Source organism: Pan paniscus, chromosome 3 (assembly GCF_029289425.2).
Source record: "Pan paniscus chromosome 3, NHGRI_mPanPan1-v2.0_pri, whole genome shotgun sequence".
Lineage (NCBI taxonomy): Eukaryota > Metazoa > Chordata > Mammalia > Primates > Hominidae > Pan > Pan paniscus.
In genome coordinates, this window is record NC_073252.2 from 175,542,551 (window position 1) to 175,686,729 (window position 144,179).

Consider the following 144,179-nt stretch of genomic DNA (forward strand, 5'->3'; position numbering starts at 1 on the left):
ATAGATGGAAGAAGTGAGTAGCCGGGACATATTTGCACTTTGAAAAGTCTACTCTCACTGAGATCATTTTTTTTTTCTTAAGTCATTAAATACAAGAATTACACATTTCAGGATATGAGAATATTTTCCCTCTATTTTTGATTGAATTTTAATATATTACTTACTGTTTTTTTGGCCCCTAAGCTAAACATTATTTGCTGTGTCAGTTTTGAAATCATGTATCAAGTCTGTAACTAACCTAAAAAATTTAAGTAGAATGTATCCTTTACATATAGGATAAAAGACAAAGTTTTTTCTATAAATTTAAAATATTGTATAAGTGACCTTGACAAAGCAGCAGTTTATGATACGCTGTATCTGACCTGAAAGAAAATGTTTTTTGTTTGCTTTTTGTTTTTTACTTAAAATTACTCCTGTATTACATAGCATAGAACAAGTTCCCAAGAGGTTTGTGAGCCGGAGTTTTGGGGCGTCATGGCCCCAATGCATCAGTGCAATGCATCTTTCCTTTCAGTGGGAAGAGAGGACCATGAAATTTGACTGGATTCCTCTTCTTTGTTTGGCTGATCTCCAGTATTGGTTTGCTTTTTCTATAACATGTCCTTGAGCAGTTTTCCAAGTAGGTTATTGCTCCTTGTGACTGTTCTCACTCGGAAGTGTTTTCTATAGCTTTGGCCCCTCTCCTAACTACACCTTATTTTTAAATGATTTGCCTTTTTGAGTAGTATCCAGATTAGGGCTCCAACAATGTGGGTCATATCGTGGCACATACAATATTTCAAAAAATAATATAATTAAGAAAGTAATATTCTTTTCTTTAGATAGTGTCATTTGTTTCATTATACTGGTCTTTTGTTTCATTTTCCAGGTATTCTATAAAGATATACTTTCAAGAATTAGACCCACTGGAATTACATAAATCTTATCAGTGAAAGCAGGGACATCTTGCTGATGAGTAGCTATGATCCCTCCCTTTTCTTATTTATTTTTGTTTTTATTTTATGTTTAATTGATGCTAACTGTGCATATTTATGAAGTGCAGTGTGATGGATGTTTTGATATATATAAAGCTTGTGTAATGATCAAATCAGGGTATTTAGCATACCTTCACCTCAAACGTTTATCATTTCTTTGTGGTGAGAACATTCAAAATTTTGTCTTCTAGCTATTTTGAAAAATGAAATATAGTACTGCTAACTATCGTCACTCTAATGTGCGATAGAACACGATCACTTATTCCTCTTGTCTAACTGTAACTTTGTACCCCTCCACCTATCTCTTCCCATCCTTTCACCCCTGCTCCTCTCCATCCTCTGGTAACTACTGCTCTACTCTCTACTTCCAGGAAGTCAACTTTTTAAATTTCATATAAATGAGATCACGCAGTATTTGTTTTCTGTGCCTGACTTACTTCGTTTAACATAATGTCCTCCAAGCTAATCTGTGTTGCCACAAGTGACAGGATTTAATTCTGTTTTTGAGGCTGAATATTATTAAATTGTGTATATATGCCACACTTACTTTACCCATTTATAGGTTGGTGGACACTTAGGTTTATTTCATATCTTGGCTATTGTGAATAATGCTGCAATAAAGATGGGGGTGCAGATATCTTTTCAACATAGTGATTTCATTTCCTTTGGATATATGGCCAGCGCCAAGTGGTAGGATTTTTTGATCTTATGTTCTATTTTTAGTTTTTTGAGGAACCTTCATACTGTAGTCCATAATGGCTGTAGTAATTTACATTTCCGCCAATAGTGTGTAAGCTTTGCTTTCTCCAGTCCTTGTTAGCATTTGTTACTTTTTATTATGTTTATGATAGCCACTTAAACTGGAGTGAGGTGATAATGTCATTGTGGTTCTAATTTGCATTTCCCTGAAGGTAATATTCTCGATAGCAGAAGAAGCAGTATGACACCTTCTCTGTAAATTTATGTTTCTTCTCAATAGTCACTTGTGTCTGTGATCTCTGGTGTACATAGTATACATTTGGCTACCTCTGAAATCCTTCTTTATACCACCCACAAGTAAAAGCAATGAATAGAACTTTATCATCACTCTATTATTCCCATGGTTATCTTAATTCACATACTATATTCCATTTATTTATTTATTCAATTAATTATTATTGATTGATTAATAATAAACTAACAATTATCACTGTACCAGGTACTGGAATTACAAAAGAGGAAAAGGCATGATTTCTGCATTCAGAAACCTCTCTGTTCAGTAGGGAAGAATTGCATTAAAAATAGATCATCAGTAGAGTGTGATAAATCCATCATTAGATTCATGTTTGAAATGCCACTGGAGCACAGAAATAAAAACTATTTGGGAGACTATGAATTATAAAATGGATTTAATATTGCAGATTAGATAGGACACTACCTATTGTATATATTTCCAGAAATAATCTAACCATGATCTGATCAAATTTTTATAAAACAGATAATGGTTTACATTTTCTCAAGGATCACAGCAGTTAATTTTAATTTCTGTGATACCATCGTGCTTTACACTGCCTTTCATGTCAGAATGAATCCCTATTTCCTGAAAATATCCTGCAGCTTACACTGACTCTTCTGCAATGAATCATGCCTTCAGCCTAAGTACTTGGTGCCTCATGATGGGGGCATATTATGTTCAATAACGACATGAGCTGACAAATGTGAGGATTTGTTTTAACTGTCACATCAGTTAAACCCTGATTAGATGTCCTTATCAAAATACATACTGATAAGACAGCTGTGCTCCACTTCTGTTTTACCAAACCTAGCAAGTATTTTATTTGCAATAAAGAAACTGAAGGGCCATCAAAGTTGTGTAGAGCCATCTGCTTCTGAAATTAGTTTCATACAGGGGATTTAATCCACAGTAATTCTTATCTACTTATGATCTTGGAAATGCATTGTGTTCTTTAAGTCTACAATTAACTACGAGCATCTAATTCTACTCTATCACCTTATATCAAGTGTGTTAGTGCCATTTTCCAAATGGCAAAACATGGTAATAACCCAGGACTTATGCATGATAATGAATCATATCACAGGGCTCAGTCTGTCTAAAAAAGTACTAGGAACTCTCTATGCCTGCTAAGAAGCATATGGAGAAACATGACATATGATCCAGTTTATAAAAGAACAACTTAAAAATTTAATGTAGTTAAGAGCAGGTGGGAATTCTATAAATAATGAGTCAGGCTACATTTTGTCAACATCTCAATTGGGACTGAGCCATATATTGCCATTGCTTAATTTTCCTCAGCCTCTTGGACTATAGGATAACCCATTAACCATATTTTATTCATCTATGTGTTCCTAGGGGCATCTCTGACCCATTTTTCACAAAACATAAGGAATTCGTGTGCAAGGTTGAATATATGTGAGTTAGATCAAAGGTGTTTTAAGATGTTTAAACGGCTTAAATTCATTTTAACAAGATGTCTTTTTAAGACAACCTTTCCCAAGCCCCCCAAAATCAATATCTATCGTTATTTGCATCTACAGTATATGGCACCTTCTTATACTATCTATATATAGTCTGTCAAATAATTAGTGCACTGCCTGGCTTCCACCCCTGTTTGTTCCCAAGGCTGTAAATGCTGCTGCTTTTCCTCACTAATTCTAAGGCTTTGACACACATTAATGTGCTCTGACCCAAACAATGAGCAAACTTTCTGGTTCACTAACACAATTGCTTTTTGCAAGGCTATGTCTAAACAGACCACTATGAGAGATGAATCTTCATTCCCTGGAGTTTAGCAGTCCAAAAAAAAAAAAAAAAAAATAGAGCGTATAAGTGTGATGAAACATGTCTTCTGTTATTAAGAAAAAAAAACCCTTGTTTTATATAAGCAGAAACAAGTGGAGTATACTATAGGTTAAAATATTAATATTTGTAACATAGCAATTTTGACTTATTTCAGTGTCCTGTAATATATTTCCTTTATCAAATGAATGCATATAAAGTGGAATTTTTTAATGAGAAACAAGTATATTTACGTATTCCAGATTTATTCATTTTATTCATATACTATGTGTTTTAATGTGTACTTATATACAAATAAATCAACAATATATAAATGAATATCCTTTGAAAACTATCCTTTTAAAACTAGTAAAATGCATATCCAATTTAACTTTTGAATATTAATTACAGTACTTTTGAACCTATAAATACAGTAAGTTCTAAGATTCATACTTTAAAATGCAAATAACATGAATATCCTTTGATTTATTCTTTCAATTTATTTAAACAATATTCAATTAATTGACATCTGTCAGGCAGTGGGGATGCAATTATGACCTAATCAAACTTAATTCCCACCCCTTTGGGTAGATTTGATTACACTTTAGAGAAGAAGATGGATAATAAAGAAGCGAACAACCAATAAATATCTAAGGATAAATTATAAGTACCATAAAAGAAAGAAATTAGTCACCACCCAGATGAAAATAGAGACCATATATCTGAGTAAAAGAGTCTCAGGGTGGATAGTTATGGGCTTGGATCTATGCTCTGATGGTAGGGGCTTGGACTTTTTCAATGCCGACATCGAAAATAAACTATCCCCTAATATGAAACCTAGTAATGATTTTACAAAGAGAAAATTGCTCTTAGACAGAAACATTCTAATGTTCTATGTGAAATTAATCAGGTTTTCCAATTAGAATAGCAATGAGAAAAGTATTACAACTTAAGAGCAATGCAGTATTCGTTTTAGTGTGTTTACCCTACTTAAAATGCTTTATGGTGTAATTTTGTGTCATGAGATGAAGTTAATTAAATTTGATAATTCTGTATTATTCCTTCAAATAACTAGAGAAAAAATTAACTCACTTTCCACATGTTTATGGGACTAAAAGAAGGTTGAGAATCACTGGCAAAAATAGTATGGTTCAACTATTATGCCAAATATATAATTTATACATTTTACATCAGATTGAGAAAATCCTTGTCATTCTTTTCCTTGGTTTTGTGATTTAGAAAACAATATCTATTACATGTAAAACTAGTAAATATATTACATTTAAATATCAAATATATACTGATAATATTAAATGTACTGAATTTATCCTAAATAGAATGACATTGTTACAAGAATTCTCTTTTGACTTTATCACTAATGCTTAGTGATAGACTTAAATATTATTAAGTACAGTGATTTAGGAACTTTGTGTGGTAGATCCTGTGTTTGGGTGTTTCTTCTACAATATTTCTGTGAAGTTAATTGTAATTAACAGAAAAATAAACATAGGAATATAACCATACTGTTTTTTATTTTTAAGATACTCATTTTATTTAAAATGTATTCATGGTCTAATAAATTTTTCTTTGTTCCCTAAATTACAATAATGATCTTAGTAGTGTAAAAAAAAGTGGATATTGACTTACATACAAGCTTGATGAAATGTAACTAAAACAGACACAAAATGGAAAGATTCTGATTCATTAAGACAATATTGTTAAATTATTAATACTACCCAAAGCAATCTACAGATTCAATGTAATATGTATCAAAATCCCAATGTCATTTTATATAGAAATAGAAAAACATTAAAAAATCCATATGGAACCATGAAAGACCATAAATAACCAGATCAATTTGGAGAAACAAGAACAGAGCTGGAGGCATTATTGTTCCTTATTTCAAAATATATAACAAATCTATAGTAATCAAGACAGCATGGTACTGGCTTAAAGGCAGACACATAGACAAATGGAACAAGAATAAAGAGCTCAGAAATAAACCCACACACATATGGTCAACTGATCTTTGACAAGGTTGCAAAGAATACACAATGAGCAAAGGTATTCTTTTCAACAAATGGTGTTGGGAGATCTGGATATCCACATGCAAAAGAGTGATATTTGATTGATATCTCACACCATACATAAAATTCATCTCAAAATGGATTAAAGAATTAAACATAAGGCCTGAAACTGTAAAACTCCTAAAAGAAAACAGGCAAACACCTTCAGGACATTGGTCTTGACAATGATTTTATGGATATGACACCAAAAGCACAGATACAAAAAGCAAAAATACAGTGGGACTACATCAAATTGAAAAGCTCCTACACAGCAAAGGGACTACAGATGGCCCCTAGCTTATGATGATTGTACTTACAATTTTGACTTTACAATCGATTTATTGGGGTATTGAATGCATTTTTGACTTAGGATATTTTCAATTTGGATGGCTTCATTGGGACATAACCTCATAACAAGTCAGGGAGTGTCTGCAAATCAGACAGTGAAAAGGCAATTTATGGAACGAGAGAAAATATTTGCAAACCATATATCTAATAAGGGGTTAATATCCAAAATATATAAGGAATTCCTACAACTCAATAGTAAAAAAATAATAACCCAATTTAAAAAAAGGGTAAAGGACTTAATAGATATTTCTCCAAAGAAGATGAAAAAATGGCCACAGGCCTGTGAAAAGGTGCTCAACATCACTAAATCATCATGGAAATGCAAATTCAAACCGCAATGAAATATCACCTCTCAGCTGTCAAAATATGTATTGTCAAAAGAGGGAACGTACTGGCTAGGATGTAGAGAAATGGGAACCCTTGCACACAGTTGGTAGAAATGCAAAGTGGTACAACTGTTATAGAAAACAGTGTGGAGATTCTTCAAAAAAATAAAAATAGGATTACTATATGATTCAAGTAACCCCACTTCTGCATATTTATCCAAAAGCATTGAAATCAGGATCTTGAAGATCTATAAGACCCTTATGTGTATGGCAGCACTATTTGCAATAGCCAACATGTGGAAACAATCTCAGTGCCCGTCCCCAGACAAACGGATATAAAACTGGGGCATATGCATAGAGGAGTGTGCCTTTGAACCTTTAAAACAAAGGAAATCTGCCAAATTTGATAACATAGATGAAGCTTGAGGACATTATGCTAAGTGAAATAAGCCAGTTATAGAAAGACAAATGCTACATGATTCCACTTTAATGAGGTATCTAAAATACTCAAATTCATAGCATCAAAGAGCAGAATGGTGGTTGCAAGGGGCTGGGGTTTGGAGAGATGGGGAGTTACTTCCTAATCAGGGGCTTACAATTTCAGTCAAGCAAGATGAATATGCTCTAGAGATCTGCTGTACAAATTTGTACCTTTAGTCAATAATAATGTACACTTTAAATACTTAAGAGGGCAGATCTCATGTTGAGAGTTCTGTCTTATTTTCACCAACCTGTATTTCATGAGGAAGAATTTATAAGACAAAATTTAGAATACTGATCCCAGTGGTTTGAGATAAACATGCAAGGCCAGCAGACTTAATTTACTTTGTTTATAATCAAATTGCAATTGGAGACGCAAGAACCATTCTCACCGTGCTGCTTCTGAACATTACAGCCATGAGAAGAAGGTGCCAAACATTCTAATTACTTCACTTTTCTTCGCTGTGAGGAGCTCTAGACTTTAAGAGAATGGTTCCTTTTCTGCCTCTGTGCTCACATTGAGACTAAAAGCAGGTTGAGAGAAATGATGTACATAGTACATAGCCACATTTAAAAATCTTACTGATACTTTCTTAGTTCTTAGTGAAATGAGAGAGTAAGGTAAACCACTCTAAGAGCCTATGCAACTCTAAATTCAATGTCACTATTAAGTCATATTTGGTAGTATATTAATGCTTACACCCATTATTAAAATTTTGCTAGCCTATTACTTTACAATTTTTAACTTAACCATGATGATAATGGCTGGGCGTGGTGGCTCACGCCTGTAATTCCAGCACTTTGGGAGGCCGAGGTGGGCGGATCACGAGGTCAGGAGATCCAGACCATGGTGAAACCCCGTCTCTACTAAAAATAAAAAAAAAGTAGCCGGGCGTGATGGGGGCGCCTATAGTCCCAGCTACTCGGGAGGCTGAGGCAGGAGAATGGCGTGAGCCCGGGAGGCGGAGCTTGCAGTGAGCTGAGATCGTGCCACTGCACTCCAGCCTGGGCGACAGAGCGAGACTCTGTCTCAAAACAAACAAACAAACAAACAAGGAAACAAACAAAAAACCATGATGATAATGCAGCAGGAAAGTTCCCTGACTCGTTCATGGGCGGGAACTGGAGTGCATGGGTGCTGGGACTAGCTGGCCACTTAGGTGCCAACAGGGGTGAACTCCACTCATTGGAACCCACAGTGTTCCACCCCTCACGAGAAGGGGAGCATGTGAGTGAGTGAGTGCAGGGGCCAGGGCGAGTGCTTTTGGGAGCCACCAGGAACAAACTACATTCTGGACCTGCAGCAGCATCTGGGGGGCATGCTGCGACCCCTGAAGCCCCAGAAGGAGAGTTACAATGTCCTTTTAGCTCTACTATCTGTGGATGGTTTAACTGTTAACAGCTCAGTGCAGGGTCATTGTGACAGCCTTTTGTACCCACACTCATGGCACCCGAGTTCTTGTCTGGTGTCCAGGAGGGATGAGGTCACATGAATGAATTGAAGATGGTAAATGTAGGGGATTTTATCGCTGATGCAAGAGGCTCTCAGTGGGAAGGGTTGCTGAGAAGAGGACAGAGTAGGAAGGTAATCTTCCCCTGAAGCCAAGCTTCCTGGCCAGACTCCTCTCCTAAAGCTATGCCATTAAGACATCCCTCTGAAGTTAAGCTGCTTCTCTCTAACATCCAACCATAGTCTCTGACATCCAGCTGCTTCTCTGTTAGCTGAGCCTGGGGTTTTTATGGGGACAGAATGGGGGATGGGACAGGCTATGACTGGTGGGAAAACAGGGATGTAAGTTCTCACTTTGGGCCATGGTATCAGGCTTTTCAGCTTGAGGGTAGGGCCCTAGCTGGGGACTCACCCTCCCAGAATTTCTCTGCCTTCTGTCCCTATCAATAGTAGACTGTAAATGCATTTAAATTATCTAGATAAAATTATTGAATAGAATAAAATTTAGTATAATTAAAAAAACACACAATGTAAAGCTTTTCCTTAAATATTACACAACTCTTGATTCTGACTGCTTTTTGGGGAAAATCAAATATCACAAAAATATATAAATAGAAGATCCAGCTTTAATAACTGATTTTAAAAAGGATTGTTTCCCTTGGACTTCACATTCTTGGAATAATCTTCTCCCCCTGCCACCCCTCCTAAAAGAGTGAGAGAGGCCGGGAGTGGTGGCTCACGCCTGTAATCCCTGCACTTTGGGAGGCTGAGGCAGGCGGATCATGAAGTCAGGAGATCGAGACCATCCTGGCTAACATGGTGAAACCCCGTCTGCACTAAAAAAAATACAAAAAATTAGCCAGGCATGGTGGCAGGCGCCTGTAGTCCCAGCTACTCGGGAGGCTGAGGCAGGAGAATGGCGTGAACCCAGGAGGCGGAGGTTGCAGTGAGCCGAGATCGTCCCACTGCACTCCAGCCTGGGTGACAGAGTGAGACTCCATCTCAAACAAAACAAAACAAAACAAAACAAAAAGGGCGAGAGAAAGTGAAGGCAGAAAAGCAGAAATGAACAACAGCAGTGGCAGCTCTCCTGCAAACACCAAGAAGCAGCCACCCAAAAGGACTGTGGTCTGGGAATGAATTTCCCCTCCAAGTTATAGTGCTGTAGGTGTCAACTGCTAAATAAGCTTTAGCACGGGGTAGCAGTTAATTGATGTAATTGATTATTTTTCCTCAATAGAAAACTGCATCTTCTTTATGTACAATCGTATCATGGGGAGAGTTAAATTTAGACAATTTGAACAAGATGTAATTATCAATTATGGATTCCTTTGGGTCCACGGTCATTATTATCTTTTAATGACTTTGTTCCTTTTCATATGATTATTTGGAAATTACATAGTTATTGTTCCTCTTAGTGAATTGCAAAAATTTTCTAACACAATGATATTCTAATGAAAAAAACAAACCTAGTAAGATACTCGTATCATCCTTTGGATATTTTGACAAACATGACTTAAAACAATTCTATGGGGAACAATGAACCAAAATGACACAAGTGTACCACAAAATGATTTCATTTTTGATGTTCCCTGCTAATATTTTTATTGACCTTTTAAGTTTATCTAAGAGCTTTTTAATGCAACAGGCTATGTTAGTAGGGCTGTGTGTGTGTATATATATAGATATATGTAAACTTTTTTTGCACAATATCATACATTTCAGTCTTTATCACACTGGGAACAATAAAGTAACAGACTGCAATGCATTAGCATCATAAAGAAAATGTAATAAATGACTTTATAACTGTAGTAAAAGTTGCATGAGCACCAGCAGCTGTACCAGAGATGTTGCTACAGCAGCGCTTTATGACCTAATGGCCCTCAGTGGGCTGATAATATTATGTGTGTGTGTGTGTGATGCCAGCAGTTTCCAAGGCCTAGATTTCAATTCGATAAATAATTGAAAGCACTTTTAGACATTCCCATAAAATGTTTAATAAGGGATCAAATCCTCCCTCCCTGTACTAGAAAATTAAATAGTTTTTATGGGAGTATTTTATGATGAAATCCTAACTACTAACTGTGGGAAAAGTGGTATTTTTAAACACAGCAGTTGAAAATAACTCCTCAAAGAGTTCGTATTGCATTGAATTTGATGAACAGTTCTTTCAACTTAAATTTTTCTTCTTTGCTTAAGTTTCTGGCTTTTCAATTTTGAAGCCTGCCTGTAAGAACTGGGTTTTTTGAAATGAACGTGTGGAGGATGGCACAGTCATGGAGCACTGTGGACACGAATCAGGAATGCGCATAGGCTAGAGGACTGCAGTGAGTCAATATTCTGGAAATGACAGAATGGATATTCCTGTGCTGTCAGTGTGCAATTCATCATGGGTTCTTTACGCTGTTAAAGGGGGACAAAGAAGTGAGACTGACTTTTCTCCTCTCTTTAACAGAACAGATGAGATGTAAAATGAGTGCTCTGTGAGTGGTTAAAAATTTCTTATAATGTACATACAATCTATGAGATTGGAATTTTATTTAAAATGGAGAAAACAAAAAATATGTTTCCTTCAAATAAGAGAAATGTTAATGGTAATTTTTATTACCACGTGTGACTTTTTTTCTTAAGAGGAATAATTTCATAATTTTTGTTAAATGCCTTGCTTCTTCTGCCTGTTTTTGGCTGTTCAGAGTCTGAAGGGAATTAGTGTATACACTGCATCAATTGAAGTGAGGTTACTAATCAACTGTCATAAACATTGTCTGTCAATGACACCATATGGCATATGTTCTTAGTTAATCCAATATACATCATGAGTGGGACATCATCTTAATGTGATATGAAAAGACAAAAATTACATAAAATAGTGGACTCTCTCTGAGACTAACTTGTTTAAAACTATCTCTTGAGAATGATTTAACAGAAAGTAGAAAAAACTAGCAAAGACAACAAAAAAGAACACTTAAAAATGGTTAGACTATATATGCTAAATGTGACCACCTCAACTCCCCAGTAGCTCCTCACTCCAATTCCATTAATAAACAAAAGGGACAAGAAACAGCCATCAGTATTCCCACTAACCTAGGTGTAAATTTTGAGCAAAGCCATTTTGTCCAAAGTAGAACATTCTTCTCCCTCATTTTTTGCTTTATGTTTATAATATTTTATTTGCTTTTGTAATGGCATATTCTCTGAGAAGAAAAAAGCTGTTACTATTTGCCATCAGGATGAAAAACGTAAACGACAGGTAAATAATCTCATCTTAAGACACCGTGATAAAATGAGCATGAAGTTGAAGAGACTCTGAGATGCTCCTACCATCTGCATCAAATAATGGAAAGATCATTACTGGGTTTGAATGTTAACTCTGCCCCTCAGTAGCTGTGTGACTTTAAAAAAAAAAAATCGTATGGCTTCTGAGATTTGAAATGTATTTAATCACGGACTGATGTGATGCTTATGGAAATTACTAAGCAGACAGCACATAACTTAGGAAAAAGCAGATCCCAGTTTGTTGCAAATGTTTCTTACTGTGTATTTTGCTCTCCCTCTCCCTTTCTCTTTGTCTAATAGCTCACTGAAATTCAAAATTCCAGAAAGTTTGAGATGACATTTCCATTGGTGTTCAGTTTTTGAGCAACTGTTTTGCCCATATTTGCATGTCTCTATTGTAAAAATTTCAATATCATCACATAAAGCATCCTAAGTTTCTTCCTGTACAGAGATGACAACAACATTGTTAGAGGAACAAAAATCTATGGTTTTCCCAGCAGCGTCTGAATGAGGGCAATCTGCGTAACTACACACAGGACTTCCATCCCAATGAAAACTCCTATCCTTTTTCAGTACAACTGTGTAAGGGTTTGAAGGAACGTGATAAATCAATACATCTCTTGACCACCCATGCTTAGAACCAACAAAGAAATAGAAATAGGAGTCAGAGAGAGGGAGAAAATACTAGCTGTATTTCTTGAAAAAAATGTTAGTGGGCTAGGTAACAGAAAACATCAAAATAAGACAGACTTTCCAAACCAGTCAGGCTGTGTTAGATAAATCCCGTAGCTACAAAACTTAAAGCACAGGAGAATAGCACAGAATCCAGCCCTTCTCCAAGACAAAATGGAGCAAAAGGGCTGAACCATACATGTTCAGGACTGTCTTCTAAACTCAATCTACCACACTCCCTTCGGGGGAAAGAAGAGTAAAAGAACAGGGAGCAATTCAAATGAAACTTCCTCCACCTCTGAGAGATGGATTAAATTCTCCGTTAGCATTTTTTGTTTTCTTTGGCTTCCTTTGTTTCTTCAAACCATAGTCAGCCACAATGTGCTGTTTTCGTGAACGATACTGGCCAGCCTGGAAGCACAGACCTGCTTCCACCTTGATGAAGCTGCTTCCTGCATAGCAGACATTGCTTCTGTGGATGGATCTTCCTGATGCCACTTCAATGCAGTGTTGATTTTGTTACATGGTCCTGAAATGTGCTAAAATGGTTCATAAGTATCTCCCAGACCACTCTGCACCAAAGACTGAATGTCCTGTTTTCCACCTACATGTTGTCAAGGTGCACCAGCCAATAAGCTCATCTCCTCTTCACTGGGTCGCAAATGAATGTTAAAGGTGTGCCTGTTAAAACTGAAAGACCAAAGAAATTAAAGTTGAAAACTAATTTTCTTACTCTTGTGGTTAGATGATTTATTGCTCAAGACTTTTAAAAACAAACTCTCCAAGCCCCTCCCCAAATTCCAGTGTTGTATTTTGCTTAGCCTTTTCTGGAAGGATTCCCCACGCAGGGTTGTTCTGGGTTGGGGGTCTGTCTTCCTGCAGCTGAAGTCAGACCTGAATTTCAGGGCAATGTGTGTCATTCTTTTCAAATTCAGAAGATGAAATCAATGAGTCTCTGTTCATTCTCAATTTTAAGCAGGACAAACAATGAAACAAGAAGGATAACCCAACTGGCCCTGTATGGTAAAAGTTTAGAAAACAAAATCAGTTACTGAAAATAAAACCATCTACCTAAACACTACTCTTTGGGATCATGGAAGACCGCAGGAAAGACTCAATTACTCAAGGAGGGAGAATGGAAGGAAAAATCTTCTTAGCCAGGGTGCTGGCCAATCTATGCCGTATGTTCACAGTCCACATAATAACTCAATTGAAACAACTCTTCATTAAATGTTTACTTTTAATAGCATATTTATATGGAAAAAAGTCACCCATTGTACCCCATCTTCTCTTTCTTAATGGAATTTCAATCACTGCCGCTCTCTGGCAAAGGTTATAAATTTGTGATGCTAGCAGCCCAAACCTGGGCCTCATTTCAAACCACCTTTATCACACAGAACATAGTTAAACCTCTTAATTTCCATTTCCTCTTAGAGCTTTTCATTTGTGAACCATAGAGACACATGCTGTTAAAATCTGTTAGAAGCTGATGCTATTGCTTCTTTCTGTGGAATTACTGAGTCCTCTAAAATCTACCCCATCCACGTAAATCCTAATGGTTTTAGCACCCATTTGTGCTAAACGGCTCCATGTCCCTATTTTCATGTCAACTATCAGGTCGTCATCGGTAGGCTCCTGACACTACTGTTGATTTTCCTGCAACTGAAGTACATCTGCTCCAACTTCCCAGGGTAATCTTCGCTTATCATTTTCTGATATTTCACTAGTTCTTCCCAGAAAGTGTCATTAAACCTGCTTCTAAACTCGGTTCAGCTCCTTCAGTGGCTGCATGGGGTTGATAAGATTTCTGGACTGAATTGTTTCTTCTATTCCTTTTCCTGTACTTTCTGGTATAGTAACAATTCACAATATTACATCTTATGGGGATACCTACATGCTTATTGATTACAAATCAGTGAGTTCTGGGCCCAGTAAAACCATTCACTCATCATTCAAACTGCTCACTTTCATCTACAAAACCTAGAGATGGGTAACCCCACAAAACAAGTTGTTTTTTCAACACACCACCATCAACAACAAAAAACAAGCCTGGACTATTATTTTCCTGCCAGATTCCCCTTTCAGAGGCTCACTTTGATTTGCATTCTCTTAGCGGTCTTATTCCTCAAATTTCTCAAGCTATTTTCTTAGGGAATAAGCAAAAATAGCATGCCTACCCTTAACTGCTGTCGCCTGCAAACTCATCGAATAATTTTTGAGAGTTTGATCTTTCCAAACTCTTCTAAAATTTGTACACATTTTAAATAAACAGTAGAGCTGTCCCAATCTATAAGGTACATTTTCCCAATGGCTCTAAATACAAGCCTCTTTTTAAAACATCAGTGTCTTGCATTCTGAATCCCTCTGCATGCATCATATTGGTCTGCTCTCTACGCATTATGCTATGTTTCTTGACATCCTTGTCATAAAAAAAATACACTTTTATCTTTTAGAGCAATTTGAGGTTCATAGAAAAATTGAGAAGAAGGTGCAGAGATATCCCTTCCCCAACACGTGCACAGCCTCCCCTATTATCAACATCCCCACCAGAATGGCACATTTGTTAAAATTGATCAACCTGAGACACATCATTAGCCAGAGTCCATAGTGTACATTAGAGTTCACTTTTGGTGTTGTCTACTCCATGGATTTGTACAGATGTATAATGGCATGTATCCATGATTATAGTATCATGCAGGGTATTTGCACTGCCCTAAAATTCCCCTGTGTACTGCCTACTCATCCCTCACTCTCCCCTAACCCCTGGCAGCAGCCACTGATCTCACTAATTTTTTTTTTTTTTTTTTTTGAGATGGAGTCTCGCTGTGTCACCCAGGCTGGAGTGCAGTGGTGCAATCTCAGGTCACTGCAACCTCCGCCTCCCAGGTTCAAGCAATTCTCCTGCCTCAGCCTCCTGAGTAGCTGGAATTACAGGCATATGCCACCACACCCAGCTAATTTTTGTATTTTTGGTATAGATAGGGTTTCATCATGTTGGTCAGGCTGGTCTCTAACTCCTGACCTCATGATCCACCTGCCTCGGCCTACCAAAGTGCTGGAATTACAGGCATGATGATCTTTTTACTGTCTATACAGATTTGCCTTTTCAAGAGTGTCATATAGTTGAAATCAAACAATATGTAAACTTTTTGGATCAGTTCTTTTCAGTTAGTAATATTCACTTACAGTTCCTCCATGTTATTTGATGGTTTGATAGCTTTTTTAGTGGTGAATAATATTTCACTGGATGTACCATTGTTTATCTAACCACTCTACAGAAGTACATCTTGATTGCTTCTAAATCTTGGCAAATATGCATAAAGCTGCCATGTGCAAGTATGTGTGTGGACATACATTTTCAGCTCCTTTGGATAAATCTCAAGGAGTTAAATTACTGAATTGTACATTTAAAAATATGTATGGTTTTGTAAGAAACTGCTGAACTTCCCTCTTAAGTGGTTGTACCTTTTTACTATTTTGAATCCCTACCAGCAATGAAAGACAGTTCCTGTTCTTCCACATCCTTATCCATATTTGGTGTTGTCAGTGTTCTGAATTTTTGGCATTGTATTAATAAATGCACAGTGGTATCTCTTTGTTCTAATTTGCATTTCTTTAATGGTGTATGATGTGGAATAACTCTTCATGTTCTTGTTTTCCATCTGTATCTTCTTTGATGAGGTTGGCTTCAGCCCATTTTTAAGTGGATGGTTTTCTTCTTGTTAAATTTTAAGAGTTCTTTGTATATTTTGGAAAACAGTCCTATACCAAATGTCTGTCACAAATATTTTCTCTCACTCAGTGGCTTTTCTTTTCATTCTCTTGACAGTGGCTTTCAAAAAACAAATATTTTTAATTTTAATGAAGACTACCTTTTTTGCTTTTTTCATTTTTTTTTCTGTTTTTCTTTTTTGTTGTTGTTATTTTCTTTTTGAGGCAGGATCCCACTCTGTCTCCCCGGCTGGAGTGCAGTGGCGCCATCTTGGCTCACTGCAACTTCCATTCCCCAGAGTCAAGCGATCCTCCCACCTCAGCCTTCAGAGTAGCTGGGACCACAGGTGCGCCACCATGCCTGGCTAATTTTTGTATTTTTTGGAGAACATGGTTTTTGCCATGTTGGCCAGGCCGGTCTCGAACACTCCTGGACTCAAGCAATCCACCTGCCTTGGCTTCCCAAAGTGCTGGGATTACAAGCCTGAGCCACCGTGTGAAGCCAGAAGTCTACCTTATCAATTCTTTCTTTCACAGGTTGTTATTTGCTTCAGTCATTTCTATGGAATAAGAACTAAAAACAAACTATTTTCAGAATACCTTTTTTAAGAAGTCATACTACTCATTTTTTTTTCCAGCTTCAACTTCAAGATGACTATTTTTTTTAAATTTAGCTTCCTCTAAGGTCCCAACATTTCCTATAATAAATATCTTCTCATCTTTCTGCCAAATCGTTTTTTTAATTGGTCTTCATATTTCATATTTTCAACAGATTCAGTTCCTCCTTGATTTTCTAAGTAAACTTGAGTCTTACAGACAATATCTATCGACAGCTTTTTAAAATAGTGTACTTGGCCTTTGGGTTTACAGTAAATTTATTGAATTATTTAACTACCTTAATTCAGAAAAATGGCATATATATTTGTTTGTAATAAGTGTCTATTACTTTTAAATTTTGTATTGATATATGATTTGCATAAAAGTACAATGTTTAAAAGTAAATTTTTAGTGAATTTGAAAAGGTATAACCCATACTTGAAACTCATACTTGAAAAATAATAGAGAATATTTCCAGCACATCCACTGTACTCTTTTCTGGTCTTGGAAGTTCTGATTTTAAATCACAATACATTATCTTTGCCTGTTCTTAAGCTTTAAATAAAAAAAAATCCTTTCCTTTATTCTACTAACTTGTATTTTCTTTTCTTTGGTTCTAAGGTAGAAGCTTCGTTTTTTGCTTTTTGTAAAAACAGACATTTAAAGTTATAAATTTCTCTCTAAGGGCACCTTACTTGTATCCCACAAATTTTGATAGTGTTTTCATTATCACTAATTTGGAAATATATTATTTCTCTGAGTTCTTTGATCAATCGGTTATTTAGAAGATTGTGGTCACCTTTTAGGGAGTATTTTTTAGTGATTTTTTGCTATTTCTAATTGAGTTCTGTTACGATCAGAGAACATATTCAGTATGATTTCAATTTTTTAACATCTATTGGTTTATTTTACAACCTGGCATTTTTCTCTCTTTGTGAATATACCATGTGTACTTCATAAGTGTATTCTGCAATTGTGATTATACAGTTCAATAAAACTCAGTAGGTTAGGTTGCTAAGAATATTATTCAAATCTTCTATATCCTTTTTAAATCTCGTGAGTGGAATCTTAAAATCTAGAATTCCATGAGTCTGTCTCTTAAATCTCTTATTAAAAACCTTGTTATAGTAGCATGAATATTTAGAATTCCTTTTTGAAATGGAGTCTCGCTCCCTTTAGGCTGCAGTGCAGTTGTGTGATCTTGGCTTACTGCAACCTCTGCCTCCTGGGTTCAAGCGATTCTCCCGCTTCCGCCTCCCGAGTAGCTAGGACTACAGGTGCCTGCCGCTATGCCTGGCTAATTTTTGTATTTCGATTAGAGACAGGGTTTCATCATGTTGGACAGGCTGGTCTTGAACTCCTGACCTCAGGTGATCCACCTGCCTCGGCTTCCCAAAGTGCTGGGATTACAGGTGGGAGCCACTGCACCCGGCTGTAGGATTTGTTTTTTTGATACTGATATTTTTATCTTTCTGAAATATGCTTCTTCATGTCCAGTAAAAACATGTCTCCTACCTTCAAATCCTTGATATCATTACATTCCTATCTACTATATTGTATCAAAGATACATTGTATCTACATACATACACATATAAACACATTATATATAAAGGCTTTAATATTCTGTAAGCAGTATGTCAGTGGATCTTTTCAAACAACCTAGAAATCTCTTAAAATGTTTAGCTTATTCACATTGAATGTAATTATTGATATGATTGGGTAAAAATCTTACATCAAGAGAGTCTTACTCTGTAGCTCAGGTTGGAGTTCAGGGGCTCACTGCAGCCTCAACCTCCCAGGCTCAAGCAATCCTTCCACCTCAGCCTCCCGAGTAGCTGGAACCACAGGCATGCGTCACCATGCTCAGCTCATTTTAAAAGTTTTTTAGAGATGGAGTCTCTGTTGTCCAGGCTGGTCTCAAACTCTTTGCCTCAAGTGATCCTCCAGCTTTGGCCTCCCAAAATGCTGGGATTACAGATATGGGCCACCACAACTGGCCAGATTATTACATCTCTTATTTGTTCATTTATTCCTTATTTCCTACCATTTTTGATATTAATTAATATTTCTTTTCTTTTTTTCTTTTTGGTATTTTACTTTGTCTCAAATTAGTCTTCAGAAATATGTCCTTGTGGCCGGGTGCGGTGAGTCATGCCTGTAATCCCAGCACTTGGGGATGCCAAGGCCGGTGGATCACTTGAGGTCAGGAGTTGGACAGCAGCCTGGCCAACATGGGGAAACCGTGTCTCTACTAAAAATACAAAAAAAAAATAGCTGGGCCTGGTGGTGGGCACCTGTAATCCCAGCTATTCAGGAGGCTGAGGCAGAAGAATCGCTTGAATCCGGGAGGCAGAGGTTGCAGTGAGCCAAGATTGTGCCACTGTACTCCAACTTGGGCAACAGAGGAGGACTCCATTACAAAAAAAAATGTCCTTGTTTTACTTCTTAATAGTTGCTCTAGGGTTTCAATATATCTTTTAATTGATTTTCTATCATTTTACATTAAACAAATTATAGAAGTAAAATTTTTCAGTCCTTTGTTTTATCATATATTTACTTCTATATATGTTACAAGCCTCACAATCTTTGCTATTATTTTTTGCTTTAAAGACCCAGTGGTAGCCGGGCGTGGTGGCTCATGCCTGTAATCCCAGCACTTTGGGAGCCCAAGGTGGGTGGGTCACCTGAGGTTAGGAGTTGAAGACTAGCCTGTCCAACATGGTGAAACCCCATGTCTACTAAAAATACAAACATTAGCTTGGCATGGTAGCAGACGCCTGTAGTTCCAGCTACTCCAGAGGCTGAGGCAGGAGAATCGCTCGAACCCAGGAGGCAGAGGTTGCAGTGAGCAAAGATGAGCCATTGTACTCCAGCCTGGGCGACAGAGCAAGACTCAGTCGCAAATAAATAAATAAATAAAATAAAATACTCAATGGTATTTAACTAAGTAGAAGGATGCAGTTTTTTTTTAATATCCATATGTCATCACTTCTGACACTATTCTTTTTTGTTGATATGAATTTCCAGGTGTAGCCATTTTCTGTATCACTTTGTAGTGTTTCCATGGTTCACATTTTTTCTCTGCTTTTGTTTGTGTTCACTGTTGCATGATAATTTCACTAGTGATCCGCCTGCCTCAACCTCCCAAAGTGCTAGGATTACAGGGGTGAGCCACTGTGCCCGGCTGGTGTGATTGTTTTTGGATAAGAAGTCAGCCATCATTTTCCTTGTCCCACTGTATGTATTGTGTCTTATTTCACTGCTTAAAAGTATCTGTTTATCTTTCATTTCCAACACTTTAATAGTGATCTCTCTATGTGCTTTTATTTTTATTTATGGCCTTTTTGGGACCATTTATGCTCCTTACTATGTGGCTTGTTGTCTTCTTCAGATTGATAACAATTTTACCATATTTTCCAAACGCTTTTTTATAAATAAGAAATATCACCCTAGAATGAAATATCATTCTAGGACTAAATATTAGATGATATTTTCTCACAGGTAGTAAATGTTTAATTCATGTTTTTTCGAACTTTTTTCTCTGATTAAATGGACACAATTCTATTAACCTGTTATCAAATTAATTTATCCGTGTTTCTGCCATGCCTAATTTGTTGAAATTTATCCAATGTAGTTTTATTCACAAATTGTTTTTTTTGTTTCTAGAAAGTTCTTCTGGTTCTTTTATTTCTCTTCTGAAATAAACTGTCTCCTTACCCTTTTATATCTTTTTCTGTAAATTCTTTAAAAAAATTTATAATATTAAAGGTTTTTATCTGCTAATTCCAATAATTTTGTCATCTATAATTCTGCTTCTATTGACTGCTTTTTCTTTCATTATGAGACATATTGTTCTGCTTTTCTGCATAACTCTTAATTTAAAGAATCTAGATATTACATATAAAATAATAAGTGTAATATTTTTGTCTCTTTTTTTTCATTTTCCCAGAGACTACAACTCTTTTTTCTATATATTGTCTGGCATTTATGGTAAGTAGAATAGGTCTCATCTGTACCTTTAATTAGATGAATTCACCTGTGAGTAGTCTCAATTCCACTCTCCCAAGCTTTCACATTTAAAAATGTGCAAATATTTAAGCTGGGATGGGTTGACTACTATTTTAGATATTTTTTGGGTTTTATTCTGATACGGCTCCTGGATTCAACCACTGTGAGAATGTCTGTGACATAATTTACTTACCATTTCTTTTCCACTGATGCTTTCTAGTCATAATTTTAGCAGTGTGTGTGTGTGTGTGTGTGTGTGTGTGTGTGTGTGTGACTTGCTATACTGAATGTTTTATTTTTGGATTTACATTCCTTCTGATTCCAGTTTATCTTGCCATCCCACACTATCTTCTAAGGCTTGATTGATTTCATATTATTACTGTTATCTCAGTCTGGTACATCCATTATCAGATACTCACACAAACTCCCAGGTGTGGAATCTTTCTTGGTTCTCTGTTTCCTTATGAAGAGATATTTTTTTCTCTGGAATTTAGTGCACCAAGGCTTATTTTTATCTGCCATCTTTTACTGTCTCCATAAGAATATATAGACTTATTTTGTCTGGGTTTTGCTTTTCTGTAACCATAGGCGTATTGTTCTTTCAGATGTATCTACGACCTAACTAGTATTAGATACTTCCTATTTCTTTCTATCCCGTTAAGAAGACCATTGCTTTTCTTTGGATTAATACATAGTTTGGGTCCTGAGATCTTAGCTCAGGAACATAATTTACAGAATTAGCAAATTGAAAGCTAACTCAAGAGCATGTAGAAGATAGTGGCTAAAGGACCTTCTACTTGAATTCAGAGTTTGTCCTTCAATGTTGCTATCTAGTGGCCTTGAAGACAATTCTGAATGTCTTCAAGAATGTGGCAGAGGTTCTATATAATTCTAGAACTGTATAGTTTTTCTTAACATGAAGGGTTTAAACTAGAACTTTTCCTCTGTAGGGTAAATAAAATAATAATAGCTTGCACTTATTGAAGGCTTCCTATTTGTCAGAGTACGTATGTAGCTAACTGGTTTCACCTAAAGCAATCCTAGGAGATATTTAATATTATCATTTTAATTCATAGATGAGGAAAATAAAATAGAAAAGTTCTAATAATAATTTCACAGTTCAAAATGGCAGCACTGGAATTTGAACTTGACTGTTTCTTTCCAGATTCTGTTATTTAAATAGCTTTGTTCTATTAGCCCTCCGGAAGTTGCCCACGAGAAAAACCACAGTAAAGTAAGCACTATCATTGTCTTCCTTTCATGGAGACCTTTTAATGGGACCAAAAGTCTCTTTAAGTGCAATTTTACTGAATGTGCCACTTTTTAATGACGCTTGGTCCATGCATTTCAAGATCTGCTATAGAATAGGTTATGTAAAACTGGCTTGTGTGTGGGTTGCTAGTCTACCTCTTGTTAGGTGGCAAAACCTTCATGCCTGCTGACATGGAACAACCATTCACCTGTAGAAACACAGGCTTTTATCTTGCAGAAGACTGCCTCATGCTTCAGTGACTGCAAGTTCAAATGCCTCAGGATCCTGCCGCGAAAACTGGCGTCTATAGTGACCAGTCCTGGAACCATCAAAAGCATCTCTGTTGGTTATTTCAATGCCAAATTCCACTCATTGTCAAATACTAAAGAGTCTCAGTGTGGGTTTGACACTCATATTTTCCACCCAAATTTGGATGAACTAAGAAATGGACAAGAATCCAGCAAATTTCTACATTGCAGATAAAGTCTGGGTTGGAAGATGATCCCCATGTACTTGGAATTAATGGGCTACCTAGTACATAACCATGGTAATACAGGGAATGGTCCCTCCAGCCTCAGATGGGGCTTGGAACATGTCAGGACTCTCTCCTCCTTACCCTGGATACAAAGCCTTAGGAACAGCCATGACATAGCTGTATGGGGCAGGTGTTGCTGTAAGTAGAGCTATCCCAAATGAAAGAAGATGAGTTATATTATGTATCTAATTAGCTAACAAATGACCCTAATAATACTCCAAAACAAGTGTGATGTGTTCTCTCACGGTACGGGGTGGTGGCTCACATCTGTAATCCTGGCATTGTGGGATGTCGAGGAGGGCGGAGCCTGAGCTCAGGAGCTCCAGACCAGCCTGGGCAACACGGTAAAACCCCGTCTCTACTAAAATACAAAAAATTAGCCAGGCGTGGTGGCACGTGCCTGTAGTCCCAGCTACTCAGGAGGCTGAGGCAGGAGAATCGCTTGAACCCGGGAGGCGGAAGTTGCAGTGAGCCGAGATTGAGCCACTGCACTCAAACCTGGGCGACAGAGCAAGACTCTATCTCCAAAAACAAACAAACAAATAAAAAACAATTGGGGCAGGAAGAACAGATGTGTTATTCTAACAGAATTTCCTCTTCCCAAAGAATAAAAGTCAGAGATAAGCATAATCCACAATACACTTGATTATGTCTTCTTGACATTTGTCCCTGCCTGATTCTCTAAGTTTACTTTTGGAAAAGCAGATGTATCACATTCATTCCACTGTATAACAGTTAGTGGAAAGGAGTGTTGCAACTATGTACCACAGTGGAGGTACATGTCATCCTTCTGAATTATGTCATATTGAACTTCAAAAGATTTAACAAATTCTTTGAGATTTTGAAATCTTTTAATTTCCTCAAGAATTCAAAATTTTACCTAGGGAATTCTCAGTAAAATCACCAAGCACTGGGTTTCATGGTGAATATGCAGACTTTCCATGTGAACACTTGGAAGAACTTCTTTTACGTTCCTCTCAGGACATAGAGGACCTTATGGTCCATTCTCCTCCCCCAATTCAATTTTCTTTCAGGAGAGGGTCAAAAAATCACGTGAGGCTTAATGTCAAATGCCATCTGAAAGCGTTAATCGTCTTAGATTTACCTGGAATTAAAAATAAGTGAATCCAAGAAAATGGCATAAATTTGGAATTTTTAGGCATCAATCAGTGAGTAAGGAGAAAGGGGTCTTCCTGATGTCATTTAGATGAGAGTCATCTTCTGTGGTCTCACATAGCTCTTGTTTCATCATCAGGTAAAACCAATTTAAGGAAATCCATAAAAGCCTTATCCCTTTAACTCTGAGGCCCAAAGTTTTGCATAATATCAATTTGTTTTCTGGAGTATTACCAAGGTCATTGTTTGGCAGATTAGATTATCAGTCAAATTGGGTGTTAAATTTCAAGACTGCATATTTGGGTGCAATAATCTAATATATAGAAAACTCTATCAAATTTTTAAAAGATGTAAATCAATATATAAATTGCTGGAAACTGAAGCACCTGTGCCACTTGGTGCTTTTTTTCTCTTTTTTTATAGAGGATCATTTATAAATAGTAAAATAGAACAAAATTTATGGAATGGGCCCACAAAAACACAAATGCTGTCATGAATATGTACACAGTCCATCACCAGAAGGGCTAGCTGAAAGAAGTGTTTTGTTTTTGTTGCTGTTTTAAATCTTTTGTGAAAATGTTTATGGTGAGATTGTCTGTCTGTTCCCTATGTAACTGTCCATGGGATAATTCGCTGCTTGAGTGTAGCTAAAGAAATAGATGTTTATTTGGTTTTGTTTGCCGATTGATCTGTATGGGTGATGGCTTTTGGTGACAACTGAAATGTTTTCTAATTTTACTGACTCATTTTCATAATGTCCAAAAATTTAAATCTATATTCATTAAAATCCCAATATACTTTGTGTAATCATATTTACTGTACGTGTATCTATGACTGCATTTGTGGTTTTGTGGGCTCATTACGTGTTTTATCTTATTTTACCATTTAAACATATATTCTTCCATTGTTTTTATATGTATGCTACCTTCTACTTTTTAAAACAGACAAAAGAATATGACAGTAAAAATTTTAATTTCTGAAAATTATTCCATATTTACCAAATTGTAACAACTTGCCAATTTATAAAATAATAATCCTAGTGACACAACTCATAATATATTGATAAACATGTTGAGAAAGCTCATTTTTCCCCTACTAAATCTTGAGATTATCATCGTGGGTCAGTGAATGTCTCTCAGAGATGAATACACATAGCGCTTCGAAATGATTCTTTGTTCCTGGATGAAAGGTCTATCTGGCTCTACAAACATACAATGAATTTGATTTAAAAAGAAATAGTGTGGCTTCTCTCCAACACTTGACCTCTTCCCCTACAGCTTATTCTAGAGTCAAAAAACGTTTTTTTTTTTCTGTATCTCAATTATCTCTGTACTGTCAATATTTGTGGGGATATGCCTTTTCAGATTTTAAAATAATTTTTGTCATTAGAATTTTTAAAAAAAATAGATGCTTCAGGCAAGTCCAGATGATGATTGTTTTGACTTCAGCAGTTCAACTTTGAAGGCCTGTGGATTTTGTGCTTATGGTACCTAAAACACTGCATAGGTTTTTGCAGAGAATGCTTCCCACTCAGAGCCACCAAAAAAGCCAGAGGAGGCTTCATCCAACAGTCAAGCCTACACCTTGTCCTTGCCCTACAGTACCTGTGGCGTTGAAAACATCGTTTCCATTGCTTTGTTTCTTAAAAATGTGGAATAAAATAAAGGTGTAAAGTGTTTATACATTATTCAGAGGTAATTAAATGGTAAGTAATGAGCTAAAAAGCCTGAGCATATTGGATTCTGTGATTCCTTGACCTGAATTTATGTGTAAGTTCACCAAAGAAAACCTGTACTTGAAAGCTTGACATAACCACAGACATATAACACATCATCCTTTGTTATTTACTTATGTAAAAGATTTAGGATGGTGGAGATGCAGAGAGGTTCACATGTAGAATTCTTTCTTTAGATTCACAGATGAAATTAATTTTCTTGGTATTGTTTGCTCCCTTTAAAAACAAATACGCCTTTCCTATATATATACCTACTACAGTGCTTTGTAAAATATGATTTTGAAATCATTTATGCATCATACAATTACTTTATTATGTTGGAAGGTAATTTTAAAAATGAAATATGAAATTAGAATAGATAAAAATACAGTAGAAAATGCAGAAATATATTACACATAGAATAAGAAATGTTTAGTAAACTTTCATTTCAATTATGTGTGTTTATGCAAATTCATGCATAAATTGTGTTGTAATGACAAAATATCATTTTACCATATCATAATGGTAAAATATATTTTTGTGTGTGGAATAGGGACAAAAGTGTTTGTAAGTTACTGATTTAATGCCTAACAAGGCGTGGTTATATAAACAGCCAATAGCTCATTTGTAGAGTAGACATTGATCTATAAAACATATTAAACACCTCAGGATTATTTATCTACAGTATCAGAAATGTGTCAAGCTTGATAGAAGAGATCAATCCATGTTCTTAAGTCTAACCCTAAGCCTTAACCTTAAGTGGTTTAGAATTAAAGATTAGCCAGGCTACATATTTAAATTTTGCCACCTAGGACTCTTTCAAGATGCCCGAAATAAACCCCAAGTTGTGTCAATGTTCCTTTCGATAGTATTGATTGAAAATATCCTCTATGCCAAGCACTAATTTAGACACTGGGGACATAGCCGTGAAGAAGTCCTTACCTTTATTGAATTTACAGTCTATGAAAAAATAGGTAATAACAATGAAGCCAATTTTGATATAGGTAGGGATATAAAAATAATATTTAAATATGATATAAAGCAGCGTAATAAATGGACCGTAGCCATGGGAAAGTGTTTTAGATAGGCTAGTCTTAGAATGTTTCTCTGAAGAGGTGACATTAACGAGGAAATGTAGTATCAAACAGAAGAAGCCGTGTGTGCAAAGTAGAAGGTAGAAATGAACCTGGTGTGTTTGGGGAACAGTGAAAAAAGCCAGTATGGCTGAAATGATAATGATCATGGGTTTGTTACAATACATAGAAAAAATGTGGACAGAACTCAGAACAAGTACAGCTTTCTCTAACTTGGTAAGAATTTTGGACATTGTTTTGCAAGTGATGGGAATATTTTGAAGATTTTGAGCTGAACAGTGATGTGGTCTATATATTTAAGAGATCTTTGTGACTGTCTGAAGAACAGATGATGAGACGGCAAGCATTTGAGGAGGAAGTCGACTAATCAGTCTGTGTAAGTGGTCCAAAAGATAGTTGAAAATGCTTCAGATTAAGGTGAGAGGTTGTCACACCGAAGCTGTAGTTGTGAAAAGTGCTCAGAGCTAACAGAAATACTTAATTTGGGATGGGAGGGAAAACAATATTTTATGGACATTTTCCCTGATTAAACGGTAATGTCTTTATTATTGTAGACTAAAATTAAATTCTAAGCCCCACCCAAATGACTGACTGAGTCATTTTTTGGAGAAGGGGACCCCAGAGTATCCTTGAAAACTGAGTTCTCGGCCATGATAGCATGGTGGGGTCAGACTATCCTCCCCTTGCTACCCACGATTAGGCTTTCTTCCCTAAGAGCTCAACAGGAACCGGCCCTTTCAAAAGACTCCACCACTGATCTCAACCAATCTCCGGATGCTGCTCCCCTCTTCTTGCCTGATAAGAAGCCACTGACCATGGACTGTTTCTGGCTAGTAAAGGGAGCATGCATAGGAAGCGTCCTGATGTTCTCTGCTTCATCTTTTCACTTCAGAGAGCCAAAAACTTCACCCTGAGATCATAACCATTATTTGAACATGAAGCATGAAGCTCAAAAGCACTTGCATACGTTTTCCCTTTCATAAATATTCATGACTCCTATAGCTTACTGAATATGCATATTTGGCCACTCTGCTCAGCATAAATTTCTGTTCCCTTTTCCTCCCTCTCCAAGTATCTGTGGTTTCTGGCTGGAGGCTCTGCTTCTCAGCCTGTCAGCATGGTCACCCTGCTGGCTGTAGGCCTTTATAAGAAATAAAATCTTCTCTTCTCCTTTTCTAAATTTATAAATTGCATATTTTTAAGTTAACAAAAGATGGGGAATTACGCAGATGAGGCAGGTTTACTTTATTTTTTAATATTATATAGTGAAGAAAAGACATGGAAGCAAAGTTCTATTTTAAACTTGATAATCTGGAGATGTCTGCTATGTTTCCAAGTAAAGATGTCAAGTAGACAGTTTCATCTATGGATAGAGATGATTTAAAACTTGGGAATCAAGATTATATGTATGTCATCATTTGACTCCTAAGTTTCTAACGCCTATCTCTGAATTATTCATCCAGAACGTCTTAAACTAGCCTTTCCTTCTAAGATCTTAACCTACGGCAAAGACACACAAGTGGCTCTTTGATTAATTCTACCATCATTTCGTATTAATCTGTTCATGCATTCATTCACCAAATATGTATTGAAGTGATATTTTTAAATGTGGGATTCAAAGAGATAAACTGGGAATGAAAGGAGAGAGGACTAGGCACTGAACCTCAGAGTATTTCGACATTTAAAGATTCTAATAAGGGAAGGAGTCAGTCCAGAAGATTAAAAATGAGAAGCCTGTATTTTAGGCAAAAAACCAGATTCATGTAGAAAATACTCTAAGAAGGAGTAGAGGCTGTGTCAAGTGATTGCCTAATGAAGGTCACTGGGCTTGACAAGGTCCATTTTAGTAGAATGATCCTTATGGAAATCTGGTTGGGGTGGGTTAAGGGGACAGTGGGATGTGAGGCCGTGCAGACTGCTGGTTTCAACTGTTTTTTTTTTTTTTTGAGGAGTATTCCTATTAACATAAATGAAATCAGGCTTCAGCAGCATCCGCAGCAAGTTAGGAGGCCAAATATATTTTTTTTACATGGGAGATACTTAGATGTTGATAGTATTTTAGCAGGAAAGAAAAGTTAATAACATGGGAGAAAAAGTTGTAGGAACAAATTAGTTGTTTAGATGGGAGGGGGTAAGACTGTAAAAATGATGGGTTGAATTTAGATAGGAACCAAGAAAGTCTATCCCATATTATTCCAAGGAAAGCAAATAATATAAGTGAAGATACAGTGAAAATATACCAAAAAAAAGTAGAAAAAGAGAAGAGAGAACAGGTATGGTAGGTTTGAGAAGAAAGAAAAACTATGAAATAATCATCTTGAAGAAGAGGAGAGAAAATTGATCAGAGAAACTAGCACAAGATTGCTGAGTAGTGCTGGAGGCTCACTTGGTACTTCTTTACTTAAATCTGTATTAAAAGCGGGCGTGAGTCCTTGGTTTTCTGTAATCACGTTTGGCTGCATGGGTGATGGCACAAAGCAGAAAGAAAACTGGATTTAACCAGACCTGGGGTGCTGCCAGGTGAAAATGATAGGTGGGGAGACAGGCAGAAAAAGTTGAAGCTGCATGTTAGGGAGTAATTGTAGTGTTCAACTAGACCACTAGACCATTAAATCTGAATGGTTTAGGAAGTAAAATAATTTCAGGAGGGAGGTATGGACAATGTAAAGGAGGGCTGAACTAACGTCAGGAAAGTTGTAATAGTAAAAGTCTGGGTGTTTGTGTTCCTATCATAACTGAAAACATAAGAGGCACTCATTCAATAATTGCATGCCCGAAATTGGGATTTTTTTTTTAACCTAGTTGAGTTATTGATAATGCTAAAATTTAGTTATTGTTAAAGATATGAGTAGGGCATTTGGTGGCTGAGTTAAGACCGAAGGAAAAAAGTTATCTGCAGATAAGTCAAGAAACTTAGGGGCAGGGTGTTGGCCAGATCCCTCTCAAGGATGTGGGCACTACCAGGATTGATGAAAGAAATAGTGCTGAGAGGAAGGTCAGCAAAATTAAATATTTACCAAGAAGTCATATTCTTTGTGTGTCAATTTCTTTATGTGAAGAAAATAATCAGATTAAATAGATTTTTCTCTAAATTTTTAGAGAAAATTTAGCAAAATCTCTTCTTTGAAGAGATTTTCTTTTAATTTTTAAAATGTTTAGCCACTAAAATGGCTCTCATGATTAGAAACTTTTGAAAATTTCAGCTATTAATCAAATAACTAGAACCTCCCTGATGCTTAGCAAATCTCCATTTCGTTTGCCACATTTTAATATTTATAAGTGTTTCTAGTCTTAATGATTTTCATGTGTATGAAATTATTAGTTATTGAGGATAAAAAACAAAAAAGGCAGGCTTCTATGTGTACATTCTAATTGGGGGTGTAGTCAGGGTGAGAAAAACATAAGAAAAATGAATCTTAAGGGAATGCAGTTATAATAATCCATTTATTTAATGACTATTTATTGAGGGTGTCCTGTGTACCAAGTATTTTTTTTCTTTTTCTTTTCTTTCTTTCTTTTTTTTTTTTTTTCTGAGACAGGGTCTCACTCTGTCACCCAGGCTGGAGTGCAGTGGTCTAATCTCAGCTCACTGCAACCTCTGCCTCCTGGGTTAAATCAATTCTCCTGCCTCAGCCTCCTGAGTAGCTGAGATTATAAGCACTCGCCACCACACCCGGCTAATTTTTGTATTTTTTTAGTAGAGAGGGGTTTTACCATGTTGGCCAGGTTGGTCTTGAACTCCTGACCTCAAGTGATCCACCCACCTTGGCCTCCCAAGGTGCTGGGATTACAGGCATAGTTTTTGTGCCACAGATTAAGTGGTGAATAGGCCTTACTTCTCTAGTGATCCTATGCTAGAACCAGATGATGCCACATCTGTCCATTTGAAAACCCGCACATGTACACTGTCTTCAGTCCTGATGAGAGAAGAAGCCAGCTGGACTTCATGGGTCCTGGGTCGAGTGGGGACTTGGAGAACTTTTCTGTCTAGCTAAAGGATTGTAAACACACCAATCAGCACTCTGTAAAAACGCACCAATCAGCACTCTGTGTCTAGCTAAAGGATTGTAAACGCACCAATCAGCACTCTGTAAAAATGCAGTAATCAGCACTCTGTGTCTAGCTAAAGAATTGTAAATGCAGCAATCAGCACTCTGTAAAAACGCACCAATCAGCACTCTGTGTCTATCTAAAGGATTGTAAATGGACCAATCAGCACTCCATAAAATGGACCAATCAGCAGGACGTGGGCAGGGCCAAATGAGGGAATAAAAGCTGGCCACCTGAGCCAGCAGCAGCAACCAGCTGGGGTCCCCTTCCATGGTGTGGAAGCTTTGTTCTTTAGCTCTTCACAATAAATCTTGCTGCTGCTCACTCTTTGGGTCTGCACTACCCTTATGAGCTGTAACACTCACTTCGAGGGTCTGCAGCTTCATTACTGAAGTCGATGAGACCGTGAACCCACTGGAAAGAACAAACAACTCTGGTGACGCCACCTTTAAGAGCTGTAACACTCACTGCAAAGGTCTGTGGCTTTGCTCCTGAAGTCAGCGAGACCATGAACCCACGAGAAGGAAGAAACTCTGGACACATCTGAACATCTGAAGGAACAAATTCCAGACACACCATCTTTAAGAACTGTAACACTCACTGTGAGGGTCTGCGGCTTCATTCTTGAAGTCAGCGAGACCAAGAACCCACTGGAAGGACTAAATTCCCGACACACTGAGAGTGTGTATGTGTGATTCCCTGGGGTTCAGAAGCTTGTATTACAACTTCTTGTATTACAAGCTTCTGAACCCCAGGGAATCACATACACACTCTCAGGGTTCTTTCTACTCCATTTCTTAGATTCATTATAATTGTCTCTAAGAAGGACTCAGAGTTTTAAAAATTATTTCTCCAACGTTATGCAGAGGATTACAAAAGCAGATTTTCAGATTTTTTTAATAAGAAATTGTGATTCAAGGAGTCTAAGGTGAAGCTCAGGAATGTGTATTTTAATGATTTTCCTAGAAGAATTTGATACATATTGTCTGAGGACTAAATTTTGAGAAAAACTACCTTAGAGAAACAAAAATAACATGATCTTCCCTGGGGATAAGGATTAATTAAACCTTAAAAACATCAAAGCAAAGCAACTTCTTTCTGGGAGATTAAGAAAAGTTTATGCTTCACAGGTAGGATACTCTCACAGAAGGAAGCTGAGAAGTTCATATTGTAATTTGTAAGTGTTATTATTGGGTTTTCACACACATGTGTGAGATGTGGCTCCCCTGGACATGTTACCAGCCTGATGAGGTAAAGAGACTGTTAAAAATCTGAAGAACTCCAAGATACCATTCTTGCTAAAAGCAACACAGAAAACAAAATGCGGTTACATTTCTAGGGTACCGCAGTGGACACCCCAGCAGCTAAATAAAGGCTAAAGATAATATTTGGCAAGAACCCCTTTTCACAAAGAACTTCATAATGATTTGATATGAACATGCCCTATATTAGTCCACTTTCATACTGCTATGAAGAAATACCTGAGACTGGGTAATTAATAAAGAAAAGACTGGGTAATTTATAAAGAACTCACAGTTCCACTTGGCTGAGGAGGCCTCACAATCATGGCAGAGGCAAAGGAGGAGCAAAGGCACATTTTACATGGTGGCAGGCAAGAGAGCATGTGCAGGGGAACTGCCCTTATAAAACCGTCAGATCTCGTGAGACTTATTCACTATCATGAGAACAGCATGGGAAAAACCTATCCCCATAATTCAGTTACCTCCCATGAGGTCCCTCCCATAAACGTGTGGATTATGGGACCTTCAATTCAAGATGAGATTTGGGTGGGGACACAGAGGAACCATATCATGCCCCAATGTGACATAAAACAAGGTCAAGTGAGACAAAAAGCTCATTCATTAGTCCCAGGGCCTGCCTTGTGTTTCCAACATAATGGTCCAGGCCAAGATATGTCTTCAGATCTTTCCATCCACCTTCTGTGGACCTGTCAGGATCATAATGCTTGCTCTGTGCTTCTTGTCTTGACCTAGATCTCCATCCTTCTCTCACTCCTGAACTTTTCTACAGAGCTTTAATTCTTCAGTAATCTTTCTTACATATTCACTTGACTGTAGGATGTTCTCCCTCTCCTTGCCATACCTAAATCCTAGTTCTCCCTGAGGAAACTAATTCCTTTGTAGTCCTTTCCAGTGAACTGCTTATTCCTCCAAATGCTGTCTATCTCAGGATCAAGATCTGGAGTTATCAATGAGTTTTACCTCTATTCGCTACTTCTATGCTCTCAATTCCCTCATCCTACTTTAAAGCTTTTGTTCCTTTGAGATTCACCATCTCTAGCACTTCACGTTTTGAGTATTCCCCAACTCATCTCATTCTAGAGTTTTGATTTTTTTTTTACCCTCCCTTCTCTGAAGTGGTAGACTGATAATGCCCTTAATGTCTTCAGTGATCTCTGTATCTTTTGGTACTCACTTTACTTGACCACTTTTCAGAATTAGATATGGTTGACCATATTTTCCTTCCTGAAATTCACTCCTCTGGGCCTCTAAGTCACAGGGCTATATTTTATTATTCCAGGACCCTCACTTGGGATCATTTGATATCACCTGCCAGATGAGGGAATAAAAACAAAACAAACAAACAAAAAAACTCAATCACGTTAACTAGTTTCTTAAAGTTCCCAGTACGAATAAGAGGCATAACAGAAACGTAAATCTATGGCAAACATGGGATCTTTACCGCTACATTTTATGGACCTCCTGATTTTGAGGAGTTCTTAATTAGTTCAGTGATAAACAGAGGCCTTGGGAAGGCAGAAGGTAACATGGTGTTTCTGGAACCTGGAAATGGCAGTTGGATGTTGAAAGCAACTAGTGTTTCAGAAGATAAACCTCACTGACATCCTCCATACTATGACCTTTGAGCCTCAAGTGAGACTCTTATTACATCCCCAAAGTTTTAGTCAGATGCCTGAAATAATTATTTTTACCAAAAGAATAAAAAAAAATCGGTACAACAAATAACTTCCTGATCATGAAGCTGAATTCCTTTTACTTTAGGGCCACTTCTCTTGAGTCAACAAACATTGTCTTTGTGTTTTTTGTTGGTGTCTTCATCTAATTATGCGCCTCATGTTTTACTGTCTCCATCAAAATACATTCAACATTATTTCCCTACTCTATTGCTACTTCTGGAAAATACAAACTTGACTTTTGTGAGTATTCTGATTCAAAATTATTATGACAAATGTGTCTCCATAAAGGATTGCTAGTAACATGATTAGCTTTAAAATATGGCTGTATAAATTGTAACCTTCTTTTAAATTAAATAACACAACTGATACAATTTTTAATCTTCAAATGTTCCAATCATGTTTTTTCTTTCCTGCCACAAGAGAATATTAAGTCGATTAAAAACAGATTTTTGGCTCTATGCTGAGTAGAAACTTACCTAATAGTAACTTATTTAGTGTCCTTGTGAATACAGCTTTCTAATATGCCACCAGGGAGTAAATTCAACTTTGTGATAATTTGGATTATTAGGTATTTAAAAAATAAAACCTCAGCTAGAATTGTACTTTTAATACAAACAACATTGCTTTATGTTGTCAGCTCCCTAAGGAGAGTTACTCTTTTTTTATTGGAAGTAGTTTTTCCATTTACATAATTGATGTTCAGAAAAAGAATTTCAGATAATGATAATGTCATAAAAGGAAAGGTTATTATCTATATCTATGTAAAAATGTGATGAGAGGTACATTTTGATTTGAGGAGAATGAAAGATTGGAGCTCTGTGATGCTTTTGAGTAAAGTATATTTGATTATTTCCTTTCTTGTTTAGTCCAACCGTGGTTTAGGAGGACTCCTGCAAGAAGACAGGTGCATAAAGATATTTATCAACCAGATAAGAGTCCATTCAACCTGGAGGCTTATTTTACTTATTTATATTGCTATTGTAGAAATGCAGTTAAGTGCAAGGTCTACTGATGGAGATATCATGAAATGATAAAAAATTTATATTTGTTCTTGCTATTCTTATTATCTTTATATATAAACACATAGATAAAACACAATTTCATAACAGAAAAGGAAATTGACTTTTTTTCCACTTTTAATTCTGTATTGAAAATATCTTCATCATAAAACACACTTTGGCCCATGCAATTTGATACCTACTTGCAAATCCTTATCAGCAACATACTTTTAGATCTTTGGATCCCTAAAACTCTTACTATCAAAGACATATTCTCTCACTTAAACCTGCTTATATACATGCCTTGGTTGAGTATTAATTTTCTTTTACCTTATTTGTAAGACAGTATTAAAGAGAATCACTATATAAATCAAAGTTATTATTTTGGTAAACTGATTATTCTTTATATTGTATGCAATAGCAAAAAGAAAAATAAGCAAATATCCTCCCAATTTAAGGGAGACTGAAAATGAATCCTTAGGAAGAGAGGTGAAAAAATAATGGTTTTATTAAAATAATTTACAATCATTCATTGAAGCTGAGCTGTACCTTTTATATAAGTTTTTCTCTATAAATTTCAATGAATCCTTCTCCACATCTTCTGTGGTAAAGAAAGCATTAGTGTTGTCATTTCCATGGAAGGCAGTAAAGCCGAGCTGCTGGGATGAGTTGCCCAAGGTTACACACACGTGGTAAACAACCCAAGTCTTCTGGTTCCAACACAAAGTGTTCTTTTTATTAACCACAGCTGCAACCTCACCATTTACATTTTGGAGAATAATTGGAAATAATTGGATTATTATTGGCATATCTTACATGTACCTAGAACTCTGATTCTGCATGTTTTTCCACCTTTAAAACCAAGCAGTAAAGTATGTTCCCCTTTTCTGGGGATATTTTTGGATTAAGTAATCTTAAGAAAACAAGTATCCTAAAAAAATATGATAATAAGAATTGCTGGTTGACTTTTATTCTTGCCACAGGCAGCAGTTTGGCAGGTGCATGTAAGTCTTGATGAGACTGTCTTATTAAATTATAGGACCAATTAGTGCACCTAGATATATTTTGACTGGTTCTATACCTATGGCACCTATAAATTATAATTGGCTGGTGATGGTTGTGACTTAACTATACCTGGAACTGATAATCACATGTTATAATTTCATATAAATGATAAAAATAATTATAACTCCCAAATCTTGGTGATTGATTTAGCAATAGTCTTTTAGAAGTACCGTAATACCTTACCTAAGAGATTTTAATAATCTTGAATTGATTCAATGAGATATTTCTTCAAGTAGTTCTAAAAAATGCATAGATTTCATTATCTTTACTATGCTGTGACAAGTAAAACATTTTCCGTCCATGAGTTTTTGGAGATATGAATTCTGTCATGGAATTACAGACTGGAGTTTTATGATTGCTGAGAAAATAATCATTAAAGATAAATCTATTAAATCCTAATAAATAGACAAGTCATCTAAGCTTTAGCATCTACAGTTATGTGAGGTGGTAATGGTTCAATCTTCCACTTTTGTTAAGAAGCTGAAATGTTTTTCAAAGATATTGAATGTTAACAGCAAAAGATAAATTCTCTATGTTGACAGTGTTTCAAAAGAAGTGTCGATGTTATACTTATAGCAGGTGAATTACTCTTTAAAAATCTGTTGTCTGCATTCCTGTGTGTGGCTTCCTGATCCTCTCTAGTTTACAGCTTACAAGTATACTACCTGTCATCGTTCAGAAGGCTTGTTTCTAGTCTTCTTGGCTGAATATTCTGTGTGCCTTAAATTTTTAAGGACCAATATGGATGTGGCATAGACAGGTGATTCTCAAAGGTTAGCATTCACCAAAATTGCCTGATGGGCTTGTTGACATACAGTTGGCTACAACCTACCCCCCAGAGTATGAGACAGTAGATCTGGAGTAGGGCCTAACAAATAATATTTCCACCAAGTACTAGATGATGCCGCTGGTCTACAGCTTTTGATAACCACTGGTCTACAGTAATAGTTAATAGCTGGTTCTCTAGAGACGGACTGCCTAAATTAAAATTTATTTCTGTCACTTAATAGTTGGTTTACATTCGGTGAGCTGCTTTTAACTCTTGTGTGATTTAGCTTCCTCATCTGTACAATGAGTCTCATACTAGTACCCAGTTCATAGAACTATTCTAAGATAGTACCTGGAACAGAGTGAGCACTCAACAACAGTCAGATATTATCATTCTTTTCAGAGATCCATTTGACTCTAAGCTCATGATAGCCAATAAAAAATTATCTTATTTTTTTAAATAAACATACTGTGTTCATGGTAAGGAATACTGAATATGGGGCAGATAATACCTGGAGTAATGTATTTAACTTTTGCAAACATATTTTTAGAAAGGCTTTGATAGTCTGGAATGAGTCCAGGGAAGGTAAAGAGACTTAAAATTCTGCCACATGAGGGAGGGGTAGAGACATTTTTTGAGAAGGGAGTCTGTATTAGTGACACCCTAACTGTGTTAGAATACTCACGCACTTATCATTGCCTGAACACAGATATGCTATTCAGTGCTTTTTAAAGAATTTTTGCCTTAATATAAAAAACATTATATCAATTATATTTTTCCAAAAGAATGGCTTACTCTGTGTGTTTGTAAATTCCTTGTTATTTACTGTGTTTAAAAAAGAAATGAGCAATTTTTTATTATAAAGTTTGGAAAACTATGTCCTATCTTGCTAAGAAAGCTGAGTTAGCCTCTCTTTTAGGGACTTTCTATATCTAAAATACTCCTTGGTCTTATGAACTTGCTTTTACATTTGACCCCATAGATTATGTTTCCAAATGTCAGACTATATTTAAAGTCTATGCAATTATGATGGAGTAAAATGTGACACAAAATTTGTTAATTTTATTCAGTAAATTCTGCCTGCTTGGCCCCACAAGAAGTGGAATCTTGATTATGTCAGTCCTGTTGCTTAAATACTAGTCTGGGACTATTATACTGAGCTGTGACAAATTGGACTGTCCATAATTTCCAATCATGCCTGATTCCACTATTGTTGTATGAAGATGGACTGCACTATCTTAGTGCAACCACCTGGCTCACCACAATGCAAAGCTGCTTTTGAGGCAGAGACAACAAGAAGGCCTGCTGGCAAATAGGCTACTTGAATCAGACAGTAAAGTGAGAAGCAAGGAGTAATGGTTATGAAGGTGACTATCCTCAGGGAATATTTTTTGCTGTGAAGCATCTATCTATGAGTGTTTGGTGCATAATCCATTCAGTTTACTTAATGCTTTTGCCAAATCATGACCTCATGTTTCTGTTTCCCTCCAGACAAATGAATATATGTGAAATGACAAAACTTTAGGTGATATGTGGCATGGAGATATTAAACAATAAACTACAGTGAAATAAAAGATTTAGAAGAATCTTCAGCAAAATCACTGTTATAAAAGAAAAGGCATGGAGTTGGATAGACCTGATTTAATGCCACTTCTTTTCCTTTTTTATTTATTTATTTTTTTGAGACAGAGTTTTGCTCTTGTTGTCCAGGCTGGAGTGCAATGGCACAACCTCGGCTCACTGCAACCTCCGCCTCCTGGTTTCAAGGGATTCTCCTGCCTCAGCCTCCCAAGTAGTTGGGATTACAGGCATGTGTCACCACGCCAGGCTAATTTTGTATTTTTAGTAGAGACGGGTTTCTCCATGTTTGTCAAGCTGGTCTCAAACTCCTGACGTGAGGTGATCCGCCCACCTCAGCCTCTCAAAGTGCTGGGATTACAGGCGTGAGCCACCGCAACCGCCTAATGCCACTTCATTTACTAATTCCTGTTTGGACTTTAGCAAATTTCAGTAGGGCTTGGTTTCTTATCCATAAAATGGATAATTATGCCTTAAGCTTGTTGTTGTTTTGTTTGTAAACTGCGGGGAAAGATCTCCATGAACTAGGGAATGACATGTCCTCTTTGATAAGCAGACTTTTTACATCCAGTTATACAAGTCAAGTTATACAAAGCATAACTTGACAGTCACATGTAGTAAAAGACAGAATGGCTTATAAACATGCAACGCTTTTCTTGAATCTTAATTGAATGCATTTAGCATCTAAGGAAAGAAAAAGTCTTTGGACTTGTTCTAAGGAAAACACATGGACACTCAGGTACTGTTCAGGAACCAGGAAGTGAAATACAATACAACATCAACATCGACCACTCTGTTGCCATTTTAAAACTATGCCTTTGGCTTTAAACATTAAGTGTTTTGTTGTTGTTTTAATTCAATGTTCAACAAATACAAATCTGTGGAAAATTATCTTTCCTGTTTAAGACCAGTTATCTGAGAGAGTTCCAGTCTCTATTATGGTTATATTTGTCATTATAAATTGAGGCTTGTGGATTTGGTTAGTGAAAGGCAACCTGAGAGACTAATTCCCTCGCAGTGTGTATTAAAAGATTTCTGAGCCTGCATGGATGAGAGCCAAACCTTGCATACTCACCAGCATGATCCATTTTACCCTACGAGACCTTTTGGGAGACAGCCGGCCAGTTTGTTTTGGAAGTAAATGCCCCCTGGACACCAACTTTACTGCATGCAGAAATTTTGAAACATCTTAATCTCCCTTGTTGTGAAGTTTTCAGATTTAGAGGCAATGTAAGGGAATTGACTATAACTTAATGGACAAGTCTTTACTAAATGTAACACATAATTAGATGTAGACTTCTGAATTCAAAATAGGTATTCTGAAAACCTATTGTATCTGGGATGTGTTATTGAATGAGTAATTCAGTGTGAGTTACGAACGGACTGTAAAAATGTATTTGTTAAATGGTGAGCATATCATAATAAAAAGTAGACCATATTTACGGAATGCACCGTGTATGTCAGGCATTATATATGACCTTTTTTTCTTTGGAGACGGAGTCTCGCTCTGTCGCCCAGGCTGGAGTGCAGCGGCGCGATCTCGGCTCACTGCAATGCAACCTCCGCCTCCCGGGTTCACACCATTCTCCTGCCTCAGTCTCCCTAGTAGCTGGGACTGCAGGTGCCTGCCACCACGCCCGGCTGATTTTTCGTATTTTTACTAGAGATAGGGTTTCACTGTGTTAGCCCGGATGGTCTCAATCTCCTGACCTTGTGATCTGCCCGCCTTGGCCTCCCAAAGTGCTGGGATTACAGGCGTGAGCCACCACGCCCGGCCATATATGACCTCTTAACCCTCAAAACATCCCTTGGAAGGAAGTTATCTTAGTCTCCCTTTAGGTAGCTGGGTCATAGTAAGGTGAAAATAACTCTCACAAGTTTCACAGCTGTTGAGTGCTTTGCCCAGAGAGTCTGGCAGAGACCCTGTGCTGAAAATACTCTGGAATACTGTGGTATGTTAGACGATGTTGCAGAGATACAACTTGTTTCTTCCCAACATCTATCATACCACTTTTGCATGCTAAGAGGACATCTGTAAGATTGAGAATGCAAACAAAGAAACAAAAAACCCAAAAACAACTTAACTGTAATCTCCCTTTTTCCTTAGGTGTAACTTTTCTCCTTAGGTGTGACTAAATTCTGACTATGATAATAAAAGTTGTAAAGCTGGAATTCAGGAATGTCACATTAAAGGAAGAATAGGTAGTTTTTGAAATAATTGTATTATGTGTTTTGTTACTCTTCATCTTCTTTCCCTTTTGGTGGTAATGTAGGTATAAAGTTTGGAGCCCCAGCAATCATTTTGGATCTTGGGATGACCTCAAGGATGGAAGTCACATGCTAGTATGCTTATGCGGATAGAGAGTTGGTCTCTGATGAAATGCAAGCTGCAGTATCAAGTTTGGACATTTTTCATCTGGACCACTTTTTATTTGATGTAAACCCTTGTGCATTTAAGCCAGTTACATTTTGAATTTTCTGTTATAGGTAATCAAATACAATCCTAACAGCTAACAAGAAAGAGAAGGCAGCAGTAAGAGAGAGAATATTTTTAACCATGTTTTTATATTAAAAATGGAAATGGGCAGCAGTGGTGAGCTTTTTCATATCCCTCCGCTTCACTCATCTTTATCTTCTTTCATGGGTATCTCTGTCTTAATGCGACTTATGAGTTTGCTAGCACTTCAGCCTAGTTTCATAAAGGCAGGATGAACCTGCTGTGGGATTTTAAATGATGTAACCGATAATGTCCCCTAAATGGAAAACTTGTGAAAATGAGAGGAAATTCTATGAATAACTATAATTGTCTAAAGGGTGTAAGCCAGGGCTGCTCTAGATATACCTGGATGTCAAGTCACCCTAGGTTTAATGATAGAAAGACTGAAGAAAAAGAGGAAAAGAAAGAAAGGTACTGTAATAGACGTGGACTAGAGAAATAGAGAATGACTGATTTTTAAAAATACATCTGATTTCTATTCTAAGGTGCTGCGCCGTTTCGTGAATCGTAAGTGTAATAAAGATTAGATACTGATAATGGTGCTTGCTATGATTATTATTACAAGGATGATCCCAATCATGATCTATAAAGCCTGTTCAGCATGAACACCAGGTTTCAAAGGGAGCTGATGAAAAAACAAGACCTAAAAGGAATCTCAGATTTCTGCCAATCCTTTGCAGGAACAATGCATCAGGGGCTGATAGAAATAAGTAAGTCTGCTAGTTACAATTTCTTTTCCCAGAAAACCATAGGCGATCTAGGTAAGCTTTAAATAGACATGAAATTCTAGTTGATGTTCAGACCTTCTATGACCGCTAGAATTTGGAGTTTCAGATTTTTATGGCTAAAACGTGGGGTTTTCTCCGTGGTTGACAATAGCATATACTTAAGCAACAACATGAACAAACATACCTGTTTTTCTCTGAATCCTCCTGAATTAATGCTGAACAACCACCGAGGCAGAAAATAGGAGCAGATACATATGAAGAAGAATTCTTAGAGTATTAGAAGAGTATGGTGATACAGCAGTTTCTTGAGGGTGGACTTAAAAACAATAACGAGAAACCCAGTGGGAATGAGAAAAAATAATAGACTGGTTAATGACAGAGCTAACTAAAGAACAACAACAACAAAAAGAAAAACAAATAAATGTAGCCATTATATCAAAGGACAGAGAACCACAATATAAAAACTAAATGGGGAAAAAACTAGTAATAAAATGTCTCCTCTCAGATGGGCACAAGCTCATGATAGAAAGTCAGTAAAATTTTTTGAGTGTATTGTAATTGATGATTCAGAGCAAGAAAAAAAAAAGGCTTTTTCTTCCCTAGTCTTCTAAATGAATCTTTCCATTGTGATCTCAACAAAAGGCCAAAATAATTAAAAAGGAGTAAGTTATGTGTGCATAACAACCGTGGAAAAACAGGTACCCAACAATGAAGAAAAGCAATGCAACTGAGAACAATAGTGCTTTCAGGATAAATGGCTTCCCAGAAGCTTAATTTCCAATGAGAAAAAAATGTTCTGAAAATTGTACCCAGGCTGTCACAGAACACAACATTTAGATGGTCTGTTATTCTGGGGAGATTAGCCATAGATAAAGAGAAACCTATTTTCAACTTTTAATTTTTCTCCCTGTCACAATGTGCTTTCTGGCTTATTTTGTTTGGCTTTAAGTGAGACAAAAATATTCTTCTACTTATAAATAACATACTGGTGGCAGGTGATTGAACTCCAACCTAGACATATATTGCTGAGAGAAATGAACAAAAGCACTTGTGGAAAGGAGAAAAGCAGAAATTAAGTTTACTATTTTATATGTTGCTTTTTCAAATTTTTAATCCTTAGCTTTTAAATTATCAAGAAATACATAATGTTAGAAAGGATAACAACGTCTAAAGTCACTTATTAAAAAAATCCTTTTAAATAGCTTTCTGGATAGTAAAACGAGCCAAATTTATTTTTAACTATTTCACTTATAAATTTTAGGGGTTTTTGTTACTCACAACAGATAAATCTATACACCACCACTTGCTCCCAATAAATTTTTTCAGTTTTCTTTTTTTTTGGATTATTTTTGTTATATTTCATGTACTAATTGATACATATGAAAGAGAAGAAGTTGTATATGTAACAGAACACAATTTTTAAAATGAATATCAAACCAGTACCCAACCTAAGAGCCAGAATTATTGTATTTCCCCGAGTGTTCTTCATTCCCCAGCTCCATGAACAGATAATCACTGTCCTAGATTTCATGTTTTAATCTTGTACTATTTCTGAAAAACACAATTTTATTGCATATATGTTTTTTCTCTATGTAAAACATTATTAGTTTTGCTTGCTCTTAATTTGTATAGAAATTGAATCACACTTCATTTGGTCTTCTAAATTAGGTTTTTTTTTTGCTCTGTATTGCAAAGAATCACATGCATTGTATGTAGCTGTAGAACCTTCCTTTTCACTGCTATGAAATCCCATCACATACACAGAGTGCAATGTGTTAATTTTTCCGTTGAATAATATTTTTGTTTTTGTTTTTATTTGTTATGAACAAAACTGCTACGGCCATTCTTGTGCAGAACTCCATTTTCATATGCAAAACTAGATCTATATTTTTAGCGGATAAATCTAGCATTGGAAATTTATTTTAATACAGTAGGTGAATATTCAACTTGAAGGATAATTCCATCTTGTTTTCCAACATGGTTATATCAATTTATACCTTCAATAAAGGGTTTAGGAGCTCTAATTGATTTATATCATTTCCAACACTTGGTATTTTCCAATTTAATTCTGGAAATGTAATAGGTATAAAACTGTATTTCAACGCCATTTAAGTTTGCATTTCCTGATTACTAATGCAGTTGAATATTTTATCCATCTACATTTTCTTGATAATTCCTCTTTTATATGTCCATGTCTTTTGCAAATTTACACATCAGATTGTTTTCAATCTACTTGTTTTTTTTTTTTTCATTCAGAATGGTTTATTACTCACGTATTGAGCAGTGTGGCTCCCAACCAGATCCAAAAGTGGCTTGAGAAAGCCAGAAAAGGAGACTGGCTTTGGGCTTTTATGTTGGTCAGGGTGTGGCTCAGATGAGGATGCCATCCAGCAAGCCTGCCCTTTGTACGTGAACTTCCCGCCTGCTGATGCCAATGGAGGGAACACTTGGACTTTCTTAGCAGCTTGCCCACATGGAGGGTAAGAGGAAAAGTGGGAGTGGTGGGGTTCAAAGTTGTCTCCAGTGAAACATCAAAATTAGAGTCAGACTCATAAGTTATAAGGTGGGAACCCAACTTCACTGTATCCATGTGGTTAGCCAATTGCCTTTGTGCCATTCACTGCATAGTCCTTTCTTTCCCCAGGGTTCTGAATAGAATATCTCTGTTCTACACCAAGTTTTATGTCTGAGTGGGTCTGTTTTTGTAACATTTTTAAAATTTGTTCATGCTGGTGCCATTGGATTCACTATTATCTAAATTATAATAAATATTGATATTAGGTAGGGTAAGTTCCTACCAACATTTTTTTCTTCTTCATCAATACTTTGTTTACTATTTGCCCTTACTCTTTCATGCAAATTTTAGAATCAGTTTGTCAAGTTATGTGGATGAAAAAAGCTTTTGTTTTTATATTACATCAAATTTATGAATCAGTTTTGGGAAAATTGGCATACATAAAACATTGAGATAGCTTATCTAATTAACAGGCATAAAGTTTCACATGAGCAAGTTGCATAAGCTCTAGAGATCTTCCAATGTACAGCTATTGTACCTATAGTTAACAATACTGTATTGTATACTTAAAAATTTAACAGGGTAGATTTCAGGTTAAGTGTTTTACAACAATAAACTTTTTAATTAATTAATTTATTTATTATTATACTTTAAGTTTTAGGGTACATATGCACAATGTGCAGGTTAGTTACATATGTATACATGTGCCATGCTGGTGCCCTGCACCCACTAACTCGTCATCTAGCATTAGGTAAAGCTCCCAATGCTATCCCTCCCCCATACCCCCACCCCACAACAGTCCCCAGAGTGTGATGTTCCCCTTCCTGTGTCCATGTGTTCTCATTGTTCAATTCCCATCTATGAGTGAGAATATGTGGTGTTTGGTTTTTTGTTCTTGCGATAGTTTACTGAGAATGATGATTTCCAATTTCATCCATGTCCCTAAAAAGGACATGAACTCATCATTTTTTATGGCTGCATAGTATTCCATGGTGTATATGTGCCACATTTTCTTAATCCAGTCTATCATTGTTGGACATTTAGGTTGGTTCCACGTCTTTGCTATTGTGAATAATGCCGCAATAAACATACGTGTGCATGTGTCTTTATAGCAGCATGATTTATAGTCCTTTGGGTATATACCCAGTAATGGGATGGCTGGGTCAAATGGTATTTCTAGTTCTAGATCCCTGAGGAATCGCCACACTGACTTCCACAATGGTTGAACTAGTTTACAGTCCCACCAACAGTGTAAAAGTGTTCCTGTTTCTCCACATCCTCTCTAGCACCTGTTGTTTCCTGACTGTTTAATGATTGCCATTCTAACTGGTGTGAGATGGTATCTCATTGTGGTTTTGATTTGCGTTTCTCTGATGGCCAGTGATGGTGAGCATTTTTTCATGTGTTTTTTGGCTGCATAAATGTCTTCTTTTGAGAAGTGTCGGTTCATATCCTTCGCCCACTTTTTGATGGGATTGTTTGTTTTTTTCTTGTAAATTTGTTTGAGTTCATTGTAGATTCTGGATATTAGCCCTTTGTCAGATGAGTAGGTTGCAAAAATTTTCTCCCATTTTGTAGGTTGCCTTTTCACTCTGATGGTAGTTTCTTTTGCTGTGCAGAAGCTCTTTAGTTGAATTAGATCCCATTTGTCAATTTTGGCTTTTGTTGCCATTGCTTTTGGTGTTTTAGACATGAAGTCTTTGCCCATGCCTATGTCCTGAATGGTAAAGCCTAGGTTTTCTTCTGGGTTTTTATGGTTTTAGGTCTAACGTTTAAGTCTTTAATCCATCTTGAATTGATTTTTGTATAAGGTGTAAGGAAGGGATCCAGTTTCAGCTTTCTACATATGGCTAGCCAGTTTTCCCAGCACCATTTATTACATAGGGAATCCTTTCCCCATTGCTTGTTTTTCTCAGGTTTGTGAAAGATCAGATAGTTGTAGATATGCGGCGTTATTTCTGAGGGCTCTGTTCTGTTCCATTGATCTATATCTCTGTTTTGGTACCAGTACCATGCTGTTTTGGTTACTGTAGCCTTGTAGTATAGTTTGAAGTCAGGTAGTGTGATGCCTCCAGCTTTGTTCTTTTGCCTCAGGATTGACTTGGCGATGTGGGCTCTTTTTTGGTTCCATATGAACTTTAAAGTAGTTTTTCCAATTCTGTGAAGAAAGTCATTGGTAGCTTGATGGGGATGGCATTGAATCTGTAAATTACCATGGGCAGTATGGCCATTTTCACGATATTGATTCTTCCTACCCATGAGCATGGAATGTTCTTCCATTTGTTTTTATCCTCTTTTGTTTCCTTGAGAAGTGGTTTGTAGTTCTCCTTGAAGAGGTCCTTCACATCCCTTGTAAGTTGGATTCCTAGGTATTTTATTCTCTTTGAAGCAATCGTGAATGGGAGTTCACTCATGATTTGGCTCTCTGTTTGTCTGTTGTTGGTGTATAAGAATGCTTGTGATTTTTGTACATTGATTTTGTATCCTGAGACTTTCCTGAAGTTGCTTATCAGCTTAAGGAGATTTTGGGCTGAGACAATGGGGTTTTCTAGATATACAATCATGTCATCTGCAAACAGGGACAATTTGACTTCCTCTTTTCCTAGTTGAATACCCTTTATTTCCTTCTCCTGCCTAATTGCCCTGGCCAGAACTTCCAACACTATGTTGAATAGGAGTGGTGAGAGAGGGCATCCCTGTCTTGTGCCAGTTTTCAAAGGGAATGCTTCCAGTTTTTGCCCATTCAGTATGATAGTGGCTGTGGGTTTGTCATAGATAGCTCTTATTATTTTGAGATATGTCCCATCAATACCTGGTTTATTGAGAGTTTTTAGCATGAAGGGTTGTTGAATTTTGTCAAAGGCCTTTTCTGCATCTATTGAAATAATCATGTGGTTTTTGTCTTTGGTTCTGTTTATATGCTGGATTACATTTACTGATTTGCATATATTGAACCAGGCTTGCATCCCAGGGATGAAGCCCACTTGATCATGGTGGATAAGCTTTTTGATGTGCTGCTGGATTCGGTTTGCCAGTATTTTACTGAGGATTTTTGCATCAATGTTCATCAAGGATATTGGTCTAAAATTCTCTTTTTTGGTTGTGTCTCTGCCCGGCTTTGGTATCAGGATGATGCTGGCCTCATAAAATGAGTTAGGGAGGATTACCTCTTTTTCTATTGATTGGAATAGTTTCAGAAGGAATGGTACCAGTTCCTCCTTATACCTCTGGTAGAATTCGGCTGTGAATCCATCTGGTCGTGGCCTCTTTTTGGTTGGTAAGCTATTGATTATTGCCACAATTTCAGATCCTGTTATTGGTCTATTCAGAGATTCAACTTCTTCCTGGTTTAGTCTTGGGAGGGTGTATGTGTCGAGGAATTTATCCCTTTCTTCTAGATTTTCTAGTTTATTTGCATAGAGGTGTTTGTAGTATTCTCTGATGGTAGTTTGTATTTCTGTGGGATCGGTGGTGATATCCCCTTTATCATTTTTTATTGCGTCTATTTGATTCTTCTCTCTTTTTTTCTTTATTAGTCTTGCTAGTCGTCTATCAATTCTGTTAATCCTTTCAAAAAACCAGCTCCTGGATTCGTTAATTTTTTGAAGGGTTTTTTGTGTCTCTATTTCCTTCAGTTCTGCTCTGATTTTAGTTATTTCTTACCTTTTGCTAGCTTTTGAATGTGTTTGCTCTTGCTTTTCTAGTTCTTTTAATTGTGATGTTAGGGTGTCAATTTTGGATCTTTCCTGCTTTCTCTTGTGGGCATTTAGTGCTATAAATTTCCCTCTACACACTGCTTTGAATGTGTCCCAGAGATTCTGGTATGTTGTGTCTTTGTTCTCGTTGGTTTCAAAGAACATCTTTATTTCTGCCTTCATTTCGTTATGTACCCAGTAGTCATTCAGGAGCAGGTTGTTCAGTTTCCATGTAGTTGAGTGGTTTTGAGTGAGATTCTTAATCCTGAGTTCTAGTTTGATTGCACTGTGGTCTGAGAGATAGTTTGTTATAATTTCTGTTCTTTTACATTTGCTGAGGAGAGCTTTACTTCCAAGTATGTGGTCAATTTTGGAATAGGTGTGGTGTGGTGCTGAAAAAAATGCATATTCTGTTGATTTGGGGTGGAGAGTTCTGTAGATGTCTATTAGGTCTGCTTGGTGCAGAGCTGAGTTCAATTCCTGGATATCCTTGTTGACTTTCTGTCTCTTTGGTCTGTCTAATGTTGACAGCGGAGTGTTAAAGTCTTCCGTTATTAATGTGTGGGAGTCTAAGTCTCTTTGTAGGTCACTCAGGACTTGCTTTATGAATCTGGGTGCTCCTGTATTGGGTGCATATATATTTAGGATAGTTAGCTCTTCTTGTTGAATTGATCCCTTTACCATTAAGTAATGGCCTTCTTTGTCTCTTTTGATCTTTGTTGGTTTAAAGTCTGTTTTATCAGAGACTAGGATTGCAACCCCTGCCTTTTTTTGTTTTCCATTGGCTTGGTAGATCTTCCTCCATCCTTTTATTTTGAGCCTATGTGTGTCTCTGCCCGTGAGATGGGCTTCCTGAATACAGCACACTGATGGGTCTTGACTCTTTATCCAATTTGCCAGTCTGTGTCTTTTAATTGGAGCATTTAGTCCATTTACATTTAAAGTTAATATTGTTATGTGTGAATTTGATCCTGTCATTATGATGTTAGCTGGTGATTTTGCTCGTTAGTTGATGCAGTTTCTTCCTAGTCTTGATGGTCTTTACATTTTGGCATGATTTTGCAGCAGCTGATACCGGTTGTTCCTTTCCATGTTTAGTGCTTCCTTCAGGAGCTCTTGTAGGGCAGGCCTGGTGGTGACAAAATCTCTCAGCATTTGCTCATCTGTAAAGTATTTTATTTCTCCTTCACTTATGAAGCTTATTTTGGCTGGATATGAAATTCTGGGTTGAAAATTCTTTCCTTTATGAATGTTGAATATCTGCCCCCACTCTCTTCTGGCTTGTAGAGTTTCTGCCGAGAGATCTGCTGTTAGTCTGATGGGCTTCCCTTTGAGGGTAACCCGACCTTTCTCTCTGGCTGCCCTTAACATTTTTTCCTTCATTTCAACTTTGGTGAATCTGACAATTATGTGTCTTGGTGTGGCTCTTCTCAAGGAGTATCTTTGTGGTGAACAATAAACTTAAAAAAAAAATCTATTAATATAGAAATTCTCATCTGCATGGATTTTAATATCTTCAAATAAGCTACATCACATTTTTGCACAAATTTTAATTGGCTTCTTCCTACTTATAGTTTCAGCTGCTACTATAAAAGCAACTTAAAAACTTCATTTGTACTACCTGCCGCTGTGTTTAAAAATTCATTTTTATGTATTTTCCTTAAGGCACTTGTTATAAATTATTTAACAACTCAGCAATATTGAGCTATCTTTTTATGCTTACCTCTGTTTAATAAGTGATGGAATCCTTGCCAATGAGAGACATTGGTTTTATTTGGAAGAGGGAATATAACCAGTCTTCAAGTGTTATTATTGCTCCTTGGTAGCAGAGACCTGGTGTGGGCTTTACAGATGTTATATTTTGTGTTGGATTCTTTACTTACTGTATACATACTTTTTTTTTACTCCAAAAAGTTTTTTAGAGACAGGGGTCTCACTGTGTTGTCCAGGCTGGGTTTGAACCCCTGGCCTCAAGCAATCCTGCCTCAGCCGTCTGTGTAGCTGGGATTATGGGCATGAGCCACTATGCATAGCAGTGCTTACTGTTTTAAATTACTTGCACTACTATCACACTAAAGGCAGCTGTGATAATTGTTGGTGGTTTCCTTTGATTTTCTTTTGTTATTACAAATTGCAGACTCTCTTGATTCTTGTAGTAAACTTGAGAGTTCAGAGTGAATTTTCTTGTCTTTGGTCCTACCACCCCTTTAAAATACTAATTATTTACCTCTGTAATAAAGTATCTCATACTTGAAATGCATAGAGTTTCTTCTAATATTTTATGACCAACATTTTATTAATACAACAATCCAAGTTATACCCCATTATTTTTCTGTTTTTTAGTTTTTCATGTAAGCAAATATATAATATGCAAGTCATAACAGTTTTTTTTTTTTAAATATGGCTCTCTAATTCTTAAGTCATCAATTTATTTTTCTTATCTTAGTGCACTGGCTAGGTCTTCCAGTATAATAATAAACAGAATTGGTGGCAATTATTCTTTTATGATTTTAAAAAGAATTCTACTTACATTTCATAAATAAGAATTTTGTATACTGTGATATATTAGTAGAAGTCCTTTACCCCTTTTCCAGGATAATTGTGTAACAATGTATTTTTTGGTTTGTTAATAATTTTATTATCGATGGATAATACCTTTTTCAAAGGTTTTTGTTGTTTTTAGGAAATAAGATTTAAATTGAAATTCAATTTATTTAAAGTTATAGGTCAACTTAGGTTAACTAACCTATAATGAAACAGCCTGATATGCTCTATAACTTTTAGAGAAAATAAATGGCAGTTTATTTTTTCTGGAACTGCTTTCATTTAAATTATATATTTTTTAAATTTATACATAAATTATATATAATTCATATATTTTGTATATATTTTATATAATATTTTATATATATTTTAAAATTTCTATTTTCTGACAGAAACTAATTCATTTTAAATTTCTGCTGTAGTGTTACTTTTCTTCAATTTCCTGTCTAATATTTTTTGTGACTTCCCTATTTCTTGGTTTGTCTATATTATTAAGCTTCAAAAATTTGTCTTCATTGCTCCTTTTCATCTTTAATGGTTATTTTAAATTTCATTTAAGTCTGCTTTGATTATTAGTTTCTTTGTTTTCTGTGTTTTTTTTCTGTTTCTCCAACTATTTTTTAAAGATTGATTACTTGGCTAGTCGTGGTGGCTCACACCTGTGAACCCAACACTTTGAGAAGCTACAGAGGGAGGATCCCGTGTGCTCAGGAGTTCAAGACCAGCCTGGGCAACATAGTGATATCCTGTCTCAAAAAAAAAAAAAAAAGAGTTGGATTATTTCCTTTCCCTCAAATTTGTACGTTCTTTTGTCTAATGTTTTAGTTTTTATATCTTTAAACTTCATACTTTCAATTCATTACAGCTAGGTATACACAATATTTATTTCTATTTTCAAACATGTTACCGTAATATTTTCTCACTCTGTATGCATGTCAGACCTTTCTGGTATCACTGTCTTCCTCCGGAGACATACGCTTTAGAAGTCCCTTTAGTGAAGGTCCATTTCTGCCATTTCTTGTTTTTTTCTTTATTTTAATATCCCAAAATGAGTTTATTTTACTGTCATTTATAAACAATAATTTCTTGTCAGGTTGTAAGTTAACTTAAAAAAAATCCCTTTGATGATTTCACTGTCTTCTTGCTTAATGCTTGCCATTGAAAAGTCAGTAATTTTAAGTTATATGCATTTTTTTTTTCTCCCTGGATGCCTGTAAAAAAGAAATTGTGTCTGCTTCTTCTCAGATTCAGGGATGGCACAGGCTTGGAGCTAATTTAGTCCACTTTGTGGGCAATGTCTTAATATGGGAGTTCAGGGTTATGTGGCTCAGTCAGCCCAGCTTGTCCCGGGCCTGAGGATGACTACTGATCTCGGGGCTTTTTGCATCCCCTTGAGTCTTTAAGCTCATCTTCCCCAGCTCCAGTTTCAGCCTGTTATTTGTTTAACACAGTCATTTACTTTATTGTTTCTGGTGGCTTTTTTTTTTGTAGGTGATTTTCTCACATTTCATTTACTATATATTGAAAATATTGTTACTTTAAAATCTAGGATCTAGTTGTTTGATATTGTAGAGGTTCTCAGAGTACCTACATCTCTGTACAACCAGAAGCAAATGTTCTTTCATGAATACAGTTTTATTCTAACACAGTCACATGATTAATTTATGTATTGTCTAAACACTATAATTATAGATTTAAGTAGTTGTAATATAAAGCATACGGCCTACAGAGCCTAAAATATTTACTATGTGATCCTTTACAGACAATTCTTTGCCAACCCTTGACAGTTCTACAGGACTAAAAACTAATTTACATCTGCTCCATTGTCTATGCTTAACATTTACTGCATCTTTGTATCAATTAACATGCTTTCAGTTGCACGTAATAGTCCCAATTCATGACATTTCCAGATTTAATAAACTGATTAATTCAGCAACTTACACAACATTATTAAAGACAGTTTATTTGATTTCCTGAATCATCCTCAGTGTGCTAGTCTTTGTTCTCCAGTTCATGGTAGTAAGATGGCTGCTAGATGATCATGCAGACACAGTAGGAAGAGATCATTTCCTAATGTTAATCTTTTTGTGTATCAGCCAGGAAAAGCCTTTCCTGAACACATCCCTCTGCACATTTTCCCTCACATCTAAGATAGTGTTATCTGTTCATACCTAAACCTGCCACTGGCTAGAAGAATAAGTGTCATGATTAATGTAGAAGTCAAGTTTCTGCTGCAATAATGGCATGAAGCAAACATTCCCAGTATTTCAATGGCTTCTATTGTGAAATATTTCTCCTCACAGGTCTGCAGGTCAGATAATATAGCTTTTTCTTTAGAATACAGGTCAGGCTAAGGTCCTTTCCACATTCCCTCTCTTTGAAACTGTTGCTGATTGGGTTATGCTTTTCTAATGGGGGCAGATAGGATCTCCAAGAGGGCAAATAAAACCACCCAGGCACATTTAAGGCCCTGGTAGGGCCTGGCATACATTATATCAGCCCACCTTCATTGGCCAAGGCAAGTCACACAAGTTCAGTATTAGTATAGGAAAAAAGACCTCTTAAGGGGGAAGCATAAAGTCACACGATAAAGGGTATGGTTATACAATCCTATTACAGGGAGGGATAAATGATTGAAAACCATAATCAATCTTTACGACTAGCTCAGATAAATCAAAATTTTGCTCTTGAATTGGGTAGAGGATCAAACTCCCAGAAATATTATCACTACTTGATATGATCACGAAATAAGTTTTGTTATCAAAAGATAAAGAATGGATGCAGCTTTAGTCTTCATTCGCTTCATTCCAAGTGCTGTTGCAATATTTCCCGTACCTGAGGAAACTCAAAGGGATGGCTTTAATGCTATCAGAAATCTAAGTCCTTAGAGTAAGAAAATAAATACAAAATATTCAAAAATTGCTTGTACTAAATAGCGCATATTGATAACAATAGTCAAACATAATATGCCACTATTTTCTCCACAAACAAAAGTCCCCCAAATAAATCGCATCTCTCCAGTCTTGTCACTTAGAAATAGTAACTTAAATATTTTCCATTTAAAATAGTCTAGAGACTCAAATTTCTTACTGTTGTCATCTTTCACACATGAAAACTGTTTCAATGTTTTTTTTTTCTAATAGTATTGCTTAAAACACTAATTCCTTCCTACTTTTTTATTTCTTTCTTTGTTTTGAGACGGAATCTCACTCTGTCGCCCAGGCTGGAGTGCAGTGGTGGGATCTTGGCTCACTGCAACCTCTGCCTCCCGGGTTCAGTGGGACTACTGAGTAGCTGGGACTACAGGCGCCCGCCACCATGCCTGGCTAATTTTTTGTATTTTTAGTAGAGACTGGGTTTCACCGTGTTAGCCAGGAGGCTCTCGATCTCCTGACCTCATGATCCGCCCGCCTCGGCCTCCCAAAGTGCTGGGATTACAGGCGTGAGCCACTGTGCCCGGCCTCTTCCTACTTTTTACAAACTGTATTTTTTAATCAATGATATAAAAATTGACTTCTTTTGTATAAGTTACTCTTCTTACTATTTTTCTGATATGATTGTCAAAAGACATGATCTTTTATGACACTGAACCTTGAGGACATATTTATTAACCTTTTTCCTTAGAAGTTAATAAAGGGAGGTTACTTTCCGGTAGTTGATCTTATTTTTAAGATTTGCTATAAGTTGTGAAGAGTCATTCAAAATAAATCATTTTTCAACCCATCCCTCCAGTCATACCGATAAGAAAGGCATTTTTTTCGATCACGTCTTGTTAATGAGCACATTCTTTGGGGATGCCTTGGTCCTAATTACAAGTGGGCAGGCAGCCATGAGTGCAGGCTGGAAGACCCGGTGAGCGGCAGGCCAGGGAAAGCATGCGGTGGTGCTGGGGGCACCCGTGCGGGACAGAGCTGACTCTAAGGCTCCAGGGAGCAATGGTAAGCTGCAAAATGGCACTAAGGGAAGCACACAGAAAATTACCAGAGAAAGACAGATGGTTGGGATGTCCAAAGCTAAGAAGAAATCTCTAAAATGACTAGTGAGAGGGAAATGGTAGATGGAGTCCCTGAGATAAAAAATAAATAATAAACTAAGTGTCTGCACGAGGCAAAGCAACAGCTAGATATCACAGTGCCGAATGGCAGGCAAGTCCTCCAACAGCCTAATTCGTAAGGGTACAGCTGCCAAGGAGGGTCAAACCAAAGTAAACTCTCAAACCTAAGTATTACCAGTTAGCATCCTATCTTAGGGTCACAAGTGAAAATTTCAAGGGTTGGGAAAGTGATTATTATTATTGTCAGTTCTCCCTCTGTTTTGTGTAGGTGAACTCATTGTTCAAACAATACTGAGAGAATATGCAGACAGTGGTATACAAAGTTGAATAAAAACATTTTGAAGATATTTATCTTTTGAAAGATATTTGTACCTAGACCCAACTCGGTTAAGCTGTTAATGCAACTTCTATGTATCAGGTTTTCCTCTGGAATTTCACAGCCTCTTATTTTCTCCGAGGACCTTTGGCTGTTAAACAGTGTTCATGTAAGCCCACACCACTGGCCAGAAGAGGCATGCTCAGAAATCACCATTGAAAGCCCCAAACGACATCAAGGAAAACCAGTAAACATAAGAAAAGTTAGGGATGAAAGACACCTGGTCAGTTTTTCTCACTCCCATGCCACGTCAGATTTACAATATGGATTACGTCAGAGCTATTCATCTGGATTACGGTGAGTGTCAGTTTGCTATGTGCTAAGTACCACAAACTGGGTATCTTCAACAACAAATTGCCTCAAAGTTCTGGAAGCTGAAAGTCTATAATCACTATGTCAGCAGGTTTGGTTCCTTTGGGGGCTTCAAAGAAGATTCTCTTCTATTCCGCTCTCATAGCTTTCAATGGTTTGTTAGCATCTTTCTTTGAAATCCTTTGGCTTGTAGATGTAGCACCCCTACATCTCTGCCTTCATCTTATTTGGTGTTCTTCCCGTGCATGCGTCTCTGCGTGCGCCTTTCTCCTTTTTATAAGGATACCAATCGTATTGGAAAGACCTACCCTAATGACCTCACTTTACCTTGATTGTGCCTGTAAATATCCTATTTCTAAATAAGGTCATATTCTAAAATACTGGGAGTTAGGATTTTAATACATCTTTATGGAGGGCACAGTTCAACTCAGAATGGGTGCAAGAAGCTGAGGAATATGTCAAATACAATTTATTGCATGTCTTTTAGAGATCACTTCCATTGTCCATGTATTAATGGTGAGAAAATTGAGGTCAAGACGAGAGAAATTACTTGCTCAAGAAGGATCATTAGAATGGTCATAGATGGGTCTAGGCCGGAAGCAAGTCTCTTGATCTCCAGCACGATGCTTTTGAAGCTTCATTGTAAATACCACTAAACATTATTTACCCTTTAGATTAGTGCTTCAGAATTTTTGGGTCACATAGTCCCTTTGAGACTGTGAAGGAGTCTCTGAACCCTCTCCTCGGAAAATGGCTGTGAACAGAAACCACCCCAGTCTTATACAACTTTCAAGGACATCTTTGAACCCTATCTCTAACTATCCTCTCTCCAGATTTTCTTTAGTCAAGTCATCTTAAGTATGTTTTGATTCCTGAGAAAATTGCTTAAAATGCTATAAAATTGTCTGAAATAGCAAGAAGAACATGTTGACTTTTGGCTTGGAAAAAAGTGCATACTTATCCAGAGTGGAAATTTCCCCCTTATGGCCTTTGCACTTATCATAAGTGAGAAGTGGCAGAAAGAAAGGGACTGTGTTCAACAACATGATTCTCATCACATGCCAGCTCCTTCAGCTTTCTGTTTAACAGCTGGGCAGGCAGGCTTGCCTAGGGTTTTGCATTGATGCACTGTAAACATATTCGTCTTAGTTACGAAACTATAGAAAGCATTTAAAATAAAAATAAACCTCTTTCCAATTTGCATTGCACATAGTGGATTAATTTGTCCAAAGTCCATGCTATTTAAATGAAGTTTACATTTTCCAAATGTTTAACAATATGAAAACGAATATTTCACTTGAAAGTCTGAAAGCACACCATTACAGTCATTCAGATACATGGATGTTACATCTGGAATTTTATTAAAATTCAACGTTTTTGGCTGCTGTCATCTGGCTCTGAGCATTGGCTCCATCCTGTTGTCATAGCTCTCATCTGACTTGTTCCTCCGCAGGAACTTTCCTGCTTTGGAAGCCTGGGGTACACGATCTAAGGCCTAAAACCTGCTTGCTTTCAGCTAGGACTCCTTCCAAGTCCTAGCATGTCAATATGCTTTTACAAAGATCGCTATATCATGGCTTACTTTTTTATCATTGCAACAACAATGATAGTTAAAAACAGTGTTCAGAGCAAGGTTTGCTCTTTTCAGCAGTTTCTTCTCTCCAAATTGCTTCTTCCAATTAACAAAAAGGAGTTGAAAACCCCATTTCCTGCAGCCACCTGTGGCCTCCCTTTCTTTAGGATACATTTCTCTGGCACAATCAAGAGTTCCTGTAAGCTCCTGGGTTCTTTTTGAATGGAAATCAGGTAAAATGAATTTCGATTCTTTTTCAGATCTGGGGTAGTGGTGGGTGTTGGATGTAAAATTCCCTGATTATATTTCAATCATCGTCTCACATCTTTTTTATAACACAACCTCTGACACTTTTAAATTCAAGATATTGACATCATTTTGCCGGTGAAACAGATGCTTTGGCACTGAATTTGGAAGTATATACCTTGGGTGATACTTTCAAATCTATCGGAGATTAAATATGGGTATTGGCAAGGTGGCAATTATCATTTGAACTCAGACACGGAGGCTCACTTTGCAGCTAATTTGGCACAGAAAAAAATTGTTCTAAACAATCAAAATTTTAACCAGAAGTTTCAATAAGTATTTCACATTCTTTAGAGGGCTTGTGAAAGCCTATATAATTTGTACTACCCTGACTTTTCAGTTTCTTCCTTCGTCTAACTCTCTAAGCTGCTAGAACAACCACAGTCCATACTGAACTTTGTGCACACGGAGATGCTGGATGAACAATGGACAATGTCCAGACCATCTCTGAAAACAGAACCCTGACCCACATGCCTTCAGCAACCTGCCAGGAAGGCCAAGCCACAATCTCTGTGGCACTTGGCTCAGGACGGTAAGGACTTGCTCAAAAACTGCCAGCTTCTCTATTTTTTTGCCTCTGTTTTTAACTCAGGACCAACAAGAGATAGCTAAATATGCTCACCAAACCAATCAGATGAGAATTTTTACATATAGGCTCTGTCCTGTGTTTGTTTAAAACCTTTGTTTTTCCTTGGATTACAGTGTTTCCATAATTCTGTTTTTTTAACCTATCTATAGCTTCTATTACATTGCATTATATACAACTTTTGCGTTTTTCTTAAATGTGTATATTTTTAATACTTATGTTTCCTAGGATATAAAAATTTTGAATTTTCACATGTACGTGGCTTTCTTCTTTCCATAGCTGGCAGGACTTCACCTCCCATTGCACACCTCTTCGAATGTTGAACACTGTCTGACACACGGTTTTAGTTGCCTTGATTATATATGCCCAATACCACCCTATCATTTGCTATTCGATTCCTGACTTTTGCTTGAATTTCCTATGTTTACTTTTGCTATGTTGTCTTGATAACAGTATTCTTTCATTCTCACCTGAATTTCTTCCCAGTAAGGTATTGTGGTTATCTTTGAACAGTGTTTCTCAAACCTTAATATTAGTATGACCCACCTTTGGATATTGTTAAAATGAATATGCGAATTCATTACTTCTGGGTTAGGTTCACATTCTGAATTTTTCCTATTGCCCAGCTCCCAATGCTCTTGTCCCACAGAATGCACTTTGATACATTTTGTTTTCCAAATCTGAGAGATTATAAAAAATTTCTGAGGATATGGATACATCAATGTCTATATATCTACATCTACATACACACACACATACTACACAGGCAGTTGTTCCCCTATATCCGTGGGTTCCCCAACCAAGGACTCAAACAACCACAGAGAAAATGTTGTTAGGCCTAGGGCAGTTGTATCTGCACTGGACATCTACTGACTTATTTTTTGTCATTATTCCCTAAAAAATACAGCATAACAACTAGAGTCACCCCTTGGTACATGTGGAGCATTAGTTCTAAGATACCCCACCCCTGTGGTCAAGTCTCTAATATAAAATGGTATAGTATTTGCATTTAACCTATGCACATTCTCTTGTATACTTTAAATCACCTCTAGATCACTTATAATAGCAAATACAATGTAAGTGCTATGTAAATAGTTGTTACTCTGTATTTTTAAATTTGTATTATTCTTTGTTTTATTGCTATTTTTTACTTTATTCTTTCAAATATTTTTGATCTGTGGTTGGTTAAATTTGCAGATGTGGAACTGGAGGTTATGGAGAGCCTAACTTCTTTCCTTTTTTTTTTTTGAGATGGAGTCTCGCTCTGTCACCAGGCTGAAGTGCAGTGGTGCGATCTCGGCTCACTGCAACCTCTGCCTCACGGGTTCCAGCGATTCTCCTGCCTCAGCCTCCCGAGTAGTTGGGACTACAGGCACCTGCCACCACGTTAAGCTAATTTTTGTATTTTTAGTAGAGACGGGGTTTCACCATGTTGGCCAGGATGGTGTCCATCTCTTGACTTCATGATCCGCCTGCCTTGGCCTCCCAAAGTGCTGGGATTACAAGTGTGAGCTACCACGGCCTACCTTATTTCTACAGCATTTACACAGATTTGGATCATTACAACTCATCCCGCTGACTGAGTTAGCCATGCTTATCTTGTCATTATCCCCGCACTCTATACTCACCCACATGCAGACACACGCAGTCGTGTATAACCATTGCATTTGGTGGTGTGACAGGCTCTGGCTTATTGGTTGATTTTGAATTATATTATTTTTTAAACTATTTTAGAATATGTCTATTTTCTAAATGTAGCACTTTATGGCATTTTATTATGTAAAACACGTGAAGGTCAGTGAAAATATTGAGGTCTTATGCAGCCAAGGTTAGAATTTAAAAGGTCTATATGTGAATCTGTCGTTGTACTTTTAGAAAATAAAGGTGAAGGCTGGGTGCAGTGGCTCACACCTGTAATCCCACCACTTTGGGAGGCCAAAGCAGTGGGATCGCTTGAGCCCAGGGGTTCAGGATCAGATGGGGCAACATAGTGAGTCCCCATCTCTACAAAAAACCCCCAAAATTAGCTGGGTGTGGTGGTGTGTCTATAGTCCCAACTATGTGGGAGGCTGAGGTTGGAGTATTGATTGAGCCCAAGAAGTCGAGGTTGTAGTGAGCCGAGATTGCACCCTGCTCTCCAGCCTGTGTGACAGAGTGAGACTCTTCTGTCTCAAAAAAAAAGAAAAAAAAATTTTTTTTTTGGATCAAATTCATATTCTGAGGTTTAGTCATTAATGTGAATGGGAGTAAGATTTATTCAACATTTACTTTGTGAAAGATACATTAGGCTTACTTAACTTCATGAATTTTAAACAATAATTTGTTGAGTACCTAAATCTGAGAAATTGTGACATTAGATTTCCATGCAGCATGCAGTGTTTTTAAGAGTTTTTAATACCTATCTTTATTTTTACTATTAATGCTATGAATTAATATATTTTATTGTTGCACTTAGTAACAAACTTCTTAAATTTTTTAATTAACATTCTTTTATACATTCAGACAAACAATTGACTTTAAGAAAATTATAATAAACATCTGCAAATTAGATTCAAATGTAAGAAATTATTTCACCATATCTAATTGTCTTATCTCAATGTGTCATTTATAGTTCAAGAAACTGTGACTCAAACAGATTGTAGTTTTTGTCTAGGATCATTTTCCAACAGTTGAAATCAGAGTTTAACCTGGGTCCTTCGATGCCAAAGCTGGGGCTCTAATCACTATGGTCCAAGATTTTTACAATAGCCCTACAGAAATTCCAATTAGTTAACAGATATGCCATACATAATTTTATACAATGTAGACAAAACTATCTGATACTAAAAATGTGGAAGAACAAATGACTATTAATTGTAATCTGAGATTGCAAGTGAAGAATAGATCACTTTTATTCTGATGTTTTTAAAACTTCCAATAATTTTCATTTTTTCATTTTATGTTGCTCTTATCAAACATATCTGAGCTAAACAAACTTGATTCTTTTATCTGTCAATATTACTCATAAATTAAATGTGGGAAAAGTCAAATATTTGAATTATTGCCTCTAAATACATCAGCCAATTTAAATTTCATAATATGCCATTTCAGTTGCACATTTAATAGAATATGCTTGAAAATCTAAATTCGCATAAGAGATAAACTTGGGAATGAACTACATCATAATGGCTTTAAAATATCCCTAAAAGTGCTTTTTAAAGAAAAGAATAGTTCCGTTCACTGGGTATATATTTACATTTTATTAATATGTTGACAAAAGTCTAGTGCTTTGAAAACTAAAATCCAGAGAGTTGATTTTTGAGTATGAATGGTGATAAAACATAAGAAAGTTATGAAAATAACACTTGGGCAAAGTTCCAGTAAAATTAATTTTCAGTAGCTTAATGGTAAGAAACTTGGTTGTGATAAATAGATGGTGCATATACTCCAAATCCATGGGGGCTGGAGAGATACAGTTGCTTACTCTATTAACATTATTCAAATAAACTAATCATGAGAAATGAACAACACAAAAGAAGTCTCAAAGACCATGTACTTTTGAAACTTCTCATTGGTTAGCTCATGGATTTTTTCTTTTTTTGGTGGGTCTGTTAGATCAGGTTTCCCACAAGGGTTGCAAGGGCATGTCAAGGATGATGAAGAGGTGTAGAGGAGTGAGGAGGGATTGCTGCTTTGCAGCTCACCTCTCTCTAGGTAAATATCACTTTTGACCAACAGTATTTTCAGCCTGGTATCAGGTTCTTTACAATTTAGTAGCTTAAGATGTGAAATTAAATTAAATTGAACAAGAACCAAGCGTTGCAGATTGGCATCTTATTCAAACTTGATCCAAAGACATGATAGTTTGATTCGTTTGATTATTATAAGCATTTATTTTTATTGTGCTTTTCATTTGTGTGGGAATATCCATGGCTAGTGAATAATCTTTGTAGTTTTCTATTACCTTATTTTACTTGCTAACTCCTGAATTCTTTAAGCCAAAAGCCCTGAATTTGATGGTTTTGAAGATCCCTTTGAAATTGAAATTCTAGAATCATATGCCATAGATAGAGCATGCCTGGTACAGAATTGTGAACTTGTAGCAACCGCTGCCGCAAAACTGCTGGAATACTCCACTTATTAGGATGTAATTTTCATCAGGGTCTAGACCAAATGCTGCCATTGCACAGGACATCATACCACAAATGGGACCAAAGCAATGCAGCTAGTTTCTCAACTTTGCTTAGAGAAGTAAGCCAGACGTGGCTCATTCTCTGCTTGCCTTCACCAGTGCCAGAAGTCCAAGACTCCGGAGAAGTCAATCATGACTCAGACTGTTCTCATACTGTGGTGCACAACCTGTGAGGTGACTCAGTATCCCACTTCCCCCTTCTTGCTGAAGTCCTTTAGCAGTGGACTCTGGAACACCAATTTTTTGAGACAGAGTCTTGCTCTGTTGCCCAGGCTGGAGTGCGGTGGTGCGACCTCAGCTTATTGCAACCTCCACCTCCCGAGTTCAAGCGATTCTCCTGCCTCAGCCTCCTGAGTAGCTGGGACTACAGGGGTGCACCACCAGGCCTGGCTAATTTTTGTATTTTTAGTAGAGATGGGGCCTCACCATGTTGGCCAGGCTGGTTCCAAACTCCTGATTTCAGGTGATCTGCCTGCCTTAGCCTCCCAAAGTGCTGGGATTACTGGCATGAGCCACCACATCCGTCCTTGAAACACCAAATTTTTGACCTGCACATTTCTTTATATTTTAAATCTGATCTTTGAATACTGCATTTTCCTTAGCCTTCCTGCCCCACTCAGGCACATTTTTTCTACAGCTATCTCAAATATGGCTCATTTTTCTCCGTGGAGGCCCATCACCTATCAAGTTGCTCCCAGGTTCAGCCACAGCCACCCGGTTGCGGCTCCAGACCCCAGGATCCCTGTGCTCTCGGGGGCCCAGGAAGCCCCTTGCCCCCACAGGCTTGGAAGTGCCTGCTCCCATTCGCTAGCCTCTCCTTGCTCCCAGTGGCGGCTCCCGGGCGGAGCAAAGTTGTGGCTGAGCCCAGGCACCATCGTGACCTGGCCTGGTGTGCACACACTTGGGGCGATGCTGACACGTCAGCTCCCTACCGCCTTGGCTCCCTCTGGACTTTGGGCACCAATGATCACGGGAGGAAGGCTGAGGGGATGTTCAGGGCGGCTCAGCATGGGCCTGCAGACGACCCTCAGCAAGAACAGCCTGGACACGGTGGATGGCATGTTGATGGCACCAGGAGGTAGACAGGCTCCTGAGTGGAAAGGGGTGGGTCCCAGGTGAAATCCCACCTTCAAGCCAGGGATGGCCTGAAGACTGGAGGCTGGGCTGTCAGTTTTGGGTGGAGTGTGTGGCCCAGAGTGAGAACTTAGGGTGCTTTTTCCAGGCCGCCCATGGCCACTCGTGGACCAATCAGCACATACTTTCTCCCTCCTGAGCACATAAAAACCCCAGATCCACCAGACTAGGACAGACATTCGGACTACCAGCTGTGGAAAGGTGCTACCCACTACAGGTCTCCTCACTGAGAGCTGGACACTTGCTGGGCGACCTGCCTGCAGAAAGGACCTACCCAGTGTGGCTCTCCTCTCCACTGAGAGCTGGGCTCTCCTTGGGATGACACACCTGCAGAAAGGAGCTACCAACTGCGGGTCTCCTCTGAGCTGTCCTGTCACTCACTAAAGCTCCTGTCTGTCTTGCTCACCCTCTAGTTGTCTGCATATCTCATTCTTCCTGGATACAGGACAAGAACTCGGGACCCACTGAATGGAGGGACTGAAAGAGCTGTAACGCAAACAGGGCCGAAGCACGCTCCCCTACCCTCTGCTCACCACGTTGCGGGTGACAAGAAGGAAAGAAGAGCTGCGGCCCTTCGGGGATTCTAGACCCAGGGGCTCCCTGAGCCAGGGGTGTGACACCCTTTTTGGGGCTCCGTGGTTCCTGGCGTCTCCAAGGTTCCGGCACCACTGCGTTCCCCTCATGCAGACACGGGTGCCCTCAGTGGAAGCTGCTTGCAGTACATCTGATCCAGTCACAGTCCTGCACGAAGCCAGTGCCTGTGCCGGCTCCTGGACCTGCCTGCCCCGCTGCAGTAACTGGCATGCCTGGCTGTGTGCAATGGCCGGACCCCATGCTTGCTTGCTCACACACCCCTTGCCACTCTGCACCTGGCTTGCCCTTGGTAGGCATGGGATCCAGGCTGCTAGACTGAACTGAGCTCAGCCTGCTAGGCTAAGTGGGCGGAACAAACCCAGTGGGCCTGAGCAAGAACTCGGGCAAAGGCGCCACCGGCCACAGAGGTTTCCAGGTGGAAAAGTGACACCCTAAGGATTCCGAGACACTATTGGATTGGGGCCCAACCTTTATGACCTCATTTACCCTTCATTAGTTCCTAAAAGGTCTTATCTGCAAATATATTTAGACTTGGGAGGCCTTGAGTATATAAATTTGACAGGGGTTGGGTGGGGGGCGGGGACACAGATTAGTCTGTAACACTGGGTGATTATCTTTTTATACAAATACCCTCAATTTTCTTTTATTATTTTTTAAAAACTCACCCCAATGCTCATAAATATGTCTCAGCTACTGCTGGTTCCTTTTCTAACTAAACTTTAAATATTGGTTATTCTTAGGAATTGCTCCCTGCTCTTCTTTTTTTGCAATCTCTTACTAGATGATCTCTGTAAGGGCAAACACAAATTAAACTTAAGAGGGTTAATTTCCCCTGTTGAGAATAAGGAAAGAGAATTCTTTCCCCTTTCTTTTCTTATAGAATTACTTTAGAAAACTTGTATTTTCTTCATTTCTTTGAAATGTATTTAAATATTTTTAAAAGCTAAATAAACCTCTTGCCAGTTTTAAGGAAGAAGAATGTCTTTATCAAGGACCTGGAAAACATCTCTTTGGAATGTAAATATTAAAGGAAGATAGTGCCTCCATCTCCCAGGTTCTGTGGGAGGGTAGGACCTAACTTCAGCTAAAGCTTGGCTCTAAGTTGCAAAACTACTGTCTATCATAAAGATATGAGAAGTGTATTTTCCTTTATATAAAGCCACCTAACTAGTCACCCCAATTGCTAGGTGAATTGCTGTGTGTGAAAAATACTGCTGCCAAGTTCTTGACTTGAGGACTAGTCATTCTTTATCTTGAGGGCCTGAATGTAATGAGTTGTATCTACTTGGCTACGTAAAGGGATAAGATTTCTTTCCATCTTTGCCATTTCTTAGCAAATTGCCTGGGACGTATATCACATTCTGGTTTAATACTTGTTCAATAATAAAATTGTTTTCTGCTATCTTTGTGGAGAGGTTATCCAGGATGGGAGGATAATTGGTTTTCAATTATATTTTCCTAATATCTCATTCATATTTTTTGCTGGCTCCCAAATCTGATCTCTGGCCAAGGCCTCTTCTCTAAGTCAGATTCTCTAGATTTCCACATGGATGTCTTGCAGTCATTTCAATTAAAAAAAAAAATAAAAAAAACTCAAAATACAGTCCCCAATGTTGTCTTCTACACCTTGTCATCACCAAGTTTCTGCCATTTCAATGTAACGTGCAACTGTTGAATGGCTCCGGCAAACACTATATTGACTTTTTTTCTTATTACACACCAGCTTTATTTTTTTTTATTTTAGCAATGTGTCAGCAAAGCCTCTTGCTTGTATTTCCATTCAAGACCAATGTAATTTCAATGTAGATCTTGATGTTGTCATCTTTTCTGGTCTTACTAGTCTAACATCCCGTAATTTTGTGATGGGAATATTGTAATATTGCTTATCTTTCTTTGTTGATTTTTACCTCTCCCTAAACTACATTCCACACCATAACACATTTTCTTAACAAGTCTGTCTCTTAACACAACAGTCTATTTGCAAAATGTATTTGACCATAGGACAGTTTCATATTTTTTGTGATTTTCATTGAGCTATTAACATTTCCATTTGCTCATTAATTCATACCAAAAATATTTATTAAGAAAGGACTGTGTGCCAAGAAGGTAACCAGCTTTACTTGGAATGCAAATTGATAAATATAACACTAAGATATGCAATTAATTTATTTTCTTTGTGAAGTTATTCGATAAAATTAGAATTGATTTACCACCTACATGGTCAAATGTAATGCTGTTAATGAAAGTCAGTGCATTCCATACAATACCAACTTGTTTATTAAGCATTAATCAGAGTTATGGCAGATGTGGCCAAGGAGATGGCCTGTACTGGACCACTCACTGTGTAATTAAATGTTCCTCTCTCACAGTGCTCTCCAAACATTACAGAGATTCTTTTTTTCTCTAATGAAAATAATTGTTTCTTTATAGTAAGTAGTCTACTGCTGTGATATTTCCAGAAAATGCATATTATGAAAAACTAGAAATTGAATCAGAAGCATAAACTAGCGCATCAGCTGAACTCTCAGGATTCACAGACCTGTTGAGGCCCAAAGTGAAATAGGTTGTAAAATCACTGTTATCTCACTGACAGGGTTAACGTTTTTGAATATGTTCAATGAAAAATTGAAATATGAGAAGTAAGATAAAAATTCATGAATAACATTGTTTTTAGGCAGCACCTGTTAGTTTTCAGGCATTTTTCTAGGCATCTCCAAAATTGGTGGTGCATCAGTGAATAAAATGGTCCTTTTCACTCTTTCCTATCTTACACATCTGGGCATGGGGAAATAGAATATAAAAATAAGCATAATGATAAGTAAATTGTGGTGTTATGTTATGAAAACATGACTAACAGAGAATTGTAAGGTGGATATAAGGTACATGAGTCAGAGTGCCAGATGGGGACAGCTAACAGGATTAAATAAGGTGGTCAGGGGAGGTTTTCTTGCAAGAGGATTTGAAGACAGTTGAATGAATTGAGAGTTTTAGCCAATGGGATATCTGGGACAATGAGATACCTGCAGAGGGGCCAGGTAGAAAAAAGGCCCTAGGGTGGGGACCTGATTAGTGTGTTTGAGGCACTGCATGGAGGCCAGTTGGCCTAAAGTGGAGTGAGCAAGAGAGAGGAGTAGTAGGAGGGAAGAGGAAGTAAGAAGGGCAGCAGGGAGCCAGATTACCTATGGCCTTAGGTGTCATCAGGCTGTTGTGAAGACTTGGCCTCTAATTCTGTTTACAATGGGGACTCATTATAGGGAACTGAGCAGAAGAGCACATCGTCTCACTTATAGTAAAACAATCACTTGGCCGGGCGTGGTGGCTCATTACTGTAATCCCAATATTTTGGGAGGCCAAAGTGGGTGGATCACCGGAGGTCAGGAGTTGAAGACCAGCCTTGCCAACATGGTGAAACCCTGTCTCTACTAAAAAAATACAAAACTTAGCCAGGTGTGGTGGCAGACGCCTGTAATCTCAGCTACTCAGGAGGCTAAGGCAGGAGAATTGCTGGAACCTGGGAGGCTGAGGTTGCCGTGAGCCAAGATCATGCCATTGCACTCCAGCCTGGGCTGACGACAGTGAGACTGTCTCAAAACAACAACAACAACAAAAACAATCACTTTAGCTGCAGTGATAACTCTAGGGATGAAAGGAAGAAGAAAGGCAATATGTTAGAGGTTACTGCAATAACACAAATAATCGGTGATAATGGAGATAGACAGGAATTCGAAGTGGATTTCATGTGAGTGCTTGGTTTCTGGACATCCTGTGAAGATCAAGGCCCCTGATTTGCTTTTAGACTGGATATAGATTGTTAGAGAAACAGAATGACTCCAAGGTTTTGGCCTATGTAATTGGAAGATTTGAGTTGTTATCTACTGAGAAGGGAAGCCACAGATGGAGTAGTTTTTGTGTGTGTGTGCTTTTAGATTGTGTTTAGTAGAGAGGATATCAGAAGTTCAGTTTGGTGCTTCTTATACTGAAGGCAACTCTGGGATATTTACGCCAATGCAGAAGTGGATAGGCAGATGGGGAGCTTCATGTCTGCAGTTTGAGAGATAGGTCTGGGCAAGAGATGGAAATCTGGGAGTTAACAGTTCATAGGTGGTATTTTAAATGATGAAACTAGTTGACAGCAATTGAATTAGTATAGGTAAAAAGGTAAAGAGAACTAAGGATGAAGCTTTGGGGTGCGCCGATATATAGAGTTCCAGACAACAGAGGAGAAATAGTGAAGAAAATTGTAAAGAAATGTAGTAGAAGGAAAACCAGCCAAGTCAGTTGTTTAAAGTACATTTTGGTGTAATCAATAATAGCATTTTTTTTGTAGATTGATATGAAGGGATGAGGGCTGAACTAAGTCTCCATCAGGCTGATAGAGTGTGATGGAGAGGTAGGACCTGTGGCCTAAGTAGCTGCCAGTGGCTCCACACTCCAGCACTCACAAAGACCACATGCCTTAAAGCTCTGCTGTCACCATCTTGACATGCTTAATAATTCAATAATTATTCAATTAGTATTTAAGAATAATTCAATAATTCAATTTTTAACAAGCCCGTCCATTTTAATTTTACATTGGGCCCCATATGTAATGGGATTGGAGTATCTGATGATAGAGAATGTTGGGGAATTGCGTTCTATTTTTAGATTATGTTTTAAGTATGTGATGTATAATACAGAAGCAACTTATTTAGAGATGATTTGGAAAAAATCATAGATCTTTTTCTGATTAAATCCCCTCCTCCCTGCCATTTCTTACAGTAGAGTTTCATAATCTTTTCCAAAGAAAAATAGAATTTCTAATTGCTAAAAGACTTTATGTTATATGCATAGTTCTGCCAATTGCTTTCTGTATGGTAGATGTGTCTAATACAATATTTACTTGCTTTAGAAATAGATATATTTGGATTAAAATCCTTTCTCTGTTTTTTAATATTTGTGATCTTGAAAAAAGTATATAACATTTTTGAATTTCATTAACTTCATCCAAACAGTAAAATGTATAGTATCTTTCTTCAGAGAATATAAATAATAAACTGAAACTCCTGACACACACTAAGTACTTATTAAATGATAGCTATTATGATGATTTCTTAGAAAAAATTGTTCCATGTCTTAATTTTCTCTCTTTTGAAACTCAAAGATATCTATATGCCTACCTTAAATTTGGGGAATTAAAAAAAGAGATAATGCATAGTTTTATTTACTTGTATAGCAAAACAACTTATTTTTGAATAGGTAATCCAGGCTTACTGTATAAAATAAAATGGTATTATAAAAACAGTGGTATTGTGAAAGTTTCTATCCTCTAGTCTTTTAGCTCCCCTCCCAAAATTTAACCACTTAACATATTTCTCTGTATCCATCAGGATTCTTTTTGCTTTTCAAAAATGGTAGCATGCAATACACACTCCTGTTCCCCTTGATTTTTTTTAACCTTGGCTTAGGTATTATACCTTTGTCAATACATATAGAGATTCCTCCTTTTTTTTCTCTCAATAGAGACTCTCTATCAAGGTGACTCTCCAAGAAGCATGGACAAAGCAGAACATGTTTAGGGGCTAACCACGGAGAATGTACTATTCACTTTTAAATACAAGTAAGAGATACCTAACAATACATAGGTTCTCCAAAGAGCTCATAGGTGGTATTTAAAATGATGAAACTAGTTCCCAGGAGACCCTGCGAAAAAGTTAGCAATAAACACTGTCAGATCTAAAAAGCAGGATGCCAGTTGGTCAAATAAAACATGTATGTATATTTTTTGCTCATCCCTTCTACCTGTTTTGGTCCTGGAAAGGCCACAGTTTATGGGTAGCAAGAGTGTAAATCAGCACAAGAACAAGACAAAAACAATTAAACCGGCCAATAAACTTCCCATCTTTAACAGGGTTGGCAGTCACTAAGTCAAAGCTCTGAGAAGGGAGAATACCTATGACTACGAAAAAGTTTAAAGTTTAGTTATTGTTATGGGCTGAATTGTGTCCCCCCAAAATTCATATGTTGAAGTCTTAACCCCCAGTAGTGGAATATCTAGTAAGCCCCAGTGTAACTGTATTTGGAGATAGAGTCTTATAAAGATAATTAAGATTAAATGAACTCTTTAGGGTGAACCCTAATTCAATAGGATTGCTCTCCTTATAAGAGGAGGAGATTAGAACACAGTCACGGGGGAATGACTATGTGAAGGCAGAGAGACGATGGCCATCTAAAAGCCAAGGAGAAACAAACCTGCTGACACCTTCATCTTGGACTTTTAACCCCCACATCTGTGAGAAAACACTACATATATTGATTACTAACCCAAGGATACTTTGCTACATAAAGTGGCAAGGAAATTAGCAGGACTTGTTTTAACTTCACCCCAAAGCCAAAAGAGCTAGTACCAGAAAACACATTTAAAAGAGAAAAGGAGAAAAAAACCCAGCAAAGACACTTGAAAATGATATCTCATGAATCCTGCCTATTAAAACATTGGTTTGCACATAGATGCACTTCGGGAGAATTGAAATTTTATGATACTTTTGTTAATGTATCCCCTGCCATTATTTGAAGTTATCTTTTTCCCTCTTAGTGATATTAAAAATGTCTTCATGTAGATTCTGGCTAGTTTTAAAATTAAGTTTAGTTTTATATATTATGCATAAATCTAGTATTTTCTTCCATAATATCTATATGGAAGTTTATTTTACATACAGGAAGGATATTGGTACGTTAATTTTGACTCCAGCTGCCACACTAATTTATCTCAATGTTTACATGACTTTTTTTAGTCAAATCTTTTGGATTTTGTATGTAAGTTATAAAATTATTTGCAAATTGTGATAGCTTTATGTCCTCCTGTATGTCTTTTATTATGGTAATACCTTAAAAACTTTAAATGAGAGTAACTGTAGTAGACAGCAAATATAAACAACTTTTTCAGCTGAGGTAGATTTTGTAAAAACTCTTAAAGAAAAATACATATACTTAAAACAATATTTAAAAAATAAAGACTGGATACTGAATTATATAAAAACCTCAGTATCTGTGGAGAAGATCACATCATTTTCATTTTGTTTTTTATCCTATGGTGAATTATATTAATATGTTTCCTGATTTTGATATGTTCTTGCATGTATGGGATATACTCTGTGGTTTTTCTTACTGTTGATTATATTTGTTTATTGGTTTCAGGATTTTTACATTACTTAGCATAAGTAAAACTGACATATAGCTTTTAAAAATATATCTACTTTGGTGCTTGTTGTCAGTTTTCTTGGACTTGATTAAAAAAAAGAACTTGGGGCTTTCACTTCTGTTTATGCCACAGTGAATGTTACTGGACATACCTTCTTGACGTTAAATAAAACTAAAAACCAAAAAATTCTAGCAATATGAACAAGCTATATGAAAGATAGGCAGTGTAGGACTATGACCCCTGATAAAAGGGAAACAAATAATGTAAGCCATACAATCACCCCACATTACAGACTGCAGCCATTTCCCAGGTCACGGAGTAGAGGGGTAAACACAGGCAGAGCACAGGGGTCTCAATGAATTGCAGAGATGAGTCTCGGAGTTCAGGGAAATTGAGGCAAACTGAAATTTGGGGCAAAATATTTGAGGCAAGGTAGCTACCCAAATAAATAGCTCTAGAAATCTGAAAAACAAAACAAAACAAAACAAAACAAAACAAAACTGGTTAAGCACTAACCACACGTGGGAGAGAGTAAGACTCCACCAGACCAGCAAAAGAAGACATTCTGAGAAAGAAGTGCCAGGGACTTCTAAGCTAGAAAATGTCTACTACTCAAAGAGGGCTGTGAGGAGTTTGCTTTCCAAACAGTCAGATGTCACAATGATATCACTGCCTCACTGTGAAATTATAAGAATGATTATATATATAGTACTACTTAGCTAACTCTTGAGTGAAATCTAAATCCTCTAAAATACACTTAAAAACTATTCTCTAGATTAAGCTGCATTGCATTTAGCTTACTCTGACCAAACTAAACCCATCCCTCTTTCAAGATAGAAAACAAAATATTAGCATTCAACAATATCATAATTACAATGTCCACAATCCAATGAGAAATTACTAGACATGAGAAAAGACAGGAAAATGTGACCATTAACATGTCGAATTAATAGTCATAAAAATAGAAATGAAAGAGATGGTAGATTAACAAAAGAACTTTAAAAAGACTATTATAATTATTTTTGAGAGCTTAAAGGAAAACATGTACATGATGAAGAAAGAACTAGAAGAATTTTAAAAAGAGCCAAATATCTTCAGAGATAAAGAATCCAGTATATAAAATAAAATTTCACTGGATAGATTTAACAGCAGAATAGATATAGAGGATCCACAAGCTTGTAGAGTTTTGTCAAATTTCATCAAACTGTCCTCTTAAAATGAATGCATTTTATTGTATTAAAATTACACTTTAATAAAATTCACTTTCAAAAAAATTAGAAACTTTCATTCTTATTCTAAGTTCTAGAGCATCCTAGATAGATTGAAATTTCTGTCTTAAAGATGAGAGACCTTTCTCTGAGAAAAGTGTGTGGTCCTCTTGATTTTGTTGAGAGTAGAATCTCTTTTACCACTTTCTCGATTTATTTTATGGAGTTTTATTTTTATTTTCTCTCATTTCTGGGGTTAGGGTTTGTAGTATATATCAACCTATAAATAATTTCACCAGAATCTCAAATTACTTGCATAAAGATGGGTAAAATGGTCTCTTTTGCTTTTTAAATTTATCATATGTACCTGGTTACTTTCTCAGTATCATTTCTCATTTTATGTTATTTGTTCATTATAATACAATTATATATCATAATTATATATTAGCTATAATCATATATATAATGGCATTAATATGTAGAGCTCAGTTTCACAGAAATGAAAGAAATACATATTCAGCTTGCTTAGGTCTTAAATACTCCTATGACAAGTATGTATTTAAGTAAACTTTGATGCTTTATGTGATTATTTATACTATTTTACTTTCAATGTAATTGCTTCCTTTAAGTACAAAGTAACATTTTTCTTAAAGGGCTAGCTCTTTCTCTTCTAAATATATGTGATTATTTTCAAATTCAAACGTAAGCAAAAGTAGAAAAAATTAGTATCAATGAATTTCCTTGAATCCATTGCCCAGATTCCACAAACTGTCAATTTTCTTCTCTTCCAGTTTTATTTCTTTTTCCACTACTTTTTTCCAAATGTTTTGAAGCAAATCCCATTTTATCTGTAAATACCTTAGTACATATCACTACCAGATAAGAAACTTTGCACCTGAAACTGAATGTAATCAAGCTTTTATATTAACACGCCTATGGGAAATATAGGCAATAAGGAAAAACAACTAAAATGACAGAATAAGGATATAAATAGCCAAATCTAGAATATGAGATATTGTACTAGACAAATGACACAGAAAAATAGCATGGATGAGAAGACATGAGGAGGGAGAATTTTTGTCTAGGTAGTAAGTCTTAAGACATATACTATGCAGATATATCTGTGGAAAGTGTTTGAATCCTGATGAACTGTCAGAAAAATCTTTTTGAGGCAATCATAATAAACTGTACACAGAAATTAAATAATATTAAGGAAAAATGTTAATTTTGTTGGGTTTGATACTGGTGGTGTTGTTTTCCTTTCTTTTTTTTATAAAAGAGAAAAACCTTTAAAATTATAAAATTCATGTTATCGAGGAGAAAAGCATTATTACTCAGAATTACTGTACTTCATTGTTTAGCTTAGAAGGGTAGATTGTGAGACACAATTTGCTGAGTTAAGTTTTGTTTAGGTTTTAATACCTGAAAACGTATTTTCCCTTACAGAACTTCTTGTATCATGAATGCACTCCCTTTCTTAAAAAAAATGACTATGATTATAACATTCTTCATAATCTCTTCTGTATTGGAGTTTTATTTTTAATTTTTTAAATAAACCTAACCCACAATGAATATTGCCAAGATAAAGGTCTATTTGTTCTAGCCACATCGTTTGAAAGGGGGTTGAAACATCCTCTCATTGAGAGTAAAGATGCAGGAAATGGTGGGGGTTTCTTGCTCCTAAGGTGTCCCTGCAGCCCTGCCTCAGACTTAGTAATTTCACAGAAAACAGATTGAGGCCTTCTGTTTTACCCAAAGAAAGTTGGACTCAGATGCTGGTGGGATGGAAAGAGGAGATATTTTCAATTAAGAGTCCCTGTAGGGAGACCTATAGGGAGAGATGCAGAATACCGTCTAGATCCCTGGTTTAGGACTGAAGCACTGATTGCCTTATGTGCTAGGCGTGTTGGCTTCTGAGGGCTCATAGGTGAGTACACCTAAGGATTGTTTCTGGTTAAAGCAGGCTTCCTTACCCAACCCCCAAGAGGTTATGTTGCCTACCTTTGTAGTGATACAAGGGTGAAGCAACTTGGCCTCAAATGGAAATATCTCTAAGAGGCCATTTTGGCCAGTCAGGATATCAGCTGAAACCTGTGTTGCAAGTCTATTGCTGTTCACCTCTTCTGTCTAATATTGCTTCTGTCATGCCCTTACAAAAATTGTTTCTGGAAGCAATGTCTACTAAACTACCTGTTTTTCCCCAGATTCTCTTTCTTGGGAAAATGACCCATGGTAGAACTCCACAAATTGAGATGAAAGGTAATTACATATAATATTTCTAAGTAGTTGACTCCAATCACTGTTATACTAAATGACATTCAGTGGCTGATTTAGGGGGAAAATGACTTGAAATAAATGTTAAATGTACGACTTACAAAATATAGGACTTTAGCCATTGAAATAATCTGATACAACCTGGAAAATACATGGGTTAAGTAATGGCTGTAAAATTGACCTAGTGGAGCTACATAGAGAGTGGAAAGCATAGTTCATTGCACCCACTAAATTCAGTAGTATGGTTTTCCCCTCAAGCTATAGAGTAAGAAAGAGGTCAACAACTTAGCAATTTGCAGCAGACAGTCCACCATTAGCAAGAGGAAAGAGATCACTAACTCATTTTTCAAAGACTCTCTTTAGGACTTTACCTGTCAAGGTCATGATCAAATTCATGCTTTAGTCTTCAAAAATGCTATGTCTCCATGTCAGTATTTTCAAGTCTGTAATTTATAGGGCTGAATCACATATTTTGGAGGTACTTATTCTACAAAAACCTTTCTGTCTTAAATATTATCATCTTTGTACTCAAAAGAACTGTATTTCCTTTTCTTTTATATTTTGAAAAATATGTCTAAGGTTTCTTTTTCCACTTCAGGCTCATTGTTCTTGATATGCTGTTAGCGTTAAATAACATAAAAACACCAAAAGGGAATCAAAAAAGAATAAAGAAAGAATTGGGCACAAGGGGATTATTCTGTTATATTAGGATGTAATTTACATAAAGTAAAATTTGCTAGCTGCAAGAGCACAATTCGATAAATTTCAACAAATGTCGACAGTCATATACCACAACGATGATCATGATATAAGACCTTTCCATCACCCCAAGTTTTCTTATACCACTTTACAGACAATCCCACACTCTGATCCCTAAATGCCTGTAATCACTGATCTGCTGCTATCATCAAAATTTTGCCTTTTCTAGAATTTTACCTGAATGGAATAATACAACAGTAGCTGTTTTTGTCTACATTCTTTTGTTTAGCGTGATGTTTTTGAGATTCATACATGAGATGCTCATTTTTTTTTTTTTTTTTGCTGAATGGAATTTCATTGTACAGATTTATCACAATTATCCATTAACCAGTTTTTAACATTTATTTTCTTTCTAGTTTTTGGTTATTACAAATAAAGCTGTGTTGATATTCCAGCACAAGTCTTTGTGTGAGAATACATTTTCTCCAAGTAAATACCTAGTAGTGGAATTGCTGGGTCAGGTGCTATGTATATGTTTAATTTAATAAACCACCAAACTATTTTCCAAAGTGACTGTACCAGCATTACTGCATTTTTACCAGTAATGTATGAGTATTCCAGTTTCTCCACATTTTGACCAACACTTGGTATTGTAGATTTTAAAACAATTTTAGTCATTCAAGTGATTATGTAATATTATGTCATTATGATTTTAGTTTGCATTATGATTTTAGTATGCATTTAGTCTCAAAACTAAAGCATAATGTAAATCCTGTATCAGATATATATTTTGCAAGTGTTTTCTTCCATCTGTGGCTTGCATTTTCTTGATTTTTTAAGCAGTATCTTTTGAATAAGAAATTTTAAGTGTGTCAATTTTAACAATTGTTATTTTATGTATAGTGTGTTTTAAAAATTCATCCCAAGAAGTATTTTTCTGATCTAAAGTCACAGGATTTTCCATGGGTTTTCTTATCGAAATTTTATGTGTTTAGTTCTGACAGGTGAATTCAAGTTACTTTTCATAAGTGGTATGAGGAAAGGAATGAGGCTGATTTTTCTTTTTTTTTTTTTTGAGACGGAGTCTCGCTCTGTCGCCCAGGCTGGAGTGCGGTGGCGCCATCTCGGCTCACTGCAAGCTCCGCCTCCCGGGTTCACGCCATTCTCCTGCCTCAGCCTCCCGAGTAGCTGGGACTACAGGCGCCCGCCATCAAGCCCGGCTAATTTTTTTTGCATTTTTCAGTAGAGACGGGGTTTCACCGTGTTAGCCAGGATGGTCTCAATCTCCTGACCTCGTGATCTGCCCGCCTCGGCCTCCCAAAGTGCTGGGATTACAGGTGTGAGCCACCGTGCCCGGCCTGATTTTTTTTACATGTGGAAATTCAATTGTTCCAGCAACAATTTTGGGAAAGACTATCCTTTCTCTGTTCACTTACCCGAGCACCTTTGTCAAATATTAATTTACATATGTATTAATCTATTTTGGGGCACTTTCTTTAGTTCCATGTATTTATACGTCTATACTTACATCAATATCATATTGTTTTTGTTGGTCTGATAGTGTAAGTTCTCCAGCTTTTTCTTTTTTCAAAATTGTTTTGACTAGCTTTGGTTCTTTGCATTTCCACGTACATTTTAGGAAGAGCTCCTCAATTTGATCAACAAAAAAAGAATGCTGGAATGTGATTTGGATGTCACTGAATCTGTTAGTCAATTTGGAGAAAATTATTATCTTAATAATACTGAGTCTTGCCAGTAGATACTTACATGTTCCTCAGTAACGTTTTGCAGTTTACAGAGTACAGATCTTGTACCTATTTAGTTAAGTTGATCCTTCAGTATTTCATACTTTTATGCTGTTGTTCTATCTTCTTATTAAAATTTCAAATTGCATCCTAACATTCAGGAATAAAATTGTTAAAATATTGACAATGTGTCATAAAGCTTTGCTAAGATTCTTTTTATAGTTCTAATAGCTTATGAGTAGATTCCTTAGGACTTTCTACATGGATATTTTGTTTTCGAATAAAGACAGTTTTACTCCTTTCTTTCCAAAGTTCTTGCTTTCCATATATTTTTATTCCTTTATTGCATTGATGGGGACTTCCAGGGTAACGTTGACTAGGAGACATGAGGCGTTGCACATCTTACATCCTTACCAATCTTAGGTGAAATGTATCCAGCCTTTCTCCCTAAAACACGGTAGGTGTAGGTTTTTCACAGATGCTCTGTATCAGGTTGAAGATGATCCTATCAATTCCCAGTGTGCTAAAGATGGCTGTTTAATTTTGTCAAATCAAAAAAAAAAAAAATGAAATGACCATATGGCTTTACTCTTTTATTTTGTCAATATGGTGGTAAATTGCATAATTTTCAAGAGCTAAATCAACCTTGCATTCCTGGAATAAAATTCAATTGATCCTGATATACTTTTTTCGTATTGCTGAATTCAATTTGCTAAAATTATATCAAGGATATATTTGCATCTATCATCACAAGGTATAGTGCTCTATTATTTTCTTGTGTAATGTCCTCATCTGGTTTTTTTATGGAGGGTACTGCTGGCTTCATGAAATTAGTTATAAAGAACAGAATTTTCTTCTGTTTCTAAAAGAGTTAATAGAGGACTGTTACTACTTCCTTAAAAGTTTGGTAAATTTCATCAGTAAAGCCACTTAGATCTGGAGTCTTTCCTCTTAATTTTTCCACTTTTAGGAACTTAATCATTTCTTTTGTGAATATGGATACACATATCACATGTTAAGGATGTATCTATCTTTAGTGACCTTGATGAAATTGTTTGCTCTTTTACCACGAAGGTTATCCTAAAGATTTGATCCATAAAGCGAGACGAATTATGCTAGGTTGGTTGAGTGCTTAGCACTAGAATGGACAAAGGGCCATACTGTTGCTGGGGAGCACACTGGAGCCCCGTGAGTGTCCCCATATTTGGAAATGGTACATACTTTCTTATATGGTTTCAGATCAGAGTCATCAATCAGAGTGTTTATTGTCTACTCTTCCCTCCCTGAACTGTGGCTCACTAATGGTTTTTTCATGTAGCCCTGCACCCCTCCGAATATAGTATAATCCCTAGTGGATTTTTAATACTTATGTAATAAATGGAGTTTGTCTTCAGTTGTATCAGAGATTTGCCAGTTTACTAAACATAAACAACAAAACTCTTAACAAAATAGTCAAAAGAAACTCTAGATTAACTATGGTGTAGACATATCAAAATATCTTTCTATCCCATTTTTGATCCATTAAGTGTCACTTTTTCCAATTTTTAAGTAGAGTTTATTTTTTAGAGCAGTTTTAGATTCATAGAAAAATTGAGTGGAAGGTGCAGAGATTTCCCATATACTACATTCCCACATGTATCTGCCTCCACATATGCCCAGCCTCCCCAACTATCAAATTTCTATACCAGAATGGTACAATTGTTACAATCAATGAATCTACATTGACATATTAGCACTCAAAGTCTGTAGTTTACATTACAGTTCACTTTTGCTGTTAGTGCTGGAACAAATATATAATAAAATGTATGCACCATTATAGTACCATACAGAGTAGATTCATTGCCCTAAAAATCCTCTGTTCCATGCCTATTCGTCCCTCCCTCTCCGGTAACCCCTGGCAGTTACTAATCTTTTTAATGTCTCTATAGTTTTGTCTTTTCCAGACTGTTATGTAGTTGAACTCATAGAGTATGTTGACTTTTCAGACTGGTGTCTTTGATTTAATAATATGTATTTAAGGTTCCTCCATGTCATTTCATGGCTTGATAGCTCATTTATTTTTAGTAATGAATAACATTCCATTGTCTGGACTTACCAGAGTTTGTTTATCCATTCACCTACCAAAGGATATCTTGGCTGTTTAAAATGTTTTGGCAATTATGAACGTTTTGGCAATTATGAATAAAGCTGCAATGAATATCTGTATATGGGCATTTGTATGCATAAAAGTTTTCACCACATTTGGATAAATACCAAGGGGCATGAATGATGAATCATATGGTAAGAGTATATCTAGTTTTATAAGGAACTGCCAAACAATCTTCCAAAGTGGCCAAACCATTTTGCATTTCAGACAACTGAGGACCAATAGTTCTAGCTTGGTCCACACACTTGCCAGCATTTGAAGTTGTCTGTGTTTGGAATTTTTGCCATTTGAATAGATGCGTAGTCTTATTTTGTGGTTGTTTTACTTTGCCACTCCCGAATCACATATGATGTTGAGCTTCTTAGGCTTATTTGTCATCAGTACAACTTTGGTGAGGCATCAGCTCAGGTCTTTGGCCCATTATTTAATTGGATTGCTCACATTCTTATTGTTAATTTTTGAGTTCTTTGTATATTTAGAATGAGTCCTTTACCAGATAATTCGTTTGCAAATAGTTTCTCCTAATCTGTAGCTTATCTTCTTATTCTTTGAGCAGTGTCTTTCACAGAGCAGAAGTTTTTAATTCTAATAAGTTCAGCTGATCAATTCTATTTTTTTCATGGATCAAACCTTTGGTGGTATATCTAAGAAGTCATCACCATACCCAGGGCCATCTTGTTTTTCTTGTCATGTTTAAGAATTTTATAGTTTTGCAGTTAGGCCTATCATCCATTTTGAGTTAATTTTTGTGAAGGGTTAGGGTCTGTATCTAGATTTATTGTTTTGCATGTGGATGTTCAGTTGTTCCAGCACTATTGAGAAGAGTGTCTTTGACCCATTGTATTTCAAAGATCAGTTAATTATATTTGTGTGGGTCTATTTCTGAGCCCTCTATTTGTTACATTGATTTGTGTATTAGTTCACCAGCACCACACTTTCTTAATTGCTGTACTAATCAGTAATCTTACAATAAGTCTTGAGGTCAGGTAGTGTCAGCCCTCTGACTTTGTCCTTCTCTTTCAATATCATGTGACTATTCTGGGTTTTTGCTACCCCATGCAAACTTTAGAGTTTACATGTCAGTTTATTGATATCCATGAAAGAACTTGCTGAGATTTTGATTGGGGTTGCATCAAATATATAGACTGGCTTGAGAAAAATTGACATTGTGACAATATTAAGTTTTCCTACGCATTGAACATAGAATATCTCACCATTTATATATGTTTTGATTTCTTTCAACAGTGTTTTATGGTTTGCCTCACATAGAACTTCTACAAATTTAATTAGATTTATATCTAATTATTTCATGTTTTGGGGTGTAATTGATACTGTGTTTATTATTTCAAATTCTACTTATTCATTGCTGGTATAAAGAAAAGTGATTTTGTAAAATATTAACCTTGTACCCTGCAACCTTGCTATAAACATTTATTGTGGGAGCATTTTTTGTTTATTTTCTTGAATTTTCTATGTAGACAAACATGTAATATGTGAACAAAAACAGTTCTGTTTTTTTCTTCTCATCTAGCATCACCTTTATTTTCTTTTCTTGGCTTATTGCATTAGCTAGAATTTGCTATTGAAATTGAAGATGTTCTTTCCTATTCCTACTTTTCTGAGAGTTGGAAAAATCACAAATGAGTGTTGGATTTTGCCACATGATGTTTGCATGTCTATTGATATGATCATGTGGTGTTTCTTCTTTAGCCTGTTGATGTAATGGGTTACATTAATTGATTTATAAATGGTGAATCAGACATGAATACTTGAAATAAATCCCACCTGGTCATGGTGTATATTTCTTTATATAGATTGTTGGGTTTGATTTGCTAATGTTTTGTTGAGGATTGTTGCATTACGTTCAGGAGAGGCATCGTTCTGTATTTTCTTTTCTTGTAATGTCCTTGCCTCATTTTGGTATTATATTAATGCCAACTTCATAGAATAAAGTAGGGAGTATTCCCTCTTCTATCTTCTGACTGTATAGAATTATAGATGGGTGGATTTTTTTTTTTCTCTCAAGACTTTAAATACTTCACCCTACTCTCTTTTTGTTACATGGTTTCTGAGACATTAGATACAGTCGGAGCCCCACAACCTGCCCATCTGAAAGCTCCCCCTAGAGGTTTGAGCAGTGGGGCACCGAAGAAACGAGCCACACCCCCATTGCACACTCTTCAAGGGGGAGAAGGGAACTTTGCCAGTTTCAGTTTGGTGTCTGACATCAGTTTGAGAGAATTCTTGGTCATTACTTCCTATATTTCTTCCTTTTATTTATCTGTTTCTTCTCCTGCTGCTGTTTCCATTACATATGTGTTATTCCCTGTAGTCGTCCAAAGTTCTTGGATATTCTGTTCTATTTTTTAGTCTTTTTTCCTCTTGGCTTTTGAGTTTTCGAAGATTCTTTTTAGTTTTCAAAGATTCTTTCTTCAGCTGTGTCTAGTCTACTACTAAGTCCATCAAAAGCATTCCTCATTTCTGTTACACTTTTTTTGATCTCTAGCCTTTATTAATTTTTTTTAGAATTTTTATTTCTCTACTTACATTGCCCATCTGTTCTTGCATGCTACTTTACCCATTAGAGCCTTTAGCATATTAATTTTACTTGTTTAAATTCCCAGTCTGATAATTCAAACATCTCTGCCATCTATGCCTGTGACTCTGATGCTTGCTCCATCTCTTCAAACTGTGTTTTTTTTTTCTTATTAGTATGCATTGCGGTTTTTTCTAGATAGCTGGACATAATGTACTGGGTCAAAAGAGCTGTGGTAAATAGGCCTTTGGTAATGTGGTGGTGAGGTATGGAAGAAAAGGTAGCCTTCTATTATCCTATAATTATTTCTCAGTGTTGTAGTGAGCTTTTGCCCCCAGGCTGTGAACTTCACTAGTGTGTCTCAGTTCCTCTCTCCTTTCCACTTAGATGGGACAGGATGGCTAGAGTGGGCTGAAGTTTGATATTTCCCTTCTGGTAGGTTGATTAAGCTTGGGAAAAGAAACTCAACAGTGTATACTCTAATAAAGTAGTTTCTCTTGAGGTCAGGTCCCGGTAAGAACAGAATTCTCCCATGTATTTCAAAATTATGACCTTTCCTTCCACCCTTGAAGTACAAGGGGATTTTTCTCCGATATGTGAAAATCTGGCTGAACTCCTTTCTACTGTAAGTCAGCAGTACACTTACAGAAGTGTGTGTGGCCCCATATGGCTAGATTTCCTGAAGTTTTTAACTCGGCCTTATCCATACTGAGCTTCCACCAATTTGTCACTTAGTTTTATGTTTTTCACAAAGGCACTGTCTCCCATGGAGGATTCTGCTTGTGGACCTGCTCAGGAAAGTTGTGATTCTCTGTAATCTGTCTTTCCAGTTTGTGGAGGGGAAGCAGGCTGTCCTGGGACCTCACTTATCTGATGAATCTAAGAAGAGTTGTTGAATTTTCAGTTTGTTTAGCTTTTTGCCTCTTTGTTAGAATAAAGTGTTTATTTTCAAGCTCCTTATATCCTGAGCCAGAAACTGGAAGTCCTCTTACCTGTTAGTATTTTAATTAGATAATCCCTACACATTCAACTGAATGTGAATTTGTGAACTTGTATGTAGTGTTTACCAAAGAGATTTGCCAAGGTTGTGAGTATATCATAGTGGTATTAACAGGATTTCCCATCCCCACGATCCCCTAAAAACAACCAAAAAAAATTTCCATTGTAGCTTTGTAATACTCAAAGGAAAACAATAAACCTTTGACTTAAAAATGATGAGTAGGAATATTTTTGTGATGTACAGTGGCATTGTGGCACTGAAAATGTGATAGATTTTAACATAGTCAGAATTTAAACTTTAGCTTTTTCACTTTTTAGCCATATTATGTAAAGGAAGGTATATAATGTCTTTGAATTTATATTTCCCTACTAGTTTTAAAAAAGTGATTTTTGAAATATTGAGTAAAATAATATTTAGGACAATTCTTATATAGGTACTCAAATATTTTCTCCAACTTATGTAAAATTTGCTCATTTTGGGGAATCTGAAGATTATAATTAAAAGAGCTCCATTTGTATAAAAGGAAGACAGAACATTTTGGAAGGCTGTTACAAGAGTTAAATAAGAGAGAACTGATAGAAAAGTGGGAAATGGATAAGACTTAACTCATAAATGTAAATTAAATGGTAATACTAGATTTTAATTTGATATAAAATTTCTTACTTAGAACAACCTAAAGCGCATTGACTTCAAATTGGTTGGTCAGAGTAGAAGAATCCAAGAAAATGCCAATATCAATCTCAATTTAGAGTAAAAGGAAGCCAGGAGAGCGTAGGCAAGTGTCCAGGTTCTTTTAAAATAAATCAGCTAGATACATGAAAGCCATCCTAGAAAGGAGTCTGGTGGGTGGCAGAGTCCAGATCATTCAATTCTACTTAATTTGGAAAGAAATCCAGTGCCAGATTATACAATGAATGCACAAAGTTTAAATTGAGTAACTGCTCAATTGTAGAAAATATGTGTTTATCTTTTCAATTTTTTTCCCATACTGTGATTTACTTCCATTGATTTTCTTGCCAAATTAACTAGGATGAATTCTACATGAAATAAAATGGTCTGTAGGAATCATTTGGGCATTTTTTTAGAGGTGATTCTTTGAAGAACTTAATGTTTTAAATTGTCATTTACCTATATACTCACAAACATTGTAAAACTGTATTAGAGGTCGTCCTACCAGCATTTGAAATCGTCTGCCTATTATCTCTGTAGAGTACTGTTTGCTGTAGTATTAAAACAATTTTGCAAAGCTTGAAAGTAGGAAATTTGTTTATTTTGCTTGTTTTAGTAAAAACAGGTGTGACAGAATTTAAAAAGAAAGTGCTATAGAATCAAATCAAATCACAAAAACAAGAAGTGCCATTTTCATAGATAGAAATTTTGGAAATCAGTTGTTTTTGGTTTATAGTTTTTCCATGCTAACACACAGTATTCATTAATAAAACATAGTCATTCTTTATTATAGACAAAGCAAATGTTCCATACACCACCCTAGAGAAAGACCATTTAGAAATAAACAAGTGGTGCTGAAGGAGATGTGTAATTTAGCAAAAATAGCCACCCAAGCTGAGTTATCTTTTGGGAAAAGGAAATAGGAGATAAACAACTATCCTGAAGGGAGTTGATTTGGAAGGAAATTAAACATTTTCCCATGAGAAGCACAGCTTAGAGAGAGATCAAGTGTTTGTGAATATCACCCAGCAGCCATTCAAGACAAAAAGAACACCCAAATGACATATAAACAAATATGTTTTCTTTTGTAGTTGTTCATTTGTAAGTTTTTAAAATTACTTGTAATCTGTTAAAAATCTCATTGGTCTTTTGTTATTAATTCAAAAGCATTCTTATATTTTCAACTTTTTAAAATTTAATTCTTGCCTTCAGTTTCCCTAATATTTTGTAAATCTCCTTTTGAATCAGCATTTTGCACTTCACTTTTATTAGCATCATTTTTTTTCTTAAAGGTGAAGCAAATTACTTATCTTTAAAGATTTGCCATTTCAGCTTTTTATTAGTGACTTTGAAGTCCTTAAAATATCTCTCCTGATTTAACCTTACAATAATCGTAGTCCTATGTTTGCTAAAAATCAAAGCCAAAGATGATATTCAAAGTTGATTTTGTCCTAAAAAATCTTATTTTGGAGCTTTCCATCTGAAATTAAAATAGAATTTTATAGTTTATAATTCACTGAAATATTGTGGACAGGGTAAACATTTGGAAGCCCTCTTATCATTTCCTCTTGTCATCTCAACTTCAGACTCCCTGCAGTCATTGAGGCGAGCTAAGCATGCCAGTGGAACTCTACAACCTTACACAAAGAAATCTATTTTTCTTTTGCTAGTCAACAACTACTCACTGTATCTTGACTTCAACTTATGACATCTCTTGGTCTTGTTCATTTCAATGCTCATATATGAAGAGTTGCCCAAATAACTCCATTAATGAAATGTAATCTATGTGAGAGTCTTCCTCTGCCATTCTGTGGTTAGCATGCTGATGGTCTATGCCCTGTTTTTTATACTATTTTTATTTATTTATTCATTTACTTATTTATTTTTGAGATGGAGTCTTGCTCTGTCACCCAGGCTGGAGTGCAGTGGGGTGATCTCAGCTCACTGCAACCTCCACCTCCCAGGTTCAAGCAATTCTCCTGCCTCAGCCTCCTGAGTAGCTGGGACAACAGGCGCCTGCCACCATGCCCAACTAATTTTTGTATTTTTAGTAGAGATGGGGTTTCACCATGTTGTCCAGGCTGGTCTCGGACTCCTGACCTCAGGTGATTCACCTGCCTTGGCCTCCCAAAGTGTTGGGATTACAGGCGTGAGCCACTGTGCCCGGCCCTATGCCCTATTTTATGTCTCCGACACAGAAAGGAGAGACATGCAAACACATTTTCATGAGGAATTGTGGCTCACTTCCTCAATTCTCAGCTATTTTTGCAGCTTTAATTTTACTTTCTGAGGAATGTAAGAATATTATCCAAGCAAATACAAGCCTTTGGTTAAAATCATTGGATAATGTAACACTTGATCAATAATCCTATTTCCAGTGATTTCCTAATCATAACATTTTATTCACAAACATCCAGACAGTTATATTTACATTCAACTCACCTTCTTGGTGTGGGCTCATACCAAAACAGACCTGAGAAAAGGTTTCAAGTATACAACTGGGAAGATGGTACCAGGAAACACTGGTAGGGAAGTGAATTAAAACAGGAAAATGAACAAACCGTAGTTGCTATATGCCACTGACTAAAGAAGGTACTACTACTTCTGGTGAGGTTAATCTCACTGTGGAATTCTGTGGCAGACTCTAGATTTTGCATGATAATTGTTCCATCCAAGGGACTGGGAAACTGTTTTTATTTAGGTTTGTTTGTTTAGCAAAATTCCTATGTGTGATTTGTCGGTATCTTTGTTTGGAAACATCAATGCCCAATATTTCTTACTGGTCCTATAGAGGCCTGAACTTGCTTCCACAGCTTGGAAATAGAAATTTTTCAGGCAGAAAGTAGCAATGTTTATGCTAAGTATATCTTTTCATGTCAGGACATAGAGGTGAGATATGAGAGTATCCTGACATGGTGTAGACAGCATCTGCTATGCATCTGCACCCTATCCATAACCTTGTCCTACTAGCCACGCATGGTCTTCATGAAATATGGGAGGTAGCTTTAGTTTTGTGATTGTTAATTTTGGGTGTCAACTTGACTATGCTAAGAGATGTCCAGACACCTGGTAAAACATTGTTTTTGGATATGTTTGTGAGGGTGTTTGCAGAAGAGATTGACATTTGAATCAGTGGACTGAGTAAAGATCTATCAACACCTATGTGGATGGGCATGGTCCTATTTGTTCAGGGCTCAAATACCAAAAAAGGCAACAAAAACAACAAAAAAAGGATAAATTCTTTCTCTCTCTTTTTTAGCTGAGACATCCATCTTCTCCTACTCTCAAACATCAGAGATTCTGACATATGGGCCTTTGGACTTTGGGACTTACACTAGGGCTCCCCTGCCACCCTCTCACCCCCAGTTCTCAGACCTTTGGCCTCTGACTGAACTACACCACTGTCATCTTGGTTCTGAAGCTTACAGAAGACATATCATCACAGGAATTCTTGGCCTCCATAATTGCATGAGTCAATTCCCATAATCTCCTTTTACATATCTATTCTCTTACTGATTCTGTTTCTCTGGACAACCTCAACTAATATAAGTTTGTCAAATGTTTGCCTGGAATCATCCTAAGAATTACTCTTCCCAGATACCTATATTTTAGAAGTTCAGGAATGTTGGCCAGATACCTTTCCTTGCCCCATATGGAACAGTTAATGTTTACTGATGCTTAATCAGTTCCAAACTCTACATACTATTGAATAAATCACTTAATACAACCACATACTGAGCTATCTGATATTAATTCCATTTTTACTGATGGTGAAACTGAGTCAAGATAAGTTACAATATTTAGTTAAGGTAACACAGGTTCTTATGGTATGATTTCAACGCAGGCATGTTTCATCCAAAGCCCTGGTTATAATTATTCTTCATTCCTAGATTATCAAATTTTCTTAATCAATCAATGTCAGGTCATGTTGATATCTGGCAATGTTGGAGTATGTTTCATTTTGAGAATGGTAAATATTCCTTAGGATCACTTTGGAAACTTTTTTTTTGATTGATTGATTGTCATCTTAAAAGTATATAAGTAAGAACACCTCATCATACCACAAAGTCTCTACTAGTGACAGTGAAAACCCACAGAGTCAACTAATATTCTACCTATGCACTTGCATTTGATGTGCTGGCTTTAATCAATGCCAGGAAGCTCCAGTTTTTAATCTTTGAGCAGATATACACATGTGCATATCAAATTTTCAAGCATTCTCTTAATTAGTTATTCCTTTGTTTCACTGTCTTCCTGTTTAGTTAACCAGCAGAGGTAGCTGATAGAGGCTAATGTGCTTTACTTATAATACAGTCTTTTCTTAAATGTATTATTAGTAAAGTATTAGCCAAAATTCTGAGTTATTGTTAGTGATAACTTTTAACATTTGGCAGTATAATAGCATATCAGTCAGGGTTTAGGCTGGAAACAGAATTCACGGAAAGAAATTCTGATGAAGACAGTGAAAAGGCTATTGTAAGATTTGGGCAGAAATAAAGAGACACACAGGCATATCGAGGCATCCAGAGATTAGCAATACCACTGGGAAGACATTTCCATTCCCATGCCTAAATGCCCAAGGTGGTGAAAGATGTTACTAGAACCCAGTGAGAGCTGGAGCTCAGAAGGCCCAGCCACACAGCTGACCTGGTGGAGGAAACCTTCCTGCCTCTGGTGGAGGCAACTACTGCCATGAGAGGCAATAATCTGAAGCTGGAGAAACACAGAAGAAACAACATCTTTCTTTCCTCTAATCTCAAAGCCCCAGAATGCAGAAACAATGATTTACATGAAACTCAGGAGTTAGCCTCCTGGCTCACAGAGGAGCAAAGAAAAGCAGAAACCAGATTGGCCAGGGTGTGGTGCTTAAATAACCAGCGGAAATACTTAATTTTGGCTCATAAATAGATCTTATATTATCTTCCTTTAAGACTCTTTCTCTTTCTATTATACTATACTTGTACTTTGTTTTGTCTCTTTTTAAATTGTTTGACTTAACAAAACTAAATTTTATGTTGTAAAAGGAGGATGAAATGTTCATTCCCTCTACTTCACAAGGTTGCTTTGGAGATCATAAAAAATCAATTGTTTTCTCAATATCATACATGACCCCTCTGCCAACTGTGGATAGACTGAAGCATGGATGGTGGTTATATATGTCCTTGACCCTCTAGATACTTAGACCCTCCTAGGCTCTTTGTTCAGTACTGTGTGAAATTATAAGGAATATATAAAATTAACTGAAAGAAAGAGAAAGCAGTATAATTCTTAAACACATAAAATTGGCTTTGTGTATAAAAAGAGTAGAAAAGAAGTTGTTAACAGCATGGGTGAGAGGAAGGTATCAGTATTACACATCTGAAGGATTACCATATTATAGATTGAGAAGAAAAGAAGTAGATTAAGCCAGTTTAGTGTCTGGGATGAAAAAAGAGAATAGAATACTTTTCATTTACCAGAGGTGACGACTGACAGAGGTGCAGGAGAAAAGAGTATATCTGTATTTATTAGCAGAGTATGAATTATTAAAAGGAGAATTAGGAGTCTATAATTAGTGTGTAGCTTTTATATCCTGAGCTTTACTAATTTGAACACAAGTTTGTGCTTTTAATCAGCTGATGAACCAAAAGTGGGAAAGGGCATAATCAATACAATAAACTCTAAACATTTTATAATTCCAAGATTATATAGTCCCAACATTTAATGGAGGTCCAATGAAAGCATAAATCCTTCAACTTGTGAAGCTGGGCAATAACAGGCTGCTTAGATAATTCAAACATTATGTACACAGCATCAATAGAAACAGACTAGAAATTTACCAACAAGTAAGTAAGCAGGAAGCTTGCCAGGCTGTTCAGAAAAAACTAGAGTTTAAAGATACATCCCCATAGTGATCCATAGAAAACAGATGTATTCATTTGTTGCACCAATTATCTGTTACAGATCCACTGATGTGATTTCAAAAACAAGGAAGTACCGTGTGACACAATTTGCTTTGAACTTCTATTTCTGAGGTCTCTTATTTCCTGGAATTCAAAGCCAAGGAAAAGAGGGCTGCAGTTAATCTTCCTTTTAGTTATTATTATCATGATTATCAGAATTACTATTATGAATTTTTTGAGTCCCTTTGTACTTCTGTGTCAGTATTATTACCAATGATTACCTATGCAGTCATTATAGGAACTCTCCTAGTAAGCCCCTAGAATGTTTGTATCCAAGATTCAGGTAGGTTTTAGGTGATGTCTGCTCACACTTGTTTTGACATAAAACAAAATTTCCTGCTTTCCAAATGCTGCACATTGTCTTATAAACCTGAGCCATTTCTCTTCTTTGTGAACAAAGAGTTGTAACTGGCCAAAATATAACTTTTGCACTCTTTCATTCTAAATTGCTAAAACGTATTGTTTCTGGGACGAATGTGCTATTTAAAAATTTTGCTTCTCAGTTTCATATAATTAGTCTCCCACTCTCCAGAAAGCTGTTGGACAGACTGTTGGAAGTAAGATCAGGAGTCTATGAGATGAAATTTTTATAACTCAAATCCCTGATCTTCATTTTAGTTCTAAATGTTGGCTAATTCTTGGCAGGGCTCAAGAGACCCTGTGTAACTACAAACCATCTAGGAAGCTGGAGGCCAAGAATTAGGTAAACATTGAAAGTACTTATTAATTTTTGCGGGAATAATTCGATGAATTTTTTATGATGTGAGAAAAAAATTAAAATTAGACTGTAATTTTGAAAACAATCACATCTGTGCAGAGTACCTTGCTCTATTCTAGGAAATTTAAAAAATAGAAGGCATGATTTCTATAAAATGAGAGTATGTATATACCTTTTTTTTACTAGTTGTATATGGAAACAGGACGCTTTTGAGGTTTCCTGTATATGAGACTCTTCATGGCTATAGAATGAAGTTTATAGCATAAGATATCTATGGTCACACTTTTATCATTTCTCTCCAACAACAGGCTTATTTTTTTAAAAAAGTCAGGTACCATTTTACAATAAAAAATAAGTCATTTGGCCAGGTGTGGTGGCTCATGCCTGTAATCCTAGCACTTTGGGAGGCCCAGGCGGGGGTGGATCACCTGAGAGGTCAGGAGTTCAAGGCCAGCCTGGCCAACATGATGTAACCCCAGTCTCTACTAAAAATACAAAAATTAACTAGGCATGGTGGTGCATGCCTGTAATCTCAGCTACTCGGAGGCTGAGGCAGGAGAATCGCTTTAACCCGGGAGATGGAGGTTGCAGTGAGCCTAGATCACACCGCTGCACTCCAGCCGGGGCAGCAAGAGTGAGACTCTGTCTCAAAAAAAAAAAAAAAAAAGTCATTTAATGGATATCATGTTTGACAACATTATCCAGAATCTGGAATATTAACCATGATACTAAAAGAACAATTCGTGTTATCAAAATTATAATAAAAATATATATTAAGTATTCATTGGGAACAAGTATCAACATGTAATTGAAACTTAACACTTTCCAACTTTTCTTTCTTTCTCTTTGTAGTGCCTTCTTAACACTTTTAATCATAGTTTTTCAATGTGTAAATCTTCTTTGCAGTGTTAATTGATATTTAATATTTCAGTTCTCTTTTCTGGCAGGACTACAAAATGCTTATGAATTTTCTTGAGGTTATTAATGCTGCCGCTTTAGAAAAACATCAAATTTGTCTACTACGTACAAACAGTGTAAATTAGAAAACAGTGGTTTAGGCCGGGCACAGTGGCTCACGCCTGTAATCCCAGCACTTTGGGAGACCAAGGCAGGCGGATCACGAGGTCAGGAGATCGAGACCATCCTGGCTAACACGGTGAAACCCCATCTCTACTAATAATACATAAAAAAAAAAAAAAATTAGCCAGATGTGGTTGCAGGTGCCTGTAGTCCCAGCTACTCGGGAGGCTGAGGCGGGAGAATGGCCTGAACCCGGGAGGCGGAGCTTGCAGTGAGCCGAAATCGTGCCACTGCACTCCAGCCTGGGCGACAGAGCGAGACTCCCTCTCAAAAACAAAACAAAAACAAAAACAAAAACAAAAAACGGTGGTTTCTATGCAGTTACTGAAATTGTAAGAGTAGTACCCACCAAATTAACAATTTTATGTGGTTGTACAAAATACTCATAAGTCTTGCCTTTTTCTGGCTCTTTTCCTTTTCATTCATTAAAAAATAGTTTTCTTACATTTGAAAATTCTTCTTAAGAAAGAAGTATAAATTAGCCGGGAGTGGAGGTGCATGGCTGCCATCTCAGCTACTCAGGAGGCGGAGGCAGGAAAATCGTTTGAACCTGGGAGGCGGAGGTTGCAGTCAGGGTGAGACTCTGTCTCAAAAAAAAAAGTATGATTTTCTTGAAATTTCTTTTTTGACCTCCTCTAAAGTTCTTATGTTTATCTAGGGGTGTCTGAGTCTGTCTTCTTCTTCACATACTCCTTCAATTTTTTTTTTTTTGAGACAGAATTTGCTGTTGTTGCCCAAGCTGGAGTGCAATGGCATGATCTCGGCTCACGGCAACCTCTGCCTCCCAAGTTCAAGCGATTCTCCTGCCTCAGCCTCCCAAGTAGCTGGGATTACAGGCCTGCACCACCACGCCTGACTAATTTTGTATTTTTAGTAGAGACGGGGTTTCCCCATGTTGGTCAGGCTGGTCTCAAACTCCTGACCTCAGGTGATCTGCTTGCCTCGGTCTCCCAAAGCGCTAGGATTATAGGTGTTAGCCACCATAATATTTTTAATTGCCTTCTTGGTCAGGTGTACATAAGGAGGTGGGGGACTTAAACTTCACCATAGAATTTCCTTTCACCAAATCTTGCTGAAATGAACAAAAACTAGTAAAAGTAAATAAATGACAGAAACAAGACAAATAAAAAGTTCTACCAACAAAGTAAAATAAGAGAGAGATAATCTAATAAAATCATGTTCAAAACTCCAAGCCAAGGAATAAAGCAAGATTCATTTCATTGCTTCTTGTAGGAAAAGCAAAAAGAAATGACACTTTAACAAACTGTTTTATTTCTCTAGAAATCAGGATGGTTTCTAGAGTAAATTATAAAGTCCTGAGGAGTTGGCCATTAACATCTCCAAATGTATAGAGGAAGAAAACAACCTTTTCCCTAGTCTGATTGAGGAATAGTGGAAAGTACTGACAGCTAGAAACACAGTAAAGCATGGTAAATTGAACAGGGCTGATTCTCTTTAATAAATTAAAGACTATATGCCTACATATCGGATTGGGGAAATGATCCAAAGCCTAATGGTACCCTTCTATGTGAGTAGACATATATCACTAAATTAACTGAAATAAATACCGCTAACGGGAATTTAACAAAAGTCAGTGTGTTCTAATAAAGACTGCATATGGCCTGAAGTTAAGCTATTGAAACTCAAAGATAAAGACAGAATTTTTTTTTCGACAAGTAGACCAATAACTATCAACCAAAAGCAGGAAAAATTAGGGTGATCTTCAACTTCTCCATAGAAACAGTCAAAGTCACAAGACAATGAAGCACAGTCTTCAAAGGACTGCAGGAAAGAAAATGCAACCCAGAAACAGTATTCATGTACAAGTGCGAAAGAACTTACGAGGTATGAACCACGCATTTAAAGAAAAAAAGAAAAAATATTCCTAATAAGGCTATTTAGACAATTAGAGATTAATCAAAATCATGAGCTCAGGATTCAAAGTTATTGTTACTTGGTGAGCACAGAAACCATTCATATGTAGAAATAATAGTGATAAAACAACATGGCACTACCTGTTGTTACTAGGTACCTGATAGTTTTCTAAGGACTTCCTTCAATTAATTTTCTCAAAATTTTAGAATGTAGATACTATTATTATCTCCATTTTATAGACAAGAAAAGTGGAAGTGTAAGTGGTCAAGGCAACTTCAAAGGCACAGAAAGAGGCAGAGCAATTAGTTTGAATCCAGGAAGAGTCACAAGGATGGCCAGCCTCCCTCCCACTTCCACTAACTGCCCCTGTAGCCCCCAGCCCTGCAACCACAGGCATTCCCGCTACAGAGCACATGGGGCCATCACAAACCTGGCTCAGGGTTATTAGGGAAGCCATGTTGCCTTTTGACATATGTTGCATTTTAATTTGAATTACTGTAGATCACTTAATGTGAAGGAATTCCTAGTATATTCACAGTTATATTTTTCAATTTGCCATTGTTCTCTTTGTCATAGCTGTTATTCCTTTTTCTCTCTTGCCATCTTTTGGATTCATACTGTGATTATTGTATTTATTCAATTTTCTCTGCTCTTGGCTTGTCAATGATATGTCCTCCTGCTAGTATTTTAGTGGTGACCTTCCAGATTAAAACGTGCATCCTGGGCTTTGTTGTTATTATATTATTAGAGTGTATCATAAATCGGTACTTTTATATTCTCCAGACAAGTCTAGGGACATAGAGCACTTTAAGCACATTGATCTATCTGCCTCTGTGTTCAGGACTGAATCCTGACAGATGTAGATATAATAACTCTACAGAAAGGTCACAAATCATAAGTATGCAACTTGACACAAAATGAAAATATCTGTATAAACAGCACCCACATCAAGAAACAGGACATGGCCAGTATAGGAAAAATTCTTATGTCATTTACCAGTCCTTACCACCTCCAAGAAAAACGACCATGTGACTTCTAACATTTTACAAAAAGGTTTTGTCTGCTTTCAAACCTTAAAAATGAAATCACGATTAATACATACTCTTTTGCCTTACTTTCACTCAAGACTCCTACATAAACCTTTGCTTCTATCCATAGTATTTTTTTATTTTAATTGCTATATAATATTGCACTGTACAAATTTACTGCAATGTTACAGATACTAATTCTGTGCTATAAACCATTGAAAAAGACATACTGACTTACAATAATTATATATGTAATTATATGTATCTGTGTTATATATAAAATGTTTATATGTTAATTTATGTAGTTATATATGTATATTATATATTCCATGCCAGAAGACAAAACCCACAGCCCTAACTCTCCTCTGCCTTACTCTCCATCTAAATCTTCGGTAGAACAATGCTCTTACGATTCTTAGAAGCCCGATTATTTCATAAAGAGGATCTGAAAGGCATTCCCTGAGGATATTTTTAGGTCTTTTTTCTGTCTGAAAGATTTTATGAATCACTTCATTAAATATTTCTGGGTTCTTAATAAAGGATGTTATGGTACTGAGATTTGTTCTTTGATAATTTGAGAATGTTTTGCCATGAGGGGTAGGCTGGAAATGAGAAGCAATTTTATTTTACAACCCAGTATGTCCTGGCTTTTTACAAGTTCAACTCTTCTTTATGTCTTGTCTCTCCTCTCACATTTTATCTCAGACAATGAGAAGATACCAGATGGCACTTTAAATATTCTACCTGAAAATCTCCTTAGCTGGGTCATCAAGTTCAATGGGCACTTTTCCTAGTTTTCTCATTACTGCAGATGACAGCGTTGTCAACAATTCACCGTCTGCAAAACATGGGCCATGTTCCTCCCCCTTCCAATAACAGTTCCCCTCCTTTGAGTGTTCACTGGCAGCCTCCTGGGGCCTCTACACACCTCACTAACAATTGTCAGGACAGCCTTTAGGCTGTCACCCACTTTCTGGTTCTAACACCAGTGTCACAGATTCAAGCACTCATTTCTGGTATCCAATTCTGTTCCACTTATTATTGATACATAAAAAGTACCTCAAAATACAGTGACTTAAATCAATGCCAATCCTTAATTTTAGTGACAAACCTGTAATTTGGGTAGGACTATGCTGGGTCAGTTTATCCCTGCTAGGCCCAGTGTTCGCTGGAGTCAGATTGATTCAGGGCTTGGGGATTAATTTTAAAGGTGGCTTGCTCATGTTGGGGGCACGATGGCACAAGCAGGCAGCTGTAGGCTCATCCAGGGTTCAGTTTCTCTCCAGGCTGGTTACTCAATGGGCTGCTTGGCTTCATGATAGCATGGTGCCTGGGTTCTAAGAGTGAACATCTCAGGAGACTCAAGTAGGAACTATCTGGTCATTTTATGACTTAGCTTCAGAAGTCACATAGTGTCACTTTAGAAATAATTACCCGTCCACCCAAATTCAAGGGGAGAGGGATACTATACATTCCACCTCTGGAGAATAAAATTGTCAAAATTTTATTTTAAAAGGAGTATGTTGGATTGGAGATTATTATAATTAGTCTCACACCATTGAACCATTTCCCTGTTAAAGAATGTGTCCTTATTTTTCTATTTGTGGATAAACAGTGCTATAATATTATTTTAGTGCATTTCTTTGGAGAACATATGTTTACGTTTGTGTAACCATCTAGAACCATAAATATCAGATGTTAGGATTTGTATATGATTAGCTTTAGAAGATGATGCCAAACAGGTTTCACAACTGGATTACAGGCATACCTCATTTGATTGTGCTTCTCAGATACTGTGTTTCCATTTATTTAATTAATTACTATTATTATTATTTTTGAGACAGAGTGTCTCTCTGTTGCCCAGGCTGAAATGCAGTGGCGTGAACTCGGCTCACTGCAACCTCCGCCTCTGAGGTTCAAGTGATTCTCCTGCCTCAGCCTCCCGAGTAGCTGGTATTACAGGCGTGCACCACCACACTCGGCTAATTTTTTGTATTTTTAGTAGAGACGTGGTTTCTCCATGTTGACCAGGCTGGTTTCGAACTCCTGACCTCAGGTGATCTGCCCACCTTGGCCTCCCAAAGTGCTGGGATTACAGGCGTGAGACACCGCACCTGGCCAGATACTGTGTTTTTTTACAAACGGAAGGTTTGTGGAAACCTTGCATCTAACAAGTCTATTGGTGCCATTTTTTTTAAACAACAAGCACTCACTTCATGTCTTTGTGTCACATTTTGGTAATTTTTGCCATATTTAAAACCTTTAAATTATTATATCTGCTATGATCTGTGATTAGTGATCTTTGATGTTAATATTGCCATTATTTTTGGGTGCCACAAATTGTGCCCATATAAGATGACAAACTTAATGGATAGATGTATGTGTTGTGACTGCTCCATCAATTGGCTTTTCTCCCATCTCTGTCTTTCTTTGGGGGCCTTCCCTGAGACACAAAGATACTGAAATTAGGCCAATTAATAACCCTATAATGGCCTCTAGTGTTCAAGTGAAAGGGAGAGTTGCACAACTCTGACTTTAAATCAAAAGCTAGAAATGATTAAGCTTAGTGATGATGGCATGTTGCATATTGAGATAGGCTGGAAGCTAAGACTCTTGGGCCAAATAGTTAGCCAAGTTGTGAATACAAGTTGTGAATACAAAGGAAAAGTTCCTGAAGGAAATTAAAAGTGATAATCCAATGGACATATGAATGACGAGTCTTATTGCTGATATGCAGAAAGTTTGAGAGGTCTGGATAGGTCAAACCAACCATAGCATTCTCTTAAAGCCAATGCCTAATCCAGAGCAAGGCCCTAACTCTCTTAAATTCTGTGAAGGCCAAGAGAGGTGGGGAAGCTACAGAAGAAACTTTGAAGCAAGTAGAGGTTGGTTCATGAGGTTTAAGAAAAGGACTATCTCCATAATATAAAAGTTCAAGGTGAAACAGCAAGGTCTGACGGAGAAGCAGCAGTGAATTATCCAGAATATCTAGCTAAGAAAATTGATCAAGGTGGCTACACTAAACAACAGATTTTGAATGTAAATGAAACAGCCTTCTGCAGGAAGAAGATGCCATCTGGGGCTTTGATAGTTAGAGAGGGGAAGTCAAGGGCTGGAATCAAAGTTTCAAAGGACAGACTGACTCTCTTGTTTGGGGTTATGAAACTGGTGACTTTAACTTGAAGGCGATGCTCATTTACTATTCCCCAAATCCTAGGACCCCTGAGAATTACATTAAATATACTCTGCTTATGCTCTAGAAATGGAAGAACAAAGCCTGGATGACAGTACATCTATTTACAGCGTGGTTTACTGAATAATTTAAGCCCGCTGTTGAGGCTTACTGCTAGGAAAAAAAAGATTGCTTTCAAAAGATTATTGCTCATTGACAATGCACCTGGTCACCCAAGAGCGCTGATGAACATGTACAAGGAGATAAATGTTTTAATGCTTGCTAACGCATCATTCATTCTGCAGCCCATGAATGAAGGAGTAATTTAGATTATGAAGTCTTATTATTTAAGAAATACTTTCTGTAAGGCAGTTGCTGCCATAGATAGTGATTCCTTTGATGGATCTGGGCAAAGTAAATTGAAAACCTTCTGAAAAGAATTCACCACTTTAGATGTTGAGAACATTCATGATTTATGGAAGGAGGTCAAAATATCAAGATTAATAGGGGTATATACCCAAAGGATTATAAAACATGCTGCTATAAAGACATATGCACACACATGTTTATTGCAGCACTATTCACAATAGCAAAGACTTGGAACCAACCCAAATGTCCAACAATAATAGACTGGATTAAGAAAATGTGGCACATATACACCATGGAATACTATGCAGCCATAAAAAATGATGAGTTCATGTCCTTTGTAGGGACATGGATGAAGCTGGAAACCATCATTCTCAGCAAACTATCGCAAGGACAAAAAACCAAACACCACATGTTCTCACTCATAGGTGGGAACTGAACAATGAGAACACATGGATACAGGAAGGGGAACATCACACACCCGGGCCTGTTGTGGGGTGGGGAGAGTGGGGAGGGATAGCATTAGGAGATATACCTAATGTTAATTATGAGTTAATGGGTGCAGCACACCAGCATGGCACATGTATACATATGTAACAAACCTGCACGTTGTGCACATGTACCCTAAAACTTAAAGAACAATTAAAAAAAAGAGATAGGAATTTTTAAGAAATTGATTCCAACTGTCATGGTTGACTTTGAGGGGTTCAAGACTTCAGTGGTGGAAGTTTTTGCAGATGCGATGGAAATAGTAAGAAAACTAGAACTAGAAGTGGAGCCTGAAGATGTGACTGAATTGCTGCAATTTCATGATAAAACTTGAATGGATAAGGATTGCTTCTTATAGATGAACAAAGAAAGTTGTTCATGAGATCAGATCTCCTGGTGAAGATGCTGTGAGCATTGTTGAAATAACAAGGATTTAGAATATTACATAAAATTAGTTGATAAAGGCAGTGGCAGAATTTGAAAAGATTGACTCCAATTTTGAAAGAAGTTGTACTGTGGGTAAAATGCTATCAAACAGGACTGTAAGCTGTAGAAAAATATTTCATAAAGGCAATAGTTAATCAATGTGGCAAACTTTATTGTTGTCTTACTTTAAGAAATTGTGACAGCCATCCCATCCTTCATCAAACAGCACTCTAATTAGTCAGCAGCCATCAACATCTAGGCATGATCCTCCACCAGTAAAAGATTATGACTAGGTGAAGACTCAGATGACTATTAGCATTTTTTAGCAATAAAATATTTTAAAATTAGGGTCTGTACGTGTTTCTTTCAAGACATAATTCTATTGCACATTTTTAGATTACAGCATAGCGTAATATAATTTTTGTACCCATTGGGAAATCTAAAAAATTTATGTGACTTGGTTTATTATGATACTGGCTTTATTGAAGTAGTCTGTAACTGAACCCACATATCTCGGATGTATGCTTGTGTATGATTTTACAATCCACTAACAGTTTATTTCCACTCCTCAAAAGTACTTATGTTTGTGTAGGCTAATAATAGCTGGCAATTATTTGCTCCTTGTCCTTGAGAAGGAGAGTCTGATTCTCTTCCCTTTCAATCAGCTCTGGCCTTGATAAATTTCTTGGCCCAGCAGACTGCAACAGAATTGAAGTTGTAGGACTTTCATGGCTAATTAGAAATTATGAAAAACCCAAACCTTGTGCTTTCTGTTTGTGCATCTTTAGATCCCCTTGTTTAGAGCTACACGCCCCGATGGAAATGGTCTGACCACCCTGAGATCATGTGCTGGAGGTCTTGTTGACAGTATGGTCCCAGCCTTCTAGAACATTTTCTAGATGTCTGTCACATGAATGAAGTTGTCTTGAGTATTGCCCACCAGCCCACCCACTAGACTAGTCTTGAATACTGCTAATGATTTCCAACAAGGCTGTGACAGAAGAATCACCAGTGTAAGGCTGCTGGATTCTTGACACATGACATCATGAGATAGAAATAAGGAAACAGAAATTTAATGAGAAAGAGATGATGAGATATAAAATTGAAGTGTTTTAATCTATTAAGTTTTGGGGTAGTTCATTCTGCTGCAATAAATAACTGGAAGGGTATGTTGTTTTAGCCATTATGATCGCTATTTTGCTTTAGCCATTATGATGCACATGTGGTAATAGAGCATTGTGCTTTTAGTTTGCATTTCGCTGACAATTATAGTGCTGAGCAACTTTCCATGTTTCGATAATCTTTAGTGACATCCTGTTCAGTTTTTTTCTTTTGCCATTTTACACTGAGATTATTTTTCTTTGTGGATTCTTTACATTAGATTGACCTATATAGAGTTGGGCTTTTTAAAAATTTCTCCTTTAATTCTGTTTACTATTGCTTTATTCATCTTGAAGCTTGATTAATGGTCTTATACAGATTTAGGATTATGATACTTTCCAGATATGTTGGCCCTTGCGGCAGTTATCTTTTGACACAGTGTTTTATAATAACGACACAAATCTGGTAGCCAAAACAATTAGGAGCTATATATTTATTACAAGTCAGTGGACTGACTGGGCAAATCTTTTGGTCAAAGATAGATTCACAGATGCAACTGCAATTCGCTGGGGACACTTAGGCAATTCTTCCAAGCTTGGCTTAGCGCTCTCATAATTTGCATAAAAACTGTGCTCCCCTTCATGTGTTTTTCACGTTCACAAGTCTCTCCTATCATGTTGTCTGGTAGCCTTCTTGAAATATTCTAACTGTGGTCCCTCGGCCCAACACACACACACACACACACACACACACACACACACACACACACACACACACAAACATAAACCAGGAAGAAATTAGAAGCACACGATACTCTTTCAAGACTTTGCTTTCAATAAATCTGCTAATATCCTTTTAGCCAAAGCAAGTTTGTCAGTCTGTACCCAATCAGGAAAAAGAGATGACACCGTTATTTAAGTAGAAGAAGTTTAATATAAATAATTATGAAGCTATATTAGGAGAACAACCTATAAAGATGTAAAGATAGTTAATAGGTGCTCTAGGGTTGTGAGAAGATCAATAAAGGAGGGAAAAAATAATAGAGGGTGGTGTTCTTCCAAGGCTAGGGGTCCAATCTCATTAGAGAAGCTGCGGCTTTAGCTTACTTCATGACAGTAACACACACTGATGACATCTTCCAGAGTTAGTTCAGTCACCTGGTAATCAGGCTATAACTTTCATGCACGTGAAGGTGAGCTGAGAATTGGGGGTAGGTATGCAATGAGAGTTGGAATGTCACTATCATTGGCAAACACCAAAAAAGAACACAAAGTTCATATAGAGGAGGCCATGAAGAGTAAGCAACTAGGGCAACAGAGAGCTGAGGCTAGCAAGTGGGCACATAGAATCATGTCACTGCTGTGTGCATGAAGCCTGAAGCATGTGATTTCCATGTTAGGAGGGCTCCTGGAAGCAACCTTCCAGGATGCAGGTAAACCTAGGCTGGTGGGAGATTGCACAGGGTGCTTCTGTGGGTATGAGGCTGGGAGCATGCAATATTTATATCAGGAGAGCTGTGAGAAATACAGCTCTCTCCTGCAGACAAGATAAAGGCACATAGGGAGAGCAGGGTGCTACTAGGAGGCTTGGAACATGTGGTGTCTGCACTGGGGACCCCGAGAAGTCACCAGGCCAGGCCAGAGTCATAGGACCACTGAGGGACTACCACTCTGGACATGGGCTGGGGCAGAGACCCAGCAGATATCCACACATTTATGGCCACAGATAGATCATAAAGCGGGAGCAAGAAAAATAAAAATACAGAAAACTCAAACTTAGAAGAGCAAGCTTTTTCTTCCTACATTGTCTTTCTAGTGACCTCTCCTAACAAAACATCATGCTTACTGAAAAGGAGAAATAAATACAATGATATTGCAGAGTAGGTACTGAGGATGAATTTGGAGCTAAGGGACCATAAATTGATGACTAACACAGGCAGTCATGTGGCAAAGCTTATATTCAGCGTGTGGGAAAATTGACTCCATCTCTTTAGTGAGAAAACAGCAAAAGCATAAGACAAAGGGCAAATATAAACATAGAGCTTAAGTTTTTGGTGATCAATCAAAAATGTAATAAACCACAAGTCAGTCCCCGGCCATAATGACTCAGAAAACTTCCATGTAGAAAACATGCTCATTTCTTGCCTTGATCCCTCCTCACATTTCATTCAGTTACATCAAATTCATAATTCAGGATCTTCTGATCAACCTCAAATCCATGTATGTGGTTCCTTTTGTGTAGCTCCTTATATTCTGCAGAATTTTTGATGAAAGAGGGATGTTATCTGGACCCCCCCACCACCTGTAACTTCAATGGTGCAAAAGAAAGATAACTACCTGATGCATTTATTGTAGAAAATTTTACTAATTTTCTACTCAAGAATGAGAACAACGGCCATATAGCTGTCACTGTTTCAATGGTATTCTGAAATCTAGCTTGGAAAATGTTGGCAGATATTCCGAATTTTGGAATATTTTATTTAGGACTTAATTATAATAATTGAGAGTAGACCTACAAATCATTTTTCTCCACATTCCTTGGTTCTGGTTTTTTGGACATTCATTTTATTTTTATTCTTCTCCTTAACTACTTCTGAAAGGACACTGGAAAATTTGTGACTTAATCAACTTTTACATTCTCCTTTCTGCCTATAGAAAGATACGGCAGAGAGCTTTTGTTTTTGCATTTTGAGCAACATCAGTCCATTTAAATCCAGGCTGGAGGCATTTTTGACAATTAAACTCCCTTAGAAACTTTGTGGGTTTCCAATAAAATTGACTTCATTCAACACCATTAACCAAAATCCACTCCTACAATTCCCTAACAAATACGCTACTCTTCCTAGATACATGATCACTTTGCCCATAATAAGCTGCTATATCACAATGTTCTCTAGATTTTTGAAACTGAGATAGTATCCTATGCATTGCATATCTGAGATGGTATCTACCTTAATTAATTCACAAGTCTTTTACTGCCATACCCTTTATTTTAAATGCAATTGCATTCTATATTTTCTTTTGAGAAGCTTTTGCTCTCTGGAATGTTTGGAGATTACATTTTCATATCTAACGTATCAAGTTCTCTTTGCTTTATAAATTCTGTAAATTCATCTCTGTATGTTCTAGTACAGCTTATCATATGTAGCTTTTACGGGCCAACTGACCCTTTCAACATTCCATTAGAAATATGTTTTGTTTTGGTCCTAACCAACTGTTCACTAGGTATATTTTTCTGTATTCTAATTTAATGCACATGATTGTTCTATGGTCATTTCACTACTACCCAACACAGGCTGTAATGTTTCTGGTCTTCAGTAATTTTCTTACCATTTTCTAGCCTTTCCTATCAATTTTCTTGCTAGTTTTTTTTCAGCTCTGTCCACTGTGAAGTACTAAAACCAGTACATATTTTAAATTTTGTTATGATATCACTCCTCTTCTGATACCAGTTTCTGTATCAGTTATCTATTTTATATAATAATGTTTCTAAACGCAGTGGCTTAACAAGTGACATATTATTCTTTATCTGTCTACAAGTGGGCTGAGTGGTGATTGTAATCATTTCTCAGTTCACTACCACAATCCTAGTCAGCAGCATGTAGGTTAGTTTATTGATCTTGGCTGTTCTCTCACTCCCACTCTCTTGCCTCCTTCTTTGGAAGCTGTCTGACTATTGGCTGGACTATTACAGTCTTAGTTTGGACAACTTATCTTTTCCCATGTGTTTCTTTTAGCCACATGTTTCTAAATTCTTTCTAGAAGGATAGTTTGGGCATATTCTTCTGACTATCACAGACAAGCAAAAGAGAAATCCAAAACCCACAAACACTTCATCAAGGTTTTATTTATGTTAAAGCTGCTAACATTATTTTTGGCTAAGACAATTAATAGCAGTAAGCCCAAATTTAGGGCTGGGAAAATATACTCGAACAAATTAGTTAAATGAATGTCACAGTCACAGCAAAGGACATGGATACTGGTGGAAATGCACAGTTGAGGTTACCAATACAATCATTCAATTATACACCTTTGCCATTATAAAATATACATCTCTTTCTTTCTTAATGCTATTTGTTTTACCTTAAAATTGAATTTTCATGATATTAATGTATATAGATAAATTTTTTGTTGTTATTTTTCATTCAATTTCAATATTTCTGAATACAACTATTTGTAATTTTTAAGACAACAAATTGCTTTTTTTAAGGCCAATAATCTTAGTGTTTTACGTAGCATATTTAATCCATTTATATTTATTGGTATTGCTGATATCTCACTTTTTATTTTCTCTTTGCCTACCTCTTCTGTGTTCTTTTTATTCCATTTTTGATTTAATTAATTTTGTCTTACTAATTTTTTACTATGCTTCTACCTTTTCCTATAGATATTACAGCATGCATTTTGATGTATTACGGAGTTTAAAACAAATGAGTATTTTGACCATTCTCACAATACCGTTAGCATCTTTAAAACTGTTAATCTCTATCAACTCCGCACCCACCTCTTGCATTTCATGAACATGTATACCAATGTACATATTTTGGCCATCATAGGAAACTGTAATAATTATTTATTAACGTGAATAGTAATTTATATTTATATAGTTACTCTTTTCAGTGCTTTTTATTCCTTTTTACATTTTTACATTTCTATGTGGAATAGTTTTCTTTCTAATTGAAACACATATTTTAGTTTTTTCTTTTTAATATATTCCTGCTGGCAACAAATACCTCAAACTTTTCTGAAAATATTTTTATTTTCTTTTATTTATTCCTTGAATCTTTGTGTTTCTTGGAACACCATTGTTTCCCCTTCATTTTTGAAAAGAATTAAAAAGTACAGTGAGTTCTCATTTATTCTGAGGGGACCTATTTTCTTCCTACAGGATACCTATCTAGTCAACTACCTTTTTAATTTCAGTGATAATTTGTTCATTTGAGGTATTACGTGGCACCCAATAATTAAGTAGTGAAAATAAAATACCATAGCAACAAAATTAGGTTAAAAAATGTTTAAAAATTGAAGTGTAACTTGTAGAGAAAGGTATCATCTTTACAAACTTTTTGAGTCATTTTTTTCTTTCAGTTTACTGACAGTTAAATATCATAGTTGCCTCCATTGTAAGTATCATATCATCATACATATTTTTTGGAAGGGGTATTTCTGAAGCTCTATGGTAATAAATTACATGTTTTGTGATCATGTCCACTTGATATGTTCATAAAAGTTACAGATACTCTTGCCATAAATACATTTAAATATCAAATTTTATACATACACAGAAAATTGTGTATACATTTTCAGTGAGTTCACACATCTAACTAAATTATACTTAAATAAAAGTACAGCTTGGGCTGGGCACAGTGGCTCACGCCTGTAATCCCAGCACTTTGGGAGGCCGAGGCGGGCGGATCACCTGAGGTCAGGAGTTCGAAAACAGCCTTAACATGGAGAAACCCTGTCTCTACTAAAAATACAAAATTAGCCGGGCGTGGTGGTGCATGCCTGTAATCCCAGCTACTCGGGAGACAAAGGCAGGAGAACTGCTTGAACCTGGGAGGCGGAGGTTGCGGTGAGCCGAGATCACGCCATTGCACTCCAGCCTGGGCAACAAGAGAGAAACTCCGTCTCAAGAAAAAAAAAAAAGTAGAGCTTGGACAAGAATTAAACTTTGACTACCAATTATTCAACTACTCATTGTTCTGTAGCACATTTACTCAATTAAATAAACTACAAGAGTGTAATTTAATAGATATAATTTTTTCTTTTAGGAATAATCTCTATATATTTTCTCTATATAATTACAGAAGTAATTATTGTTGTATTAAAGTATTTTCAACATTTATGAAAAATATTAATGCATATTGACATGATAGAAAAGTTATGTTTTGTTGCATTATTTAAAAAATTAAATTATTTTCTCTATTTTGGGGCATACAATTTATAGATGCCTAAAAATGTTGCACGTTTAAAAAAAAGACAAAGGTTATTGAATAAGTGGAAAACCAAAACACAAATCCATTAGACATATGGTAAATAAACATCTTATAGCTTTTACATCAACAGAAATTACAATTGTGCTGCTTTTCTGTTAGATGGGGACAGATTTCTATGGCATACTTGCTACATTTTCACCCAACATTTTCTTTGATCAATATTCATCATTTAATAGAATACTTTACGTGAATCTTCACTTTATTATACTGTTCTTTTACCAAGTTATTAGCACTTTGGAAGAATAGTGTTGTTAATTTTGCTTTCGGAATCTCCTACAATTAGAGAACATAGCAGAACTCTTTTTACAGGTTAATCAACCAAAACGTTATCTAGGTAAGATCAGTTATGAAATTAGGACTGTACATTCCTGAATTCAAATCCAATGACTAGCCCACCGTATTTCTACCATGATTCTTAGCAATAATAACATAAAGACTTCATTAAAACACATAAAAAGACAAATGAAAAAACACACCAAAAAGCCCCAACACCATCAAAAGGAGGTTGGTTAATTCTGATAGGTTCAAACAGCCTTTGCACACAATTTTCCCAAATAAAAAAGTCCAAAGTCTTTAAGACTTGCAAAGCCCTTGATTGCTTCTCTGGTATCCTTGTCATTAACCCCTTCTTTTCCACCATCCGCACTAACATTTTACTCTGCAGTTATAGTTGTTTTTAGGTTTCAAAAGTTTAATGTTTGTTATCTCTTTCTATTGCTTTCCCAATATTACTCTTCTCTTACCCATAAAGTAGCAATAAACTCACTGTATTTTGTGTTTTTCATTTTCTTCATAACTCCTACAAACTACATACTGAGTGAAGGAGAAACCATGTCACTTATGCTTGTCATTGTATCTCCAATGTTCAGAACAGTAATGGGTATATATTTGTTGAATAAATAACATAAACATACTGCTAGTGAGTCTGATATTTCCAATCTAGAGCATTAATATAGCTATGTAAATAAGTTTCCCTCATTAATTTCAGTGCCTTTATATTTAGAAACTACAACGATTCTGCTAGAGAGAAAAAAAATTACTTGTACTAAAACACATATTTTCATAGAAATTCTCTAGGATCCTCTCTCAGAAAAACATCTATTAAACATTGGATGCAATTTTCCATTAATGCTATTTTAGGAGTGATAGACTTTAGAAAAATTTCTAGAGTAACAGAACATATTATTATATGTAGTAGCCTCTACATTATTTAAGTATTTGATACAACTGATAGAACAATTTGAATATCATGTTTAAGAGGGTTTAAATGTCTATTCATATAATGTTCTAATGCTAAAGGCTAAGAAGATCTGGTTGCTAAACCAACTGAGAGCAGTATTATCTTGAAATATATATCAGTTTTATAGCAGCATAAGGTCAGACTCTAGCTATGATAACTTTTTCTCTAGTGATCCATTGAGGGCAGTGTAAGGGTTTTATGATGATATCTTCATTCTCTGTCAATCACTCCATTTTAAACCTAGATCTTTGGATATTTGCTAACAAGATTTCTTTACAATTAGAATCACACTTTAAGATTCTGTTTTGACAAATATCTTAAATATAAATATTTGTGGGATAGTACTCTTGTAATCTAATGTGGTTTTGTACCGGAAGTTTTCTAAATAACTTAATTTTCTATGTAACCATAGTATTAATATAACAACTCTGTACTACAGTAATAGCCTTTTAAAAATATTTAAAATATTTCATGCCTGTAGAGGGAACAAATAAAAATATATTCAAATTAATATCCTGTTGTGATCATTGTAATGAACATACTTAAACCTTTGCTTCATGACTCAGGTTCATCATTTTGCTTAGTGATTTTACTTTTCTCTAGAGTATGTGTAAGTGCTGTGAACTCAGCATAATCTTGGGTTTATCTCTTCCTAAATAAATTCCACCTACAGCCATGATTTAATTAATGTGCCACCACATTATTATTATTGTGTGTATGTGTTTGTGTGTGTATGTCTGGGGGAATTGCCTTTTCTAAAAACAGTGTAATGCACATTCTTTAACTCTAACAAAACTGGTCTCCGTATGTAAAGAATACAACATCAGTGGTATTCTGAAGAAAGGCTAGAGCAGTATAGTCAAAATGCAATGCAGGATACATTGAAGTGTCCAAAGAATAAGGCAGGTGGGGCATCTTTATGAAACTGTTACCAATCAGAAGATGAGCACAGAGTGGAGTCTGTGTCAGAGAGGTAGTCCTGAAACAGGGCTTTAAATGTTGTGGTTAAGAAGATAATATGTATCTCAACATTTCAAAATCAGGTTTACATAAGCTACTAAATATTCACCAGGGACAGTTTATCCTTAAACCATAAATCTATGCCAAGTATAGTTCATAAAACTGCTATGGGGAAGTTCTCATTTGTCTCCACAATGTATTCTGAGAAACCTTACTGTACAGCAGATTGTTATAAAAATTTTATATTTTCTCATAGGAACAATGTTATAATTTGATGTTATATGGTAGACCAAGCATTTAATAAATCATAGACATGACTGAAAATATGTCTGAAAGTAACATACAACTACGAATTTGTGCAATAATTTTAAATGATAAAATTATGCTCGGTGTTCTGTTCAATGAACATAAATGTACTGTATACTCTGATAATTCACAGGCCCCAGTGAATCATAAAATGAAAGCAGAATATATAAAAATACAATTCTGCTACATTATAAATTTGACCTATCATAAGATTAATTTAATTTTCCTCTATTATTTTGTATATTGTTTTCTCTAAGGACCTCCTCATTCTATTACTACACCCCCATACACAACTGAAATAGTTCCTATATTCAATGTAAATTTTAATACTCAAATCCATCCCACTTACCGTATGATTAAATGTTGAAACTGAGAAGCATCTCAGACCAAAGTGTGGAAAAGATCAGATGGTTATTTGGAAACCCTATTTCTAAATGGTAGAGGGTATGCCTGAGCTACTACTGACATACGTTTGTATGGATGTTTTGTTTGTTTTTGTTTTGCTGTAGTTTTGGAAGTCAGTTGTATAAAGGAAAAAAATTACTCTTTGAGCAATTAAAAAACACGTGGAAGAATCTCCTTAACTCTTTCTCTCTGTTATGTTCAAGGAGGTGTCATTGCAGATACTGTGCAAATGTATTTATTCCCGGCCTTAAGTATATTTCTTTAAAATTTTGGTCAATATGCTCTTACTGTTTTTTTTTTTAGCTGTTTTTATCTATAATATCTTCAGTATTTTCTGACATCAGCTATTCCCAGTCTCTTATATCTTTAATTTTATCTTGCTGAGGCAATTTGGCTAATAAGCATGTTCAAATTTCACCTGTGTCCCAATGTAAACACACACACATACACACAGAAAAACTAAAAAAAAAAAAATTTTAAGAACTCTTACCTTTTCCCAGACATCAGTTTCTGTGTTTATAACAAACCTTCAAAGGATGTCTGTGCATGCTGCCGCTGCCTCTGCTTCCCATTCTCATGACGGTGGAGCTTCATCCTCTCTGCTTTCTGGCTTTCTCAAATGTTTTTTATAGTAAGTAGCTGACAAAGTCAATCAGCCTTTGCCATTCCTCCTCTTTTTCTCCTCTGGAACATGTAACACTGTCAACACTTCCTGGAAATCCTGCACTCTCTCACGATGTGCTCTTGTACTCCTCCTACTTTTACTGCTGTCTTCTCAGCTTTTTCCTGCTCCCTAACACAGTTTTTGCTCTAATATTCTGCACTTGTTTATCTTTTCCAGCACAGTTATCTTCACCAATCTTATTTATGCACAGCGTTTTTCGTTTCTTCACAGAGAAAGTTTCCCAATTGTCCATCCGTGTGCTGACTTCTCCAGGACTCACATTCCGTAATACCTGCTGGGAATTCTGAGCTGGTTATCTCCCCAGAAGTTTTCTGCCCTAGATAAGCTACTTGCTTTCTTCCCGTTTTATCAGTTTCAAACCTAACGGCTCTCTAAAATTCAGGTGTGATATCAACCCAGCTGTGAAATACCCCAGTTTCAATAAATGCTCCTTCACTTGTGCTGCTTTCTACCTACATTTAGAACCTCTCACATCTATTCTTACATTTGTTTACTAAATGTGTTTGTATCACTACAACAGTATTTTCAAATTTACTGAAGGAAAAGAAACAATTCCGAAACAGCAAAGTTATTAAATATTCAGTTAGAAACTATTTTGGTAATATGCATATCTATATCTATATCTATATATGTGTGTGTGTCTCTCTCTGTGTGTGTGTGTGTGTGTGTGTGTGTTAAAAGTTAGACTTATTTCCAGGATTTTTTTATTAGAATTTGTGAAAATGCTAACAGTGTTAAAATACAGTGACCTTAAAAGCTAACAATATGACAAGGTTGGCTTCATTTTTAGAAGTAGGTACACTGTCTCCAAAGGGTTTTATTTACTACAGATATTTGGTCTATATATTTAGTGCTGAATTGTATGATTCTAAACATTAAAATGTAAGCAGCACATTTAACATAAAAAGGAAACCAGCTCTAGGTGAGATACATGTGTGTCTCAGAGATTCTCAATTATTAATGTTGCTACAAAATTTCCATTTTAATAGCACCACAAGAATCCAGGTATGCATAAGGCAGTCTCCATTAAGAATCAGTAGCAATCTTATGTTGCAAAACATAGGGTGTCTTTAGTTCTTAATATGTTAATTTTTATCTCAATTCTGTGATATCACTTCAGTGTGGAGAAAACTGAAAAAATACACATCAGGTTCACTGCTGATTAAAAGCTTTTATTTACATTTTTACCTGATTTTTCATTCTAACCTAATATGCTAATTCATTAAATAAACTTCATATATCATATTGCGAATTATTATCAGTAGCCCAGATGGAATCTTCATGTGAATTCAAGATAAAGGCATCCTATCTCAATATGCTTTACTTCCAACTGTCATACTGATTTCATTGGAACATACATGTCATTGCTATCAAATAATTGTTGCAACAAATATATAAATACATTATATTTGTGAATGAATGGCACCTCCTTAAACTGTGGCATGCTTGTGTAATACACGACCCCAACAGTGTGTGCTGTGTGTACAGGCCATGGACTGTGCTACCTTTTGCAGATTAAATGTCCCTGAGCTTCAGTTACCTAATTTCTTAAATGAGAATGGCACCTATCTCATGAGTTTTTGTAAGCATATGGAAAGGTATTACAACGTGAAGTATAAACTCATTATTCAATAAATCTGTTTTCTGTGTGTGTGTTATTTTTTAACCTTCAGAACGCACTGAAGATTACTTTCTCTAAGAATGGTGTCCTAATGCTCTAGGCCAGGGATCAGTACGTTTTTTTCTATAAGCTACCACATAGTAAATACATTAGGCTTTGCAGGCCGTCTATTCTCTGTTACGACTACTTAACCATTGTATTATAAAAGAAGCTGTAGATAAGACAACATGCAAATGAATGATCATGATTGTGTTCTAATAAAATTTAATTTACACACACAAACAAAAATAGACTGTATGATTTGGTCCACAGGTTATAGGTACTGACTCGTCATGCCAGCCCATACTATCTCATTTTCAATTTTCAATTTTTAGGCCTTGATTCAGAAAAAAGTTTCAAAGTAAGGAACATTAATTTTCTCTTAAATCTCAGTTTGTGCCTATATTAAGGCTGAAGTTAGAGAAAGCTTATTTGCTGAAGGCCTCTTTTTCTTGACTGTATGTATCTCTGAAGTTTTTTACTTTCCTTTTTCCTTTTCTCTTTTTCTTGACTGTATGTATCTCTGAAGTTTTTTATTTTCCTTTTTCCTCTTCTCTTGTCTAAACTGATGTTTTTCTTCCCTTCTTTTGGGAAGAAAATACTTTTTTTTTCTATTGACATTCATTATTTAGGCATTATTCCATTTTTTTCACTTTTTTTCTCATTTTTATAAGTATATGTTTATAAATCTACTTTATGTAAGCAACTTTATTTTCTAAAGTTATATACTTTTTTAATTAAATAAAATGCTCAAGGCAGCCTTTCTCACATTCTGGGGTGCGCAGCATCTATGTCATACCTTTTGTGGCCTTTCAAAATTCCTATATTCTGATAGTCTATCTCCTTATGAATTTTTGCTCAAGTGAAATTATCAACCCTATTAATGGTCAGAGCTATTGTTCTACAAGTCACCATTAACTCGAGTTTGAGGCCTGAAGCAATCTGTGAAAGAAGGCCTTGGAACAATGCAGTTGTTCTACCATGTATCACAGAAAAGCTAATTTAGCTTTCATAATGAAAACAAGTATCAGTGTCCTGAAGTTTCCCAGCCCTGGCAGGGATGCGTATTGAACTCCATCAATGTGAAAATAAAAGTTATTTTGCTATTTTTAATAGTGTCTATTACTCAAAGAGTATTTACTGCTTCTTATTCTTCCTTCAGAGCTGGTTTATTTATTTCAGTCTTATTCTTGCTATAGAGAATCTACCTTTTTTTTAAAAAAGAAAACTGAAGTCAAACCAATAATCTTCAAAGATATATGAAACTACTGTATGCCAAGCAGTGTGGCATCAAGTACAACCTATTTTAAAAGTTAAGAAGAAACATAATGAAAGATTTGAATGTACCACCTACACTATATTATTGATTACATTAACCCAAAGTACATACTATGTAGCTAGTTAAGTATTACAACTTTGTTTTAAAAGAAAAGGGTCAGGCGCGGTGGCTCACGCCTGTAGTCCCAGCACTTTGGGAGGCCGAGGTGGGTGGATCATGAGGTCAGGAGATCGAGACCATCCTGGCTAACACGGTGAAACCCCATCTCTACTAAAAATACAAAAAAAAAAAAATTAGCTGGGCGTGGTGGCGGGTGCCTGTAGTCCCAGCTATTCAGGAGGCTGAGGCAGGAGAATGGTGTGTACCCGGGAGGCGGAGCTTGCAGTGAGCCAAGATTGTGCCACTGCACTCTAGCCTAGGTGACAAAGCAAGACTCCATCTCAAAAAAAAAAAAAAAAAGGCAATATACTAATATGAATTTAAGTAAAATTCAAAGCAGAATATTCTTTTATTAGAATTTCCACCAATACACTCAAAGGAATTCAAAGACTCATGACCACAAAACAAGTTTGCATTAATTATCACGGTGTGATATCAGTATTTATATATATATACATGCCCACTTATGATAGGGTTATGTTCCAGTAAACCCAAGCTAAGTTGAAAATATCATAAAGTTGAAAATTCATTTAATACATCTAATATACCAAACACCATAGTTTAGCCTAGACTACTTAAACAGGAAATTTTCCTTGTTCTGTTTGCGGGCCTTCCAACAAGGGTGTCTCACTTACTCAGCCGGCAGCTCTCAACCCCTTATGGGAGAGTAAGCGCGCAGGTGAGTGTGTGCAGGAGCCGGAGCAGTGCTTTTGGGTGCTGGCAGGAGCAAAACTCTGTGCGGTGCCCAACAGCAGCTTCTGGGGGGAGTTCCTATGACCCCCGAAGCCCCAGAGGGTGTGTGTTACAGTGCTCTTTTAGCTTTGCCATCCACAGATGGCTTAAGTGTTAAACAGCTCAGTGGGCCCTCTGCCTTTTCATAAGGGCAGAGGGTCAGTGTGGCAGTCTTTAGTGTCTGCACCTGTGGCACCTGAACTCTTGCTCAGCATCCAGGAAAAATCAGGTCATATGAATGAATTGAAGGGTGGTGAATACAGAGGATTTTATTGCTGATGAAAGTGGCTCTCAGCGGGAAGGGGAGCTGGAAAGGGGATGGAGCAGGAAGGTGATCTTCCCCTGGAGTCCAGCCATCCAGGCCAAACTCCACTCCAAAGCAACACTGTTAAGCTGTCCCTCTGAAGTCAAGTTGCTTCTCTCCAACGTCCAACCACAGTTCTGATGTCCAGCTGCCTCTCCTCTTCTCCCCTCCTCTTCTCCCCTCCTCTGCTCTCTGACAGTTGGGTCAGGGATTTTTTTTTTTTTTTTTGAGATGGAGTCTTGCTCTGTCATCCAGGCTGGAGTGCAGTGGCACAGTCTTGGCTCACTGCAACCTCTGGCTCCTGGGTTCAAGCGATTCTCCTGCCTTAGCCTCCTGAGTGACTGGGATTACAGGTGCACACCACTATACCTGGCTAATATTTTTATATTTTTAGTAGAGACAGGGTTTCACCATGTTGGCCAGGCTGTCTTTTTTTCCTGACCTCAAGTGATCCGCCTGCCTTAGCCTCTCAAAGTGCTTCAATTACAGGCATGAGCCACTGCATCTGTCCCCTGGGTCAGGGTTTTTATGGGTACAGGATGAGGGGAAGGGCAGGCCATGGGTAGTTTTGGAAAAGGCAACATTCTAGCAGGAAAATAGGAATGCATGTTCTCACTCTGGGCCACAGGTCGAGGCTTGAGGATAGGACTTCGCCAGGGACCCCATGCTTTTCGCCTAGAATTTCTCTGCCTCCTTTCCCTATTGCTACCATAAACGTGCTGAGAACACTTACTTTAGTCTACAACTGGGAAAAATCATCTAACACAAAGCTATTTTATAAAAAAGTGTTGAATATCTCATGTAATTTATTGAAAACTGTACTGAAAGTGAAAAACAGAATGGTTGTATGGGTACTCAAAATACAATTTCTATTGAATATGGATCATTTTTGCACCATCTTAAAGTCAACAACGATTAACTTGAGGACCATCTGTATGGATTAAGATATACATAACCTTGGTTTAGAATCATTTTCATGCTCTACTACTCTACTCCTACTTTTTGTTTTCTCTGAGTGGGTATTATTCCAGACCATGTCATAGACCTGCTCAGCTCAGTGTTTCCCCCTTTCATGGATTACACTCAATTATAGCAAAAATTTATTCCCACATTTGTAAAAAGTACAGCTTTTTGATTAATTCCCAGGTAAATAAAAATTGCAAAATACATGCAAAAGAAAAACAGGAATTGAAAACAGTACCTGGAAAAATTCTAAGTTACCTGCAATTGCTATCTACAGATAAAAATATGATAATAAATTTTATTTTTTTGTATTAACTTCTCTGAAATGAATGAGTATTAATCTTAGAAAACATAATCACAATCTTCTATGATAAAAATTTCTTTCAGCTCTGAGTCTATAAATATCAACTAAATGCATGGAAGTACAGTAATTTCTAGAAGGAGCTCACAAATGTTGATCCTATTCAGGAACTTTTGGGTCTTCCCAAGTTCTAGCGGGAAATATTTAGCTGTTGTTACTGTGCCTAGAACTAGTTGAGGATAGTCTGAAACTCAGGCACTTGACTGCAAGAAACTTCTAGCAGCTCTTTCCACAAAGACATTTTATCATTGGCTTTGGAATTAATTGTTATAGTGTGAGGACCGTAGGGATGCAAATGTAAAGTCACTTTCACTTTCAGGGACTAACTAAAGTTCTGTTACCAAAGAACAAAAAGTTACCCATTTTGCTTGTAACTGAAATAATATAACCATATCCAATATATTTATTCATTGTACAGGTAATTATTAGGCACCCAATATGTCTCAGGCATCGTTTAGGCAGTTGAGATACGTCAGTTAAAGAGAAAGAAAATGCATAAGAAACCCTTTACTGAAGGCTACACAATCCAAACATGTTGAGGGTTAAATGTTACTTTGTACAATCTTTCCTCACACTGTCTACCTGCTATATTTCACTAAAGAACAATGAGAATTTCTTGCTTTTCTAGTTTCATGTTTTGGGAATAGCTCAATTTTTCAGCAATGCAGAAGTCATTGACAGACAAAAATATTTCGACTACATGATTTATTATCTGTGATTAAATGAAACACATTCACAAAATTGTTGTTCTTGTCTCATGAATTTTCAGATTAACTTTTGGGTTTCTTTACTGTTACTGCATATATATTTTCTCTTAGATTTCTATCTATACTAACAAGAAGATTAACTTTTAATTTTCAGAGAAAAACTACATATTCTCTATAAATATTTTCAAGAGCTCCATTTACCATTAATATGTTATACTTAATAGCCTAGCCTGGTTATTGAATATATATATGTAATTTTACTGATTAGAATTGCTTTAGGTCAGAAGTTCTTCTTTTCTGAAAGTGCATCGGAGGATTTCTAATTGATGAGTTCCAAAATTTGTTTTATATTCCTGCAGAATTTTGCCAACACAGTGAATGGAGCAAAGGGCTGAAACAGCCATAGCTCCATGAAGCTCAATGACACTTCTGCAAAATGAGCTTCAATTCAGTTACATTTACAAGTAAGAATTAGTTTTCTGGCCTTTGGCTCCAGATGATGGACTCCTATAATTAGGCTTTAAAGTTTTGCATGTGATTAAATCTGCAATCCTTTGATTCCCCTCACCAAAGCACGTTATACAAGTTTTTGAACCTCTCTCTATTTGCCTTCAAGCTTTTGTGCTTTTCTCCTTATGTAATCTCAAAACAGTTTAATAGGACATCTATTTTGAGTCCTATAAATATAAATACCTTGGGGAGTTTTTTAAAAAATAAATTAGATAAAAATTAGTATGATGACTACTCTTTCCTTTTTAAAAATGGGTTAAGATACTTTGAAAAACTTTTAAGGTTTATAAAGTAGGTATAGAAGAGGAAAAGTTTAGAGAAATCTTACACTCTAAGAGGGAGCTCATTTGGCATCAAAAGATAAAGGCACACAGTCCTGCCAAAATTAGAAAGGGACAAAGCCAATAAAGTAAAATATCTTTTCGTTATGTATAGCCCCTGGCATATTATACTTGCTTAGGAGATGTTCATTTAGTTATAATTATAGTTATATTATAATTATAGATAATTATATAATGATTATATAATTTATTATGATAATGAAAATGCCTCAGAGCTGGTGAACAAGTAATCACTGGGATTAAGATCTTCTTGGAGGTGCCTCCATTTCTAACAAGTCCTTTTATTTTTATGTAACATAAATTATGCAAGAATATGTGCTTAATAAAACAAAGGCAAGTCAAATGAAAGTAAAATTTCACATTATATTCTTTGATTATATATATGTGTTTTTTAAATTTTATTTTGGTAAGATAGAAAACATACAATTTCAACCATTTTAAAGTGTTCTTCTTTGTCTATTGTAACAATTTTTGACTTGAAATCTATTTTTTTTAAGTAAGTGTAGGTGCCCCTGCTCTCTTTTGAGTATTGGCATGAAATATCTTTTACCATCCTTTCACTTTCAACGTAGGGTTGTTCTTAGACCTAGTGTGAACCTCTTGTATAAGCATGTAGTTGGAGCCTGCTTTTTTTATCCATAATAATTCTCCATGTGTGTGTGGTTTATTTATCAATCAGTGGACACTTGGTTTTATTCTACCTTTTGGCTGTTATGAATAATGCTACTATGAACATGAGTGTGCAAATATCTGTTTGAGTCACTGCCTTCAATCCTTTTAAATTGATACCCAAAATTGGAATTTCTAGTTAATATGGTAATTTTATTTTCAATATATTGAGAAACCACCATACTATTTTCTACAGTGGCTGCATCATTTTACATTCCCACCTGTAGTAGTGCACAAAGGTTCCGATTTCTCTACATTAATGCCAACACTTGCTATTTTCCTTTTGTGATAGCTATCCTAATGGGTGTGAAGCTATATCTTAGTGTGGTTTTGATTTACATATTGCTGATGATTAGTAATGTTATTTGTTTGATGTACTATGGTTCATAATACTCTCTTATAATCATTTTTATTTCTGTAAAATCGATATTTTCATTTGTAATTGTAGTTGTCTTCTCTTTTTTATTGTTAGTAAACCTAACACTTTAACAAATGTATTTTTTTGCGAAGAACCAACTCTTGGTTTCGTAGATTTTCTCTGTTGGTTTTCTGCTGTTTTCCTATCTCTGGAAATTCCCATAAAAGGAATTTTTATTTCCTTCATTACGCTACCTTTACAGTTAATTTCTCTTCTTTTTCTAGTTCCTTCAGGTGTAAAGTTAGGTTTTGAATTTGGATCTTTCTCCTTTTCTTTTATTTTTATAATTTATTTCTTTAAAATTATTCTTTAAGTTCTGGGATACATGTGCAGAACATGCAGGTTGGTGGTTTGCTGCACCCATCATCCCGCCATCTACATTAGATATTTCTCTTAATGCTATCCCTCCCCTAACCCCCCACCCCACTGACAGGCCCCGGTGTGTGATGTTCCCTTCCCTGTGTCCATGTGTTCTTATGTTCAACTCCCACTTATGAGTGAGATGAGTGAGAACATGTGGTGTTTGGTTTTCTGTTCCTGTGTTAGTTTGCTGAGAATGATGGTTTCCAGCTTCATCCATATCCGTGCAAAGCACATGAACTCATCCTTTTTTATGGCTGCATAGTATTCCATGGTGTATATGTGCCACATTTTCTTTATCCAGTCTATCACTGATGGACATTTGGGTTGGTTCCAAGTCTTTGCTATTGTGAAGAGTGCTGCAATAAACATACGTGTGCATGTGTCTTTATAGTAGAATGATTTATAATCCTTTGGGTATATACCCAGTAATGGGATTGCTGGGTCAAATGGTATTTCTGGTTCTAGATCCTTGGGGAGTCACCACACTGTCTTCCACAATAGTTGAACTAATTTACACTCCTACCAACAGTGTAAAAGCGTTCCTGTTTCTTCACGTCCTCTCCAGCATAGTTGTTTCCTGACTTCTTAATGATTGCCAGTCTAACTGGCATGAGATGGTATCTCATAGTGGTTTTGATTTGCATTTCTCTAATGACCAGTGATGATGAGGTTTTTTTACATACGTTTGTTGGCCACATAAATGTCTTCTTTTGAGAAGTGTATGTTCATATCCTTTGCCCACTTTTTGATGGGGTGTTTGTTTTTTCTCGTAAATGTGTTTAAGTTCCTTGTAGATTCTGGATATTAGCGCTTTGTCAGATGGATAGATTGCTAAAATTTTCTCCCATTCTGTAGGTTGCCTGTTTACTCTGGTGAAAGTTTCTTTTGCTGTACATAAACTCTTTAGTTTAATTAGATCCCATTTGTCAATTTTGGCTTTTGTTGCCATTGCTTTTGGTGTTTTAGTCATGAAGTCTTTGCCTATGCCTATGTCCTGAATGGTATTGCCTAGGTTTTCTTCTAGGGATTTTATGGTTTAGGTCTTATGTTTAAGTCTTTAATCCATCTTGAGTTAATTTTTGTATAAGGTGTAAGAAAGGGGTACAGTTTCAGTTTTCTGCATATGGCTAGCCAGTTTTCCCAACACCATTTATTAAATAGGGAATCCTTTCCCCATTGCTTTTTTCTGTCAGGTTTGTCAAAGAGCAGATGGTTGTAGATGTGTGGTGTTATTTCTGAGGGCTCTGTTCTGTTCCATTGGTCTATGTATCTGTTTTGGTACCAGTACCATTCTGTTTTGGTTACCATAGCCTTGTAGGATAGTTTGAAGTCAGGTAGCATGATGCCTCCAGCTTTGTGCTTTTTGCTTAGGATTGTCTTAGCTATACAATCTCTTTTTTTGTTTCCATATGAAATTTAAAGTAGCTTTTTCTAATTCTGTGAAGAAATAATAGACACAATAAAAATGAGAAAGGTGATATCACCACTGATCCCAAAGAAATATAAACTACCGTCACAGAATAATATAAACACCTCTATGCAAATAACCCAGAAAATTTAGAAGAAATGGATAAATTTCTGGACACACACACCCTTCAAAGACTAAACCAGGAAGAAGTCAAATCCCTGAATATACCAATAACAGGTTCTGAAATTGAGGTGGTAATTAATAGCTTACCAACCAAAAAAAAAACCCAGGACCAGATGGATTCACAGTCGAATTCTACCAGAGGTATGAAGGAGAGCTGGTACCATTCCTTCTGTAACTGTTCCAAACAATAGAAAAAGAGGGACTCCTCCGCAACTCATTTTATGAGGCCAGCATCATCCTGATAACAAAACCTAGCAGAGACAATAAAAAAAGAAAATTTCAGCTCAATTTCTCTGATGAACATTGATGTGAAAATCCTCAATAAAATACTGGCAAACTGAATCCAGCAGCAATAGAAAAGCTTATCCATCATGGTCAAGTTGGCTTCATCCCTGGGATGCAAGTCTGGTTTAACATACGCAAATCAATAAACACAATTCATCACATAAACAGAACCAATGACAAAAACCACATGATTATCTCGATAGATGCAGAAAAGGTTCCATGTGTGCTTAAAGAAAATGTGTTTTTCTATTGCTGGGTACAGTGTTCTGTATATGTCTGTTAGGTCCAAATGATCTATAGTGTTCACGTTCACTGTTTTCTTACTGATCTTCTGTTATGTTTTTCATCCATTATTGAATATGGAGATTGAAGTATCCTACTATTATTACAGATGTTTATTTCTCCTTTGAATACTGTTGATATTTGTTTTTGATATTTAGGGAGCTCTGATGTTTAGTTCATATATGTTGGTGATTATTACACCTTTTTATGAATTCACACTTTTATCATTATAAACTGTCCTTCTTTGGCTAGCGTAACAATTTTTGACTTGAGGTCTATTTTTTTTTTTTTTTTTGGAAATAAGTGTAAGTGCCCCTGTTCTCTTTTCGGTATTTGCATGAAATATATTTGACCATCCTTTCACTTTCAACATAGATTTGTTCTTAGACCTAATGTGAACCTGTTGTATAAGCATGTAGTTGGATCCTGCTTTTTTATCCATTCTGCCAATATATGTCTTCCGAGTTTAGAGTTTAATCCATTTACATTTACATAATTACTGACAGGAAAAAAGTTACTATTGCCATTTTGTTTGTTTTTGTTATGTCTTACAGCTTCTTTGTAACTTCATTTTCTTTCTTATTGCCTTCCTTTTTGCTTATTTTTTTAATGACAGGTTTTTATTCCCTTCTAATATCCTATTGGGTACATTCTATAGATTTTATATGTGGGGTTACCATGGGGGTTACATATTGCATCATAAAGTTATAGCAAAAGCTATTTTAAAGTGATACCAACTGAACTTCAATTACATAGAAAACACTACTTCTTTACCACTCTGCACCCCCCGATGTATGTTACTGATGTCATAAATTGCATCTATATATAATGCATGCTCCTTAACACAGATTTATAATTACTTTTGTGTTTCTTTCTTTTAAAACCTGTAGTACTATTATGTGTGTGGTTGAAAAGAATGTATTCTGACGCCATTGGATGGAATATTTTATATATGTCTATTATGTCTATTTGGTCTAAAGTGTATTTAAAATCCAGTGTTTCCTTACTGCCTTTCATTTGGACGATCTATCCATCGTTGAATGTGAGGTATTAACATTACCTATAATTATTATATTGCTATTTTTTCTCCCTTTAGATCTGTTAATGTATATATATGCTTTGATGTTGGCTGAATATATATTTATAATAGTTATATCTTGTGATAAATTGACCCTTTGTCATTATATAATGACCTACTTTGTCTGTTGTGATAGTTTTTAATTTTAAGTAGTTTGTCCGATGTCAGTGTAGCTACTCCTGCTTTCTTTTGGTTATCATTTTCATAGAGTACCTTTCTTCATCCCTTTACTTGCAGCTTATTTGTATCCTTAAAATGGAGGTGACTCTCTTATAGGTAGCATATGGTTGGATTTTATTTTTTGTTGTTTTGCACCCCCCTCCATTTAGCCACTCTGTCTTTTTATTGAAGAATTTAGTCCATTTGCAACTAAAGTAATTATTGATAGGTAATCGATAAAGACTTACTGTTGCTATTTTGTTAATTATTTTCGAGCTGTTTTATAGATTTTTTGTTTCTTTCTTCCTCTCTTCCTTTGTGATTTAACGATTCTCTATATTGGTATGCTTTGAATCTTTTTCCCTTATTTTTTATATATTCACCGTAGGTTTTTGCTTTGTGGTTGCCATGAAGCTTACATAAAATATCTTAACAACAGTCTATTTTGAGCTGATAACAACTTAACTTAACTTAGATCATATATATGAACTCTACACTTTCACTACCCCCCATTTTATGTTTTTGAAGTCACAATTTACATTTTGCATTGTATATTAATTAACAAATTATTGTAACTATAGTTATTTTAATACTTTTGTATTTTAACTTTTATACCAGTTGTTATAAATCATTCACATGCTACCATTATAATACTATTCTGAATTTGATTGTTTACCTTTACCAGTGAGTTTTATGCTTTCATATGTCTTTAAGTTACTAATTAGTATTAATTTATTTCATCTCAAAGAATTCCTTTTAGAATTTCCTGAAAGTCACATCTAATGGTGAAGAACTCCCTCTTCTTTTGTTTGTGTGTAAAAGTTTTTATTTCTCCCTCATTGCTGTATGACCACTTAGCTTGGTAAAGTATTCTTGGTTGAGAGATGCTTTTTTTTCCCCTCTCTTTCAACGCTTTGGATATATTATCGCACTCTGCCTGGCCTGTGAGGTTTGTGCAGAGAAACCCACTGATAGCCACATGAGAATTACCTTATATGTGATTAACTTCTTCCCCCTTGCTGCTTTCAAAATTCACTCTTTTTCTTTGATTTTTGAAAGTTTGATTATAACATGTTATGATGCAATCTTCTTTGGGTTGAACCTCATTGGAGATATGTGATCTTCATGTACTTAGAGTTCCATATCCCTCTCCAGATTTGGAATGTTTTCAGTCACTATTTTTAATGTTTTTAAAAACTTGTTAATTTCTCTCTACTATAATGCTAATGTTAGCTTTCTTGACATCTTATAAATCTCATAGGCTTTTAAAATTTCTTTTTTTAAAATTACTTTTTCCGTTCTGGGTAATTTCTTTTTTTTTCTTTTTTTTTTTTTTTATCAAGTTTTCGCCTTTATTTTTGGCATTGATGAATAATGAAGAACCTTAGCTTCTTCATACTTCCACAGTTACTTGAGTTAAAACAATCAGGTATTACATAATTCACTTGCTTTTTAAAAAGTTCTCCTAAAAAGCTGTGAGAATTCTACACCAGCATGGGTCACTGTTGCATAATATCACTGAGGTCTGTTGTGTGTACTACTTTTCACCAGCAAAGGAAAAATGATGGATTTTTTGAGTAACTTTTGTATACATATTTAGGTACTACACTTTTACTAATAAAAGTAACTTTGACAAGAAAAAACATCTTGTATTACTGTGGTGCATTTGTTACAATTAATGGGACAATATTAATATATTAACTAAGTTCAGTAATTTATATTCAGTTTTCTCACTCTGTGTGTACAGTCCTATAGGTCTGGACAAATGCACATTATCCACCATTATAGTATCACATGCAGGTTAATTTTGCCCCCAAAATCCCATGCTTCACTTATTCAACATTACCCTTCTCCTTTCCCCCTGCCAGACCCTGGCAACCATTCCTTTAATTGTCCCTGTAGTTTTGCCTTATCCAGAATGTCACATAGTTGGAACCATATAGTATGTAGCCTTTTAAGGCTAACTGGTTTCAACTGGCAATGTACACTTAAGGTTTCTCCATGTCATTTTGTTACTTGCTAGCTCATTTATTTTTATCACGGAATAATATTCCATTATATGAAAATACCAGTTTCTTTAGTTACCTACTGAAGGACATCTTAGTTGCTTCCAGCTTTTGCCAATTATGAATAAAGCTACTATAAAAATTCATGTGCAGGTTTTTGTGTACCCATAGATTTTCAGCTCAGCTGGATAAATAACTAGGAGTCCAACTGCTGGGTCATCATGTACCATTTAAAATTCCAACCAGCAGTGAATAAGAATTCCGGGTGCTGTGCATACCCACCAGCATCATTTGGATTGTCAGGTTTTGTTTTTTTATTTTAGCCATTCTAATACATACTTGTTAAGTATGATGTTAGCTGTAGGTTGTTTGCACATGTTCTTTATTAACCTGAAGAAGTTTCCATCTATTTCTAGTTTGCTGAATTTTTTTTTATGATGAATGGGTGTTGAATTTTCTCAAATCCTCTTTTCTGCATCTATTGATATGATTTTTATTCTTTTATTCTTTATGTGATAGGTTGCACTAATTGGTTTTCAATATTGAACCAGAAACATACTAGAATACCTTACACACCTGGAGTAACTCCCACTTGGTGTTGATACATAATACTTTTTCTACTTGTTGGATTCTATTTGATATTTTGTTGAGGATTTTTGCATCTGTGTTCATGAGAGGTATTGGTCTGTATGTTTCCATTCTCCTAATGATTTTATTTTGCTTTGGTGTTAGGGTAATGCTGGCTTCATATAATGAATTAGGAAGTGTTTCTGTGCTTCTATTTTCTGGATAAAACTGCATAAAATTTGTATTATTTTTGCCACAAATGTTTGGGAAAATTCACAAGTGAGCTCATCTGGTCCTGGTGCTTTATTTTTTTGGAAGAGTAATTATTAATTTTTTTTTTTTTACTAGATATAGGCCTATTTAGATTATCCATTTCTCCTTTCTAAGTTTGGGTACATTGTGTCTTTCAGGAAATTGATCCATTTCATCTGTTATCAAATTCGGAGACAGCTGTTTGTATTATTCTTTTTTTTTTTTTTTTTTGAGATGGAGTCTCAGTCTGTTGCCCAGCTGGAGTGCAGTGGTGCAATCTTGGCTCACTGCAAGCTCTGCCTCCCGGGTTCAAGTGATTCTCCTGCCTCAGCCTCCCGAGTAGCTGGAACTACAGGTGCATGCCACCACACCTCATTAGTTTTTTATTTTTAGTAGAGATGGGGTTTCACCATGTTGGCCAGGCTGGTCTCTAACTCCTGACCTCAGGTCACCCGCCCAGCTCAGCCTCCCAAAGTGCTGATATTACAGGCATGAGCCACCGCACCAGACCTCCTTTTTTTATCCTTTTAATGCCTGTGGAATCAATACTAATGGTCCCGCTTTCATTTCTAATATTAATAATTTGTGTCTTTTTTTATTTTTATTTATTTTTTATTTTTTATTTTTTGCAATTTTATTTTATTTATTTATTTTTTAATTATACTTTAAGTTTTAGGGTACATGTGCACATTGGGCAGGTTAGTTACATATGTATACATGTGCCATGCTGGTGCGCTGCACCCACTAACGCGTCATCTAGCATTAGGTATATCTCCCAATGCTATCCCTCCCCACTCCCCCCACCCCACCACAGTCCCCAGAGTGTGATATTCCCCTTCCTGTGTCCATGTGATCTCATTGTTCAATTCCCACCTATGAGTGAGAATATGCGGTGTTTGGTTTTTTGTTCTTGCGATAGTTTACTGAGAATGATGGTTTCCAATTTCATCCATGTCCCTACAAAGGACATGAACTCATCATTTTTTATGGCTGCATAGTATTCCATGGTGTATATGTGCCACATTTACTTAATCCAGTCTATCATTGTTGGACATTTGGGTTGGTTCCAAGTCTTCGCTATTGTAAATAATGCCGCAATAAACATACGTGTGCATGTGTCTTTATAGCAGCATGATTTATAGTCATTTGGGTATATACCCAGTAATGGGATGGCTGGGTCAAATGGTATTTCTAGTTCTAGATCCCTGAGGAATCGCCACACTGACTTCCACAATGTTTGAACTAGTTTACAGTCCCACCAACAGTGTAAAAGTGTTCCTATTTCTCCACATCCTCTCCAGCACCTGTTGCTTCCTGACTTTTTAATGATTGCCATTCTAACTGGTGTGAGATGATATCTCATAGTGGTTTTGATTTGCATTTCTCTGATGGCCAGTGATGATGAGCATTTTTTCATGTGTTTTTTGGCTGCATAAATGTCTTCTTTTGAGAAGTGTCTGTTCATGTCCTTCGCCCACTTTTTGATGGGGTTGTTTTTTTCTTATAAATTTGTTTGAGTTCATTGTAGATTCTGGATATTAGCCCTTTGTCAGATGAGTATGTTGTGAAAATTTTCTCCCATGTTGTAGGTTGCCTGTTCACTCTGATGGTAGTTTCTTTTGCTGTGCAGAAGTTCTTTAGTTTAATTAGATCCCATCTGTCAATTTTGTCTTTTGTTGCCATTGCTTTTGGTGTTTTGGACATGAAGTCCTTGCCCACGCCTATGTCCTGAATGGTAATGCCTAGGTTTTCTTCTAGGGTTTTTATGGTTTTAGGTCTAACGTTTAAATCTTTAATCCATCTTGAATTGATTTTTGTATAAGGTGTAAGGAAGGGATCCAGTTTCAGCTTTCTACATATGGCTAGCCAGTTTTCCCAGCACCATTTATTAAATAGGGAATCCTTTCCCCATTGCTTGTTTTTCTCAGGTTTGTCAAAGATCAGATAGTTGTAGGTATGCGGCGTTATTTCTGAGGGCTCTGTTCTGTTCCATTGATCTATATCTCTGTTTTGGTACCAGTACCATGCTGTTTTGGTTACTGTAGCCTTGTAGTATAGTTTGAAGTCAGGTAGTGTGATGCCTCCAGCTTTGTTCTTTTGGCTTAGGATTGACTTGACGATGCGGGATCTTTTTTGGTTCCATATGAACTTTAAAGTAGTTTTTTCCAATTCTGTGAAGAAAGTCATTGGTAGCTTGATGGGGATGGCATTGAATCTGTAAATTACCTTGGGCAGTATGGCCATTTTCACGATATTGATTCTTCCTACCCATGAGCATGGAATGTTCTTCCATTTGTTTGTGTCCTCTTTTATTTCCTTGAGCAGTGGTTTGTAGTTCTCCTTGAAGAGGTCCTTCACATCCCTTGTAAGTTGGATTCCTAGGTATTTTATTCTCTTTGAAGCAATTGTGAATGGGAGTTCACTCATGATTTGGCTCTCTGTTTGTCTGTTGTTGGTGTATAAGAATGCTTGTGATTTTTGTACATTGATTTTGTATCCTGAGACTTTGCTGAAGTTGCTTATCAGCTTAAGGAGATTTTGGGCTGACACGATGGGGTTTTCTAGATAAACAATCATGTCGTCTGCAAACAGGGACAATTTGACTTCCTCTTTTCCTAATTGAATACCCTTTATTTCCTTCTCCTGCCTGATTGCCCTGGCCAGAACTTCCAACACTATGTTGAATAGGAGTGGTGAGAGAGGGCATCCCTGTCTTGTGCCAGTTTTCAAAGGGAATGCTTCCAGTTTTTGCCCATTCAGTATGATAGTGGCTGTGGGTTTGTCATAGATAGCTCTTATTATTTTGAAATACGTCCCATCAATACCTAATTGATTGAGAGTTTTTAGCATGAAGGGTTGTTGAATTTTGTCAAAGGCTTTTTCTGCATCTATTGAGATAATCATGTGGTTTTTGTCTTTGGCTCTGTTTATATGCTGGATTACATTTATTGATTTGCATATATTGAACCAGCCTTGCATCCCAGGGATGAAGCCCACTTGATCATGGTGGATAAGCTTTTTGATGTGCTGCTGAATTCGGTTTGCCAGTATTTTATTGAGGAATTTTGCATCAATGTTCATCAGGGATATTGGTCTAAAATTCTCTTTTTTGGTTGTGTCTCTGCCCGGCTTTGGTATCAGAATGATTCTGGCCTCATAAAATGAGTTAGGGAGGATTCCCTCTTTTTCTATTGATTGGAATAGTTTCAGAAGGAATGGTACCAGTTCCTCCTTGTACCTCTGGTAGAATTTGGCTGTGAATCCATCTGGTCGTGGACTCTTTTTGGTTGGTAAACTATTGATTATTGCCACAATTTCAGATCCTGTTATTGGTCTATTCAGAGATTCAACTTCTTCCTGGTTTAGTCTTGGGAGAGTGTATGTGTCGAGGAATGTATCCATTTCTTCTAGATTTTCTAGTTTATTTGCGTAGAGGTGTTTGTAGTATTCTCTGATGGTAGTTTGTATTTCTGTGGGATCGGTGGTGATATCCCCTTTATCATTTTTTATTGTGTCTATTTGATTCTTCTCTCTTTTTTTCTTTATTAGTCTTGCTAGCGGTCTATCAATTTTGTTGATCCTTTCAAAAAACCAGCTCCTGGATTCATTGATTTTTTGAAGGGTTTTTTGTGTCTCTATTTCCTTCAGTTCTGCTCTGATTTTAGTTATTTCTTGCCTTCTGCTAGCTTTTGAATGTGTTTGCTCTTGCTTTTCTAGTTCTTTTAATTGTGATGTTAGGGTGTCAATTTTGGATCTTTCCTGCTTTGTCTTGTAGGCATTTAGTGCTATAAATTTCCCTCTACACACTGCTTTGAATGCGTCCCAGAGATTCTGGTATGATGTGTCTTTGTTCTCGTTGGTTTCAGAGAACATCTTTATTTCTGCCTTCATTTCGTTATGTACCCAGTAGTCATTCAGGAGCAGGTTGTTTAGTTTCCATGTAGTTGAGAGGCTTTGAGTGATATTCTTAATCCCGAGTTCTAGTTTGATTGCACTGTGGTCTGAGAGATAGTTTGTTATAATTTCTGTTCTTTTACATTTGCTGAGGAGAGCTTTACTTCCAAGTATGTGGTCAATTTTGGAATAGGTGTGGTGTGGTGCTGAAAAAAATGTATATTCTGTTGATTTGGGGTGGAGAGTTCTGTAGATGTCTATTAGGTCCGCTGGGTGCAGAGCTGAGTTCAATTCCTGGGTATCCTTGTTGACTTTCTGTCTCGTTGATCTGTCTAATGTTGACAGTGGGGTGTTAAAGTGTCCCATTATTAATGTGTGGGAGTCTAAGTCTCTTTGTAGGTCACTCAGGACTTGCTTTATGAATCTGGGTGCTCCTGTATTAGGTGCATAAATATTTAGGATAGTTAGCTCCTCTTGTTGAATTGATCCCTTTACCATTATGTAATGGCCTTCTTTGTCTCTTTTGATCTTTGTTGGTTTAAAGTCTGTTTTATCAGAGACTAGGATTGCAACCCCTGCCTTTTTTGTTTTCCATTTGCTTGGTAGATCTTCCTCCATCCTTTTATTTTGAGCCTATGTGTGTCTCTGCACGTGAGATGGGTTTCCTGAATACAGCACACTGATGGGTCTTGACTCTTTATCCAACTTGTCAGTCTGTGTCTTTTAATTGGAGAATTTAGTCCATTTATATTTAAAGTTAATATTGTTATGTGTGAATTTGATCCTTTCATTATGATGTTAGCTGGTGATTTTGCTCGTTAGTTGATGCAGTTTCTTCCTAGTCTCGATGGTCTTTACATTTTGGCATGATTTTGCAGTGGCTGGTACTGGTTGTTCCTTTCCATGTTTAGCGCTTCCTTCAGGAGCTCTTTTAGAGCAGGCCTGGTGGTGACAAAATCTCTCAGCATTTGCTTGTCTATAAAGTATTTTATTTCTCCTTCACTTATGAAGCTTAGTTTGGCTGGATATGAAATTCTGGGTTGAAAATTCTTTTCTTTAAGAATGTTGAATATTGGCCCCCACTCTCTTCTGGCTTGCAGGGTTTCTGCCGAGAGATCCACTGTTAGTCTGATGGGCTTCCCTTTGAGGGTAACCCGACCTTTCTCTCTGGCTGCCCTTAACATTTTTTCCTTCATTTCAACTTTGGTGAATCTGACAATTATGTGTCTTGGAGTTGCTCTTCTCGAGGAGTATCTTTGTGGCGTTCTCTGTATTTCCTGAATCTGAATGTTGGCCTGCCTTGCTAGATTGGGGAAGTTCTCCTGGATAATATCCTGCAGAGTGTTTTCCAACTTGGTTCCATTCTCCACATCACTTTCAGGTACACCAATCAGACGTAGATTTGGTCTTTTCACATAGTCCCATATTTCTTGGAGGCTTTGCTCATTTCTTTTTATTCTTTTTTCTCTAAACTTCCCTTCTCGCTTCATTTCATTCATTTCATCTTCCATCGCTGATACCCTTTCTTCCAGTTGATTGCATCGGCTCCTGAGGCTTCTGCATTCTTCACGTAGTTCTCGAGGCTTGGTTTTCAGCTCCATCTGCTCCTTTAAGCACTTCTCTGTATTGGTTATTCTAGTTATACATTCTTCTAAATTTTTTTCAAAGTTTTCAACTTCTTTGCCTTTGGTTTGAATGTCCTCCCATAGCTCAGAGTAATTTGATCGTCTGAAGCCTTCTTCTCTCAGCTCATCAAAATCATTCTCCATCCAGCTTTGTTCCGTTGCTGGTGAGGAACCGCGTTCCTTTGGAGGAGGAGAGGCGCTCTGCGTTTTAGAGTTTCCAGTTTTTCTGTTCTGTTTTTTCCCCATCTTTGTGGTTTTATCAACTTTTGGTCTTCGATGATGGTGATGTACAGATGGGTTTTTGGTGTGGATGTCCTTTCTGTTTGTTAGTTTTCCTTCTAACAGACAGGACCCTCAGCTGCAGGTCTGTTGGAATACCCTGCCGTGTGAGGTGTCAGTGTGCCCCTGCTGGGGGGTGCCTCCCAGTTAGGCTGCTCGGGGGTCAGGGGTCAGGGACCCACTTGAGGAGGCAGTCTGCCCGTTCTCAGATCTCCAGCTGCGTGCTGGGAGAACCACTGCTCTCTTCAAAGCTGTCAGACGGACATTTAAGTCTGCAGAGGTTACTGCTGTCTTTTTGTTTGTCTGTGCCCTGCCCCCAGAGGTGGAGCCTACAGAGGCAGGCAGGCCTCCTTGAGCTGTGGTGGGCTCCACCCAGTTCGAGCTTCCGGGCTGCTTTGTTTACCTAAGCAAGCCTGGGCAATGGCGGGCGCCCCTCCCCCAGCCTCGCTGCTGCCTTGCTGTTTGATCTCAGACTGCTGTGCTAGCAATCAGCGAGATTCCGTGGGCGTAGGACCCTCCGAGCCAGGTGTGGGATATAGTCTCGTGGTGCGCCGTTTTTTAAGCCGGTCTGAAAAGCGCAATATTCGGGTGGGAGTGACCCGATTTTCCAGGTGCGTCCGTCACCCCTTTCTTTGACTCAGAAAGGGAACACCCTGACCCCTTGTGCTTCCCAGGTGAGGCAATGCCTTGCCCTGCTTCGGCTCGCGCACGGTGCGCGCACACACTGGCCTGCGCCCACTGTCTGGCACTCCCTAGTGAGATGAACCCGGTACCTCAGATGGAAATGCAGAAATCACCCGTCTTCTGCGTCGCTCATGCTGGGAGCTGTAGAGCCATCTTGGCTCCTCCCCCCCCCCCCCCCATTCTGGGTGATTTCAAACAACATTTCCATGAGTTTTCTTATTCTTCTGTTTGTTTGATCAAATCTGCTACTTATGCTTTCTATTTTATTTTTTAATTCAGTCATTGCATTCTTCAGTTCCAAAATTTCTGTTGAGTTCTTTTTAAAAAATGTTTTATTAATGTTGTTTAAGTTTCTTATTGTGTTCTTGTATTATTTTTCTGATTTCATTAAGTTGTTTATGTCCTGTTGTAGCTTACTGAGCTTCCTTAGAACAATTACCTTGAATTCTTTGTCATCCAATTCATGTATTTCAATTTATTTTGAAATAATAATTCAAAAGAATTAGGATATCAGTCTTTTTTCTCTTAAGACATCCAAATGATTGGAGGTATCAATCAATCATTATGCCTAGTTGATGCATAAAATTAACCATCACAAATCTACCCCTTGTCAACTTGACACCCATACATGTTTCCCTAAGCCATAGTTAATTTCTAAATAAGGATAAGAGGTAGGACATACTTATATTTAACATGAAACAATTCAAAACGCACTAAGTCTTTATCCAAAAGGTAATCCAAAATGTATAGGTGTTGTTCACTCTCTTTCTTGGTATCCTGTAACTTAAATATTATGATGTAATCTTAAGAACGCTTAAATACTATGATATAATCAATAGAACTTATATAATAAGGAGGTAATAGAGAAAGAAAAATACATCTTCTGTGAACACACACAAACATGTCCATAACAAAATAAGAAAAATATCCTTATGACGCTTAAAGTCCTTGCTTCTGGAACTGGTCTCACTGTTGTAGTTGGTATTTATAACCACTTTCTTCCATTATCCATTCAATATTCCCTTTGCCTTCAGCAAGTACCTCAGCTGATGATGGTTCTTTATCTAATGAAGTAAAGGGTTATTCCTGAAGATTCCAAGTCATTAGTAGTCCTGTCTTAATTGGGTTGTTTTGGTTTGCTCTTGGCTTTAATCACAGGACACAGCAATACTAAGAAATATCTCCCATATTCCAGACATTTTCTTTCTTATTGCCAATGTGAAATAGTAGTCCAATTTCCCCTTTGTAAGCAGGATCAAAACATTGTAACTCTCTTCTTTTCCTATTGATTCAGAGACATGAAGATCCCAAAGTGGGTGAGTAACAGTCCTAACTTTCAGTTAAATAGTGTAATTGTTGTGTCTTGTTGTAGAAGCATTTCTCCCTTTGAAGCTAAGACTGTTAGGCCAGCAGAGCATAAAGTCATGGGAACAGAAAGCAAAATTTTTCTAGTGGGCCACTAGAAGTAGTAGTGATGCCACAGCCATTTGCACCCCATGATTCCTGGACCTGTGAATCCTGGATATGGGGGTGTAACCTACCACATTTGGCAGCTGATTGACCTGAGAGAGTTACAAGTACAGAGAATACTCAAACGCATCCTGTTTTAATTCCCAGTGTCAACATTACTTTGTATCCTCACTGTCAGTACCCTAATTTAGATCTTTATTGCAGTAGGAATAATTTATTACAGTAGTCCCTAAATTATTTACTTCTTCCATCTCGCCTTATAATTTCTTGAGCATTTATTCTACATGCTGCTATTTTACATATCATTCCTTCTTAAAATTATGTAATATTCCTGTATTCACAATACAAAGTTTACATATTTTTTTCAAACTTTCAATTACATGAAAAATGACCTCTATTTGCCTTACAGTTCAAAATATGACATTATACAATGCAAATGACAATTATGCAAAATAATTTTGGCTAGATAAACACTTTGGCTTAAGAAATATAAAGATGAGTTTAAATCTCAAGCTAAAAGAAGCATAAGGACACTGTTTGCCCTTAACCATCTTTGTCTTGGCTCTCTCATACAGATCTCTGCTTCTTTCTGAATGTGAACTTAACTCTTTCTCACTGATGATAGCTGTCTCCCCATGGGGGTAATATAATTACCAACCACTCTAGAGCCATACACTTCATAGTTTCTGTCACTAGGCAAGAAAAGACTCTTTTTTCAGCTCATAAAATCCTGGAATGCAATCTCACTGTTATGGTCTAGAGTCATGTGCCAACAGAAGATTCAGCTCTTGCAGAGACTTCATATTTGAAACAGAAACAGACAGAAAGCAGGAGATAGGGGAGGTAAGATCAAATGAGAGTTAAAACACAAACACAATCTTTCAAATTTCTTTTGACTTTTTCTAAACAAAACCTGATTTCTCCAGATTTTCTGAGACATACAAAATGCATTTCAATCTGTGTTAGTGCCGTGTTTCTCAACTTCAATGGCTATTCCGTGTTCCCATTCGCACATCCAAGTTTTGAACTTCCTATATGGGGTTCAAGTCTACTACTTCTACAAAATGTTTTAAAAGCAATCCAGACTTTAGGACTTTTAAGTTATTCTAATGACATTTTTTACTATTTAAAAAGTGGTATATACTAATTTCTGTTCCTGTTTACATTTATTCTAATATTCATTTTTCTGATTATATGAAAAATATAGCCTCATCAATGTAATAATCAAAATTTACAATACCTAGTAACTCTAGTGAAGAATGAATTTCCCAACACTAATTTCTTTTGCTGTTACTGAAATCATAAAAACCAGGCATTCAAATTTTGAGAACTCTTGAATGTCAAATTTAGAACTCTAATATGAAGGTGTTAAGAATTTGTATAATTTTTCCATGAAAAATCAACAATAATTAAAATTGAAATTATGCTTTTGGAGGATTAATGTGGAAATGCTTTTTTGATTAGTTAAAAATCAAAGAAACGAGGCAACAAAACTCAAAAGATGATTTTATTGCAATCCTATTTTCCTATTTTGATTTTATTCAGTGTGATTCTTCTTATTCAAAAAAAACCGTTTACCTAACTGCAGAATTCAAGACATGATTTAGACTTAAATTAAGCATTTTATTTTTATTTTAAAAAATTAAAAATATGGGGGGAATAGAGAGATGTAAGTCAAAGGGTACAAAGTTTCAGTTTATGTCAGATGAATAAATCTAGAGATCTAAGTACAGCATGAGGAGTATAGTTAATAATATTATACTATATACTGGAAATTTTCTAAGAGAATAGATTTTAGGTGTCCTTCACACAAAAAAGGTAACCATGTGGATATATTAATTGGTTTGACTGTAGTTATCATTTCACTATATGAATATATATAAAAACATCATGTTTTATGCATTAAATATATGCAATAAAAAGAAAAAAATTAAATTATTTACCACTTTTATGAAGGTCAAAAACTTCTTTTCCCACTCTGGTTGCTCTGGATAGTGACAGTTTTTAGTTCATCAGTTATATGTATATGTAATGTTTCCGTTTTGGTTCTTTATAGTGAAGCAAAAATTCAAGTAAATACTTTTGAAGCAAACTATGTATCTTCTAAATTTTTACAATTTTATAACCTATTCTTTTTGAACGATTTACTGCTTACAAGAAGCTGAAAAAATAATACAGAGGGTTTTCATGCACATTTCATGCAACTTCCTCCAATAATAATAATAGCTTACATGACAATAGCACATTGTTAAAAAATGGAAACTTACATTGATGTAATACTGTGAACTGAGGTACAGGTTTTATTTGAATTTAACCAGTTTAGATATGCACTTTTATTTTTAGTGCATAGTTCTATGAAGTTTTATCACATATGTAGATTTGTGTAACATCACCACAATCAGGATAAAGAACTTTTCCATCACCACAAACAGTCTTCGTACTGTGTATAGTGGCACTTATATTTTGTGGCACTGTGTGCATCATACTTTATTTGCATCAGACTTGAAGTTTTCATTTCACTATAGAGAAGCAAAAGCTCAAGTAAACAGTTAAGCAACCAACCTTTATATTTTCATATTTTCAGAATTAAAAAAATATTTTATTATGGTCTTACATCTGCATAGCCTTTCTTTTCGTTTTAATTTTTTTGTAGAGATAGGGTCTTGCTATGTTTCCTAGGCTGGTCTTGAAATACTAGTCTCACCGTGGCCTCCCAAAGTGTTGGGATTACAGGTGCAAGCCACCAGGCCTGGCCTACATAGACTTTCAAAAACATCCAATTTAGTTTTTACAGGAACACACATTTGTATTGATTAAGAGATATTTTGGTAACTTATATAATACCAAAAACAATTTTGCATGTTATAAGGTTGGGTGGGGAAAGCACAAGTGGGTCTACACAAACATTCAACTAACTGGTAGGAACAGAAGACACAGGCCTAATCCAGAGAGCAGATTGCTGGCTGCAAGCTTTCAATGACCTGCAAACATCAGCCATCATGTTTTAAGACAGAACCTGAGTAGTTGACTGCCTGAAGGTCAAGATTAATTCAAAACATGATTGCTCACAACTGAACTATAGAATTAGAATCCAAACCAAGAGAAAATTACAAAGGCTTTCAGAGCAAAACTAGAAACCTCAAAATACACAGGATTAGGGCTATAGGGCAAGAACAAGGAACCCAGAGAACAGGTGCTCCAGGCATTAATTGCCATTTGAAAAATGGAGGTATAGAGTTGCAGATCATTTAGTAAATTAGGGAATTAAGTTTGCTTTTTAACAGAAAATCTCAGTTTCTTTTTTATAGTGAAATTTGTTATTATTTTTTAAAATACTGCCTTGGGTTTCTGGAAGAAGGTGATTATGTTGATACTTGAAAACAGGATCAGAGTATGTTCAACCTCTAGCTAAACTTCTTGAATGAGGCCCTGGAATATGGCATATGGAGGCAGCTGGCATCTTCCTCCTCACCCTGCTCAGCACCATGTCCTGAATGTCTAGAAAAGACTGTCTTTTGAAATTTGTTTTTTTGATAGGTCTAATATAGAGTACATAGAATTTTTTTTTTTTTTTTGAGACAGAGTCTTGCTCTGTTGCCCAGGCTGGATTGCAGTGGCCCGATCTCAGCTCACTGCAACCTCCGCCTCCCAGGTTCAAGTGATTCTCCTGACTGAGCCTCCCAAGAAACTGGGACTATAGGCACCTGCCACCATGCCTGGTTAATTTTTGTATTTTTAGTAGAGATGGGGTTTCATCATATTGGCCAGGCTGGAGAGTTTTTTAAACATTATTTTCACCAAACTTGTTTCTTTGCTTTGATCCTGAAGACATTACCTTTTCAGATGGCTTTATACATAGATTTTGCTTTATGTGGAACTTTTAGATCATGGGTTTGGACTATGCTGTTTCAGATTATTGTGCTAACAATGGGTTTATCTTGACTGTGCATATAATTTAAAGGAAAAAAAAGGAAGGAACATGTAGACCAGTTGACTATACATGGTTTTATATTGGGTCCTCTACTAAAAACTTTAGAATATAATTTTGAAAGAAGTTAGGGCTTGAAAGAGCTTGACCAGCGTATAAAATGCTAATGCATGATGTTTTATAAGTACAAACTCAACTGAACTTTATTTATTTTAATTTCAAATTTTAAACTTTAGATTCAATCAGCGCACGTGTAGGTTTGATATATGGGTATGTTGTATGATGCTGAGGTGTGGGGCATGATTGATCCTGACACCCCAGTAGTGAGCATAATATCCAATATCAACTGAATAGTAATACAAGACTTGCCAAGTTGTCTAAAGATTTAAAAGATGATAAAACATAGGAAATGGAACCAGATGAGTCTATTAGAACACAGTCATATACAATTGAAAAGCAAGCTCTTAGTTGGATACTTCCACAGAAAAACCAGTGAAGAAATTCTACCATTTTTGAAATGGTAAAGTAGTTATCATAAATAGTAACACATTCTTGTTCCTGAAACAGGTCTGCCAGGAATTATTCTTGAAAGAGCTCTTATTGATTGGGCAAGACTATTACATAGATATTGAAACAATGCTACCAACTCCTGTCATAGCAAATATCTTCCTCTAGAAATTAAAACTAATAAACCCAGGAAATAATATAAGTTGATGAACCTATGAAACATCTACCAGTGAAAACGAATAAACTAATTAAAAACATTATATTGATCAAATACAATATGCCTTTGAGTATATATGGCAACCAGACAGATGTATCCTCTGAAAGAGTGATAGGTTGATTTTTGTGTGACAAGAGGAAGAGAGAAAGGGTGAGGAGGGAGAGAGAAAAGGATAGTCTGGGGGTGATATTGATTTGGGGAAAAGAAAATTATTGCTCAGACACATTGACCTGAAAGTAAAACCAGATGTACAAGGAAAAATAGAAATAGAATGAAAGTAACAAAAATAATAAGAATGAGCTGTTTGAAATCAAGGACAAAGGATGTTTTAATAGCAAGTGTTAGAAATAATTGATTACGCTTTATTTATTTATTTATTTTATTTATTTATTTATTTATTTGAGACAGAGTCTCGCTCTGTCGCCCAGGCTGGAGTGCAATGGTGCGATCTCAGCTCACTGCAACCTTTGCCTCCCGGATTCAAGCAATTCTCTTGCCTCAGCCTCCCGAGTAGCTGGGATTATAGGCAAGCGCCACCATGCCGGGGTAAGTTTTGTGTTTTTAGTAGAGATGGGGTTTCACCATGTTGGCCAGGCTGGTCTCGGACTCCTGACCTCATGATCTGCCCGCCTCCGCCTCCCAAAATGCTGGAATTAAAGGCATGAGCCACCACACCCAGCCTATCTTCACTAATTTTACCAGGCAACTCTTTCAAATGATATTAAGTATAAATAGACAAACTGAGCTTTAAAGTTTAAGAAGGTAATATGTTGCAAACTTTAAACATTATGAATTCATGTATCCTTTTTTAAAATAAGTCTTCTAATACCTAACAATGTTACTTATCTTTGGCTTAATAATAAAATTATAAATTGACTAAGATGGATTGAGCATTTATTCCATTTTAAAAACTGGACACTACTTAGTAGATACAGATTTTATTCTTATTTTACTTATGAAAATAATCTACCTAAAATAGAAAGAAAGTTGATAAGTAGTAAAGAAAGGACTCAACTTTGGTCACTAGTAAGATAGTCACATATTTATCTAGGTATAACTATTGCAAAATCCTCAAAGGAGGTTGATACATTCCTTTTTGCTTCATGTTTTTGAGAACAGTAATTTGTTTGACTATACAAACAAGAATGCAGCCATGAAAAACGAAAGACCTTATGGCATTAAAAAAATACAAAAGAAAACAAAAAACGAAAACAAAATTAGCTACTTAGGAAAAAATAGACAAGTGTTTTCTACCTCTCTGTTTTCAGTAAGAGAATTTTCAAGTATGTACTTTTGCTCATATGGTCCTTTTGTTCTCTCGTGTTCCCAACATTCTGGCAGAAATCACTGTAAAAATGTTGGGCAGTGCAGAATTCTATGAGGCTGGAATAGATTTTGAAGTACAAGTCCCTGGTAACATGCCTGCAGTATGCAAAGTTCAAACAACCTACCTGGTTAGAACAAAACAAGGGTTTATGACACTGTTAGAAAACATTTCCCTGAGAGCATCATGTGGGAGAATAAAAGCCTCTTATGCCTGCATAAATCTGTTTTCTGTTGCTATAACTGATTACCATATGCTGAGTAATTATAAAGAAAATAAATTTATTCTTACAGAAAAAAAAAAAAAAAAAACCTTCAAGAAATATTTTGGCCGGGCACGGTGGCTCACGCCTGTAATCCCAGTACTTTGGGAGGCCGAGGCAGGTGGATTACGAGGTCAGGAGATCGAGACCATCCTGGCTAACATGGTGAAACCCCGTCTCTAGTAAAAATACAAAAAAATTTAGCTGGGCATGGTGGCGGGCTGTAGTCCCAGCTACTCGGGAGGCTGAGGCAGGAGAACAGCGTGAACCCAGGAGGCGGAGCTTGCAGTGAGCCGAGATCGCGCCACTGCACTCCAGACAGAGCAAGACTCTGTCTCAAAAAAAAAAAAAAAAAAAAAGAAAAAAGAAAAAAGAAATATTTTACAATAGTTTTGCTTTTTCTGCTCGGGTTTCATGATGCAGAATCATGCTGTAAGGATCAGAATCAGCAAAAAAAAAAAGAAAATTTTATAATATTTTTGCTTTTTCTGCTCAGGTTTCAAGATGCAGAATCATGCTGTAAAGATCAGAATAAACTTTTACCAATATGATTGTTTCTGTAATATTTTTGATAATTTCCTTAAAGATATAATACACATTTTACCATAAACTCATATAAAAATAGCTGTTATCATGGATTACAATAATAATAAAAACGTCATGAAGCGTTTTCATTTTTGTGTCCTATTTAAAGTTAAATGTACGTATACATATTTAGGTAAACCATAATTTTTTGTAAAGACAAATAACTACCCAAGACTAACACTTTAAAAATTGTGAAGAAATTAAGGGCAAACAATTTGTCTTTGATATCAGAAGTGAGTACTCCAAAAGACAAACATTAAAGAAAACCATTCGCCTGTAGTCCCAGCTATTCGGGAGGCTGAGGCAGGAGAATGGCGTGAACTGGTCAGGCGGAGCTTGCAGTGAGCCGAGATCGCGCCACTGCACTCCAGCCTGGGCCAGAGCGAGACTCTGCCTCAAAAAAAAAAAAAAAAAAAAAAAAAAAAAGAAAAGAAAAGAAGACCATTGCCACTTTTAGAGAGTTAGAATTAAGTAGTCTATGTATATATTTTTCCTTCAGTATCACAGGTAGAGAGTTTAAGCACAATCTCTACATGATTTAAAGTTATCTGAGCCTCCTTTTACTCTAGTTGTAAAAAAGTCTGAACAAACTGAGTTTGATAAATATGAAATGACAAACATTAATTCAATGCTGTCACATCAATGTATTTAAATGGGGCAGTGGAGAGAAAGACCAATAATTAGGCAGAGAACTCAAAGATGTAAAGCAAAGTGGACCACAGGTCATGGTACTGGAGCAAGAGAGGCACTGTGCCTGTAGAAACAAACCCAGGGTCAACAGGAAAGCAGGCAAGGTACCTGGTGTCCCGTTTGCTATTGGTAATTAACAAGCCACCCCCCAAATGTGGTGGGAAAATAGCCATTAAGCTCACAGACTGCGTGGGCCTGAAATTCAAGCAGGGTACAGAGCAAAAGATTCGTTTGTAGTCCACAGTCAGGCTTTAAGAATGTGTGACTTTCAGTCTCAAAACCATGTAAACCCCACATAAACGAGAACAAATTGCATTGTAGAAGAGCATGTGCACTAGAAGATTTTGCTATCACCAGCATTATAAAATAAAAGCTATCATGATTAGAGCCATGGACAAAGAAACTCCTTGATTACCTGGCTCGGTGAAGTACCATTACCCTGGCTGACAGCAACATATTTTAATAGACTTTACTAAATCTTTATTACTTTGTATCCAAGGTGTATCATACAACACCTTACATATGTTTGGTTAATATTTATTGCATATTCAATTATGGGTTAAATTTTTAAAAATGATGATAAAAATAAGCCCAACACTAAAGCTGGACTGACTTTTTAAAAATTGAGATATAATTCGTACCATAAAATTCACCTATGTAAAATGTACAAAGGTTTTTAATATATCTACAAATGTGTGCAAACATCATCACTATCTAATTGCAGAATATTTTTATCACCCTCCAAAGTAACCTCATATCCATTGGCATCTGCTACTCAATTCACTCTCCCTCCAGTCCCTGAAAAACATTAATCTACTTTCTGTCTTTATGGATTTGCTCAGTTGAGACTTTTGAATGAAATCACAGAGCATGTGGCCTCTACATCTGGCCTCTTTCATGCAACAGAATGTTTACAAGGTTCATCCATGTTGTAGTATGTAACAGTACCTCATTAGTTTTTATAGTTAAATGCAGATATACCTTTTTTTGCCATTTAATTGTTAAAAATTTATTTTCTCTCAACTTTTTAAGGCTTTTATATTGTCGCTGTAAACAGCCTTGTATACTTTTGTATGGACATGTTTTAAATTTTTTCAATACCTAAGAGTGGAATCCTGGGTTCTATGATAAATATGTTTAACATTTTGAGGAAATGCCAAATTGTTTATCAAAGTGTCTGAAACATATTACATTGCCACCAGCACTACATAAGGGTTCCAATTTTTCCACATACTCACTAAAACTTGTTATTGTCCTTCCTTTGGATTATAGTCATCCTAGTGGGTGCAGAATGGTTGTAATTTTGATTTGAATATCTCTAATTACTAATGATGTTGAATATCTTTTCATCACAAGTTACTGGCCATTTGCGCTTCTTATTAAAGAAAAGTCTATCCATGATTTTTTGCCCATTTTTAAATAGGGTTCTGTTAATTGGGTTTTTACTCAGTTCCCTTTCTGTGAGTTATTTCACTTTCTTGATGAAGCCCTTTGAAGCAAAAATATTTAATTTAAATGTAGTCCAATTTATCCATTTTTTTCTTCCGGTTTTGATGTCACAGTTAAGAAATCATTGCCAAATCTAATGTCACAGAGATTTATGTGTTTATTTTCTAAAAATCTTAATTTTTAGCTCTTACAGTGAGGTCTTTGATCTATTTTTAGTTTGTAAGTCATGTGCTATATAGAGGTCCAATTTTCCTCTTTTGCATGTGGTTATCCAATTGTTGCGACAATAGGTTATCTTTCCTCATTTAATTATCTTGGCAACCTTGTCAAAATTCAACCGATAGTAATGTAAGAATTTATATCTTCTTAATTCTACTCCTTTGATATATTTGTCTCTCTTTATGCCAGTACTATACTGTCTTAATTACTCTAGCTGTATGCTAAGTTATGAATTGGAAAGTTTGAGTCTTTCAATTTAGTTCTTTCTTTTAGTTTCTATTTTTTATTCCATTTCCATGTAAATTTTAGGATCTGCTTTATTTTCTACAAGAAAATAAAATAGCCAGTCGAGATCTTATTAGAGATTATGTTGAATCTGTTGATTTCAGTTGTATTGCCACCTTTACAATATTACGTCTCCCAATCCATTAACATGGGATACCTCTCCATTTATTTAGTTCTTTTTGAAAAGAATTTTACAGTATAAATGTATAAGATTTGCACTTCTTTTGATAAATGTATTCCTAAGTATTTTATTCTTTTTGATGTCATGAATAAATTTGTTTAGTCAAACAAATCATTTTTTGATCATCCATTGCTAGTATACAGAAACACTATACACTAGTATGAATAAACAAAAATAAATTTTTATTTTTCTTGTATTCCGTAATCTTGATTAACTGATATATTAGTTCTAAGAGTTTTTTCTCTCTCTTTTTTTGGTGGATTCCTTTGGATTTCATATTCAAGATTGTATCACGTATTAAAAGAGATAGTTTCTCTTTCTTCCTTTCTATGTGACTAAATGCTCTTGCTAGAACCACCCACGTTACGATGAATAGCAGTGACAAGGGTGTACATGCTCACCTTGTTTATATTTTTAAGGGGAGACTATCAGTATTTTACCTTTTGTTTGTATTATTTGTAATGTCACCTGCAGTTTTTTTTGTTTTGTTTTTAAAATAGATGCCCTTTATTAGGTGAGAAATTTCTCTTTTATTTCTACTTTGTTTTGTTTTTTTTTTTAAACATGAAAGTGTATTGAATTTTGTTGGATAGAAGGTTTTTTTTAAATCATGAAAGTGTATTGAACTTTGCATCTAAGTGACAATTAGGTTTTCTTCCTTATTCTATAAATATTGTGTATTATATTGAATGATTTTCATAGGCTGAATGAACCTTGAAGCCCTGGAATAACTCTCAGTTAGTTGTGGTGTACAATGTTTTAAAATGCTACTGAATTTGACTTGCTAGTGTTTTGTTGAAGGCTTTTGAGTCTATATTCATAAGAGGTAGTGGTGTGCAGTTCTTGCTCATTTGTCTTTTTCCTTATAATGTATTTGAGTGGTTTTAAATTTTGCCATTATTTTGTTGAAGGCTTTTGAGTTTATATACATAAAAGATATTGGTCTGCAGTTTTTGCTTTGTTTTGTTCTAAGGATAATATTGAACTCTTAAAATGAGTTGAGAAAATGTTTCCTTCTATTCTATTTTCGAAATAGTTTGTGAAGGATTGGTGTTAATTTTCGTGTAACTGTTTGCTAGATTTCACCAGAGAAGCCATTTAATTCTAGGCCTTCTTTTATGGAAAGCTTCTTGATAACTAGTACAATACATTTTCTGGTATGAATCTCATTAGAATTTATTTCTTCTTGAGTCATTTCCAGCCACTTCTTCTAGGCAATCTAATTTATTGGCACACAATTGTTCATATTATTCTCTGATAATCCTTTTCCTCTCTTTGATTGCTGATTTTAGTAACTTGAGCCATCTCTTTTTTTTAAAGCTCAGTCTAGCTAAATATTTCTAAATTTTATTGCTCTATTCAAAGGAATAACATTTCATTTATTTTTCTCTGTTTATTTCAGTTATTTTCACTCTAATCTTTATTATTTCCTTCTTCTTGCTTTTTGTTTAGGTTGTTGTTATTTTGTAATTTCATAAGTTAGAAAACTAGCTTATTGATTTGAAATCTTTTCTATTTTTTAATATAGACATTTACAGCTATAAATTTGTTCTGAGTCTTGCTTTAGCTGTATTCCATATGTTTTGGTATGTTGCTTTGATTTTCTTTCATTTGTAAATATTTCTATTTTTTCTTGTGAATTATTTCTTGACCCATTAGAAATGTTTTCTATAATTTCCACGTATTTCTAAATTTCCCAATGTCTTTCCATTATTAACTTTAACTTCATTCCATTATGTTGGAAAATATATATTGTATGATTTCAATCCTTGTAAGTTTATTCAGATTTGTTTTATGGCTTAGCATATGGTCTATCCTGGAGAATGTTTCATGTCCACTTGAGAATAATGTGTATTTTTCTGTTGGCAGAGTGCTCCATAGCTGTGTGTCAGGGGAAGTTGGTTTATAGCATTGTTCAGGCTTCCTATATCCTTGCTGATCTTCTATCTAGTTGTTTTATTCTTTATTGATACTGGGTAATTGAAGCCTTCAAATATTCTTACTGAATCTTTCCTTCCTTCCTCTTTTCTTTCCTTCTTTCCTTAATCAATATAAAATGTATTTTGCAGGCTGGACGAGGTGGCTCACGCCTGTAATCCCAGCACTTTGAGAGGCCAAGGCAGGAGGATCACCTGAGGTTGGGAATTTGAGACCAGCCTGACCAACATGGAGAAACCCTGTCTCTACTAAAAATACAAAATTAGTTGGGCGTGGTGGTGCATGCCTGTAATCCCAGCTACTTGGGAGGCTGAGTCAGAAAAATCGCTTGAACCCTGGGAGGTGGAGGTTGTGGTGAGCCGAGATCACCCCACTGCACTCCAGCCTGGGCAACAAGAGCGAAACAACAACAACAACAAAAAAAGTATTTTGTCTCTAGTAACAATTTTGGCTTCAAAGTCTATTTTGTCAAATATTAGTTTGTGTGCTATACCTTTATTATTTTCAACCTTTTTTTTGGTCTCGAGTCTAAAGTGTATCTGCTGTAGGCACCACAGAGTTTAATCTTTTTAAAAATACATTCTGCTAATCTGTGCTTTTAATTGAAGTGTTAGATAACTTTGCATTTAGTATGTTTACTGATAGGGGAGGAATTACCTTTTCTACTTTGTTATTTGTACTGTGTATGTCTCCTTTCTTTGTGTGTTTATTCCTCTGTTTCTCAATTACCATCTTTTTGTACGTGTGTTAAGCAAATATTTTCTCGTGTACAATTTTAATTTCCTTGTCAATTCTCTGATATATTTTTGAGTTATTTTCTTACTGGTTGCCCTATGGATTACAATTAACAGCTTAATATATAATCATCTAGTTCAGATTAACAACAATTTAAAAATCTATGGATATTCACTTCTATATACTTTTATTTCCTCCTCCATGTTTTCATTGTAAAATTGCATCTTTGTATATTATTTGTATATCAATACAGTTCAGTAATTTTTTCTTTATATAGCTATCTCTTCAATTACATAGATGTAAACGAATTACACACACACACACATATATATATATTTGAGTTTATCCTACTTGGAGTCAAATTTTTTGAATGTGTTGGTTAATGAATGTTTTTCTTCAAATTTAGAGAGTTTTTGTACATCATTTATCCAAGTATTCATTGTGCCTCTTTTTGTTTTCCTTATTTCTGGGACTCCAATTAACTGTATGTTGGTCTACTTGATCGTTTTCCACAGGTATCTGAAGCTCTGTCTATGCTTCCTTCTTTTACTGTTTGTTTGTTTCTCAGACATTTGCTGTTAATTGTTTTTGGCAATTGCCCCAAGGAAAAATCTGGTTGCTGTGAGAAAAGCTTTGAGTTAGGTCAAATAAAGATAAGCCCTGTTTCTGGATGATTTGAGGAACTGTCAGACAGTTCAGATGATCATAATGCACTGCAAATGGGGTGTCTGGATAGTTCCCAATGTGTGTTTGTTCCCTCTCTGGTAGCTACTAGGCTGCTGGTTTTATGACTACAGTAATTGCAGGGCTGTTGATTTTCAAGGCTACCATGTAGCTGGGGATAGGAAGATGGAAATAGAGCATGTTAAAACACCACAGTGTTTGTTGTTTAGCCATTTTTCTTGAATAAACACTTCTCAGTTTATTGAAAGCCTTGGTTAGCCTTCAGAGTTGTGATAAAATTGATTTTGACAATTTTTTCAGTGTTCTGATTGTTTTCATGGAGGAATAGATTTTTGGAAGTCCTTCCTCTGCTGCCCCTGCTAATGTCATGGCACTAATCAATTTTAGCTTTTTTTTTTTTTTCTTTTAATGAT

The 144,179-nt window shown here is 36.3% G+C and overlaps 1 long non-coding RNA gene and 1 pseudogene across 1 annotated transcript; one reads left to right on the top strand and one right to left on the bottom strand.

Moving 5' to 3' along the window:
• Positions 1 to 12,367: 12,367 nt before the first annotated feature.
• LOC117980130 (uncharacterized) lies at positions 12,368 to 110,724 on the bottom strand. Its single transcript, XR_004671296.3, has 2 exons — positions 107,930 to 110,724; positions 12,368 to 13,058 (listed from the first exon to the last, which is right to left on the bottom strand). It is a non-coding gene; the product is annotated as an uncharacterized LOC117980130 (long non-coding RNA).
• Positions 31,609 to 31,695, top strand: LOC112439760 (small nucleolar RNA U13; annotated as a pseudogene).
• Positions 110,725 to 144,179: the final 33,455 nt, after the last annotated feature.